This window comes from Mixophyes fleayi, chromosome 7 (assembly GCF_038048845.1).
Source record: "Mixophyes fleayi isolate aMixFle1 chromosome 7, aMixFle1.hap1, whole genome shotgun sequence".
Taxonomy (NCBI): Eukaryota; Metazoa; Chordata; class Amphibia; order Anura; family Limnodynastidae; genus Mixophyes; species Mixophyes fleayi.
Window position 1 is genome coordinate 87,932,178 of NC_134408.1, and position 144,179 is coordinate 88,076,356.

Here is a 144,179-nt window from a genome sequence, read left to right on the forward strand (position 1 = left end):
GGGGCAGGGGGGTATATGCCCCCCGGGCCGGACAGAATCAAGCCTCTATTGCTTGGTGACTCGTCCCTCCTCCGGGATCAGCCACCTACTATCATTGTCCGTGGATCTTCCGATCTGTCCCCCTCCCTCCCCTCTCACTCCCTCCCCTCTCTCTCTCTGAGCCCCGGTGTCACATGGGACACGCACCATGTTACAGGTGCCGTCCCATGTGTGAGGAGCAGCGCATGGATGGGATGAATAAGGTAAGTGATGGGCTGCATGTGAGTAAAATGTGTGTGTGTGTGTGATGGGCAGCATGTGAGTAAAATGTGTGTGTGTGTGTGTGTGATGGGCAACATGTCAGTAAAATGTGGGTGTGTGATGGGCAGCATGTCAGTAAAATGTGTGTGTGAGATGGGGAGCATGTCAGTAAAATTTGTGTATGTGATGGTCAGCATGTCAGTAAAATGTGTCTGTGATGGGCAGCATGTCAGTAAAATGTGTGTGTGTGATGGGCTGCATGTCAGTAAAGTGTGTGTGTGATGGGCAGCATGTCAGTAAAATGTGTGTGTGTGATGGGCTGCATGTCAGTAAAGTGTGTGTGTGATGGGCAGCATGTCAGTAAATTGTGTGTGATGGTCAGCATGTCAGTAAAGTGTGTATTATGGGCAGCATGTTAGTATAATGTGTGTGTGAGATGTCAGTATACTGTGTGTGAGATGTCAGTATAGTTTGCGTGTGTGGAGCATGTCAATATAATGTGTGAGGGAAGGGGGGTCTTAATTTAGTGTGGGAGGTAGGCTATTTAATGGTGGAGTGCAGGGCTAGTTATTTAATGGGTGCTATTTTGTTTTTGGGGTGGTGGGCAATTTAATATATTGTGGCTGTTTTAACGGAGGGAAATAGGTTTATATATTAAATGTGTTTGCTATCTAATGTGAGGGTTGGAGGGAAATAGATCTATTTAGCAAATGTGAATATTATTATTTTAATGTTGGGGCTGGAGGGAGGCCTAATTATAAAATGTGGGTGCTATTGATTTAACACTGAGTTTTCTAAATTTTATGTACCCATTTTTTTTCCAAATAGGGCCTGCAATATTCCAGGATCCAGACAATCAGCAAATGAGCTAAAGTAACCAGCAGCCACAAGTGGTGACAGTGACAAGAACAGGTAGGAGAGAGCAGGACAGTCTGCCAACTGTCCTGAATCTGGAGGGACAGTCCCGAATTTCGGTGACTGTTTCACTTAGTGTAATTGGGAGGTATGTCCCGCTTCACTGTGTGCTGCTTGTGAATGCAGAACTGTGTGCACCTAACAGTAGTACACACAGTATTGCCTTTGTATTTGTCTAAAATGATAACCATGCTACAGCATAGGGGTTACCCTGTCTAAAGTGCCCAGGCCCCCCAGAGCCTTAATGCAGCTCTGGGCCAGGGCATAAAAATATATATATGGATCAAGCAATGCTAAAATAGCTTCTTTTATATAGATATATTGTACAAAAATCTACCCTTAAAGGATGGGCCGATTTTCACGGAACCAGCACTAGGCAAACCAGCCAGGGTTGGTGGCACTATAGCAGGGGGACATGCGGCAGGGGTCCCCCTGCCATAATGACAAACCAACCCCAGGCTGTTCAGTGCTGGGCTAGAATCCCTAGGGAGTGGGGTCCGCCGAAAAAAAATGAGCGGGTCTCCCTTCTACGGACACCCAGCTGAAAGCACTAGGGTTCTTCTTACACCCCTGGGCGGTGGGTGTAGGGTAATAAACGGCGATTATAGTGTAAAAAAATAAACTGACGCCATTTTTCCTTGTAGAACAACAAGTCCCACCCAGCCAGAGTGCCATAAATAGTGTGGGCATGCTGCTACTTGTATAACTACAAGCACCAGCATACCCATGGTAGCCAGGGCATGTTGGCACTTGGAAAACCACAAGTACCAACATGCCCTGACACCCACGGCTGTCTGGGACCTGTAGTCCCACAAAAGAAAATGTTAAATAAACCAGAACACCCTTGTTAAAGCCATATACATTTAATAAAAATAATAAACCCACAATAAAAACAATAAACACCCTCATTTATACCATATATTTTTATTAAAAATAATAAATACCCTATACTTACCACAGATGTTTTCATCTGTCGTCAGCAGCTTTTAATCCAAAAACGGCTGTAAACCAAGTCCCCAATAATTTTGTATCCAAAGTCCGGCTTGCAAAGTCCAAAAAGAATTTGTAGATCTAAAATACTTGCTTGTAATGTCCCAAAAGTATCTGTATCCAAAAGTTCCTGCTTGTAATGTCTTCTTTTCTTCCTGGGCAAAAAGCAGTCTTCTGATCTCCTAGGCCAGGCCCCCCCCCCCCCCCCCCCCCCTTGTTGCTTGAAGTCTTCTTGTCATCAGCCAGGAGGGCCCCAGATTTGTAACATCCACGATTCTTCATTCTTGATTGCAGAAAAAAAAAAAGGAACAGGACCGTCGCAAACAGCTTCTACACAGTAAAAGCTCCGATACGTACAAGCGTAGGAAAATCGCCTAATACTCTAAATAGACCTACCGCGATTAACTATATTCATTGCGTATCGAAGCTTCTACTGTGTAGAAGCTGTTTGCGACGGTCCTGTTTTTTTTTGTTTTTTTTCTTCAATCAAGAATGAAAAACCGTGTTAGAGAAATGTGTTAACCACATGCATAGAATTATTATCTAGGATCTGGTCGTTTTGAGGCCACAGATGCTGTAATGTGAGATCCAACTGTCCTCTATCACTGCCCATGTTGCGGTGTGTCTAACCATTTTAAGCCATATGGCTGCAGGTTACATGTCTTAAGAAATTTAATTTGTTATAGGAATTATGTGCTTGCAATTACATACAATACCTTAGCCACAAAGAAAAGGGGAAGTTGCTTTGTGCTTTGTAGTTGCTACAGCCACAAATGCCATTATCCACCACTGACATACAAGTCAGCCTACATTTGCTTATGAGCCTCTAATTTGTATGCTGTAGCCATAGGCATGACTGACAAAGAAATGCATTACGGCCATGCTTTAGCCAAACCACAATGATTCTATTTTATAGCTGAACTGATAATTTGTTAATACAAATTATTTATTTCTACAGAATACCACAATGCAGGCCCGGCGCTCCCATTAGGCAAGGTTAGGCAGCTGCCTAGGGCGCCGGGCTCTGGAGGGCGCCTCTGAAATCGTGCACATCTATAAAGCTGTCCGGCAGCCATGGAAGTTAAACTCACCGGCCGCCGCACAGCTTTATAGATGTGCATGATTCGATCCATTGCGGGGGTGGGGTGATCGATTACCCCCCCCTCCCCTAATGCTGGGACACGCTATCGCCTCTTCCCTCAGTGACTGTCGGGAGTGACGTCATCATCACGCTCCGACAGTCACTGAGGCGCCCGCCAGAGAGGAACAGAGCATGGAGAAAACTCCATGGTAAGTAGAGACAGAGAGAGAGAGAGAAGAGAGAGAAGAGAGAGATGGATGTGTTGCGCTGCAGGGGGGGGCATGTTCAAGCAGGGGGAGGGGGCAGAGGACATGGTGATGCAGGGGGGAGAGAACAGAGGACATAGTGCTGTAGGGGGTGGTGGGACAGAGGACATGGTGCTGCAGGGGGGGGGGGCAGAGGACATGGTGCTGCAGGGGGGGGAGAGGACAGAGGACATGGTGCTGCAGGGGGGGACAGAGGGCATGGTGCTGCAGGGGGGTCAGAGGACATGGTCAAGCAGCGGGGGGGCAGTATGCTGCAGGGGGGGACATGGTCAAGCAGTGGGGGGGGCAGTATGCTGAAGGGGGAGCAGTGTGATGGGTCATTCTCACAAGTTTTGTTCCCATATCTAATACTTGGATACTTCCCCTCTAGAAATCCTGTGATTGCCCCTGGACAGCAGTTGAGTCTGGACAACGTTCTCTATGAAACATCATGGCAGCCAGACCGCTGTAGGAGGTAAGGCTTATCTTTTTTTTTTTTTAACCAAAAGTGAAGTGTGTGAGGGTCTGGGAAGTGGGTATTTGGCGTGTCTTGTGGTGGGGGGGGGGGGCGGTATTTTGAAATTTTGCCTAGGGCGCTGAGAACCCTAGCACCGGCCCTGCCACAATGGCATCTAGCAAGCTTGGACTGCGTTTAGTGAGCTGCCTATTAAATGTTTCAGAGGCCAGGAATAAAGAAGTTGTCGAGAATTGCAAATGCTGCTTTATTTGCCAATCATGGTAAGCATCTTTCATGGCAGGGTTTCATGGTTACCACCTGCAGCCCTATCTATTTCAAGTCTTTTTGCAGGAAGTTATAGATGGTAATCATCAATTTTGTGCTTCCTGTTTGTCTTGATGGAGAATTATTCAAATCTCCCCTTGACCAGAACTGGACAATTCCAGTAAAAACACATTTGTACTAATTGGAAAACTATTTGTGAAAGCAAAAAAAATATATAGATGTGTTAGTCTTTAAAATACATGTGCAGCCATACACAACTGGTCTGTGTGGCTGCAGTTATAGAAATTATAGAAATTGATCATTCCTTTATTTCAGTGAATGCCGATCAGCAATATATATGACAACAATTTCTAGGATCTTTTCACACTCAGTGATGCCTGGAGATCAGTAGCGTTGTAATCTGATTCCTCTACTTCCCTTCTGCACAGAGCACATGTATTCAAAATCTAGGCAACTTTTTGGATGAAAGCGTCTTTGGAGAAATGTGTATTATATGACCAAGAATGATAATATAGTGTGGAAACAATGTGCCTGCCAATCACCAGGCAGTGGCCAGGTCTCTTTTGCTAGTATTTTATTAATAGAAGGATACATGTATTTCTGTGAGTATTGCAAAAAAATAGATCATATTTTACATATGGTTTGTTTAAACATTATGCTCTGTTACATTTTGCTTAAAGGTTACAATAGACTTTGCCACACTTCACTCACACCTACTTACATTCCTGATTGAAAAATTACGACAATTTAGGCCACACACTGGTCTGCCCAAGACACACCTATTTTGGAAAGGGTCACACCCAACAACACCAGCAAGATATGGCACTAGGTATATGGCCAATAGGATGTAGTACCAGAAATATAGCTAGCTTGGTACAGCACCAGGTGTATGGCCAGCAGGATACAACACCAGGAATAAAGCCAGCAGGACACAGCACCAGATGTATATGTATGTAAGTAAATAACTTTAGGGGGTAAATTTATCAAGCTGTGGGTTTGAAAAAGTGGAAATGTTGCCTATAGTAACCAATTAGATTCTAGTTATCATTTATTTAGTACATTCTACAAAATGACAGCTAGAATCTGATTGGTTGCTATAGGCAACATCTTCACTTTTTCAAACATGCAACTTGAAACATTTACCCCAAGGAGTAACAATGGAACCAGGCTTTCTATAGGTACAAAGATAAATGCTCTAGTATTCTAGCGATGCACAGATTGAGTTAAAATAAGGAACTAATAGGGAGGGGGGGGATTGGGGTGGTGCACCTGTCCACATGACCAAGTCACTAAATGAAATGTGTTTATGTATGCCCAGGCTTGCACGTGTGCGATGGGGAACTGGGACCACCGAAAATGAATAGTTCGCCAGACTCATATGAGTCAGGCGCTGTAGCGGACTTACCTGATCCCCACCGCTCCGTCCAGAAGCCGCACTTCCGCATCCAGGACCACGTGACCGCACCCGGAGGCGGTCACATGACCGCAACCCAGAGGCGGGGATTTTGAACCCCCTTCAGCATAAAAACCTCACTCTGACACTCGCTGAGTGTCAGAGCAACACTTACCTGTTCCTGGCTCCTGTTCTTCGTGGATTGCAGTGTCTTCCAGTTTCCAGTGTCTTCCTGTGTGCTGATCTCTGCCTGTTTGACTTCCCTGGCTCTCCTATCCCTGTGTACCGACCCGGCTTGCTGACCATTCTCCTATTCTTGTGACCCGTGTACCGAACCTGGCTTGTTGACTCCGAGTTGCCTTCTGATTCTGCCTGACTCCATTCCTGTGTACCGAACTGGCTTGCTTGACTCCGCTACCTCCGCTTCACTCCGCTGTACTACATCTTGGGGCGAACCTGGGGACCGCGACCTGCGACTCCTGGCAGCAAAGCCCACCCCGCCTTGCGGCAGTTCTTGGTGAACGGGGAGATCATTAGACTCCGCACCTCAGGTAAGCCAGCGCTAATCAAGATTAGTAATAGAAGTATCCAGAATCTGTTACAGGCGCGTGACAATGGGTATTAGAATCCATTATGAGAAAAGGATTAGTGATTATGTGTTTAATTAAATGTCTGTTTATCTGTTTGTTTACAAAAACAATTAATGAGCCACATTTGTCTAAATAATGAATACAGGTTATAATGTATTGAGTATTGTTAGGGTGCTTTTTTTTGCTTTTGCTACTACCAAGCTTAGTGCAAAAATACATAAACATCCTTGTATATATTTGTATGGTTCACACATAAAAATGTACAGAACCGCAGTTTGAGATGAATTTCTTGCTATATTGCCAGTATATATTATGTAAAATGCGTGCAGAGATATTTACTTGTCATTTCCATGTTTTATTGTGAGTAAACAAGTCCGGATTGTAAGGTGACAAACTGGTTGTATCAGATTTACGCTTTGCATTTATTACTTTTAATCCCTTACTGTAATTACCTTGGTTTCCAATAACCACAACTGCATGCAGTTCTCTTTGAGGAGAGGACACACTTTCCCGCTGTAAATTTGTGTTTACATCATCTCCTATCAAGTTTTTCTCATAAAAAAACTTTGTGACCCTTTGCAAATACAGGGGCAGTGCCCATTTGCTTCATTTGCTTATTTAAATTTCAGGAACGCACAACCAAAATTTTTTGTCCTTTTTCTGCTATGACAGATGCCCCTCTCTTACCCAGTGATCATGCAGCTTTGTCACCTGCATCTCCCCAATTGTTGCAATCTTCATCGGCTAATGAATGCCTCTAGATATAAATGGAAAGTATGTGCATAATGGCATAAACTAATAGATTTTTGACCTTTGTGCTGCACTTTCTGTTAAAGTAAAAACTGTTTTTATTATCATTTTAATATTTTCACAAACAATGCATCAGTCCATTGACAAGTATTTTCTAAAAACATATTATATATTTCCCCTCCAAACTAAAATGGGAATAATGACTTGCTTCCTCACAAAGCAGTTTCTCAAAGCTATTGTGTTGAACTTTTGTATTGCCCATAAGTTTTTATGGAAGCCAGATTGACAGAATCATTGTCTCATCACTCACAAATTAGATCCTCTAATTTAGAACATAAAGAAACATCATAAAGAATATTTGCTGCAAAATGCCTCAGGCTCTTAATTTTTAGATTTTACCAATTTTTTTTAATGGTGCAAATTCCTAGTCACTAGGAACAGACTGCTTATTTGCTGAGCTGAGGACTACAAACAACCCTAGATGTTAATATAGGTTGAGTGTCATTTGGGTGTTTAAAAAACACTGTCTGCTAATCAATATTTTGTCAAATTCCTCCTGAAATAGAGTGTGTCTTACAGAAGATTTACTCATAGTTTAAAATCTATATATGTATCAATTGTAACACAAGCTTCAGAAATGTGTTTTTTAAATTCTTCATTCAAATCATGCGGTTTTCTCATTATTGACAACACTTGAGTTTAAGGACTAATAAACTGCAAAATGAAGTTGCTTGATTTGAAAACGATGCTAATAATATCATGCATATATATGCAAAAAGTACAGGGACTTATCCATACTTGCCTATTTTTGGACCTCACCTCCGGGGAGATTTACACACATTTTAGGTTGCCCTTAAGCTAGATACACACTACGAAAATTTCTCCCGATTTGATAACGATTTACCAATGATTGAAAGTCACTTACACAATTTACCTGCAGATCTGTGCTTTTCATCTGTCATAACCATCTGCTGAAAAGATCATTCCATCATTTATAGAAATGTTTAATCCGGTTATAAAATGAAATGAAATGTGCTTTGGTACGAGAAAACATGATCATAGGAGAGTACACACCAATGCAATATGGGAACTAACAGTCGTTTATCGTGTGATTATCATGATAATTGGGTGAAAAACCTGTAGTATGGGAGAACAGAATTTAGGGAGTACTTGGTAAACAGTTACTAAGAGTTGACATGCCAAAAAAGACTTTGAGAAATCCTATCCTGTCCTAATCCACTCCCAGTATAGCCTTTCTTTTGCAGCTGGGTCATATGAGTTGGTGTAATCCTAACTTCCCTGTTCTCCTAATATTCCATTGCGCCAAACATCTCCCCACATTCTAAACCTAATACATTCTCCAACATTCTAAAGCTAACAGTAATCATATACATAATTTTCACACCACAGTGACAGTTGCTAAAGTAAAGTACCCCATACTGTCCTCGGGGTAAATGTATCGCGCCCCGGTTTTGTCAACTCCCGCGAGTTCGGCGATTTGACAGCTTAAATTTAAATCGCCGCTGCCTTGTAAAGGGAAACTTCCCTTTACAAGGCAGCGCCGCTTTAAATTTAAGCTGTCAACGCGCGGGAGTTGACAAAACCGGGGTATGATACATTTACCCCCTCTTGTTTAGTAGTAAATTAGTTTAGATTATTGTGTATAATGTAGGTGCTGGTAATGGATTGTATGTGCACTTTTTTTTTTTTTTCTTTAAAAATCAAATTGTTTAAGCACATAGTTGCCTACTCTTCTGGAATTTCATTAGTAAAGAAGGGGGGGGGGGCTTAGTGGCACAATTTTCGTGTCGTCATGGCCCCGCCCCCTGTTGCAATTGGCCAAAATGGTGACATTTTAGGGGCGGAGTCAAAATGCTGTGATTCACGGAGGCCCGTCCTCACATGCCCACCTCCCCCGGGATCTTCCAGAGGCCAGCAAGCAAAAGTTGGCAAGTATGTTTAAGCATACAAACAATTAAACCTTTACTGGCACATTTACATGTTTCATAATACTTTCTACGTATAAAAACAATTACGGCAGGCACGCTTAAAATAAATTATTTAGTTACTATATGAATTTCTCCCTTTCAGTTCAATAGCCATATACTTTAAACCCCCTTGAAATGAATGTGTTACGGAAATAATTGGTCAACGCTTCGACACATGAATCTGAACACATTGGCAAATGTGTCCAGTATGTATCAACTGTAGGTATAACGCTTGTGAACTGTACATCAAACGCATGTGTTAATGCATAGTGTTTATATGCATTTTCACATGCAGTTATACTTGCATTGTTTTACGTAAATACAACAGTAACCGACCTTATTCACCACTTGGGGTTCAGACATCCACTGTACTGAAACCATCATTATATTGTGGTACTAACCCTGAGATGTTCCCTTAAAATGGGACCTTTCTTATTTTTAATTGACATTTATTTAACCAGTACCTACATGCTGTAACAGATACTGGATTCTACTGCTACTAATCTTGATTAGCGCTGGCTTACCTGAGGCGCGGATAAACTTGGGAGCAAATTTCTTACTGGGAACCTTTAAACGAATGTTTTGAGTGGATAGCCACACCCTGTCACCGATAGAAAAGCTTGGCCTTACTCTCCTCCTCTTATCGTAAGATCTCTTGGAACAAATGGTTGCGCTCTTTAAATTCCTCTTGGTTTGTTCCCAAATAAAAGAGAAGTTATGAAACATAGAGTCCACCGCCGGAACTTCAGAAGGTGTGATTCGTGAGAAACTGGGTAGTCTAGGATGGCAGCCATAAAGTACAAAAAAGGGAGAGTTAGAGATGGCCTAATGAAAATGATTGTTATGGGCGAACTCGACCCACGGGAGAAGATCCACCCAGTTATCTTGATTACTTAAGATAAAAATTCTTACATTTTTTTCTAATTCTTGGTTGGTTCTCTCCATAGACCCATTGGACTGGGGATGATATGCGGAGGAAAAGTCAAGCTTAATTCCGGATTTATTGCAAAAGGACCTCCAAAATTTTTATATGAATTGTGATCCACGATCGGAAACAATATGTTGAGGACAGCCATGGAGGTGAAATATTTCTTTAATAAAAATATCGGCTAAGGAGGAAGAAGATGGAAGGCCTTTAGGAGCAATAAAGTGGGCTGTTTTAGAGAAGCAATTCGTGACCACTAGCACCACAGTACAGGATTTGGAAGGTGGAAGGTCTGTGATAAAGTCCATTGAAATTTGTGACCACGGGTATTCAGGAATGGGTAAAGGGAGCAAACATCCATAAGGTCTTTTCCTAGAGGTCTTGTGTTAAGCACATTTGGAACAAGCAGAAACAAATTTCTTCACATCCTCCCGTAAAGAAGGCCACCAGTAACTTCGGGACAACAAGTCCCAGGTGTCACTTACCGGAGTGTGAGTGCCTCCACTCTGGTACGTGGTTCTTCATCTTTCCCGCTCACACCTGTGTGGAACCGCAGCCGTCCGCCATCCTGTTGCACTGGGCATGCGCAGGTCCCTTTAACAACTACACCTGACCACTAATGTGATTGATGGATCAATCACCCCTCCCTACTTAAGGCACCTGCAGCCTTAGGTAGTTGCCTGATCTTGAAGTCTCACTCCCAGTGAACTTCTATAGGTGTGTGCAGTTTCCAAACTGCTTCCAGCTCTACTCCTGTGTGCAGTTTCCAAACTGCTTCCAGCTCTACTCCTGTGTGCAGTTTCCAAACTGCTTCCAGCACTACTCCTGTGTGCAGTTTCCAAACTGCTTCCAGCTCTACTCGTGTGTACAGTTTCCAAACTGCTTGCAGCTCTACTCGTGCTTCAGCTTCCACGCTGCTCCCTGCTCAACTCAGTGGCGGTTCCCATACCGCTACAACGCTTCACTTCTCAGCTGATTCCGGATCTACACAACTGGGTATGCTCTACTGACTATTGACTATTGCCTATTGCTCGCATACCAGTTGTATCCATTGTTGTTTGCTGCACAGGGTACAAGTACCCATATAGACTGTGTTACTGCATTGCTTCATTTAGGACAAGCTTTCACTCAAGCTACGATATCTCCTCACGCTACTACTTAGCGTTATTGTGCATATCTGCTGTGACCAGCTTCTCCTCCCTGCAAGGCATCTACTCCATACAGACTATTCATTGTGCCTTCCATCTCTGCCTCACAAGACATTGCTCTACTCGCGCTGTTTCCATACAGCCACAGTTTGCCTTTCAACTTCACTCTCCTGCACCTGGACAAGTCCTCATTCCTTCTCACAGCAGTGATACAACTTGCTGCACGCAGACCACTGACTTCCCTGCTACCTACCCGCACCTGGACAAGTCCTCCTATCACAGCGGTGGTACAACTTGCTATACGCAGACCACTGACTCTCCTATTACCTACCTACACCTGGACCAGACTCCTCACCATAGCGGTGGTACAACTTGCTGAACGCAGACCACCGACTACCCTGCTACCTACCTGCACCAGTACTATTCTTCCCATCACTACAGTGGTACAACTTGCTGTACGCAGACCACTGACTCCTCCTCTACCTACCATCACCTATCCACGTCCACTCCTCGTGTCTACATTATCTTCAGCCTCCAGTTTACTGCTCCAAGTCGCTGACTTTCCTCTAACCATAGCTGCAAGTCGCTGACTTCCTCAGACTATCTCTACTCTCCTGCTGTTGTGTCGCTCCAATCATTCACCTGCCTGCTTTGAGGTGCGTGCCATAACCCCGCCTCTCTAGCAGAGTTCCATCTGATGAAACTCGGGTAAGCAACTCCTAGTGCCCGTGACACCAGGTCTTGCGGATGCCGGCATGCCCAGAGAAGAGAGAGTGATGAGCCCAGCTAAGGAGTTGAGTGCGCAGACGTGGCAGGATGAATGTTTTGCCCGGAGGGCAACCCTTGTTCAGGCGTGTAGTTGCCAATACTCGACAGGGGTCTACAATGAATTTATTGTCCTCCAAAGGTTCCATATCAGCTGGTTTAAAAGAGCGAGATAAGGCGTCTGCCTTCGTATTTTTGGATCCAGAGTGAAAGGTGATGTTGAAATCAAAGCGTGAGAAGAATAAGGACCATCTTGCTTGCCGAGGGTTTAGACATCGGGCAGTACGTAAGTAAAGCAAATTCTTGTGATCGGTATATATGGTGATTGGAAATTGTGCCCCTTCTACTAGATGTCTCCATTCAGAGAGAGCCAACTTGATGGCCAGGAGCTCTTTGTCGCCAATCTCATAATTCCTCTCAGCAGGTAACAAGCGACGGGAAAAGAATCCGCAAGGATGAAGTTTGCCAGAAGGGCTCCGTTGTGACAGTACGGCTCCAGTACCAATGGAAGACGCATCTACCTCCAGGATAAAAGGACGTGAACAATCAGGCTGTTGAAGAATGGGTGCAGACGAGAAGAGAGACTTTAATGATATAAAGGCTTGGATAACCTCAGTGAACCATATGCTAGCATCAGCAGATTTACGGGTCAATGCAGTGATGGGAGCCACAAGAGAAGAATAACCTTTGATGAATTGACGATAGCAATTGGAAAATCCTAGGAAGCGTTGGGTAGCCTTAAGACCAGAAGGTTGAGGCCAGTCAAGTATGGCTTTCAATTTGGTGGGGTCCATCTGCAGACCGCTGCCAGAAATAATATATCCCAGGAAAGGAATTTGTTTCTGCTCGAAGGTGCATTTTTCTAATTTGCAAAACAGATGATTTCTCCGGATACGAGAGAGGACCTCCAGTCTGCGATGAGATACTAGATCTTGAGAAAAGATGAGGATGTCGTCCAAGTAGATGACTACGGATTGATACAAGAGATCTTGAAAGAGCTCATTCATAAAGCCCTGAAAGATAGCCGGGGCATTGCATAACCCGAAGGGCATGACCAGGTACTCAAAGTTGCCGTCACGGGTGTTGAACGCAGTTTTCCATTCATCCCCCTCCTTAATGCGTATGAGGTTATACGCTCCTCTGAGATCAAGTTTAGAGAAGATGGTGGCACCCTTAATACGGTCAAACAATTCGGAAATCAGTGGCAGAGGATACCGATTTTTAATGGTAATAGCATTCAGACCTCTGTAATCTATGCAAGGGCGGAGACCCCCATCTTTCTTCTTTACGAAGAAGAAGCCAGCCCCAGCTGGGGAGGCAGACTTGCGGATGAAGCCCCTCTTTAGATTTCTTGGACGTACTCCTCCATAGCCCTAGACTCCGGAAGGCAAAGGGGGTAAACACGGCCCCTAGGAATAGGTTTACCAGGTATAAGGTCAATGCCACAATCCCAGATTCTGTGAGGAGGAAGCCTAATGGCCTCTTGTTGACAAAAAACATCAGAGAAGACTTTGTATGGTTCAGGCAAAAGAGTCACAGGAAATTTTTGGAAACGTCTGGGAATATCTGGAGGGACCACTTTCTGAAGGCAGTGAGAGAAGCAGGACTGTCACCAGGACAATATGTGACCTGATTTCCAGTCTAAGGTTGGAGAATGGAGACGAAGCCATGGAAGTCCTAGGATGACTGGGTTGGTAGGTTTCGGAATTACTAGAAAAGAGATATTTTCCCGATGAAGTGCTCCGATCTGGAGAGAGAGGGGAATAGTGCGTACCAGAATGGACCCCTCAGGAATTCTTCCCCCGTCAATGGCCAGCAATGAGATGGGTTGTTCCAAGGCTTGTGTGGGAATAGCGAATTGTTTAACTACTGCGGCAGAGATGAAATTTCCTGCGGCTCCGGAGTCAAGAAGTGCAGACTGTGGGAAAGTCTTCTGTCCTAACTGAAGGGAAATGGGGATAGACAGGCAATCACTAGTACAAGGAACTGACTGACACTGAGAGAAGAGGCCCAACGATACAGCTCCCGAACTCGTTAGGCCCTGTCGTTTCCCGGGCGTTTAGGACAAGAACTCAGAAGATGGCCACCCTCTCCACAATATAGACACAACAGGCGGGTCCTCCCCAGTTGCATAGGCTCTTCAGGAGGAAGAACAGGGGTTTGGAAGTTGGGAGCCAAGCGAATCATACTGCGCCGAGATTATTCCTTCTCGGAACTAAGCTCCTTAAAACGCAAATCAACCTTGACACAGAGGGAGATGATATCATGCAGAGACGTAGGGAGTTCCCGAGATACCAGCTCGTCTTTGATCCGGTCTGAAAGGCCCTGCCAGAACGTAGTTACTAGAGCCTCGTCATTCCAGCGAAGTTCAGAGGCCATTGTTCTGAAGTGGACCGCATACTGTCCCACAGACTGGTTTCCCTGGCGAAGACTTAATAAGCCGGTAGCGGCATTAGATACCCTTTCTGGCTCATCGAATATCTTCTTGAAAGTGGACAAAAAGGTGTTGAAGTTATATAGAATGGGATCATCCCTCTCCCATAAAGGGGAAGCCCATGCTAAGGCTTGACCGGACAAAAGAGAAATCACATAGGCCACTTTTGCTTTTTCGGAAGGGAAGTTCCCGGGTAATAGCTCGATTTGTATGGAGCATTGATTTAAAAATCCTCTGCAATATTTGGGGTCCCCATCGAACTTAGGTGGGTTAGGTATCCGTAACTGCGAGGAAGAAGCTGCCGCTACGGGCTGGGGTTCTGGGGCAGCCACTGCCGGCGCAGGTGGTCCACTAGCCACTAGGGTGTTCTGGACAACATCCAACCGGGTGGATAAACTATTGAGGAATTTTAAAAGTTGCTCTTGGTTAGCCTCTTGCTTATCCATCCTTCCCACTAAATGCTCCAACAGATCTTTTGCTGCGGAGTCCATGGTCAGAGCAAACTGTAACAGATACTGGATTCTACTACTACTAATCTTGATTAGCGCTGGCTTAACTGAGGCGCGGAGTATAACGATCTCCCCGGTGTTCACCAAGAACCGCCGCAAGGCGGGGTGGGCTTCGCTGCCAGGAGTCGCAGGTCGCGGTCCTCAGGTTTGCCCCAAGATGTAGTGCAGCGGAGTGTAGCGGAAGATGCGCAGTCAGACAAGCCGTTTCAGTACACAGGAATGGAGTCAGGCAGAATCAGGAGGCAACTCGGAGTCAAACAAGCCGGGGTCGGTACACGGGTCACAAGAACAGAGGGATGGTCAGCAAGCCGGGTCGGTACACAGGGGTTGGAGAGCCAGGATAGTCTAACAGGCAGAGATCAGCACACAGGAAGACACAGCAATCCACGAAGCACAGAAGCCAGGAACAGGTAAGTGTTGCTCTGACACATAGCGCGTGTCAGAGTGAGCTTTTTATGCTGACAGGGATTCAAAATCCCCGCCTCTAGGTTGCGGTCATGTGACCGCCAAACCCGGAAGTGCGGCATCCGGACAGAGCGGCGGGGAGCAGGTAGGTTCGTGACACATGCATTAGCCAATCTGATCATTAGGCCTGTACTTGTATACTGTAATTACTTCTCATACCTGGGAATATTATTGTGGTCTGTTTATTAGAGTTTAAATTGACCTCTTACAGTAATAACTGTCTGTTTTTTTGCACTTGTCAAGTTTGATATTAATGGCCAGTCTCCTCTCCTGTTTTCATATTTCTACTGGTTGTTTTATGATGTATACAGTAACAGTTCATTTAGGATATGATTATGTGTAGCAGTGAGCCTCCAGTCCATGTATTTTTTTTCTTGTGTATTTATATTTCTTCTTTGGATTTCAATATATGTGGGTATGTTCAGTTTGGACTACCCAGGCAGCTCTGCAGCAGTCTTTCCAAGGAATTCAACAACTATCCACTTGTAGAGTATGTCTGGTTGGCAGCAGAAATGATCTCTGGTACTCAACAACACACCATAGTATTCATTACCCATTCCAGTTTACTAAACACCTCAATGCCTAGCAAATCGGTGGAGGCCAACGCTGTATTTCCTTGTTTAAGTGATTGCACCCAGCAGTCTGTCAGCCGTGTGCTGGTGGGATACCCTGGGCCTCAGATGAATGCTTATCAGTCTTATTAGTGGCCTCTGTTCAAGTGAAATTACAGCTATTATACTCCATTACTCGGATAAAACAATTTACTTCTGCACAGGCTCATGCTGATAGCAAGTCCTGCCTACACTTATTCTGTTCAATCTTTTTCTTTTTTTCTGGGTAAGCCTTAAGAAAATGTCAGAAAATGTGTTTTTTTTCTCTTTCGATTGCTTTGAGCACATCATGCACTGTAGTCTTGCAACATTTAGTTATTAATTTATATCCTCATTGTTCCAAAGAAATAAGTGACCAAAATTGTAAGTAAAAAATATCTAACAAGAGATTTTATAAGTTGGACTGTATTGTCAAAGTGGGCAAAATTATTCATGGAATTGATGGAACTAGCAATAAAAGAATTAGAGAGTAATTGAGTGAGTTAGGGTTTAAGAGTTATTCATTATTGCTTTTCTTGATCTCTCAAGTGGATCACAGGCATGGGATCAAGATTAATCAAAATGTGTCCATACGCACACAGATCGGATCCCCTAACTTGAGCTGCCATATTTATATCTTGTTTGTGGGGCACAAGTGCTGCAGGTGGATAATGACCACACACACTATGATATAATGGTCATTAACCAACTGCATTTTCTATCCGCTCCAATAAATATCTGCATTATCCTTTAAGGTATGTGAACATGGTTAGTCTTTATCTACCTATGTTGAATCATGTTTTTCTTCTGTTAGACAAGAGAGAGACTCTGCCACACTATGGATCAATGGAAAAAATAAGCTATTCATATAAACTTCTTCACATAGCGCAGGATGGACATGGAAGTGAAAGAAAAGGCATTGTCCTTTCATTCATGTTTACGTTAGGCCTGCGTTATGTGAAGAAACCTATGTGCATGGTGGTGTTTTTTTTGCCATCAGGAGCACTGAAATCTCCCTCCTGTCTCTCTTTAGTTTAATAAATTATATTGAAGTACAAGACAAATGGATTAAAGCCACCCATGTGCACTAACCTTCAAATTAAGGTTATCAGAATTTTAGTTGTGATGCTATTATACATTTAACTGTGGAACACTTTCAAGCACAATACAGTCATGCTGCAAGTAGTAATGGTCTCTTTAATACATATGGACCGACAGATGGATCATGAGAATAGAATATATGTTTTTGCCTTAAAATAACCCAAACAAAGCACAAGCCTCCATACTAAGGAAGCATTCCTCCCAAATAGGAAAGGAAGTCTCTCTAATGGGTCAAAATCAAATTAAAGAAATCATTGTGTTGCTCTTTCCTTCCATATTGTTTCTATTTTGGGTTTGGTGCCTAGCTCGGTATATTCTGAGCTATTCATTTTGTATATCACTATGTGTCGTATACTTTGTAACAAGATAGAGAGTGAGAGAGAACTGGTACAAGAGTAGCCAATTTCCAGGGCCAGCAGAATCGCTTTCCAATGAGACGTAAATGAATAGTTTGGACAGTACTATAGGGTACATCATAATTTCTTAGAACTATTTTCTAATATCGCCTAGATTCGTATTAGTATAACTTTGTGGGAATAACAAATGAACATAAAGAATAAACGGTTTATGGATTAGGATTGGCATGTTAATCTGATGCCATTGTAATAATAATTACTATTATTACTTCATTTATCTATTGCCTGAAATGTTTAGTTCTCAAGGGTGCTTTTCCCACTCTCATTCTCTTCTTAACTGCCACTTACTCCTACCTTTTATAGACCATATTAAACCATTTTTGTGCGTGCATTTGTGGCATCAGGTCTCTAGGTATGGTTTAGGTGTCATTTCTTCACATCTGTCAGGCCCTGACTTCCAGTTGCCGATGCTCTGGAAATATGCTCTCCAGATTTGAATACTGTAATTTACTAGCTAATGATCGCACACAAGATTAAGTGTCATTATTTGAAATCTGAAACAGGAGGAAAGTAATTTATTTTCCTATGACAGGTAAAAAACATCCAGATACATCTGTGCTGAACATGTTTTCCAATTATGACTACCACAGGTCAGTTATCACAGTTGTCTCTACAGTTGAGCAAATAGGTAAGTGTGAAATATATGTTTTGTTCATGATTAAAATGCTATGTCATACATATATAATGTGTTTGATTTCACAGCTACTTTTTATAGCACTGAAGTGTTTTTTTGTTTTTTTTTAATGTGAACAACAAAAATTACTGTGTTCAAATGTAAACCTCTTAAAAAAAATACTAAACAGTGTATTGCAAATTTTTAAACTTTAAGGCCAATTTGAAAACCATTGTGAAACAAATTTGGGCACCTGTGTGCTATGGAACTCTCTTGGCTTGACTGGTAGTGTATAGATGCAGGACTTGAGAGCAAGACACTTTGTTATCTCCAATTGATCACATTCATGAAATCAAAAGTAATTCAATGAGGTCCATACACGTGGAGATCCAGCAACTTGAGCAGCTAGATATACTGTTTAGTTACTCGGTGGACTCAGCTAGTGCAGTCAGGCGGTGATCCCATCATCATCATCATCATCATTAACATTTATTTTTATAACAACAGCAGATTCCGTAATTCTGTACAATTGGGAACAATACTGGGTAATACATACATACAGAGAGGTAAGAGGGCCATGCTCGCAAGTTTATAATCTGTTAGGCAAGGAGAAGATAGAGGTCATCGACCAACTGTGTATTCCACCAGTCTTAGTATCTGAATGATCCAGATCAGATGTAAACCAGGATCACAATTTGTATCCACACTATCTGCAATTTGTGGCCAATAAGGTCTAGTCCTCATAAAAATTGCAGTGTGTGATTCTGAGGTTGTTCTGAAATGTGACTATCCCAGGAGGCCCAGATTTGTGCTTCCCTGGTTGTAAAGTGCATTTGTTGCCACAATGTGGATTTTATTTTTTATAATATGCTATGGGCTTAAAGAAATTACAGAACTATTCTGTAAAAATGAAAACCTACCTGCCCCTGCATGTTACCCAGAAGAGGTTTAGCATTGTAGCCCACCAATTAAGCTTCATGGGACAGCTGTCTCTCCAGCACCCCATCTATATGTCAGTTTTCTGGACCAGTCAGGAGCACCGGTAGTGCTGGCACTGGAGAGATATAGCTTCCCAAATTAACTGTTTACTGTACTGGGTGCACTAAAATGCAGGCTCTTTCCTTAGTGAATGGGAAAAAATATATGATAAACAAATAAGTAAAAATGTCAGTATGGTGACAGATCAACTTCAATTTTGTGGATGCTTGTCTCCCAATATGACACACCTTGCATTGTCTTGCTTTCACTTAATTGCCATATATACTAAGGATGGGGACACACTACAGTGTTTTCAGACGATTATCTGGCCAATCAGATGATAAACGAGCAGCTGGCCTGATATGACAATAGTGTGTACCTTCCAAAGCCCATTATATTGTTGAACAATGTTTTTAAACAGAACTAAAAATTTTGTTCAACAATGGAACGATGCTGTTCCAATTCTGCAGTGTGTAGTCCCACCAAGGGTGTCTCTCCGATCATTTTATGTCACTGACCTTTTTCTTGCTTAAATTGTTCATGTGGCAGTATAGAATACTGTCTTGAGCTCATTCGTGTCTATGACCCTGCCTAATCAGTGTTAGAATCCTTATTTCACAAAAAGTTCATCACAATAAACATATCCTCTACTTGTCTCTGATATCAACAGTAAATTACATTAATGAATGTATATAAGCAATGATCCAGGCTGCACATTGGAAGCAGAGCAGCTGAGGACCTTGCACCCTCCAAGCAGCCAGAGGACCTGAGATTGAGTCATCACGGCAGGGATGGGATGTGTCCCTGCCTGGACCAGCAGCAGCAGTACCAGGGACACATGGGGAGCAGCCGGGGTAGGGGAGGGGAGAGGAGAGAGGGGTGTCGGTGCTCATCCTCTGCACAATGACTGACAGGAGAACTCTTTGATCATCAATCCACGAGTGGGAGTTCTTGACAGGAGGTAAGAGGAAAATTGATGGGGGGGGGATACATGTACTAAGCAATGTGAGGGTCCCACCTGTGCCTTTTTTGTGTATAGCATTTACACATGAATCAGCATGCTGAAGGGGACTTTTTTCCACCACCTGTCGTGGTAAAATCGCTAAAATTATCGTATCGTTAGAATTTTTCCTGTAGGGTGTGCCAGCCTAAATTGGTCTGAATTAAGTAATCAACATCATAATCAACTGTTTTTGTTTGTTTTCTATATCAGTCATTCTGCCAAGATAATTGAAATACAAAGTAAGTTGGTAAATCGGGAGAGCATTATGTTCTTGGTAAAATGTTATTGAGAGTTATGTAGATTGTTATGTAGATTAATACCTCCCAATATTTGGAATCACGAAATTGGGACAAAATAAGAAACACCCCTGTTCCGCCCAAACAAATGTACACATTGGATAAAACCCCACCCTCTTATGGTTAGGCCCCGCCCCCTTTGCAGCCCACTAATTGGGATGTCCTACCAAAAATCGGGACAGTTAGGAGCTGTAGATAATGTTTTATTTCTGCTTTTTTTGTTAGTATAATGATGTCAGAATTGTTTAGATATTTATAATAATAGAAATGACTACAGGAGGTGAGTAGACCATTCACTACATGCCCTATAAATCCTATAGCCCTCCTTTACAGTTGGACATATGTCAGATTTTTTTGACATAAATATACCTGATTACGTTCTGTGCATGTGTACCAAAATGCTCCCATAGCTAGATTTGTGCACATATCATATTAGAAATATGACTCTTTACTCCTGTAATGGGGGTGGGCCAGCATTAGTTGAGTCCAGTAAGAGCATGTACATACATATAAGTGTAGCATGGTCCCTGGAGATGCACCCTAATGAGACTTGGATCCATCCCTCTTTTTGGGAGGCATATCTTTTTCAGATAGTGGATGTCTGGTTTGAATGATGACGATGACGCCAGAAGCACTCTTTAGCAGCTTCTGATTGGCTGCTTGCGTATGGAACCCTCCAACTTATTTGTCATTTGATTCGGAAAGATCATTGCCATTGGATTTATAAAGCTGTAAACGATGGATGTGGGTGCTTATTTATTTCACCACATTTCTGAATGGAAAATACCTGTCTGCCATTTATTAATAACACCATCAAGACCCTCTTCTCTCATGTTTGATTCCCGACTATGGCCTTATCTGTGTGGCATTTGTATGTTCTCCCCGTGTTTGCGTGGGTTCCCTTCCACACTCCAAAAACATACTAGTAAGTTAATTGGCTGCTATGAAATTGTCCTGTGTGTGTGTGTGTGTGTGTGCTAGAGAAATTAGACTAAGCTCCAATGGGGCAGGGACTGATGTGAGTGAGTTCTCTGTACAGCTCTGCGGAATTACTGGCACTATATAAATAGTTGATGATAATGTATATAGCAGTTCATCACATTATTGTATGCATTTGTATGCCGATGCATGAAATACTGCTGCTTTTGATTTGGATGTTTCTAGAAATATGTGCAACTCAACAGACACATGTTGTAAAATGGAACGTATTCACTATAAGTGCTCCACAACTACAGGCAGCCAGATATCTTTCAGGTTAGTGTACACACACTAATAATATGAATAAAAAATAGAAGTAAGAACTCCAGCGCCATCAGGTGAACTTGCTGATGTTTTTGAAGAGATGAAGAAGCAATCCCTGGATTCTTTCTACTGTCAATCCTATCAAAAGGATTGATAGTACAAAGAATCCAGGGATTGCTTCTTCATCTGTTCATTAACATCAAGATGTTCATCTGATTGGCATAAAACTATCACGATTCTTGGGACGTGAATTTCATCTATATGCCTATTAGATATTACTTCCAGAACCTCACTAAAAGAGGACACTGGTGTGACCATACGGTGCAGGTCTGCATGTTAAGAGGCTCTCGCAATAAGAGAAAGTTATAAAGCACTTTTGAAAGACACCGTTTTTGTCTCCTATAAAGAATTTTTTGGTACAGACACATCCAAAGGCCTACCATTAGTGGAAGCACAGACTTAATAATCTATAGGGTGTTTGATACAACCCTCAACCAGATTACACTATGTATGTTTTATATCCTTTGTTACATGTATTATAATGGACTAATACCGGATAATGAAGAAGTTTGGGATTTGATTTAATCTATCTGAAGTCAACGAGAATAATATAAGTATTTTGCATTATATATACATTTATATAATTGGTTTCTAGAGATACTATTGGATTACACTATAGCGCTGGATTTCTTTCAATTTTTTATACACATGTTGTGCTTTTTAAAAAAAAAAAAAAAAAAAAAAGATTATGCATATTGGGCCTGATACATCAAGGAAAGTAAGGCAAAAAAAGGAGTAAATGACTCAAGCCCATTGTGTCTCTGCTCACTGTCAAGGGGAGGAACTGATGTAACAGTTTCTATTCAAGTGTGATTAACCTGATAACTGGCATAACTCACACATCCTGGTCACAAACTATTAATTAATATTGATTAATAATTTAATTTAAGAGCTGTATGAGCTGTTGTGTTTCAATTAATTCACAGCAGGGTATACACAGATAAATCCTACTGAAAAATAATAGCTAGCCAAAAACTGTAAATTATATTATTTCAGACAATCCTTATTTATTTCTTCAAATATTTATATAGGAAAATGAGCAGTATCACATATGACACAATGGCAAGTGATATTTGGAGAATAAGAGTCCTAGTTAACTGAGCAACACTGAACATAAAGTCACAGGTTATAATGAGTAGCCCATAAAGTGTCTTATGACATCCCATGATTTAATAAATACACTCGCTGTTGCTTTAAGATCTTGGAACATCATTTGTGAACATTATTTTTGCTGAGCAAGCGAAAGACACATCCAAAGGGAATTAAAAAAAAGCCGTTAATTAAATTACTTCATTTGCTGGGGAAATGAGAAGCCTATAAAATGTTTAACGCTTTACTTGGACAAATTAATTTACATATTTTTTTTCCATTTACATTAGCATTTTTATTTAACCCCTATATTGGCAGGGACTAGGGTTATTTTCTCATAAAAAAACTACATACTCAGTAGTGTTTTTTTCAGTCTTAAATGCCTTAATATACATTTTTTTAAATATGTAGGCAAATACTGTATACCCATTTATAGTTGCAAGTATGTAGTGCAAATATAGTTTCCAAATATATTCAGCTGTTGGGGAAACACATTCAATCTAAAAAATTGGATGAAGGCAAGTGGATCTTTCTATGTTGACGCATGTAGCTTAATGTGCGACCACTTGCAGGATTGCAGACCAATATTCAAATGATTGTAGTGGAAAATTCAAAAACGACACTTCAAATTCCTGCTTACTATCCCCTTAGGACCACTTTCTTAAACTGCATTACCACCCACCACCTAGATTTTACTTACCTGCTGATTCCCATAGCAGGAGCTCCAGGGGTTGCTCCATACTGCCGCTGTTTTCCGGGGCACCTCTGATTTTGTAATACATAATAGGCAAATTTAGTTTGCCATGTTAAAATGGTGGTGGAAGGAGGGTGTGAGCAAGAGCATCTTGTTTCTTCAAAAGTCTCCCCACTGAAGTATAAGCTGACACCCAATTTTGATGGTAAGGGGGAGGCAGAGGATGCTTATTTACAGTTGCCTGGGCTCATCAAAATGCAACATATGTATATATTTGTTGCATGTTCAGGTTTCTCTAGTACAAAAGGTGTTAGTCCTATATACATTCTGCATATAAAATTACAGGTATTTTACAGTATTTTATTGCTTCTCAGTCTTTTGGCTAAGGTCAAGCATAATATCTGCCTAGTAGTAGGGAGACACTACTCTCTGATGGGGCAGGCTGCCTTAGTCTAATGCTAGAAGGCTGGTGGTATTTGTAGCACGAGGTGCCTGTGCCCCTGGGGTGACATGAAAATGCATGGGTGGTGGAACAGGTATACTCACCTGGTACAGAGTAAGGCACTAGCAAGTCATTCCTACCTGCATCTCTTTTGAAGAAACGTTTTTAACCCTAACAGTCATTGGGCCATGCACATTTCTTATTCATTTACATGAGCACTTAGAACATTTGCACTTTATACACGTTTTTTGGGTGAGACTTTTAAGGCCAATCCTCTCCCCAAGTTATAGGAGGCTCCCTCCTTCTGGGAGGAGCTGAAGAACCAGCTCCCCGGGGGAAGCTTCGATCCTACCTCAGGGAGAAAGGGGATCACCCGAACTTTGTGGCAGAGGTGGTCCTGAAGAACTTTGCTCTCTAGTGGCATTGTGCCTCCAGGGTTGGAGATGTCAAGGAGCCCCCATAGCTTTGGCAATGGTGGGTATGAAGACCCTTGTGCCCCTAAAGGGCCTTATGGCTCCCTCTGGAGGATGGGAAGGCATAGGCTCTTTTCTTTTAGGAAAGGCCCAAGCACAAGCTTCAATAAAAGCTGCCCCTCAAGCTTCAATAAAAAAAACAGGTATTTTACAAGTATTTACAGTACAGGAAGAATATTGCTGTGTAGTAGAGATAAGCAAAAATCTGAAAACTATTCCACAAAATATTAAAAATTCTGTATTTGGTCACAAAAAAAAGGAATTAATTGGTGTGAATATGATGTAAATATTGACATTGTTGTAAATTGTAAATTCTCACCAAAACACATTGTCAGCTGTGGTAAACATGGGCCACATTTATGGCACTTCTATATTTGTTATTAGTTAAAAAAATGAGTCTTGTAAAAAAAAGTCATTTGGGCTTTAATTGTTGTACTGGCATTATGTAGATAAGTCTGTTGTGTCTGCATGTGTGGAAGGCTTTGCGGGTATTGGCCTATCTCTAAATGACGGCATACACCCCTGTCTTGGTGCTGTCGACCTCATACCCATCTATCCCTTATCAAGCTTAACATTGGAGCAGTGTGGTCAAATTGCCAGAGGTATGTTATAATTAACAATGTAAACACAATATTTTGGTATGTGTATTTATTGTTATGGTTAGTAAATAGTGATTTAAGGCTGCATTCAGTCCTTTACTCTTTCTGGGTGGCTTTTATTGTATTGAAGTAGGAAATTTGAAGTTACTTTCCATTAACTATGTGAAACATGGGAAAGCAGTCTGTTACTTCCATTTTTAAAGATTGTATGCACTAAAACTTTTATTACCATTTTTGGGATTATCCCTCATTGATAATCATTGGATAAAATAAACAGGTTACCGTTCCAGTGGTGCCATTCAGAAGTGAAAGTGCTCAGTAAAATACAATAGAATTCTATGTGAACAGTCACTTAAGTACTATGCTGCTGGAAAGCTTTGAGACGCTCTTAATGCTCTGTTAGGCACCTACAAGACTTTTTCTATGTTTTAACAAGTATTGGTTTTAACTGTTGTCTCTATAAAAAATAGTGCATACATGCCAAACAATTAACATTGACAGTATTTTTTTGTTAGTATTCCATCATTAGTGTGAAAAGATTTATGGAACAGTATTACAAATGCGATGTAATCTACACTATAAAGTAAAATATCCATACATAATAGCTTTCTGTCCTTATTAAAGTTCTTGGTTATCCTGCTTCCTGTGTGGTTTCTCACACTTTACACAAGCTACTAGAGAATTGTACATAACCTTATTCTGTCTAAAGTCTGTGGGTCATATATTACTTGTGTTAATCAACATTTTAGAGCACATTTGATAATTGTAAAACACCAACATACATAACTGCTCTCTTTATAATTTGTAAGCTCAAATAAAATACAAATCTCATAAGCAATAAATAAAATGTAAAATTATGGTCCAATAAACTTAATTTAAAAATTATTTTATTTTACAGATCAATAAAATACCCAATAAGCAATATCAACTATCATATTATATTGCATCAGTTACCTATAATATGGCTATTTATTTGTTTAAAACTTTAATGTTTGTTTCTGTGAAATATCAATGTAAATAATTATGCAGCATGAAACCACTAGATGTCACTGTTGTATCTCTGCAAGTAGCTGCTTGGCGTGCATGTGCTCTTGAAAGTGTTTCCTAGCAGCAATTTCATAGAGAATTATCTCAGACATAACACAAGATTATGTATATTAATCAGCTCTAGTAGTACCTGCTAGCTCTAAAGGACTAGTTAAAATTTGTGGAGTAAAGCCAGAGCTGGTCAGACAATCATTGGCTTCTTTAGAAATTGTGATGTATTCCCAAACAGCATTAATTTAATTACTGAAGTTGTAAGAAAAATATTATAAACTTAAATATTACAATTTTACTATACTATACTCATCTATATACTATACTCATTGTTGTGTTATTAGGAAAATATTATATTGGGATATTATAAATAAACGGCAATATTAATAGAAAAATGCTGAGGGTGGTAGGTAAGGATAAAAATATTATTTGTAGAGAAAAGAAGAAGACCGCACCAGGTAGTCCACCACTCTTCCCCAGAGTATATATATTAATTTAGCTCAAATGGCATAAAGCATACAGTCTGAGGGAAGGTGCACCCGATCATTGAGTTTAATATACAACGTTATTATATATAAAGTTATTCTAAGCAGTATTTAAATATAATATAAATATATATGTCCATAGTGAGTGCCCCAGATGATCATTTCTTTTTCTTTCTCTCTTTATTTAAGGATAAAAATATAGCTTGGTAAATGCCATATACAGACAGCCAATGTACATGAGGTCCTCACAGCTGACTATATTACAATATATGTATGTATAACTTGTCCTTAAATATAAACCTCATGACTGTGATCTAGCCGTTGCATCCAAATATTTGAATTGGCCAACACAGTTCCAAATCATTTAGTGTTCTGTTTCTCTAAGAAACACGTACTATTAATCATTGTTAGCCAGGGCAAACAGTTTAATTATGGTGTGTTTCTACCATTGATCTCAGGAATGCTAAGGCACATTGTGCGCCCCCCCCCCCCCCATAGGATACCGCACATTTCCAAATATCTGTAGTATTATTTTATATTAGTGTATATATGCTTATAGATATTATAAACTAATTTAATGTGGACTAAAATGAATTGTGAATTAGCTAGCCTGTTACAGTCTCGACTTTGTTTTTGGGTATTGCTGAGGAGCTGGTCACACATGTCCCAGGATGCAATGTGTTTATTTTCGGTTACGCAGACAACCCAGAGAGGAAGAGTTTGGCTGACAAAATGAGATCTCTGGGATGGTTTAGGAAAAACTCAGGAATCCGTGTGGATACATTAAAAGCTGATTGTGAAGATATATGGTTCCCAAATCACCCGGACACGGTATTAGGGGAAAAAAATAGAAGGATGATTTATTCTGCAGAACAGGATTAAATACAGCACAGCTGTACAATACACTGCTGTTACAATAGCAGGTCCAAAAAATGAGGAAATCCGTTCAAATAAAAACAGTGAGATATGTTCCAAAGTGCATCTCTGGCAGAGCATCACCTCTTGGCCAAAAGTTAGTCACACATGTCCAGCTCCCAGGGTAGCCTCTTTTATCACCTCCTAATCCCACCTTGGGATCTGCCTGTCCAGGGGAGTTGCAAAAGGTCTGGATTGGTGGGCTGATTACACTATCCAGCCCCTTCCCCTATCTCCCCAGGTGTCTTCCCTCAGGTGACCCCTGCTGGATCAGGCTCCTGGCTGGCTGTAGAGCTCACTAGTGGGCAATAGGGAGCAAACAGAAATAACAATGATAACTAAATTCACTTTTCAGGGGTCCCTGTGGAGGTGGAATTTAACCCCTGAAGTATTTTTCCAAGGAGATGCTATAGTTACATAGCTGATACTTCCTGTAACAACATGGCTAAAAAGTGCAGTTCAGGCATGGATTATATTAAGGGGTTGTAACACCATACACCATGCCCGTTGCTTTACATTCCTCCCCCCACTTTTTAGTCCATGTATCCCGTGGTGAGAGAGACTTGCTGGACAGTTTCAGAGGCGTGTTGAGGCTTGGAGTCTGGTTCCTGCTGACAAGACAGGCCATCCACGTTTCCGTGATCTTTACCCTTTTTGTGAGAGATGGAAAAGTTATACAATTGTAAGGCCAAACTCCATCTCAGCAACCGTCCATTGTCCCATGCGGTGCATTGTAGCCAACTAAGGGGATTATGATCTGTGACCACCGAAAACTTGCGCCCATATAAGTACAGCTGCAACTTTTTGAGAGCCCAAACTATGGCCGGGAGTAGTGGCATATGCCATCTCGTGATCAACAAGTTTCCGGGAGAGATAGGCCACTGGGTGTTCACAACCGTCCTCCCCTACTTGACTCTTGACAGCTCCTATTCCACAGCCCGAGGCATCTGTTTGCACAATGAACCGCCATCGGATGTCGGGCTGCTAATACTGGGGACTGAAACAAGGAACATGATATCCTTAAGCTGGGAAAAGGCCTGCTCACAATCAGGGGCCCAGTCAATTTGTGGGGATGGTATAATAAACCCCTGTGCCAGCATTTCAATGAACTTTTTTTTGATCATGTCAAGCACCTCGGGACTCACTCAATACGTGGGTTGCCGAATAGGCCGAGCCTCCCCGATGTTGGCATGATGGGCCACTACATGTGTGCGCCCAGGCCTGCTGGTGAACTGAGGCCGCTCTACCTCGAATACTCCCTTTATCTGTTGAGTCTGAGCTCCTGTTAACCGCCTCCACCCTTAGGTCCTTTTTGGTTGCTGCGAGAATGTTGGGTATGGGGTCAGTCTCAGGGTCATCCATAGGTGGGCAGCAGATTACCATGGCCCCTATTTCCCTGGTGACGTACTCTTTAAACCTATTAATGTGATAGGTACCCACCCGCTTCCCGGTTTGATCTAGTGCAATAGCGTAATTTACCCGACCCTGTCTGTCCACTACGGTATAGAGCTCTATCCCTCATTTGTACCACATATTGCAAGACTGGAACCTCAGGTTCCTGGAAGACTTCCCAGCTTTCCCGGACTAGGTCGAGAGGTCCCCGTACCCTTCGAGCATATAATAACTGAAAAGGAGAGAACCCGGTAGAATCCTGCGGCACGTCGACGTATGCAAATAATAGCTGCTGCAATGACTTTTCCCAGTCTCCCCCCTCCGACTCAGCATATGCCCACAGCAACTGCTTAAGGGTCCCATTAAATCTCTCGCAAAGATGGTAGGGGGTTGTGCGTAAGGGATGGATTTATCCCATACTGTCGGCAGCAAGTCCCCTTGAAATTGCGTCCCCTGGTCGGTGACTGCTTCTTAAAGGGGATCCTACATGGCTAAAGATATCTATGAGAGCCTGGGCAATAAGTTCAGCATCTATGGATGCTAGTGCCACTGCCACGGGGTATCTTGTCATGAAGTCTACTACAGTGAGGATGTACTTCTTCCCTGCTCGGCTAGGATTCTTAAAAGGTTCCACAATGTCCATGGATACCCTCCTAAATGGCTCACCTATGACAGGCATGGACTGTAGGGGGACCCGACATGGGGGTTCCCCGAGGCATTGGCATATATCGCATGAGAACCTATAGTGTTTGACCTCCTGGTTAACTCCAGGCCAGAAGAAATGTCGTAGCAACCGGGCATGGGTTTTACAAACCCCTACGTCGCCAGCTACAGGGATGTCATAGGCTAGTGCTGGTAACCGGTGATGGTACTGCTGGGGAACAATCAGATGTTTCCTAGCCACTCCTGGCTTTAGAGGGTCAGCCTTGGCGGGCACCCGGTACAACTTCCCTTCTTTCCACATGATCCTATCCTCCTGAGGTCCCCAATCTGTCATTTCTGCCGCACTGCGGAGACCATCTAAGGATGGGTCAGTCTGTTGGGCTTCCCTAAATGCAGTCCTATCTACCACCCCTAGATTCATGTCAATGTCCGGTAAGTCTGGTACAACGTTACCGACAGCGGTTCAGGTGGTGTGGCAGCTGATCCAGCAGGGACTTCTGATGGTGGTATGGGTGGGTCCTCTAGAGCTGTCTCCAAAGCCCGTAATGGACTCCGTGTGATACCTCCTACAAAGTAACTGGCCAATCCACCACACAGATCATTCCCCAGAATAATGTGGGTAGGTAAGCCATCCAAAAGTCCCACATTCACCTCCCCCAATCCCTGGCCCCAATCCAAATGAACCCTGGCCATAGCGATAACTGTAATCTGGCCTCCCACCATTGAAATTTTGATTTTCTGGTTTAGCCATTGATCAGGTGGGACTAAACTGGACCGTATCAGAGTAATAGCAGCCCCGGAGTCCCTGCAGTTCCTGGCCATTCCCTTTTACAGACTGCAGGTGTCCCTTCATATTTGCAGGGGTAGTCTTCCTGAATGCCGCTACCACCTCCACCTGATAGACTACTTCCTCCGCCTCTGGCACATCAGGATTGTAGTACCCCTCCAAACCCTCATTTGATGTTCATTGGCACACTGACACACGGGGCACAGCTGGTCTCAATCCAGAGAACGGTCTTCTTCCCCGTGGGCAATTTCTTTGTATCTGTCCCAATTGGTGGCAAGTGTAGCACCTCCTAGGGTCGGATACTGCTGGACTACAATGTCTGGGCACACTAAAGTGCACAGCTGGGGTACGTGGTGGCATGGGGCGTTATGTAGCCGGTGGTGTATCTCGATCAGGTGGGGTCCTTCGAATAGTTACCCATTCACCTCCGCTAGGTCCCCTCCATTGGGGACGGTTTGCCAGGAATTCATCGGCAAATGCTGCTGATTTCTCTAGGTTAGTGGGATTTCTGTCTACCACCCACTCTCTAATTTCTGGAGCCATTTTATTCAGTAGCTGCTCCAATATAAAGATGTTTTTAATGATACGGTTGTGCCTTGCTTCCCTTCTAGCCACCAATTACAGTTTCTTTCTTCCCTTCTAGCCACCAATTACAGTTTCTTTGCAATAAACTGCTAAATTCCGTATAAGAAGAGTCACTGTTTCTGCAGAACAGGATTAAATACGGCACGGCCCCGTAAGGATAGCAGGTCCAACAAATGAGGAAATCAGTTCAAATAAATCCAGTGAGATATGTTCCAGAGCGCATCTCTGGCAGAGCATCACCTTTCCAAGGAGATGTTATAGTTACGTCACCGATACTTCCTGATAACAACATGGCTAAAAAGTGCAGTTCAGGTATGGATTAGATTAAGGGGTTGTAACACCATACACCATGCCCCTTGCTTTACACTGATATTAGAACAAAACCATCTAGAAGATGTTGAATAACAGGTTAGCATGCAGTGTATTTTATTGAGGCTCAATCAAACCTGGATAAGTGATATATCTAGATAGACGTTTAAACAGATGTGTCAGGGAACTTCTGATCCGAAGGAGGAATTCTCCCCTCACCCCGTTTTATGTGTAGTTTAAATCCCTCCTTTAATTGAGAAAACATGTAAAGAATATGCCCTATATGGGCAGAATAAATTATGTGGTATGTTGTAAAAAAAGCATCCTGTATAGTAAAGCTGACCACAGACTGCAGTATGAGCTCCACTATCAAGTAACTTGCTTGTGTGAGGACCCAAAATGAAATTAGCGCCGAATAATAATCCTTTCAAAGCAAAACTGCTCATTATTGAGCATGACTGCTATTGGCCAGTGTGTGGGATCATCATCCTGTTTAGTTGGCCCAAGTGCGGAATGGTAGGTTTTGAACAGTTTGGCCTATGTATAAGCACTTGACACAAAGGGCTGGATTGGCCTGTGGGGATGCCTTTAAAGGGTGTCGCTGTCGCCCTAAAATATTTACATAAGGACGATATACATTGTTTCTATGGTTTTTCTATTAGCAATACTACATCACTGTTCACAAACATTATTATTTTTTATTTTTTTCTATAACTGACAACCAGCTAGAAAATTGAAATGAGTTATTAGTCTATAACTTGAAAAGTAAAAGAGTTAGGTGGGTGGTTCTATTAGAAATATATGTTGATGAGGTTGTGGCAACACTATGTGTAAGTGGAGTAAACCTTTACGTTATTCTAATCAACTTTTTGGGGCATATTCAAATGTTTGTTTTCCGCCTTGCGGAAAAACTATTACCGTTAATACAGTAATAGTTAGCTGGATTTCAGCTCGCGGCTCAGGGAGCTGTAAGCTGAAATCCAGCGGGAAAATTACCGTATTACCGTTTTTTCCACACACGATTACCGTAATAACAGTAATCGTGCGCGGACCGCGAGATTCTCTGCGTTTCCGCCGAGAATTGAAAATGCCCCTAAGTGTAGCTTTTAGAACTACTTATACCATAGTAACATTGGCATGATATATTCCCTTTTTTCTTTATGTGAGGAGTAAATTATAGCCACTAACAAAGTGTGTATCTTCCTTCCAGTTTAGATCCTAAAATAAATGTTAAGTTAGCAAATTACAGAAACGTTGAGTTTGTTAATAAACATGCTGCCTTTGTGACACTATTTTTGGAAGCCATGATGAGTGCCATTCTATGCTATATGGATGTGGAATACTTTTTGAAGCACTGCAAACATGACACCATTTCCGTCATTGGAGTATTTGAGATCTCTCCCTCTCTTTCCCTCTCTCGTATAATATGACAGAAATAAGGTAGACACAAATTAATATGAAATGCATAATTGTGTAAGAAATGTAGAGCTAAATAAATAGAGGCATAATGGTAAATTCAAAGTAAAAATAATATATACAAGATAAAAAATAAACAATGCAAAATAAAGTATAAAACAAAATAAAAAATAAAGATAAAAATAGCAAAGCATTAAAAAACAGAAAAAATATTAAAGAAAAATAAAATAAATGATTATAACATTTGGAAAATAAATGGTCATGATATATATAAGATCAATTAATTATTTATATCAATAATATAAATAAGAAGTCACAATGAGTCAAGAGTAGTCCATTAGGTGTGTAGATTGTACCAAACACGTTTTTGCCACTCGTTTGTGGCTTCCGCAGTGGGTGCTTTTGCAAGTAAAGATGTTCATTTACCAAGGTTGGAGTAAGCTATACACATGATCAACTATGAAAAACCTAACCAGTTTAAACAGCAATTTTAAAGGATCTGGTCTATGAAAAAAACAGACTGGGTAGATAATTTCTGGTATTCCCCTATTGAAACTCAAGGTAAAAATATGTTTATTTTTAGCTATCCAAAAGCAAATAAACATGGTGATGTGTATATTCTACAAGTGTTGTAATTATCAAAGACAATTCACACTAATAGTATTTTATAGCAGTTTCTCTTTATAATACCATCATTTTTGTTATTGATTGTTATCTTGTGGGGAAAAAGCTTAGCGAAAAATGTGGGACTTTTCGGGAAGTACTAATGCTAAAAATATATGGTACTGCTTATATTAATGCATATTATAATATTAGAAATCTGCTTCATAACCTGTACTGTGTCTGAGCCTATGTTGGAAAAGTCTGTCATTATTTATATATACTGCAGCAGGTGTTATTTCAAGTTATAGGAGAGTTATATGACCTATCTCAGTGTTTAGAATACCTGGATGGATAATGATGCAGCAAATTCATATAATATTTTTTTTCTGCTAGATCTCATAACATAGATCTTCTATCATCATTTATTTGTGTAACACTGTCCATGAGCATCAGACCAGAGGTTGTAAGTTTAAGTACAGTAGGCCATGCTTCTGTCAGGAGGGAAACCAGCAATATTGAGGGCCTCCACAAGTCTCCTCACTCTGGCTGATAGAACACTAGAGAACAGCGCTGGTAGCAAAATTGCCTGTGTATGAAAAGGGTGTGAGTTCATGAATATTTTATATCAGTATTTGTCTAAAACATACCAAAAGACACAATACAACAAATCTTTTGCCACATAAGGATAAGGGGCCTGATTCATTAAGGATCTTAACTTAAGAAACGTATTTAAGTCTCCTGGACAAAACTATGTTACAATGCAAGGGGTGTAAATTATTATTCTGTTTTGCATATAAGTTAAATACTGACTGTTTTTTCATGTAGCATACAAATATCAACTTTAAATTTCAGTGTACAAATAAGCTATCAAGTATTTGTGTGCTACATGAAAAAACAGTCAGTATATAACTAATGTGCAAAACAGAATACTAATTTGTATCCCTTGCATTGTAACATGGTTTTGTCCAAGAGATGTAAATAAGAAGTTTCTTAAGTTAAGATGCTTAATGAATCAGGCCCAAGCCTATCTCCTAGCTGATATCACCAAGTACCTCAAATGTGCATGAATACATATAGCATACATAGAAGTCGAAAATGCTCTAAAATTCCGAGTACAGATTCATTTCTCAAATATATCCACAATTCAATCAATAAATGTCAATGAAAAACATATATCATCTGGAATCAATAAGTATTGAAGATAGAATATGCCCAACATAAATGTCCCAATTTGAATGAAATCCGACAGCACCCATACTCAGCACTTGCTGTTGAAAAAGGGACAGTATGTTATATGAAGGGATTCCCTTTGAGTATGTTCCTTAGCCACTGGCATATGTCAGATTACAGCTTCTGCGAGTGTGTGTATCGCTTCTCAGGTGGCCCAGTTTGAGTAAGATATAAATAGTTTGAGTTCGGTGCATACACTGATGTATGCTGCAGTGTTGCCCTTGATGTGCAACATATTATTGGAAAGCAGAGGCACCTGTTAAAATAAGGCATTTGAGTATGCCAGAGTTCTAAATAGTCTTTGCCAACCCAATGTGCTGTGAGGAGAGGAGTGCTATTGAATGATAGTGAATGTCTTGGTCATGTCTTTTAAGGTGTGGTGGATTACTAGGACTATTGCCAACTTCAATGCTTTCCTAACACAACCTTTTGAATCCTCTTCAATCAGGCTTTAATTCTCAAGACTCGACAGAAGTGTTGACTAAGGTTGTCAATGATTTGAGCAATGCTAAATCTAAAATGTATTACTCACTTTTCTCCTGGATCTCTCTGCTGAATTTGACACTGTTGACCACTCATTTCTCATACAAATGCTCTAATCACTTGATCTTCCAGACACTGTCCTTTCTTTGTTCTCATCCTTCCTATCTAATTGCTCTTTCAGTGTTTGTTTCTCTGGATTCACCTCCTTTCTGCTTCCTTTATCATTTGGAGTACCACAAGGCTCAATACTAGGTCCTGAGCTCTTCTCTATTTATATCACTTCTGTTAGACAACAAATAAGCTTCTTTGGATTTCACTATAATCTCTATGTGGATGATACCCAAATGTATCTGTCCTCTCCTGATCTCTCACCATCTGTGTTAGCCCGCGTTACTGTCTGTCTTTCTGTTATTTCATCTTTGATATTTTCTAGAAAACTCAAACTCAATATTTAAAAAATAAAGCTAATAATATTCCCACCAGCCAATAGAAGATTCCTATCTGACATTTCTATTTCTGTTAACAAAATAATAATCAATTCTACCCCTCAAGCTCGCTGTCAAACTATCCTTTTATTCACACATGCAATCTATATCTAAATTATGTTACATACATCTAAAAACCATTTCCAGAACACACACACATCTCATTTAAGGCACTGCAAAAACTTTAATTCATGTATTCATCAACGCCTGCTTTGACTAATACAATACCATCCGGTCTTCCCTGAATCAGGCTCTCACCCCTACAATCTATGTTGCATGCAGCAGCTAGATTGATTTTCCTTCCAAATTGTTCTTCCTCTGCTGAGCCAATCTGTCAATCTATACATTGGTTCCCTGGTTCCCTGCTTTTCACCGAATCCAAATACAAGGCCATCATAAAAATTGTGCCAATGTACATCTCACTTATCTCAAAATATCTCCCAATTCAACACCTCAGTTATGCACATCCTCATTCATCACATCCTCCCATTCCCGATTACAGAATTGTTTTGGCTACACCCACTTTGTGGAATTCCCACCCTTGTACCATAAGACTTTCTTCTAGACTTCAACCCTTCAAGTGTTCTCTGAAAACCCACCTCTTCAGACAAGCTTATAATATTCCTCACCCACCCTCTTAACATTCCTAGGTTACCTTATTACCACCCTTTACCCAGTTCACACAACACCCTTTGACCAACATTGATGTATTATTGGATCATATAGCCCACTTCCCTTTGCAATCTGGCTGGACCAATATGCAATGCATTTAACCTCATGTATTAAATTCCCATTGTCCCATAGATTGTCAGCTTGCGAGCAGGGCCTTCTAATGTCTGTGTCTGTCTTTATTGCCCAGTATTGTTTTATTACTGTGTTTGTTCCCAATTGTAAAGCCCTACGGAATTTGCTGGCGCTATATAAATAAATGATAATAGTTATGATGATGATCAGTCACCTCTCTTGTGAGAGAGAATAATGTCCCAGCCTCCTGCCAGTGTCAAGGATGTTTATAGTTTACAGTGATCAAGGATGAAAGTGTCTTAGCACCAGTTCATGGTTGGATGCCATGTATTGCCGACACTCCAATTCTTTGTCGCATGGTTTCAGTGGTGTAGCTTTCTCAACTCTGCTATAAACTCAGTAAAATCTCCTTAAACCTTTAAACCTGTATGTTTGCACATAGCATTATATTCTACAACACATTGCACAGCAGCAAATGGTATAGTATCTGAGAGAGTGGTTGAGATTTGATTATTACCAAACAGACAGCATATAATTTAGTCTCTATAGTGCATATAAGCTTTAGCAATCGTATCCCCTGGTCCTATTGAAAGCTACACAATTATACTTGGTATTTACACAACAGGTTTCTGCAAGCAGAGCAATAAAACAATAAATGCCCCACAGCAATGGCATGGCATGCCCCTCCAGTATATTTCAGTAACATGCATAGCTCAAACATCTGTTTATCCCAGCAATAGTTAGGCTTATCCTTAAGCATATATTGTCACACATCTCACAAGGGGAGATATAACCATATCTCAGCAGTAAATATATATTTCCTTAATTGACAAACCGTTGCAGAAGATCTATCCTAATGAGAGGGTCACTGTATCTCTCAGACACATCACAGAAATAGGTATATTTTGGGAATAAATATCCAAACAGTTTTTCTCAGCAGTTTGCATATACTATATAGTATTACTCAGTATGTGTAGATCAGAAATAGGAAATGTAAGCAATTTATATTATCTAGGTAATGCCATATTGTGTACATTAACCAAATACATTTCCGTAGGTAGGTGGTACTTACCAGCAGTGGGTGCATCTCAGCAAAAGTGACTCATTAAAAAAATGTATATCTTATACGTATTTTTCCATTGTATTTCAAATATTTCAACAAGATGAATGTCTAGAGTCTTTCTTTTAATGCCACATAGAATATATATTTTCTATTTTCTTAAAATAGCAAGTTAAGTACCTGTTAAGCAAGCATCTGAATTTTCATTTTTATCCTCCTACAAATCTTTATATCTCCTACACAGACACAGGCTCTCTACATCTCATGTGATGGCAGAGGGGATAATAGGAGGTTGTCACAGTTCAGACAGAAGTCAGAGGGGCGTTCCGAAGCCTCTCTGTTCTCTACATCATTTGCCATGTGACTGGTAGTCCAGAACCATAAAACATTAATAGCAACAGGAAGAAAAAAGGGAAATGGTCTCACCTCATTGTCTGTATTACCCAGTATTGTTTATTACTGTGTTTGTCCCCAGTTGTAAAGCGCTACGGAATTTGCTGGTGCTAAATAAATAAATGTTGATGATGGTATATACAAACTTTCTTCTTATAGCATATGGTTGTTGCTTTAAGTCCTCAGGAAAGTTCCTAGCATTGTTCCAATATGGTTCTGCTTAAAGGCATTTTTATCATCTTATTCCTTCGGGATCCCCACAGAGTTTCTTTGAGAATCACTAGTAAGTACAATATATTTGTCATTTATATACATATGATGAACAGTTCTTCACAAATTTAAACTGTGTGTGTGTATATGTGTATATATATATATATATATATATATATATATATATATATATATATATATATTTCTATATGTATATAGATATATATGTGTTTAGATAGATATATATGTGTATATATTAATACTGATGAAGAGCAATAGTCAGCTTGGAACCTACCTAAGCCAATAACCCTTTAATACGAATGGTTCTTCATGTGTCTTAATCATCATTCCTAGTCAAAAATAACTCACCCCCCTCCCAACTGTAAATAAACTCATATCCTTCCTGTGTGGTGGTACAGAAAATGAACATACATGTGGAGCTAATTTCATCATCTTTCATGAATAAAAAGTTGCTTATTCTTTTAATTATTTACCCCTGATGTACAATTGATTTTGATAGTGGGAGATTATGTTATGAAGGGACAATAAAAACAGCTTATTTGTATGTCTCCAGGCCCCCTCCCTTCCTTCTGTTTCTGGTTGTGTTCTTCATTTTTGTTTTGTCTTCCTCTGATTCTGTGTATATGACTCCAATAATAATCTGTACCTCAAACATCCTCAACATAGACGCTAATAGCATAACGAACCATACTGGGCTTGTTTTGGTATAAACAAAAATACTTAAAACATTCAGAGCTAATCATTATTTGTCTAAGTGCTTAACCCCTACCATGCCAGGTGGACACTTCCATATCCCTCATCACAATAAGCACTAAACTGTTCTGGAAACTTTTTAGACTTTGTTAGAACGAAAATCAGAAATAAGTTTAATAGTCAGAAATAAGTGTAATATATTTTCTACAGTGATACTGCAATGATTTTCTGTAGTGTGGATGGATCATGCTGAGGGTCATTAACAGAGCAGGAAGTAGGTGTGCATCTTGACATTCCCTAGGCAGACACATAGGTGGAAAAAAACGAAGAAGAGGAAGCATTGCACGCCAGTATTTAAAAGATCTCCTACATATGTGGGTTTGCGGATACTCCAGAAAATGCTTATGGTGGAACAAAGTCCAACCTACTTCCATTTGAGAACTCCCCCGTCCTCCCCTTTTTTTCTAATAAAATATTAACTAATTTAGCCTCATTTATGTCTTCAAGGAATTGAGCGAAGGGACTTTGAAGCTCTTTATTATAGGTGTTTGAATGTTTATTTCATTGGTCAAGTACGGCCAGAAATGGTCTTTCCCACAAAAGTGCAACTGGAAGGTGCAAAATACTTCTCTTATTAAAAGTGTAGGATGAGGTTGGGTTACTGTTCAGCAGAAGAATTTAAGTTCTTATGTGGGGAGGCTGTGTACTCCTCCATAAAATGCTGAATGCTTGCTTAAACTATTTTTTTTTAGTTTAAAATTGATCCACACAAAACAAAGAACGGCCCCAATAACTTTCTCCTTATGGAAGTGCATGTTATTAGACTAGTGGTAAAAGTAGAAATTTAGAAGTTGTGGTATGAACAATACAATGGAATGTGTAAGTGAGTAGAATTTGATAGTTTTACAATAAAGGTAGTAGGAGAAGTGGTGGTACGGTGTGCAGACACATAGTGTGTTAGCTTCTGAACCAAGTGATCTCTGGGATAGTTCCCAGGGAACAATGCCGGATCCTGGGGAGGAGGTGGATGAGATGCCTCAGGCTCCTAGGCCTAGCTAAGGCCTAAAATCCAGTGAAGAAATCCTGGTGGAAGAGTTGGAGGAGAGTCCCCAGGCTCCAGTGCCTAGCTCTGGCCCTGTTCTGAATCCTGCAAAGGAAGATCATGCAGCGATTTTAACTAAGAAGTAGCAAGATAGCAGAGAAATCCAGTCTGCAGTGAAAGAAAATATATCCTGCAAGAAGTTGCATAAGTTTAAAACTAGGGATGTGCACCGGCGACTTTTGAGGTCTCGTGTTTTGTGTTTTGGATCCGGATTTTCGTTATTTTTGAGGTTCGGATTTGTCTCGCAAAACACTTGACGAAAGGTCTCGGTTCGGATTTAAGGTATTGGATTCGGATTTTTTTTGAAAAAAACATAAAAAGTTTAAAAATCAAGTTTTTGGGCTTATTTTCACTCCTAGGCTATTATTAACCTCAATAACATTCAATAACAAGCATTTCCACTAATTTACAGTGTATTCTGAACACCTCACAATATAGTTATTAGTCCAAAACGTTGCAACAAGGTATCTTTCTGGACTGCGTAGAGGAGTGGGTCACCACAATATATATTAAAAACCCTGAACTTTTATGATTCGCACCAATAATTGTACCTGGACTGCGTAGAGGAGTGGGTCACCACAATATATTAAAAACCCTGAACTTTTATGAATCGCACCAATAAATGTACCTGGACTGCGTAGAGGAGTGGGTCACCACAATATCTTAAAAACCCTGAACTTTTATGAATCGCACCAATAAATGTACCTGGACTGCGTAGAGGAGTGGGTCACCACAATATATTAAAAACCCTGAACTTTTATGAATCGCACCAATAAATGTACCTGGACTGCGTAGAGGAGTGGGTCACCACAATATCTTAAAAACCCTGAACTTTTATGAATCGCACCAATAAATGTACCTGGACTGCGTAGAGGAGTGGGTCACCACAATATATTAAAAACCCTGAACTTTTATGAATCGCACCAATAAATGTACCTGGACTGCGTAGAGGAGTGGGTCACCACAATATCTTAAAAACCCTGAACTTTTATGAATCGCACCAATAAATGTACCTGGACTGCGTAGAGGAGTGGGTCACCACAATATATATAATAAGAAAACCATCAACTTGTTTGATTCGCACCAATAAATGTACCTGGACTGCGTAGAGGAGTGGGTCACCACAATATATTAAAAACCCTGAACTTTTATGAATCGCACCAATAAATGTACCTGGACTGCGTAGAGGAGTGGGCACTGGGCACCACAATAAAATATATAAAAAACCTTCAACAGGTCTGCATTACACTACACATACGGCTGCTCCTCCATCCTCTCCATCATATACATGTTGGAGTTTTAGCGTGTGACAACCTCTTGTTTTTGATAATGTCAGTGCATTTTGAATATTTTTCAATTTGCCCCACACCACTGAATGTACTTTATCTATGATACGCATCTATCTATCTTGACTGCGTAGTGTGGTGGCCCCGGTACACAATTTGGTACCGGGGCCACAATAAAATAAATACACCCTCCACGTGTCAGAATTCCACCAAACAAGTATCTGGACTGCGTAGTGGGGTGGCCCCGGTACCCAACTTGATACCGGGGCCACAATAAAATAAATACACCCTCCACGTGTCAGAATTCCACCAAACAAGTATCTGGACTGCGTAGTGGGGTGGCCCCGGTACCCAACTTGATACCGGGGCCACAATAAAATAAATACACCCTCCACGTGTCAGAATTCCACCAAACAAGTATCTGGACTGCGTAGTGGGGTGGCCCCGGTACCCAACTTGATACCGGGGCCACAATAAAATAAATACACCCTCCACGTGTCAGAATTCCACCAAACAAGTATCTGGACTGCGTAGTGGGGTGGCCCCGGTACCCAACTTGATACCGGGGCCACAATAAAATAAATACACCCTCCACGTGTCAGAATTCCACCAAACAAGTATCTGGACTGCGTAGTGGGGTGGCCCCGGTACCCAACTTGATACCGGGGCCACAATACCTCCTCCAAACATGCTACAGACAATTCGTCATTGAGATCCCATTAAGTATGTTAAAGACAGACAGGGTCCAAGTGTTATTAGTTGACTTTGTAAAGAAAAAAACTGTCCCTGTTGCACATAGTCGTGCAATGAAGACTTACTTTTTCATTTAAAGGCACGATCTTTCAAGTGTAGTGTTTGTAAGTCTAAGTCATATTATACTTTTGGTAAAATTGGTTTTTTTTGTTCCTCTTTATGTTAATTAATTAGTAATAGAATTAAAGTAGGAAATAGAATTAAATAGAATTAAAGTAGGAAATAGAGTGGTATAGAGTTGTAGTGTGGTATAGATAGAGTGGTCCACACAATATAATAATAAAACCCTCAACTGGTCTGAATTCCACCAAACAAGTATCTTGACTGCGTAGTGTGGTGGCCCCGGTACACAATTTGGTACCGAGGCCACAATATAATTTAAAAACCCTCCACGTGTCGGAATTCCACCAAACAAGTATCTGGACTGCATAGTGGGGTGGCCCCGGTACCCAATTTGATACCGGGGCCACAATACCTCCTCAAAACATGCTCCAGACAATTCGTCATTGACAGACCCCAGACAGACAGGGTCGTAGTGTTATTGTTTGACTTTGTAAACCCAAAAAAATGTCCCTGTTGCACTTGCACATAGTCGTGCAATGAAGACTGACTTTTTCATTTAAAGGCACGATCTTTCAAGTGTAGTGTTTGTAAGTCTAAGTCATATTATACTTTTGGTAAAATTGGTTTTTTTTGTTCCTCTTTATGGTAATTAATTAGTAATAGAATTAAAGTAGGAAATAGAATTAAATAGAATTAAAGTAGGAAATAGAGTGGTATAGAGTTGTAGTGTGGTATAGATAGAGTGGTCCACACAATATAATAATAAAACCCTCAACTGGTCTGAATTCCACCAAACAAGTATCTTGACTGCGTAGTGTGGTGGCCCCGGTACACAATTTGGTACCGAGGCCACAATATAATTTAAAAACCCTCCACGTGTCGGAATTCCACCAAACAAGTATCTGGACTGCATAGTGGGGTGGCCCCGGTACCCAATTTGATACCGGGGCCACATTACCTCCTCCAATTTCCAAGTGTAGTGTTTATAACATCTTAACACTACACTAATTCTAGCACGTCAAAACCTCTTGTTTTAAATAATGACAGGGCATTTAACTTTTGATTTAATTTATTGAATTTGTTGGCATTTTCTTTTACTTTTTGAACATGGCAAACGACTGTTGAATGGTCACATAATGCCAAAAAAAAAGGTGCAAGATGGAATTGTCCTTGGGCCCTCCCACCCACCCTTATGTTGTTGAAATAGGACATGCACACTTTAACAAACCAATCATTTCAGCGACAGGGCCTACCAAACAACTGTGGCTGAAATGATTGGTTTGTTTGGGCCCCCACACCAATAAAACAATTCATCTCTCCCTGTACAAACTAAACAGGCTCTACTGAGGAAAGATGTCGTCCTTATCCTCAACCTCTGATTCCTCTCCCCCTACAGTGTGTACTTCCTCCTCCTCACACATTATCAATTCGTCCCCGCTGGACTCCACAACCACAGTCCCTCTGTACTGTCTGGAGGGCAGTGCTGTACTTCATTGAGGAATTGATTATTCATTTTTATAAACATCATTTTTTCAACGTTGTGAGGAAGCAACCTCCTTCGCCGCTCACTGACCAGGTTCCCCGCTGCACTAAAAACTCTTTCCGAGTACACACTGGAGGGGGGACAACTCAGTTAAAAAATAGAGCCAGTTTGTACAGGGGCTTCCAAACTGCCTTTTGGAGTTCTACCACGTCACTACCTCTAGTTAATTTAGATTGCAAGCCTTGTAAATATAAATACTTTGAAGATAAAAAAAAGCAGGCTGCACAGACTGTGGAGCTAGAAAGTGAAATTAAATGGACCACGTTACTTTGGTGGCTATCTATGCCCCCCCCCCCGCCCTACACTTGTAGTTGAATATAAATAAAGCAGCCTGCATAGACTGTAGAACTAGCAATTCAAATATACAAAGAAATGGACAAAGGCAGTTTGGTATCTGTCTGCATCAGATCCCCTCTCCACTAGGAGTAAAACAGAAAACTTTTCAGCCGTTATATAATCTAGAATATAAATAGAAATTGAGAAATGCAATTTGGTATCTGTCTGCATCATAATCATCAACATCCTCCTCAGCGCCAGCTACATCAATATCCTCCTCCCAGTGCACAACATTCACACCTTCATTAGCCAAATCTGTAACTGGACTGTGGGTGATCCTTCCAGCATATGCAGAGGGCGTGCTGCAAATGCTGGATGGAGTCACCTCTTCCCGTACAGTGATGGGAAGGTCAGGGTTCACAACCAACAACACCCTTGGACTCGCCTTGGGGATTTGTGATGTCATCTGTTTAGAAGGCAGAGTTCTTTGCTGTTTTGTTGTTGTTGCTGACAGCATAACTCTCTTAAATTTTTTGTAGGGGGGGGGAGGAGGGCTTTGATCCTTGGGTGAAGTTGGACCACTAGTCATGAACACGGGACAGGGCCTAAGCCGTTCCTTGCCACTACTTGTCGTAATTGGCATATTGCCAACTTTACGTTTCTCCTCAGATGATTTTAAGTTTCTTTTTTTGCTGTTTTTTGAGAACTTGGGCTTTTTGGATTTTACATGCCCTGTACTAGGAGATTGGGCATCGTGCTTGCCAGACGACGTTGATGGCATTTCATCGTCTATGTCATGACTAGTGGCAGCAGCTTCAGCATTAGGAGGAAGTGGGTCTTGATCTTTCCCTACTTTATCCTCCAAATTTTTGCTCTCCATTATATGTAGCACAAGATACTGCAGAATGTGTGAACTTGGTAATATTGCAGTACCAATGGACTTATAATGCTGGATTGGTTTTGCAAATTTGGTTATAATTATTATATATTTTTTTTTTTTTTTAATTTTTTATTTTTTTTTCAATTTTTTTTATTTTTTACAAACTTGGGAATAATGGGGAAATAACTATGCCCTTAGAAGCACAGAGCACAGGACACAGCACCACTGGACTGAACAGGACACGGCACAGGACCCAGCAGCACTACGGAACTCAGCAGGACAGAGCACAGGACACAGCACCACTGGACTGATACTGCAGAATGTGTAAACTTTGTAATATTGCAGTACCACTGGACTTTTACTGCTGAATGTGTGAACTTGGTAATATTGCAGTACCAATGGACTTATAATGCTGGATTGGTTTTGCAAATTTGGTTATAATTATTATAATTTTTTTTTTTTTTTTAATTTTTTATTTTTTTTTACTTTTTTTTTATTTTTTACAAACTTGGGAATAATGGGGAAATAACTATGCCCTTAGAAGCACAGAGCACAGGACACAGCACCACTGGACTGAACAGGACACGGCACAGGACCCAGCAGCACTACGGAACTCAGCAGGACAGAGCACAGGACACAGCACCACTGGACTGATACTGCAGAATGTGTAAACTTTGTAATATTGCAGTACCACTGGACTTTTACTGCTGAATGTGTGAACTTGGTAATATTGCAGTACCAATGGACTTATAATGCTGGATTGGTTTTGCAAATTTGGTTATAATTATTATAATTTTTTTTTTTTTTAATTTTTTATTTTTTTTTACTTTTTTTTTATTTTTTACAAACTTGGGAATAATGGGGAAATAACTATGCCCTTAGAAGCACAGAGCACAGGACACAGCACCACTGGACTGAACAGGACACGGCACAGGACCCAGCAGCACTACGGAACTCAGCAGGACAGAGCACAGGACACAGCACCACTGGACTGATACTGCAGAATGTGTAAACTTTGTAATATTGCAGTACCACTGGACTTTTACTGCTGAATGTGTGAACTTGGTAATATTGCAGTACCAATGGACTTATAATGCTGGATTGGTTTTGCAAATTTGGTTATAATTATTATATATTTTTTTTTTTTTTTAATTTTTAATTTTTTTTTACTTTTTTTTTATTTTTTACAAACTTGGGAATAATGGGGAAATAACTATGCCCTTAGAAGCACAGAGCACAGGACACAGCACCACTGGACTGAACAGGACACGGCACAGGACCCAGCAGCACTACGGAACTCAGCAGGACAGAGCACAGGACACAGCACCACTGGACTGATACTGCAGAATGTGTAAACTTTGTAATATTGCAGTACCACTGGACTTTTACTGCTGAATGTGTGAACTTGGTAATATTGCAGTACCAATGGGCTTATACTGCAGGATTGGTTGTGAAAATTTTGTGGTAATTAAAAAATATTAAAGTAGTTTTTGGTATTTTATAAAAAAAAAATTTTTTTATTTTTTTAAACACAGGGGAATATTGGGGAAATAACTATGCCCTTAGAAGCACAGAGCACAGGACACAGCACCACTGGACTGAACAGGACACAGCACAGGACCCAGCAGCACCACTGACCTCAGAAGGACAGAGCACAGCACACAGCACCACTGGACTGATACTGCAGAACACAGCACAGCACAGCACAGCACAGCACAGCACAGCACTAAACAGCACAGAACTAAACAGCACAGAACTAAACAGCACAGAGGACCACCTAACACACCCTCCCTCTACCCTGATCAATGCCCGAGTGAAGATGGCGGCGACTAGCGGGGAATTTATAGGATCCGAGTATCGCGAGATCCGACAACGGGATTATGAGTCAGAGCCTCAGTTTCACTTTTGAATTTGGCGCCAATACCCGGATCTGTCTCGGATCCGACTCGGATCCGCAACGTTCGGGTGGGCTCGGATTTCAGAAATCCGAGCGCGCTCATCCCTATTTAAAACTGGACATTTCTTACAGATAAAACTCCCCAAGTTTTAGGGCCGGATCCAGGCCCAATTTCTGAGAAGCAAGAACAAGAGGAGATTGTGGATATGAATAAGCAAGAAAGCAGTGGTGTTTTACCTGTAAGGAGTGTTGATTTATCAGGCACTAGTCTGACTATCACCAAGCTGGCTGATCAACCTTCAGTCAATATACAAATAAAGACTCCTGAGATTTCAGCGCCTGGATATGAAGAAACAAAGATATCCGTGGTAGCCCCGAAGGTAATGGCTGAGGATACAACAAAATCAGATGCTGCAGCCACTTACCAGGAGTCGGTTGTGGAAGAAGTAAAACCATCTGACCCAGTGAGAAGTGCGGCAGAGACCAAATCCGTCGGTTGGAAGCTGAAATGTTTATGCTGCGCCATCAGATAGGCCTAAAAAAGAAAAAGCAAATGTGTGCCTACAGTGTGGATCGGGTGATATTTAATAAAGAAATTGCGACATTGGAATCAGCGCTAGCAGAGAAAATCCGTCAGATGGACTCCCTAGAGGAAAGTCTGCAGGCTCAGGAAATTCCATCGGACATTAACCCCAAAATGTCCATGCTGCTGCCTGTGAATATGCCTGTTCCTACTGCCATTGAAATGGTGTCCAACCCGCTGTATGGTACAAAAAGGGGTATGGAAGGAGAATCGCTGATGATGGGATCACCAGCGGCCGATAGAGGGGCGGGGAGTCATGGGTTTGGCGGCACTATGTGCGGCTGGATCGGTGTACTCTTTCCCAGCTCCATCTGCTGCTCAGTTTGGTAGTAATGGCCAGATGGCGGTTGTGAAGGCGGTAGCGGAAGTAGTGATTCCGGCACAGTCAGATGTTGTGAGCGGTGACGTGGAGCAGACACACACTCCAGTGTTGTCAGTGAATCAGGTGATCCCGCAGTAAGCAGGACTTCAGACTTGATAGCTGTTAAAGCTACCCCATCTTTGATGTGTGCCATACAAGTTCCTGATCCCACGGCATGTGTAAAAACTGTTTGAGGCAATGACTCTGGTTTAGATAAAAGTATTCTGCCTCCATTACAGACTACGATTATTGATTCTAGTTTTTGATCCGTTGTAAGTGGCTGAAAGAACAAGGGCTGCATTGTGTGCTATAGAATTTGCAGTGGTAAAAATGCCTAATATGTTTGCGTTGCCTAGCAATGCTGGTAGCTCAGGTATCATGCTAGGTGATGTTCAGTGTAAAGGGAAATCAGTACCTTTAAATGCGAATGTAGTCCTAGCAGCATCCTCAATGACAGAGGGTAATACAGTAAATGTGGTTCCAGTACAAAACAGTATGTCCCATGCCAGTGCTGTACTTGGAAATTCTAGGAGTAGAGCTAATGTTCCTAAATTTCAGTTTTTGTCTGCTGGACAACCAGCCAAATGTATAAATGTTGTTCAATTAAAGTGTATTGGGACAGAACCCCCCTAAATAGGTCAGAATTTGTGGATTTGATTTTCTCTCAGTTTGGTTTTAGAGCAACTGATCTTTACGCTTGTATACATCCAGTAAATTCCCCAGAATTTGATACTAGCTTTATGTTATATCAAGGCTTGCAGAGTTTTTGGTTGAGTTGGGCTAAACTTAAGGACACAGCCCCTTGGATAAATTATAGAGCTGTATTGGTTTGTAATGAATCAGTAGCAGATCTGGACTACTGGGTAGGACGCTATGTATAACAATACCTCTGGAGAAAGTCCTAGTCTCCAGCAAACATGTCTGGAGTGGCAATTGGTCAGTCGTGGTCAAACTGCGATGCATGGAGGCTGGAGTAGGGCACATCCCATCGGCGGCTTTCATAGGCAGAAACCGTATACAGTGCTTTTAACCTGGCCAGCCGAGGATGTGCCATCACTGCGGTGACTCCCGCCACCTAAGCATGAGGTGCCTGACTACCAAGTGCAGGCATTGTGGGGGTCTGGGACACAAGGCAAAATCATAACAAACAGGTGGATTGGTTAACTGCGCTCCCTGTGATGAAAAAGCTGCCAGAGAGGTTGACCCTATTCCTATACAAATACGGACAAAAGAAACTTGGTAACTCTGCGCTAAACTTGTATCTAATAATATAAGTGTAAATGTAATTAATTGGCTGGTAGTGTAAACAAAAATTGCTTTATTAGTGGATACAGACAGAGTGACAACTGTTCTGGCCAGAATAATACCACATAAACAAATTCAATTGCAACAAACAGCCTAGATTGGCAAACGAAACACATGGATCCTCAGTAAATGAAAGGTCCAATAAGAAAGAGTCAATAGGGCACACTAAATCCTGTGCCCCGGATCTGTTATAACTTAGGAGCTCTAAACCACGCTCACTAGTACAGAAATTGTAGAAAGTCAAACTAGTAAAGAAATGGACAAGGTTTCTACTTGATTATTCATAATGTCAGTTTAAAACCAAATATGTGATGTAAATGTCCATTAGAGAAAGAGATGGACTTACTTGTTCAATACCCAGACTTTGGAAGCTTGAATGTCTTTAACATCTTTACCTCCCCTGGTTCACGGGTGGCAGTGTTTCTTCTGAGCTTTGGAGGATGTGGACGCAGTGTATCCAGTAGTGCCGCATGCGCATAAGGTGAACTTTGTAGTCACAGCTGTTTATGCTGACTTAGCAGGTTTTAAGTCTGGTGAGTGTGGGATAGCCATGTGAAATCTTCTTTTCGCTCAGCCAAAGCCCTCCATTGCACTGGTATTTGGTAGAAGTAAAATCAGTGTGATATAAGAGTAGTTTTCCAACGCATTTCCCCCATACCAAGCGGGCTTCATCAGGGATGAGAGATGAATGGAACAGATGTTCCTTCTCTTTAAGCTTTCTCCAGATGGGAGGTTTAGAATGTGGCCAATCATAGAGAGAGGTGTGGTTAGGCAAAACAGTCAGGTGTATAGACATGGTAAGTGCCGTTCATAAAGACAATGCTATTAATGAAAATAATATCCACATAGAGGATATTTAAACAGTTGTGCTGGTACAAATGTAAGGATGTTTGCAATATCACTGCAATCCTATATAATGAGATTGATGCACATAGTAAAACTTGTGGTAGAGCTTGTGTTAATACTGAGACTGTGTTTAGGGGTATAACTTCATCCCTATTAATGCAGATCAAGCTTGCAATAGGGGGAGACATGGATACTAAGGATTATACACAATTAGTGGTGTGAAGGAAAGTTTTTTCCCCTAATGTCATAGCGGGTTGTGTGAGTCCCTTACAAATAACTGTAGGTGGCAAATTGAACAGATGGTGAGACAGAAAATTGGTTACTCATTTTCAAGGAAAGTCCCTAGATAAAAATCTAGGTTGAGGCCTTTAGGATGGAGAGCGTGGAGATCATGAATTCAACTTGCCTCTTCCCTAGATATGGTTTTGATAAAGTCTCCACCCCTCCAGTTTTTTGGAACCTTTTTAATTCTCATAAACTTACGGGTTGTGGGATCATGGTTGTGATGGATGGAGTAATGTTCCGAAACACTGTGTGTTTCCAGTTGCTTTTTGATGTTTCTAATGTGCTATGAAACCCTAGTTTTTAGGCTTCATATGGTTCTGCCCACATATTGGAGTCCACAAGGGCACTCCAGCAAATAAATAACTCCTACTGTGTTGCATGTTATTTTGTCTTTGATGGTATACTTATGTCAAGGGCACTAGGAGTCTTTACCCAGGGATCACCAGATGGTAGGCTTACCAGAGCAATGTAGATGGTAATCGAGTACTCTGGTAGCTAGGTGATCACGGAACATGAAATGATGGCCGATGAGATGCTCAGGAAAGTCTATGACTAGCAACACTGGTAATAATGAGGTAATAATACACAAGGAACTGTATGGACCAGGACACGTGAAGATAGTCGGTGGTCTGCGATAGCAAGTTGTACCACTGCTATAGAGAGGAGGAATGTCCAACAGAAACAAGGAGGTGATGAGAGTCAGCGGTCTGCGGGTAGCAAGTTGTACCGCTGTCTGAGTGAAGGAATGGAATCCAAGTGGAGGTATCCGGGTAGTCAGTGGTCTGCGGCAGCAAGTTGTACCACTGCTATGTGAGAGGATGATGGAACAGGTGATACCGGAAACAGGGATCAGTGGTCTGACATCAGCAAGTTGTACCACTGAATATATATGTGAGGAGGTGCACAGGGGAAGACTGCAACACAGGATATACACAGGCACCTTATACACGATCCACAGTAATATGCACAATATAGATATATATATGGATATAAATGACTGAGCAGGTCTGCAATCTAGAAAGTCTCTTGAAGTAGTCCAGCACAATTATAACACAGTCAATGATGGCAATAGACTCAGCGGATAGCAGACTCCAGAGAGAACCAAACACAGTCCAGCAAGATATGCAATACACAGCACAGTCAATGAGAAGTATGCATACCGTGGTTCAGCAGTAGCAGTCAGATGGGATTGCAGCGGTACCTGAGCGGCGGGAGGCCGCCTGGATAGGAAGTCCCTGGATAGGTGAGGCAGCGGTCTAGCAGGTGCAGCGCACAGGTGAGTAGACCAACAGGGACACGAATTCACAGGAGTCAGCAACACGTGGAACTGGACTCATAGGAGACCCAGGAGAATGGAGATGATCCAGCAGAGGGTAGTAGATGAGATACAAATCCAATGCTGACAGGAGGGTAGAGACCAGTGGAACACGTGAAGGCGTGGAGAGTGGATCAGCAGGAGATGGACGATAGCGCTGACCACAGCAGCAGGACTCAGCGGCACACGGAGGTAACCAGTAGCAACCACAGGAACCAACAGCGATGGGAAACAGGAGTGCAGCGCAGGGCAGGAGCTGTTGATCACGAAGTGTAGCAGATGGTAATGAAAGCGGCAGGCTCGAGGAAGTCACAGCAAAGATGAGATGAGACTGTAGTGCACGGAGGCAGCGGATAGTAATCAGCTGGCAGTCACGATGTTGAACACAGGCGAGTTGCAAGCAGGAGACTGTAGTGCACGGAGGCAGCGGATAGTAATCAGCTGGCAGTCACGATGATGAACACAGGCGAGTTGCAAGCAGGAGACTGTAGTGCACGGAGGCAGCGGATAGTAATCAGCTGGCAGTCACGATGTTGAACACAGGCGAGTTGCCAGCAGGAGACTGTAGTGCACGGAGGCAGCGGATAGGAATCAGCAAACAGACTTGATGAGAAGCAGGTGAGTGAAGTAAAAGCTGGAGTGCACGGAGGCAGCGGATAGCAATGAGCAAACAGTCACATTGATGTAAAATAACGTAGAAGTGGTTTAGAAGACTGTAGTGCACGGAGGCAGCGGATAGGAATCAGCAAACAGTCATGATGATACAGTTGATGGTAGAAGTGGTATGGAACCACAGTAGTAGAAGTGGTTTGGAAACCACAGGAATCAGCAGCGCTGAATACACGAGTAATACAGGAACACCTTCAGAGACTCATGAGGAATGAGACTCCAAGATCAGGCAACGTGGTGTTGACCACAGGTGCTTAATATAGGGAGTGTTGCCTGATCTGCCAATTGAGTTAAAGGGGTATACACTGAAGTATAGAAAAGGGCTGTGCATGCGCAGACCCTCAGGATGGTGGACGGCCACGGCTCCTAAATGTCCGGGAAGAGGCACTCACGGTCCGGTGAGTGACAGTACCCCCCCTTTTAAAGGTGGGCACAGAACGCCTGGAACCGGGCTTGTCCGGATTTTTGGAGTAAAACTTCTTCAAAAGGGCAGGAGCATTAAGATCTTCAGCTTTGATCCAAGAGCGCTCCTCAGGACCAAAGCCCTTCCAATGAACGAGGAAGTGGAGGACTCCTCGCGAAATTTTTGCATCTAGTACCTCGGTAATCTCAAAATCCTCCTCCTGATGAACTTGAACTGGCTGCGGAGCTGAGGGAGGAGTTGAGAAACGGTTGATAATAAGAGGTTTGAGCAAGGATACATGGAAGGCATTAGAAATCCGAAGACTCTTAGGAAGAAGGAGTTTCACACATACTGGATTGATAACTTGAATGATCCTATATGGACCAATAAAACGAGGGGCGAATTTCATGGATGGAACCTTCAAACGAATATTTTTTGTGGATAACCAGACACGATCTCCAATTTTTAGTGGTGGAATAGCCCGCCTCTTCTTATCAGCGAAAGATTTATATTTGACAGATGTCTTCTTTAAACAGGTTCTGACCTGAGACCAGATATTTTTAAAGGTCTGACAAACAGTTTCCACCGCAGGAACTTGGGTGGGCGGGAGGGCAGGAAATTCCGGAAAAGACGGATGGTGACCGTAGACCACAAAAAATGGAGTTTTGGATGATGACTCATGGTACATGTTGTTATGGGCGAACTCAGCCCAAGGGAGTAACTCTACCCAGTTGTCTTGATTGGCTGATGAAAATATCCTTATAAAAGTCTCAAGATCTTGATTGACACGTTCGGTTTGTCCATTGGATTGCGGATGGTAAGAAGATGAGAGTGCTAATCGTATGCCCAAGGTTTTACAAAGGGCTCGCCAGAATCTGGACACGAATTGTACTCCTCTATCAGACACAATCTCAGATGGACATCCATGGATACGGAAGATCTCTTTAATGAAATGTTCAGCCAGGATAGACGAGGAAGGCAAACCAGACAGAGGGATGAAATGAGCCATCTTCGAAAATCTGTCCACTACCACCCAAATAGTGTTATGGTTCTTACTAGGTGGTAAGTCAGTAACGAAATCCATACTAATATGGGTCCATGGTTTGGACGGAATGGGTAGTGGTCGCAGCAACCCTGCTGGGGTTCTGCGAGAGGATTTGAATTGCGAACATAATTCACAGGAAGCAATGAACTCTTTGACGTCTCTCCTCATTGAAGGCCACCAGTAACTTCGAGAGAGGATCTCAAAAGTCTTGTGTTCACCGGCGTGTCCAGAAAAACGAGAGGCATGGAACCACGAAAGGATTTTCCTCCTTAGTATAGGAGGCACAAGGGTCTTCCCAAATGGTAGCGTTCTGGTGGATGAAGCAGCCAATGAGATACATTTGGGGTCTAGAATGGTATGGTTGGAAACCTCTTCTATATCAGAGGACGTAACAAAGGCTCTAGATAAGGCATCAGCTTTTTTGTTCTTGGCAGCTGGTTTGAAGGTAATTATTAATTCAAAACGGGAAAAGAAAAGAGACCATCTTGCTTGACGAGGGTTCAAGCATTGGGCAGACTGGAGATATGACAAGTTCTTATGATCCGTGAAGATCGTCACCGGATGGCGAGCTCCCTCCAACAAGTATCTCCATTCCTCTAGTGCGGCTTTGATAGCCAGTAATTCCTTGTCCCCGATGGTATAATTCTTCTCTGCGGGTAGGAGACCCCGAGAATAGAAGGCACAAGGGTGGAATTTTTGCTGTTCCGAGCGTTGGGAGAGAATAGCTCCTAAGCCCACATTAGAGGCATCTACTTCTAGGAAGAAGGGGAGTGTCACATCAGGCTGTCGAAGGATTGGAGCCGAAGAGAAGGACTCTTTTAATGTTTGAAAGGCTTGAATAGCCTCAGTTGACCATTGCTTAGGATTAGCCCCTTTTCGAGTCAGGGCCACAATAGGAGATGCAATGGAAGAAAAGTCTTGAATGAAGCGTCTATAGTAATTGGCAAAACCTAAAAAACGCTGGATCGCACGAAGAGTAGTTGGCTGGGGCCAATGTAGTACAGCATTTACTTTGTCAGGATCCATCTTCAGGCCAACTCCGGAAACTATATACCCCAAGAATGGAATCTGGGGTAATTCGAATGAACATTTTTCTAATTTACAGAACAATGAATTTTTCCGTAGCCTGGAGAGAACTTCTGCCACATGTTGGTGGTGAGAGGGCAGGTCCTGTGAAAAAATCAATATGTCGTCCAGGTAGACGACGACACATACATATAATAAGTCCCGAAAAATCTCATTGATGAAGCCCTGAAAAACAGCGGGGGCATTACATAGCCCGAAAGGCATTACCAGATATTCGTAATGCCCGTCTCTGGTGTTAAACGCTGTCTTCCATTCGTCACCGGAATGAATTCTGATTAAATTGTAGGCACCACGAAGATCCAACTTAGTAAAAATACGGGCTCCCTTGATGCGGTCAAATAGCTCAGTGATCAACGGAATGGGATACCGATTCTTGATAGTAATGGCATTGAGTCCACGAAAATCTATACAAGGGCGTAATGATCCATCCTTCTTTTTGACAAAGAAGAACCCAGCTCCAGCGGGCGAGGTGGAAGGTCGAATGAACCCACGCTGGAGGTTCTCCCGTATATATTCAGATGTAGCTTGAGTTTCAGGTAACGAGAGTGGATAGACCCGGCCCCTGGGAGGAGTCTTGCCAGGAAGAAGGTCAATCGGACAATCCCAAGAACGATGAGGAGGAAGACGTTCAGACTGAGCTTTATCAAAAACATCGGTAAATGAAGCATATTGGGGAGGGAGTCCCGGTGAAATAGCTGAGATGGAAGCTTGCTGTACCTTGAGAGGAATGACTTGGGAAAGGCAATGATGGTGACATTCAGACCCCCAAGACGTGACTTGAGGGGTGCGCCAGTCAATCTGGGGAGAGTGACACTGAAGCCATGGAAGGCCTAGGACAATCGGACTTGTCGTAACAGGAAGAATTAAAAACGATATCTCTTCATGATGCAGAGCACCAATCTGAAGGGTTACTGGAGACGTACTCTGGGTGATGAGACCGTTGATGAGACGTGATCCATCGATAGCCGTCACAGTAATGGGAGTTTTTAAGGTAATCACTGGTAGAGACCATTGATTTACTAACGATTTGGAAATAAAATTTCCTGCTGCTCCGGAATCAATCAATGCCTGTGACTCAAAGGTTTTGGTAGTAAAGGAAATAGTCACATCAAAAGCGCAGACTTTAGATTTCATAGACGATGGAGAGGACTCCAGGGACCCTAACTTCACCTCTCCAGAACTAGTTAGGGCCTGGCATTTCCCGATCTCTTAGGGCAGGAGCTGAGGACATGAGTGGAATCAGCACAATAGATACAGAGTCTATTCTTGACTCTTCGTTTCCTCTCCTCAGAAGATAACTTGGAACGTCCTATCTCCATGGGAATCACAGCGGGTGACACTGGACGAAATTGAGGGTTAGAGCGAAGAGGTGCTTTAGCAGAAGTCGTTTTCTCAGCCTCTCTTTCACGAAATCTCATATCAACACGATGGCATAGAGAGATCAAATCTTCAAGTGACGAAGGAAGCTCTTGGGTAGTCAGTGCATCTTTAATTTTATCGGAAAGCCCCTGCCAGAAGGCGGCAACTAGGGCTTCAGTGTTCCACTGAAGTTCAGAGGCTAAGATCCTAAATTGAATGACGTACTGGCCTACAGTATGAGATCCTTGTCGCAGACGGAGGATGCTGGAAGCAGCGGAGGTCACACGACCTGGTTCATCGAACACACTTCGGAATGTAGAAATGAATTTGGCACTATCTTGTAATATTGGATCGTTCCTCTCCCACAGAGGGGAGGCCCAAGCCAGGGCTTGTCCTGAAAACAAAGAGATAAGATAGGCCACTCTGGAACGATGGGTAGAAAAATTTTGAGGTTGGAGCTCAAAATGGACTGAACATTGGTTAAGGAAACCCCTACAAGTTTTGGGGTCTCCATCGTACTTTGACGGAGTAGGCAGGTGAAGCGTGGAAGCTGTAGACACCTGGGATGGCAATGGGGAAACGGAGGAAAGCACAGGAGCTTCAGTAGTAGCTGTCACAGTCTGTCCAGATGTTCCTTGGAAGGTTAATGACTGATAACACTGAAGTAACAGCTGTTGGCGGGCATCCTGTTGCTCCACACGGCTAACCAGATGTTGCAGCATCTCTTTGGCGGTAGGTTCCACATCTGGGTCTGTCATGGCCTGATCTTACTGTCAAGGGCACTAGGAGTCTTTACCCAGGGATCACCAGATGGTAGGCTTACCAGAGCAATGTAGATGGTAATCGAGTACTCTGGTAGCTAGGTGATCACGGAACATGAAATGATGGCCGATGAGATGCTCAGGAAAGTCTATGACTAGCAACACTGGTAATAATGAGGTAATAATACACAAGGAACTGTATGGACCAGGACACGTGAAGATAGTCGGTGGTCTGCGATAGCAAGTTGTACCACTGCTATAGAGAGGAGGAATGTCCAACAGAAACAAGGAGGTGATGAGAGTCAGCGGTCTGCGGGTAGCAAGTTGTACCGCTGTCTGAGTGAAGGAATGGAATCCAAGTGGAGGTATCCGGGTAGTCAGTGGTCTGCGGCAGCAAGTTGTACCACTGCTATGTGAGAGGATGATGGAACAGGTGATACCGGAAACAGGGATCAGTGGTCTGACATCAGCAAGTTGTACCACTGAATATATATGTGAGGAGGTGCACAGGGGAAGACTGCAACACAGGATATACACAGGCACCTTATACACGATCCACAGTAATATGCACAATATAGATATATATATGGATATAAATGACTGAGCAGGTCTGCAATCTAGAAAGTCTCTTGAAGTAGTCCAGCACAATTATAACACAGTCAATGATGGCAATAGACTCAGCGGATAGCAGACTCCAGAGAGAACCAAACACAGTCCAGCAAGATATGCAATACACAGCACAGTCAATGAGAAGTATGCATACCGTGGTTCAGCAGTAGCAGTCAGATGGGATTGCAGCGGTACCTGAGCGGCGGGAGGCCGCCTGGATAGGAAGTCCCTGGATAGGTGAGGCAGCGGTCTAGCAGGTGCAGCGCACAGGTGAGTAGACCAACAGGGACACGAATTCACAGGAGTCAGCAACACGTGGAACTGGACTCATAGGAGACCCAGGAGAATGGAGATGATCCAGCAGAGGGTAGTAGATGAGATACAAATCCAATGCTGACAGGAGGGTAGAGACCAGTGGAACACGTGAAGGCGTGGAGAGTGGATCAGCAGGAGATGGACGATAGCGCTGACCACAGCAGCAGGACTCAGCGGCACACGGAGGTAACCAGTAGCAACCACAGGAACCAACAGCGATGGGAAACAGGAGTGCAGCGCAGGGCAGGAGCTGTTGATCACGAAGTGTAGCAGATGGTAATGAAAGCGGCAGGCTCGAGGAAGTCACAGCAAAGATGAGATGAGACTGTAGTGCACGGAGGCAGCGGATAGTAATCAGCTGGCAGTCACGATGTTGAACACAGGCGAGTTGCAAGCAGGAGACTGTAGTGCACGGAGGCAGCGGATAGTAATCAGCTGGCAGTCACGATGATGAACACAGGCGAGTTGCAAGCAGGAGACTGTAGTGCACGGAGGCAGCGGATAGTAATCAGCTGGCAGTCACGATGTTGAACACAGGCGAGTTGCCAGCAGGAGACTGTAGTGCACGGAGGCAGCGGATAGGAATCAGCAAACAGACTTGATGAGAAGCAGGTGAGTGAAGTAAAAGCTGGAGTGCACGGAGGCAGCGGATAGCAATGAGCAAACAGTCACATTGATGTAAAATAACGTAGAAGTGGTTTAGAAGACTGTAGTGCACGGAGGCAGCGGATAGGAATCAGCAAACAGTCATGATGATACAGTTGATGGTAGAAGTGGTATGGAACCACAGTAGTAGAAGTGGTTTGGAAACCACAGGAATCAGCAGCGCTGAATACACGAGTAATACAGGAACACCTTCAGAGACTCATGAGGAATGAGACTCCAAGATCAGGCAACGTGGTGTTGACCACAGGTGCTTAATATAGGGAGTGTTGCCTGATCTGCCAATTGAGTTAAAGGGGTATACACTGAAGTATAGAAAAGGGCTGCGCATGCGCAGACCCTCAGGATGGTGGACGGCCACGGCTCCTAAATGTCCGGGAAGAGGCACTCACGGTCCGGTGAGTGACAACTTATTTTTAGTGATGGAGGATTGAAAGGTTTTGGCTGGCTTAGTTGATTCGCAGTTTGTGGTTCTGCAGGCCAAGCAGTGATTGCAGTAAAAAAATCCCCTTGATTTTTCCTTAAGCCATGTCTCTGTAGGTGGGTTCCTTTCTTGTGAAATGTAGCTTGATACTAATAGTTTTTCAGATTGGGTGCTTTTTTGTATATGAAAAATGGTTTTTCGGGTAGTATTTTTGAAAGTTTCTCACCTTTTAACAGGATAGGCCTGTATTTTTGGATGATGATTTCAAGCTGTTTATGATTGCTGGTCTATTGGGTAATAAGTGGAGATCATGTTGTGTTCTTTTGACCTTACTCTAGGTTGGATTAGAGAGTCCCTGTCCATGTCTGTAGTGTCAAGGAAGGCTGTGTTAACAGTGTTGGGATCATATAGCCTATATTTAAGTTCTATGGCTTGTTCTTTGAATACATTAAGGTCTAAGCAGTTCCTTCTTAGGCGTATGAATTGGGCTTTGGGAATGTTCTTAAGCCAGGTTTGGTGGTGTCCAATGGATGCAGGAATAAACGTATTTCAGTCTACTTGCTTGATGAAGGTCTTAGTTTTCAAATAACCTCTTTCTGCATATATTTCTAAATCTAAGAATTCCACCCTAGATTTGCTTTTATTGGCCGTAAAATGTGGGTGAAGGTCATTTTGGTTGAGATATGTAATGAAGGCTTCTAGATGTTCATCAGACCCCTTCCAGATACATAGAATGTCATCTATGTATCTACGCCAAAGACACATGTCTTCAGAGTAAGGGGTGTTGTTCCAAATTGAGGTTATCCTCCCAATGGGCCATAAAGAGATTCGCCTAACTTGGTGCAAATTTACAGCCAATTGCAGTGCCCCTCATTTGTTGGTAGTATTGCCCATCAAACCAAAAGTAATTATGGTTAAGGACAAATTTTATTTTGTTTACACTACCAGCCAATCCATTACATTTAAACTTATATTGCGAGATACAAGTTTAACGCCGAATTAACAAGGCCAAATCATGTTCGATAATAAGGTGTAATTTCTGTGGCACACTGGGCCATCCGTTCAGTTGCTGTCCTAGAGCCGATCATAATAGCCATGATTTTCCGGATAATGAGTTGGCTCAGATGGCTGAGCAGATGGAGATGGTGGATAGTACCCCCCAACCTTTAGCCCATCTCACAAATCCTGTCTCTCTAGTGGTTCAGTCTGGCCCAGTGGTGGTGGAAGTAGATCCTTCAAAATCTGTTGAGGAAGAGCAAGAGCTGCTTTTGGTTAGTTAATAATTTTCTTGCTTTTCCAGTGATAAAGAAGTAGAGGATGACATAGTTAAAACCGATGATGGCAGCTTGGTCATCCGACCTAAAGTGGCTAAACAGAAAAAAAAATCGATGGTTCCTGTCCTTTATGAACCAAAAATAGTTTATAAAAAACCCAAGGATAAAGAGAAAAATAGGGAGTTGTCCTCAGATTTTCAGGTTAATAATCCTTCACCCTCCTCATCCCTTTCTCTTCTCTCCTCTCCCCCACCCCCTGCTGCCCATGCAAACCACCTGGTTGTCCCTGTTCCTACTCCCTTGATCCCGCCCGCTCCAGATCCCTTGTTCCTCCCTTCTGACTCTCCATCCCACCACATTCCTTTGGTTGTTGAAACAGTTGCCCCTCAGGTACTAAGGTTAACCTACCCTCTGCTGAACATGCTGTGTCGGTGGAGGTTAATTATGATGATAAAGAGGTTAGTGTAAAAAGGTAAGGGTCTTCGGACCAAGACTCCTCCAAACAAGTAAAGAAGAAATAGTTTGGGTCCTACTTTTATAACTCTGAAGGATGGCTTTTCAACCTATAAGGTTTGTTTACATTCAGTTTGAACAAGCTCGTTACATGGCCTTTAAGTTTTTCGGCATTGTTGAGGCTGAATTTTTATTTTTGCAGGAGACCAGATTGAGGAGGCTGGCTGACCTTCACAAGGCAAAGAGGGAGTGGAGATGGGGCCCCTCCTTCTGGTCTCATGTGGCTGAGCTGTACATTTGGCTGGCAGTCCTTTTTACTGGCATAATTGTCCAGCGAGTTACAGAGTTACAAGTAGATAGATGTATGATTTTGGATATCAATCTGAGAGGACATGACCTGAGACTAATTAATATCTACAGTCCACAATCAAAATGGGAAAGGAAATGTCTTTTCAGTGAGATAAAGTCATATCTTTATTCAGCCTGGCAGTAGTCTACTCCTTAAGATCGCTCCTTGTTCGGTAGGTGGCTTCAGGACATAGGTGGATCCCTTCCTTAATGACTGGATAGAAGGAGGCAGGGTAAAGAGCTTTCAGGTGGGTATCTCCTGGCCTATGTCTCTCTGGGATTGAAGGTGACAAAGCATTGGGGCATGGAGGTGGAGTCAGCATCTCTTCTAGAAGGGAGTTGGAGAGAAGAATCCTGCACTCTCACTTCTGGGTTCAGTTGTCGCTAAGAGACTGCCCCTGGCAATGTTTGTTCAGCAGGCCTGGCCATAGTTAATTCAGGCAGTGTTCCTCAGAAGTTTTGGGACATTGCCTGGCTCTCGTTTCATGGGAGACTTTAAGTATAGAAATGCCGATGATCGTAGCTATCCACTGGAGGAGTATCTGGGGAGGAGGAGACCATGAACCATTTTTTGCTTAAGTGCCCATTCAAAGTGGAGGTTTACAAGAGGGTTTCTGGTGCCTTGGGTATTCTGTGCCGTTCGGAGCTTAGTTACCCTGAATGGGTTTATGGAGCATTCAAGGGTAGGTTTCGGGACTTTGAGTTAAGCACTCTTTTCTTAGTGTAGTAACTAGATATTTCACTTGAAACGCGAGGTGTCAGGTTATTATCAGACAAAAGGTCCTCCCTTGTGAAATAGTGGTGGGTGATATTCTGCACGAGGTATGGAACATTAGGGATATAGAAAGGCGCCGGATGGTCAATGCGAGCTGGGTCAGGCTCTGGAGGGCTCTGAGGCCTCCGTAAGAGGGCCAAAGTCCGGTATACTTCTCTATCTTAGGCTTTTCTTCACTCCCAATAGATTTTCTATGATATTAGTCATTTTAATATTTTTTCAAATATGGTTTTGCATAGGTCTGCAAGCTTTGATTACTTTTTCTTTGTTTGGGTTGTGATGTTGAATACTTTTGTGTCAAAAAAGACAAAAGTATTATAGGAGTGATACCTTTATTGGCTAACCAAACTAAATTTTTATATTTGCTAGCTTTCAGAGCACAGAGGCCCCTTCATCAGGCAAGTTTACATTTGTAGCCAATAAAGGTATCACTGCTATAATACTTTTTGTTGACACGAAAGTATTAAACATCACATAGATTTTTCTGGCTGACACGGTATTGCAATCAAAAAAATTTTTTTTGATACTCATTTTGTTTGGGTTGTGATATGGTTTGATATGTTTTGTAATTTGTTTATTTGGTGTAGGCACCCTTATTTGATTTTATGTTATGCTTTTATCACATTTATTAAGGATTTATGCTGGTCTTTTAGGGGGCATTTACCCCTGGTATATATGTTTTTTGAAGTTCTTCTATGTTTGGGTGCTACACTTTGTTTAGTTTGTTTGTATTAGGTTGCAAGCTTAAATAAAATAACATGAGGAGAAGTGGCGGTATGGAATGCCACTGTATACACCCCCACTTCCAGCACTGTATTGACTAATCATCAGAGCTCATTGAAAGAATCACCCAGGGCAATAAAATGTCTAGTTATGTACTGCTAGTAGTGACTGCTACAACGGCTCCCAGGTCTTGGTGGTAAACAACAACCACTACAGATTAGCAATGTGGTGGTATCATTGTGCCCTTTTCATTAGGAATGGTGAAGTATCACAAAAGTGGTCCAGCATTCCCCTCTACCCCTCATTGGAAATACACCACACAATTGTCACAATTATCTATTACTGTGTAAAATTTGAGCCCTCATACAATTCCCCTTTTTCTCTCCTTTTACAATTGGGCACTCCTCACTTCTTTGTGATGAGCAGGTCTGTACTTGTTATAGAGAAGGTGACAAGTAAACCAAACTCTCCACTATTCAGCGCTTTCTATTACTGAGAATGATCGCTCCTCCACCCATGCAAATGGCTTGAGTAGCTTTTCAGTGTCTTCAGATTTGACTACAAACAGTGATACTTTACCTATCTGGGTCGTGTAGTAATGAGTTGATTGCTTCATGTTCAGCCAATGGTGTGCTTATGTGTAAAAACAAAATTTCCCCCACAGCCTCTGCAAAACAGATCAACATTCCAGTCTAAAATAGTGCACAAAAAAAACAAAGCCATAACGTTGTAATCTCTCCTCTTCTAAAGATTAATTCCACAACTATCCAGTATTTCAGGCGGTACTACTGCCCATGGCAAAACATCTTTACAGCCTTTACTGAAAAAAAAACACAAGAAAAAACGACAGCTTTTTTTGTGATTTGGGTGGAATCTTGAATTTTAAATAATATGGCTCATGAAAAAGGTCTTTCCAAGAATTCCTTAGATTAATCCTTAAGTTTGACATCCTGAACATGGTCTATTCATTAACCCATTGTCTTTTATGATTGATTACTGTCTTAAAGTATTATTATTTGACATTAGTATATATGAAGTTGTGTATATACATGACATTATTGAAGGGTTTATACTTAATCTAATCTATTTTAAATATCTCCTGCATGCTGTTTCACATATCTTCAACAGGGTAGCCATATTAGAGGGGAGATGTTTCTCTAACATGACAGACAAAGAGAGACTGGCATCTTTGTAAACTTGTTCTGCAAAAAGAAACTTTGTAGATTATTTGATTCATATACAGGGGCAGGACTAGTGATATCACAATAGTTTAAATGATTGCAGCTGAAGGGGCATGTCAGGTTTACACAGAGCAAAGTATTTTGTATTATTGGATGTTATCTGAATTGTTAATTTTGGGGTTTAGTGGTGCTTTACATGATATTAGAGAATTTATCCTGCATGCTTACCAACAACTACAGTTGTGTCTCTGAAAAGCAAATGTTTTCTAAGACATATCCTTATTGTTGTAGGTGGTGGCGCCAGCCGTTATGTGTTGAACTGCAACATCACTCTTGACACACAGGACACGGTCTCAGGAAAAGCAAGAGCAACTGCCATCTGTGATCTAACAGGAGGGCTAAAAGGAGTGCAAGCAATGGTTTTCCCAAACAATGGCCATGTAGAAATAGCTTGTAACATTGTTTCAGAGACATTCAAAAGGCCATCTCCATATCCAAAGCAAATAAATATGTGTCATATCATATTGGAGGAGAGAAGTTTTTTTACACACCCCCTCTGCATATAGAAGCTCAAATTCAAGAGTTTGCAGTACATCAAGGCATTAAAACAACAGGGACTGCCCTCGTTGGATTTACTCCACAAGAGTGCAAAGCCACAGCAGAGTATGCAATATCACATGAAATAGGCAAATTCTGGAAATGTAGAAGAGAGATTTTTATGTGCAGACAATAAATAGGATTTAAAAAATATATTGCATAAATTTGCAGCTTCAAACTGTCTTTTCTCAGCAGAAATCTGCTGAACGTTTTTATATAATCAATAGGTACGCAGAACAGCAACATTAAAATATGTATGCATATACTATTGGATATACAGCAAATGTGTACTGTTTATTGCATTTTATTAAATGAACCTCCTTAATGTATTTTTACTGTATAACTCTGTTCTATTGAAAAATAGGTTTTGTCATGGGTGGATGATTGCCAAATAATAGGTACTTTTTTTTAATAAACTAACTTTTTAAACTGACTTCTTCTAAAATCCTCTTCATACATACCTGTTTCATAGAAACATGTCTTTGACACTGGATCTTCCAACATGTCCTGTCACTTAAGTCTTGCTACATGAACCAGCAAGGTTCTTCAATGTTGGCCAACACTTGGACAGTCAAAGCCTAAGTTCTCGTTGGCTGCAAAGCCTTAAATTCTCCTCTCCCACTTTGACCAGTATAATAAACATTCATTGATACTTCATATCCACTGCCAGGAACCCTTCAAGCCAGTCAAGCCTTTAAAGCATTGCTTTACTGACAGACGGACAAAAGGAATGACACTTGCATCAAATGTAGGAACACGCGGTTTCCATGTCAGTAAGTAACTTGCTTATGTACAATGGCCTGTTTTGGCATGTCTCCTCACCACATCACACACTGTCCGTAGTGATAGCAGCCAATGTGGAATAATGTAACTCAGCCACACTGTTTTTATTGTAATAATTTAGGTCACTACCTCTGGCATGTCTTTCTTTCTGTTTATCTTTACATTGAATTCTCAGCCGTCTTTGACACCAATTTATCAACTATTCAGGCCTCACAGATTTTCAGTGGGGCATTTAATGTTATCATATAAAAACCATTGCCTATTTTACCATTGGTGTGGTGTGTGAGTACATGCAAGAATATATATCATTGTTGCCTGAGGCTCGGCAGTCATGTGTGTAATTGCATTATTTCTAGATCAGACGTTCTCGCAGCTTCTAAAAGTAAAATAAACGTGTTGAACTCAGCACAGGAATTTTGTCCCCACTGCCATATTAAAAAGGCAGATGTTTCAAGCATATTTTTCATTAGCTTTGTAGCTCATTGTCTATTTTGCTATCATTGTTTATGCATTTTTAAATTCCATCGAGTTTGAAGTTGGACATGTAAGTGAAGAGTCAAGTCTTTGTCGAGAGAATAAACCTACAGTAGATCTGTGTGTCATGTAGCACTGGCTAAACATAAGTTATTATATTGTTATACTTTACTGTGTTAAAATGTGTATCACCAAAATAGAAGCTGATATTGAGTAAATGATAGAGTAATATAAGTAATGGTAGTTTTGTCTCTGGTATTCCAGCTTTTGTGGAACTAAATACGGTAGCAAAGCTGACAGGGCATGCTGGGAAATGTAGTTCTACAACAACTGACAGATCCTCCACATCTAAAGAAACACATATTGGGTCCGTGTCATTAAGGAGAGCAAAGCAAAAAAAAAGGAGTAACTTTGCACCTGGGCAAAAACATTTTGCAGTGGAGGGGGAGGTAAATATAAAATGTGAGGACAGCTTTATAGTTGGAATAGGGCGTTTCCTAGATCAACTTTAAATTTCAGTCTAAAAATAAAGCTATCAAGTATTTGGGTGCTACATGAAAAAGCAGCCAGTATTTAACGTATGTGCAAAACATTAAAATAATTTGCACCCATTACATTGTAACATGGTTTGTCCATGAGCAAATTTACTCCTTTTTTTTGCCTTGCTCTCCTTAATGACTCAGGCCCGTTGTCTTCCTCTGCACTACACCATAAAAATACATGTTTAATACGTAAAATAGAAATGGGAAAAAACTTTTTATTTTGAAGAAACAGTAATGTAACAAGAAGTTGATGAAGTTTGTTTAATTTAGTTATTGATTACACATATCAGTGCCTTATTTAGTAGGTAGTACAAATGAACATGTGGCATTAATATTTATAACCAGAAAAATATATTTGTAACCAGAAAAATGTACATGATGTACCCAGTACATGCTTGAAAAGGTGAAGGAAGTGTCAATTTGTTTCTTCCTGGCAAACAATAAATAAAATGAATAATAAAGTAAAAATAAACAACATGTTACTATTAGTGCAGCTGGCCTGAATAACAAGATTGCTCTAAGCCGATTTAGTTCTCCACGTAAGTAGCACTTTATTTAAGCGTGGAGAAAGCATTTAAAGCTAAAAAAGACAAAATACACCATAAAATGTGCTAAAACATGAACAGTACAAAAGGTTGCACAGCCAGAATAATTGGTTACTAAATGGTTTTTTTTGGAAATCTTAATAAATGGGAAAAAACAGGGAGAAATAGTGAGGCTAGAAACTGAAGGGGGAGGATATGGTGATGAAGACAGAAACATTGCCCATTGCCTAAATAACTATTTTTTTCTGTATTTACTGTTAAAAAAATCTAAAAACCTACTCCATTCGAGGGGAAATTATATCCTACGGTATTTTAGACAAAATTTATTAACATACCTAAGAATAGTGCTTGAAGCAACATTAACCAAACTCTTTAACCAATCAATGATGACAGGTATAATTCCAGGTGATTGGAGAATGGCAGATGTAGTTCCAGTACACAAAAAGGCAGTAGGGAAGAATATACTAACTGTAGACCACTCACATCAATAGTAGGAAAATTAATGGAATCACTTGTATAAAAAGAATTGACTATGAAGACAAAGAACTTACAAGATCCTGGGAGATAATGTCAAACAGATCTAGTAGATTTTTTAACTCTGTAACTAGAATGATAGATCAGGGTATATCAGTGGTAATAGATTATTTTTATTTTAGCAAGGCATAAATTGATTTAGAAACTGAAAGTCCTTGGATTGGACTCAAAGATCAAATTGCAAAATTAAAAGTTCAATATAATGTATGTCAGACGCATAAATCCAAGGAAAATATAGAATGAATGAAAGGCACCTTGTAGTAATAGTTTTAGATAATGTGAGGCTAAGCAAGTAGAATATTTGTTTGTATAGGAAGATGTAGTCGTAGCAAGAAAAGAAAGGCTCTTTTACCACTGTATAGGTTACTGGTAATGCCTTACCTCTAGTACTGTTTGCAGTTCTGGAGCCACCACAAAATTCAAGGAAGGGCTAATGCTAATGGTGCATGTCCTGCATAACAAAAGTTAGAGAGACTTCAAGATCTGAACATATACAGCTGAGAAGAGAGAAGTGACATATGTGATATCATAAACACATTCAATTATTAATAGTATTCAGGAAGCCAGTATTCTTAAATAAGGTGGTTTTATATGGAAATGGTGACATACTTTGGAATTGAATGGAGGAAGACTGATAGGGGACATAATGATTTTTTTTTGAAGAAAGTGATAGATCTATGTAATAGTTTCCCTGCAATTGTTGGGTAAAAAAACAGTAGAAGGATTCAAGAATGCATGGAACAGATATATAGACCTGGACAAATATATTAAGAAAAAGCACACACGTAAGGGCAGACTAGAGGGACTTATCGGTACTTTTCTGACATCAGATTCTTGTTTCTATGGTCTTGGCAGCTTAGAGCTGGTTGCTTTCAGTGAAGTGGGCCAAAAGTAAACAATAAAAACAGTAAACAATAAAAACAGGGTAGTCACAGGGGCTCTTCCTAGTCATCCTGGTAGAGATGGTGGCTATGGGAGCTATTGGAACCACAAAAGTGGCAACTCTTTATGACAGTTACACAACTGCACTAAATGAAATAGAAAACATTTGCCTCCTTTAATACAAGAAAGTCTTTAGTAAACAAGTCACTTCACAATATTTCTTTAAAACCCCTCATGTACCTGGTGCTTGCATCATCAAGATGGTAGCGCACTCCGAACCATCCACCGTTTTTTCAAATACTTTGATTGCACTTATAAGTATGAGGCATTACAAAATAGAGCTGACAGGTCTTCTTTAAGCATGTGTTATATGAGACTTTATGACCTTTTCCAATCAGGTACCAAACCTGCCAATTACAAATGTTATATCCTCTGTTTGATCCTGTGATCAAATTAGCACAAAGCTCACTGCTGCAAGAAAGAGTTATTTATATATTTAGGGCCTGAGTCATTAGGGAAAGTAAGAGGAAAAAGGAGTAAATGTTCTCCGGGACAAACCATGTTACAATGCAAGAGATGCAAATTAGTTAATTAATTTGCACATAAATTAAATACTGGCTGCTTTTTCATGTAGCACACAAATACTTCATAGCTTTATTTTTACATTGAAATTTAAAGTTGATCTAGGACATGCCCTGCCCCAACTATAAATCTGTCCCCACATTTTACATTTACCTCTCCCTCCAATGGAACATGGTTTTGCCCAGGTGCAAAGTTACTCCATTTTTATGCTTTTCTCTTGTAACGCCTGCAGGGAACAGGACAGACGCACACAGAAGAACTTACTTTGTAAACGATGGTCACCTCCTGTCCGCTTCCGATGCCCCAGCCGCTGTCCGATCCCAGGCAGACCAGCAACCGCAACCCTTGTCACCTCCAACCACGTCCCTCTAAGAAAGAGACAGAGATTACGGGAGTGCCTACCAGGAAAGGGCTGTCCGAGATCACGGCAATGAGCACAGACACTCTTCGTCAAGCTCACTTGCCACCTTCTCGCGTTGCTCTTGCCAAAGCGCGGACTACAGGCACTTGAAACCAGGAACAGTCCCGCCTCAAGTACCTCGCACACCTCACGGTGAAGGCCTAACCGGAAGGGGGAATTGAGCGTGATACTCACCGGGACACTCTCGCTTCTGGTCCTGCTCTCCTGCACCTCTCCGACACCTGCGGACAGGGCCGTCTCTTCCATTGGGCACGATGGGCAGGTGCCCGGGGGCCCTGTAGGCAAGGGGGGCCCGTCCGAATCCATGGTCCCCTCTTCCGTGCTGTGCTCGCAGTGAATGCTGGGCATGATGTCACGCCCAGCATTTACTGCAACCACAGCACGGAAGACGGCAGAAGAGACTCAGCGGTGCGGAAAAAAGAAGAGGATCGGACTTAAGGTAAGTTAAGGGGGCCCCTATATATATATATATATATATATATATATATATATATATATGTAAAAAAAAGTGATTATATATATAATCACGTTTTTTTTTACATACACACACACTATTTATATATATATGGATGACAAGGAACACACAGGCTCCCTATGTGCTATCGGTGAGACTATGGTGTGCACCCACCAAACTAAACTTACTACAACAGCGACCCGACCCTAACGCAACTGGGTTAAACAACTAAACACTAACTCGGTGTGGTGCACTAACGGGAACTACTCACTAACCACTACGGGGAACACCAGCCGGTGTTCACGGACTACTCCGGAGGGCGGTTCCTAACCCCCTCACCCAGGCCGTACCAAGGAGACTGTCTCCTTACTATGGGGTCACCCACGGACGCTAAGGACCGGCTGCACAAGGCCCGGCTGAGGCTCATTGGAACAGCACACTAACCAGGGAGCCGACTGCCGCACGGAACAGCCGATCGAAACTGAACCGCCCGACTGCCTTCACCCGGATATCGAACACGTGTCCTTGCACCCGGAACCGCCAGAGAACCCTCATGGAACTCGGGCTCGGGGACCCTCAACCAGAACCACGGGCCGTCCCTTTAACTGAATCAAGCTGTGCTGCACTGCCACTGACTCACTCAGTTACCCCCTCTGGAAACCAGTGTGACCCCAGGGACCTAAGGGACGGGAAGACTATGTGTGCTCTCCCCTAGCTATGTGTACAAGCTAGTAACTACACTTATCCCCACAGTGCAGGTTAGTACAGGACAACACAGGAAACAAGAGCCTATCTTTAATGGGGGCCTGACGTCTTGCACCTGGAACAAAAGGATAGCACACCAAAAATACAATACTAAAGCAATACTCGCCGCACAGACAGAATAAATACAGTAATACAGTACTTTACACGCTACTCACCAAAGCATACAGCTGCTAGCCAACCAGCCGGTTGCTACAGCACCAACAGGAGCCTCTGCTCTACTGTACCTAACTTTAGTGTGCTCACCTCACACAGGACAGCGCCTACACTCACAAGGCTCTCACACCTGTGACACACCAGGGCCTTCTGCCCTACACACCATGGGCCTCTCTGCCCAGCTGCCTACAGAGCCTTGCGCTCTGGCTTTGGGCCTTAGTCCCCTCTCTAACTCAGGGCTGTGAGCCCACTACCTAGGGCCTTGTGCCCTGCTACCTAGGGGCACTAGCCCCTGCCTAAGTAGGCCTTGTGGCCTTCCTACCTCTGGGCACTCACCCATTGCCTAGCTACTAGGGCCTTGTGCCCTACACAGACTATGGGCTTATAGCCCCCTGACTAGGCCCTACGGCCTCTCCTATGGCCTCTAGGCCACTAACTAACTAAGGGCCTTGTGCCCTTATACACCTTGGGCTCATAGCCCCTAACTAGCTAACTAAGGGCCTTGTGCCCTATAAACACCTTGTGGCCTAGTGGCCCACTACCTGTCATTTAGGGCCTATTGCCCTGTTCCCTGGACCTTGCGCCCCTAACTTATTGCCCACGGGCCTTGTGCCCGACCATGGCCACGGGCCTAGTGCCCGACCTAACATTGAGGGTACTTACCTGCTCTGCTCTGCGCAGGATACTCAACTTGCCACGCCATCTTCTGCCTTCTTTTCCGGGTCTTCCAGACCGGACAGCCGGCGGCGCCTTTTCTCCTGTTCTGCGCGGACTCTGCTGCTGCTCCAAGGGCGGGGGCGCTCTTAGCCCTAACAAGGGCTCCCCGCCGACGTCTGTGGTGGTGATTATAAGTGGCAGGGTCGCTCTTTGCCCTGACAAGGGCACCCTGCCACTCCCGGCGTCTTCTGGTCTTGATCCGCCGCTCCGGACGTCCCACGACGTCCTCTCTCTTTTCCGCCGACTAACTACTGAGCAAGATGGCACCGGCCGGCGGCTTATATACTCGCCGGCGCAGCGTCATCACTAGGCGCCACCGCGAGCACCGATTGGCTCGCCGCTGCGCCAATCTTTCAAACGGCCGGGCGCGAGCCGCGATTGGCTCGCGTATCCGGCTTCTGATTGGCCAGCGTAGAAAGGCAATTGGCTCATCCTTCCTCTGCTGCCCAAACCTGCAGGAAAGAAGCTATACTCACCAGCGCTGGATCGTCGGACTGGTAAGTAACCTTCCTCTTCTTTCTTCACCCTCTTGCTGGGCACCGCCGTCAGGAGACTCTTCAGCCCCTCTAGGGGCACAGCCATTACGGGGATCTTCCCCCTCTTCACGGGCACCGGCTCCAGGGCTCCCGGGGACATCTCCACACTCTCCTTAATGCTCTTAGTGTATGCAACAGCATGTGCAGTATGGGAGGCCAGGAAATACTGTGAACATCAGCTCCAAAGCCCAATACCCACCGCAAACAGTTTGAATATCTTTATAGAGTGCCACATGAGGTCCGTAGCGCCGTGGAGAGGATGACCTTTCTATGACCTGTTTATACAGACACATGACTAGCATAACAGCCCCATGCCAATGATATATAACACCATCATGCCAAGACAATAAATACCACCCAGACTGATCCATGGTATTGCTGTTGCTGATTGGCTGGAATCCACAACAGAAAGTGCAGCATTTGGTTTTAAAGGAACGTTTGTTTTCTATTTTTTGCATATATACAATATTAAAAAAAAATGCTGAACCAACTTGACACACACACACACACACACACACACACACACACACACACACACACACACACACACACACACACACAGCAGATCAAAATGATGTATTACAAGTTTCACTACCATACTGGTAATACATTTCTTATCTGATTTATGCATCTGGCACTGGAGCGCTAATTCAGGACAACCCAATCTGCCCAAATTTGTCTGGACTGCTCCAACTCGTATACGTCAACATAGACAGAAGTAACACAGGATGACTTAACTTTTTATCCATTTATTGGAGAGACAGTTCACTTCCAATTACAAGTTATTAGTTTTTAAACATAAAATAACACTAGCAGCACCGTAAAATATAATAGCACAAAGATTGCTTCCTGTAGCAGATTGCATGCCATATTATTAATGAAATACAGAGTTCCCTTTTTAATACTGTCAGCATGGAATATGGTACAAAACTGACATTATTAAAAAAGGGGCGTTAGAAAGAGGATGCCATGGAATTATGCTGCTCTTAAAGCACATTGCCTAAGTATGTATTTAAGTGACTGTGGTGTTATAAGGAGGGAACGCTGTGGCAAGTTTCCACTGTAGCATCATGTTCTAACTGTGCGAGTGCTACAATTTACATACCTTTCCTCTGCATACAGATCTTGTAAAACTGGCTAAGGCATACCAGGCACTGCCGGTATATTATTTATATAACTATTTATATTGATATTGACAAGAGAGATAACACATAATGATACATTATTCTGTGCTATGTGTGTGCTAATAATGTTGTGGTAATGCTTTCAGTATTAGTTGCAAAACCACTGGCTGAAACACCCCCATTATCTTATGAATAATGCCCCAAGGGTATGCATTAAGTTATAGCCAGGCTTCTGTAAGTGCTTCCATCTTGAACACATCAGAGTACAAACAATAGTCTACAGCTCTCTATAACCACATGCTACTAAACCAGAAAGAAATTGGACAGCTCACTTTGTTAGACATGGTAATGAATCCCATATCTTAAGTAAAGAAGATCTGAACAATGTAGGAGACATGAAGAAATAATCTAAATGATCTTTATACACTAGGAGCGTATCCACAGCTTATTTTTTTTATTGCTGATTATTTTTTTTTACATATAATTTAGATTTCACATTAAAGATTTCATTCAACAAACACACATATCCACAAATAAATCCTAGTTAAAGACCCAAGCAAACATGATATCATTTATGACCCTCTGATTGTGTGGTGGTGTGATATCCACTAAACTACTTCTGCAGCGCCCTTGTGTGGACCCCCTGATTCAAGCTTAGTCTCGCTCACCTCAGGCTTGTGTGGGTGAGCAGCAAGTAGGTGTCCCTGCAGATGCAGGTTTAACAGCAGCAATGTTTGTAAAGTATAGATAAATCAGGTGAACAGGTGTAGCAGTATACAGTTACCAGTGTTGACATGAATGGGCTCCAGGCCATCTCTTTTGATGAAAATAAATTAGGTAGCTCTTTATTTACATGTTCCAACTTTACTCTCCAGCATAATTAACTTAGTTACATCACCAGTACTGTCACTTGGCATAAGGGCTGACACTCTTGTATTGTGGGATTTTCACTGTTACCTCCTTCACCTCATTGTCTTACACCAGTGTACTGACACACCTCTGGTTACCAAATTTATCTCACTCTGTTCTTGAGCTAAACATAGGGCTTTAACGTGTGTAGTTTCAAACCTTCCAACGGCCTCTCATAGCTCACAATCCTCAATGCTCATGCAGGGCAAGTTAACAGCACCATGTCCTGACTCTGGTGTTGATCTCAACATTACTGCCTTTCCATGGCATCTCCGTCCTCTCTCTCTGATTGACTTCTCTCAGAACAGAGACATACTTGTCTATCCAGGGCATGTGCAGACCTGATCCTTATATCTCCTCCTTTCCCAATTCATTGGCTACCCTCTCATTATCTGGAGGATATTTAAGGCACCTGGGTTCTTTGTCTCAGCTTCTATTGTGTTTCTAACACGCAAAGTGATTTATTTTAGCAGATGTAAAGTTTAACAGTTCAATACATGATTGTAATATAATACAGTACAGTTCAGCCAATACCAAAAGATAAATACATACCGCTGCTATCGCTGCGCTACCACGGGCCCCAGTGAACAGTATATCTGTTTAGAATACTGTGGTCAGAGTAGACTGAGACTAGTGGGGGTGCAGCTATGATTATATATACAGTCAGTGTTACAGAGTGAACAATAGAGATGACGTGGCTTGCTTCTATAGGTCCAGACTTCAGATGGGTACAGGGTAAACAGGTCATAGGCTGGTTCAATCTAAGGAATCCAAAGGTGGAGGTCATCTCTCCAGGGGATGAGCTCTGTTCTTCACGCCTGAATCTCCAGTTACAATTAGTCTATTAGCATTTTATGGTCAGTATCATATTAAAGGTTTATTCCCTAACATCAATAACTAGAGTATGCAATGTGCGATCTCTTCGCCGAATGCATCGGACAGCTGCTGATGTAAAGGGGATTAATATGATATCAGACATGACACATTTCCTTTAACCTGAACCTTAAATAACACTGAAGTGTACATTTAATCATATTATATAAACTAATAATAAACTAAATACTATCTGCTCATAAATTACATTGTAACGGAACCAATATGAATATGAATTATATAAATAACTAAATGATGTAATGCGAGTGTGTACGTGCGTATTTTACCTTGCGATCGCCGTATGCCACGTGAGTGCAATCGACCAATAAAACAATATTAACCAATATACTTTCGTTCATCCAATTATACGACTTCGACAACAGTGGTAACAACCTGTCCGCAGATCATCTGAGCTCTGTATCCTGCTCCACTGTCCACAGTGGTAACAACCTATCCACAGATTATCTCAGCTCTGTATCCTGCTGCACTGTCCGCAGTGGGAATATATCTGCCCACAGACTATCTCATCATAGTTTCCAGCTCCACAGTGGTAACAGCCTGCCCCGCAAATAATTCAAGATTTGGCCCTGACAACATTAAAAAGAGATGTGACTTGGGGTGTGTGGCTTGGCAGCCATTGTGGTAGGACACTGAATTTTACCACTCTGATAAAATTGTGTTCTTTTTTCCCTATCTATCAGGGTCAATCTACTCACTGACCACGGCACCCACTTCCATTGAGTATCCTGTGGATGGTCTACAGCTAATCGAATCGTGGCCTCTGTGCTAGTCAGCAACCTAGTAGACAAGGGCCTTCCGAGACCTTGTGGCACATTGCTTCCTCTCTACGTACTGCAGACGGATGCAGACTCGCACACCTTTACCACTGTCTTAAGAAACCTATACAATCTGGGCTGTGTGACCACCAACACACCTATATCCCTCTGCAAATTTACAGATGAAGCTGTTCCGGTGAATGGGAACCCGTATTCCCTGCTCCAAGGGCTGCCGGACAGTTATTGGGTCATTTGGGGACCTGCAGACACGTCTCCTGTGGGTGAGAGTCTTACCTGAGCCTCCCCTGAGCTCTGCATCTGATAAGCCGGCTCCTGTTTCTTCCTGCTGCTTGGGCCGACACTCCATTCTGGCTTGCTGCAGGTGAAGTGCAGCAGCCATACTTGCAGGGGGACAGCATGCTTCACTTCAGTGTGTGAACACAGCTGAACCTATTACTTTGCCCTGCTAACATCTTGCAATAATGCCTAAAAATAAGAAATCTAGCTCACAGGCACTTGTCAAATATCTTACCTCAGGTCAGTCAACTTGTTTAAATGGGCACCTTCATCTTCTCCACCAGGGAGCGATTCTGAGATGGAATCCTAGACGGACGACCTTTCTGCCCCTTCTACCAAAGCAGATATTGCTATCCTCCTCTCTGAAATGAAAGTTAAATAAATAATCAAGGATGTTGTTACCAAAGCAATGTACAATCTCAATTTAGAAGTTACTGATATAAAAAACTGCGTGGATGCACTTGAAACGAAAGCATGAGGAGATCACCCAGTTCCAACAATCTTCAGAACAGGAGATTGTTCACATGCGGAAAAGCCTTCTGACACTGGCTAACAAGCTGTTACGAGCGATCAGTGGCTTGCTTCCTCGGTCTGCGTTCCGGCTGTCATGACAACAGCCTGGATGTCAGTTCCTCCTGCTCCAATCTCAGCTGTCACCATGGCAACGGCTAGGCCACTTTCCTAATCAGCACTGTGTTCCGGCATATGTGGCAGCTGGGCGTGTGCGCATTAGTTGTAAATTAATTAATCACCTCCTGGGGCTAATTACTATTCACTGGAGCAATGGTTTCTGATTGGTCAGTATTACTATTTAAGGCAGAGAGGGCTTAGCCTCCCTGACGGTAATAGCATCTGTGTCCATCACAATTGCTGACCAGCTCTGTCCTATTCACTCCTGTGGATACTCTGCATTTGACCTGATTCCTGTTGTGACCTTTGACTTTGACTTTAACCCTGCTTGAATGCTGATTGCCCCTGACCTCTGCCTGTTTACTGGATTACCCCTGTTTGCTACCTGCGCTGACCTCTGCTCTGTTTCCTGGTTATCCTACTCGCTACTGAGCCACGACCACAAAACTGTCTCTGGTACCTGACTTCTGTATTTCAATTATCCTCTATCCTGTTCTATGGTTATTCTGATAAGCTTTTACTACCCTAGAGTTAAGTCCTGGTGGCATCCAAGCCCCTCCGAACAAGTTCAGTTCTACGGGAAAGGCGGCTGCTATAGGTGAAGACCTCTATTAGCCTGGCTTCAATGGAGGTGACTAAAGTGCTTATCTTTCAAGACCTTGTCCCATTGACTTTACTCGGAGAGAGATGAAAGATGTGACACAAGCCTTGCGAGATAAAATAAAATACTGGTGGGGCTCTCTTTTCTCCTTCCAAGTTCAAATGCATGGTAGAGTGTTAACAGCTAGAACCCTCGATGAGGCTCGACTAATGCTCTGGAGACTAAATCTCAAGACCACTGAATCATTATCTTGTGATCATTCACCTGAATGTAGTGTCACCCCATCGCCTCCGAGTGCTCCAAAGAAGATGTGGCTTCCAGCCGCTTCCAAGTCAAAACCTGCTCCGATCACATGAGATGTCCCTGGTTGACCTATGTTCCTTTTGACCTATTTGTTCCCCTAGTAGACTCTTGTTGATTGATCCTTGAATATTCACCGATTTCAGTTATTTTTTTTCCCGTTCTAAAGGCGAATTTCTAGACTGTACATGTTTCATCTTTCATTCGGATTCCCTAGAACATTTTGGTGTTTCCTTTTCAGAGAACTACATTGTTTGCTGTTAGATGCTATTAGTTTCTAATAATGCATGGCTGATTTCTAGTCAGCAATGTTTCTGTTTTGTGTATGTTCTTTTTGTTTCCCTGCAGGTTTCTCAGATCTCACAAACTACTGCCTCCTGATTCTGTACAAGGCGTGTGACATGTGCCTCTGTTCATGTAACTTGCTTCTCGAGGCTTATTTCTCCTGCTGATCGACTGTTATCGACTGTGGATAAGTCATGTTATTCTTGTTCGTTACACAAATTGGTATTGTTCTTTATGTTGTTATTTCTACTTGAAATGTTCTATTTCACACATATATGTCTATACATAGTGATGGTCCTACCAGGCACGCTGGATCCATAAATTTCACACCTACCTCCCAAATGCCAGCACCACTATACTTTCCTCAGGTCATTAAGACCAACCTCAGACACCATGGGTGTTTTAGTGGTCTCCCCACCTGGGTTTGACTCCTGGGGCTATTCATGCTGTTAAACCTAGCCCTTGTCTTCCCATTCCATCCATAGCCTCCTCCATATCACTGAGGCTCTCTGGGCCCCCAGCGGTGTGGACTCCTTCTGTCTATACCATTTTTTCAAAGTTATTTAAACTCACTTCAACAGCTATTAAATTCATAACTCTCAATGTGAAAGGTCTGAATTGTCCCAAAAAGCGATCCAATTTGTTTCACTTCTCCTGTTCCTGACAACCAGAACTCAAATTCAAACATTTTACATGTTCTTCCCATGCTTGCGATTCCATACGCAAAATAAAAGGAGTTGCCATTTAGTTGCTTAACACCACACATTTACAGTCTCCGAGATCGTCAGGAATCCAGAGGGACGTTATATAATTTTGTCTGGTGACCTTAATAATATCCCATTCAATTTTATTAATGTTTATGCTCCCAACTCGAACCAAGCTCAGTTCTTCCATGTTCTGAGAAATCTCTTTTGGCAAGTGTCAGGATTAGAGCATAAATCTGATATGATAAAATAGAATATTGCATGTCAGGGCCCAAATAAAACATTGCATTGATACATTGGAGTGGGTGGTAGGGACCCTTTTGGGAGGGCTTACCTGGGACGTCTGCGCTTTGTTTAGTTTTTGTGAGGGTTGGTGCTGCCTTGACGGATGTTCCGGATGTTCCAGTTCCGGTTTTTGTTGGTTGCTTCTCTGTTTTTTCCGTGGCGCGACCTGTGGGGAGATAAGATGGGGATAGGGAGGGAGAGAGGGGGGGGGGAAAGGGAGAGGCGAGACAGTATACACGATATCGGCCGTTTGGTGGCTCTTTTAGAGTGGGAGATGTTTATAGCTCCTTTTGCAGTTTTGTTTATAGCTCTTTTGTCGTGTATACTGGGGCGACTATATGGGTATGCAGAGTAGTAGACTCTTGGGGGGGTCGGCCGGGCAGTGGGATTACGGTGCCCGGTTTAAGCCTCTAGGGTGAGAGCTTTGCAGTTAATCTGCTAATTATTAGCTTGCTTTTCTGGAATAGTATATTGTGTTACTGGAGGGTGAGGGGGTAGTGCAAGCTTTATTTTACAGAAATTTGGATGTATTCCCTTTTTTAAAAGGGAGATAGGTTTTTGTGTTCTATGTATAAATATGGAGGTGGATGAGGGGAGGATATGTGGGGAGTTAAAGCTAACAATACAGAGTTATGTGGTGGTTGCTAGAATGTGTATATGTGACAGTTAGCGTTTTTGCTGAAATGCTCTAAAAAGAGCAGTTATGTGTACAGGGTACCTGGGGTGGGCGGGTTGACTCCTGCTCCAGAATCAGGATCTTAGCGCTCGTGGTGGCTGCGGCCCAGCGGCTTTCTCCCCGTGCTCTTGGAACGCAGGAGCGCTCCAGACGCCTCACTTCCTGTTTTCTTCTGGAACGCACAGGCGCCTGTGTGTTCCACTGCAGGGATCAGTTCTCCGCTCGTGACTCTCCTTCTTGCGGTATGGAGTTACTTTCTCCTGGGGTCTTGATGCTTGGAGGATCTTCGACGTGAGGCAGGTACTTCTGTGTGGGTGAGTGTTTTCAGGGTAGTTGAGTCCTACGCGTTTCGTCCGGGCGGACTTCGTCAGGGATATGCCTTGTCTTTGTCAGTGGGTCTTCTTATATGTGTCCTTCAGTGTTTCAGCCAATGGGATTTGTGATGGGAGTCGGGGGGAGGGATTGTGGAGTTGGATAATGAATTCTCAGTTGTTGTGTATTTTGTATAATATGTTTATGGAGGTGTTTATTTTAATGGTATATACTAATGTGTTGCTCTTTATTTTTAGTTTTGATGTACACTTGGGTAGCGGGTGGGGCACGGGGACGGGGGTTATGTGTTTTGCGGGGCGAGACTGGGGTGGGTCTGATTTCACAATGTGAGGATGGAGGAATTCCCTCTAGTGGCAAAGGCAAAAAGCAATTGATTGAAGCTCTCGTGCAGAGAGATCAGCACCAAATGTCCCAGGAAGGGCACAGCCAGGATTTATTAGCGAATCTGACTGTGGATATTGCTCAAAACAGTGGACTTTTAATTTTGGATGATTCTAATAGTTCATGTGTGGACACTGCTGTGGACGTTTATTTGCAAACTGCCCTAAAACATTTGGGCCCAGCGGATATTAGAACCAAAATGCAACTTATACAGCAGTTCCAGGAGAAGGAAGCTACAGAACACCAGCGCCAGTCTGCAGAGAGGCTTTCTGCTATGGAGGCAGCAGAGAGGCTCGCTGCTATGGAGGCAGCAGAGAGGCGTGCTGCTCTGGAGGCAGCGGAGCACCAGGCAGAAAGAGAAGCTGCCGAGCGAGAGGCAGAGAGGAGATACCAGCTGGAGTTTGCCAAGCTCCAACGCCAGCCAGGCGCCAGAGAGGCTGTAATAGCAGACCCCATCCAGAGAATTTCCCTGTATTGGAAAAAGATGGGGATTTGTATGCTTTTTTGCGAGGATTTGAAAAGACATGCCGACAGTATGGACTGCACAAAGATCAGTGGGTGCAGTATGTACCCTCTGGTTTGCCAGAGAAAGCATTAAAGGCTTTTGCAGATCTTCCACCTGAGATCGACGGAGATTATGAGGCAATCAAAAGTGCCCTGTTGCAGCATTTTAATATCACGCCGGAGGCGCACAGACAGAAATTCTGAGATTTAAAATGCAGTGCTTCTGACACTTAATCAGGATTTGTGGCCCAACTGTCTGCTTCTTTCAAACAGTGGATTTATGGGTTAAAGATCACCACCTTCCATGCTCTGAAAGATTTAATGATCCAGGAGCAGTTTTTCACTCTGTGCCCAGCTGATGTGAAGGAATGGCTAGTGAATCGGGACCCTTAATCATCTGCGGAAGCAGATAGACTGGCTGACAAGTATACAGTCACCCGGACACCTGCAGCTAAAAGAGGGACTTTTGTGCCAGAGCAGTCTGCCTGGAAAGGGGGACGGCTAGGAGGATCAACACCACCCTCCTCAACACCATCACTCACTGTTTCTTCATCTTTTGGGAGGGTTGGGGCAAAGCTTGTTTTGGGAGACACCCAGCGATGGTTTGTGTGCAACCAGGTGGGGCAAATCAATACCGCCTGTCCAGAAAAGAAGAACACTTCACCCTCCTCTGGGGGGAATATTCCCTGCTCCAGCTGTCCTGTGTGTTGCTGGTCCACAAGGGGGCCAGAAGGACAACCAGCAAACAGTCACTGTGGGGTTAAAAGACACTGGTGTGGATGTTACGCTAGTGCGTTCAGAACTGGTAGGGTTAGAGGACTTCCAGGAAAGTGTATTTCGGTGCCAGGGGTGGGTGGAATTCACCTTACTGTGCCTGTGGCCGAGGTTTACCTTGATTGGAGTGCTGGAAGAGGTCTAAGAGATGTAGGGGTATCAGATAATATGCCTGCAAATGTGTTACGGAGAACAGATTTAGGAAGGAAGCTGTCTCAGTATGTCTCTAATGAAGATGTTAATGCGTGTTACTGTGTCAGAATCGGACGAGAGTAACTGCTTTTTTTCCCATGTACCAGAATGTGGCAGGAAAAGGGAATGTCGTATTGTATCTGATGTGTGTAATGATGCTAATGCCACACCGGTCACTGTGTTAGAATCGACTGAAAGTAACCAAGTTTTTCCCCAGGTGGGCACTGACCTGTCAGTCAATCCCATGCCATCTCATAATTGGGGGGAGGTGTCAGGATGAGAGCATAAATCTGATATGATAAAATAGAATATTGAATGTCAGGGTCCAAATAAAACATTGCATTGATACGTAATTGAACCTGATTTTCAACTCAGATAAATGTTTGACCAAATGTTTTTAAAAAGGAAACAATTAGCCCAGTAGGAGGTAATTAGGTTGAGCAAACCCTTTTGCTAGTCTGTGAGCAGCTAAAAGCCTTGGGTGCCAGTGTGGGACAGTAACTTGGGGTCCTATTGCCCATATTCAATAGGTTGTGGCAAACCTAAAGTGTGTGAGGTGTGAGCGCTGTTTGGGGCGATTCAATAGGTGTATAACCTGTGTTATAGGTAGAGAGAGACTGCGGGCTGGAATCGTGTGTGATCTCATACAGCAAACACCCCAAAGTCAGGGGAGCTGGGAGCTTGTTTGTGACAGCAACATTGAAAGGGGTAGCGTGATCTTGTCAGGAGATTTTAATACCACTTTTGATAACCACCTGGACAGATCCAAATTCCCCCCTAAATCCACCTTTCAGATCATCACTAACAACTCTAAGGCCTTGAGATCTCTGGAAATTGCAACCACTGTTAGTAACTATGGGGAATATTTACTAAACTACGGGGCTTGAAATAGTGGAGATGTTGCCAATAGCAACCAATCAGATTATAGCTTTCATTTATTTAGTGTATTGTGCAAAATGACAGCTAGAATCTGATTGGTTGCTGTAGGCAACATCTTTTTTTCAAACCCACAGTTTAGTAAATATACCCCTATACCTTTTACACTCCTGTCCATGTTGTACACACACATTTTGACATGGTCTTCCTAAGTGTTGATGTGACACAACATATCCTTAGTGCTAATGTTTTCCCCAACAAATGGTTAGACCGTGTCCTGGCAATGGTGGATATTGTGGGCCTCCAGACTGTACTGCAGATCTTTACTTTGCGCCTAAATGTGAGAACTCTACTTAATCCCCCCTTGAAATTACAAATTGATACTGAACTCTATTATCATTTTGCAACACATGCTGACCCATCAATTTCACCTATGCTCCTCTGGGATGCCCATAAGACTATGTGGGATTCCAGGTATTTGGCTACGTACAGTAAAAGAATGAGGACTCAGAAATTATTTGATGCCTCTAATCTGGTCGCCAGGCTAGATGAGATCCAGAAATCTACGGGTCACCAGAGGACTATAATAAACTTTTGGCAGCAAAAGGGGAACAAAACTCCTGCTTTCCACTAAAGCAGGGAACTCCCTTAAACGGTTAAACTAAACTTTCTATGAAAAGGGAGAAAAGGCGGACAGGATGCTAGCTTCCAGGCTGAGGTCAAAACTATCCCTAATCAATGTCCTTTGGATTAAATCACCTTGAAATAAATTTATACATGATGCTAATCAGATTACAGAGCATTTCACATGAGTTTACAGTAGACTCTCTCTCCTCTGGTGCACTCGAGGTGCTTGGTGCGGACTTCACCACCCAAGAAATCTCAGATGCCATTATAAAATTTAATAAAGTATCACATCCTGATGGCTTCATGGCTACATTCTATAAAATGTTATCTTGCTGACATGTTCAACAGTGTGAGGATAGGTGGATACTTCTCAAGCTCGAACTATTGTTATCCCGAAAAGGGGAAAAGACCTCTCCGACTGCACCCACAGACCTTTCTCTCTCTTGAACTCAAAAATTTAGATCTATGTGAACGTCCGTCCCGAATGTCTTAATCCTGTATTGCCCCGGTTGATTCACAACAACCAGGTAGGCATTATATTGGTTAGACAGGCTCATGATAACACCAGGCAAGTTATTATCCTTATTCATTGTATTGACTCTAGAAGCACCACAGACCTGGTGCTTTCTCTGGTTGCAGAGAAAGCATTTGATCGAATTAGCTGGCCGTTCATGCTAGAAACCCTCAAGAAATGTGGCTCTTGTGGAAACTTTCTTCAGGGGATTCAGGCCTTATATTCATGTCCGTTGGCCAGTGTCTCTGTAAATGTTGTACTTTCTACCCCTCTCCCAAATACTAACTGTACAAGCCATACGTGTCCCTTGTCACTCCTAATATTTGCTGTAGTGTTTGAGCCCTTGGTGGTGAGAATTTGCCATTCCTTAGAACATCAAAGGTGTTATGCTTGGGACTGAAGAATATAAGTTGAGTTTATTTGTGATCGGTATATTCTTCGCATTGACTTCCCATACTTCCCTCCCAAACCTGTTTTGTATCCTCTCCATTTATGGAACTTGCTTGGGCTATAAAGTCAACATCTCTAAGACAGAATCCCTTGCTCTTCATTTACCTTCTCATGCCCTGGAACCCCTCAACTGTAATTTTAATTTCTCCCCGCAGCATTCCCAAAATCAAATATCTGGGGATTCATTTCACCTCGAAATATGAATCTCTCTACGCAGGAAACTTTACCTATGTTATCAAAATAATCAAGTTGGATCTGCTAACTTTAATTATCTCTTGGTTGAGTAGGATTGTCGCACTCAAGATGAATGTCCTACCTCATCTGCTCTACCTCTTCCAGACCCTCCTAGTTATGGTACTTAGGTCTACACTAACATAACTTCAATACTGGTTTTCCAAATTTGTACTGAAAAATAAGCCTCCACGCACCGGTTTTTCTACCTTGCAAAGGACCACCTCTAATGGGGGTATGGGCATTTTGGATATCCGTCTCTACTGTCTAGCAACTCACCTGAGCCAAGCAGTAGCTTGGTTTGCAGGCAGAAATGGTCCGATATGGGTAGACCTGGGGGTAAATGTATCAAAGTGCGAGTTTGCCAGCGTGTTTAAATCGCAGCAAATCGCGGGTGTTTACCCGCGATTTTTTTTTAAAAAAATGGAAATGTATCAAGCTGCGATTTTGACACTCATGTTCAAAATCGCTGGTCATCTCTGGCGATTTTGAGCGATGTAAACACTCCCGAGTTAAGCTAACTCTCCTGTGTTTGGCAAACTCTCCTGTGTTGTAACAGTGAGATGTAAACACATCACTGTTACACTAACCTGTCATACAGCTGCCAGAGCTGTATTTACTGTATTACAGCTTACGCAAGTAGCGTAGCGCATGCGCAATGCGCTACGTTAATTGCGTAAGCGCTAGATACAGTATTATGTGATTTCCCCACTAGCGTGGGAAAATACCATAATACAGTAGTTAGCTCTTACGCAAACAGCGTAAGAGCATTGCGAAACGGACCTCCTACTAGGTAGGAGGTGTTTGCGGCGGCTCCTGTTTTTTTTTATTTTTTATCTTTAAGCAACACTAAAGAGTCGGGATGTACAAATATGTGCCCCTTCTGGGCGAAGAGTTCCTGATGGCAAAGATTCCCTTATGGAGGTATCAATGGCTGGGACTGGCGCAAGCCGGCAAGATGGATTTACAAATAATAAGGGACATTGGAGCAAGAAAGAAGGCATCATCGGTAAGTATTTGGGTTTTATTATTTTAATAAATACTTGTGGTTTAAAAGAGGGTGGTTAGTGTCTTTATTGTGGGTTTTATTATTTTTAATAAATGTATGTGGTTTATAAGAGGGTGTTGTGGCTTTGTAAACTTTTTTCTTTGTGGAACTACAGGGCCCAGCAAGCCAGGGATGTCAGGGCATGTTGGCACTTGTGGTTCTCCAAGTGCCAACATGCCCTGGCTGCCGTGGGTATGCTGGTGCTTGTAGTTATACAAGCACCAGCATGGCCACACTGTTTTTGGCAACCTGGCTGGCTGGGACTTGTAGTTCCACAAACAAAATTGGTATCAGTTTGTTTTTTTAACTACTTTACGCCGTATTACCCTACTACCCACAGCCCAGGGGTGGTAGGAAGAGCCCTAGTGCTATCAGCACTGGGCTGGTTCTTTCTAGGGGGGGGGCCCGCTGTTTTTTTTCAGCGGACCCCACTCCCTAGGGAATCCAGCCCAGCGCTGAACAGCCTAGGGTTGGTTAGTCATTATGGCAGGGGGACCCCTGCCGCGCGTCTCCCTGCTATAGTGCCGCCAACCCTGGCTGGTTTGCCTAGTGTTGGTAAAGTGTTAATCGGGGGAACCCCACGCAAAATTTTTCCCCGATTTTCACGGGACCAGCACTAGTCAGGCAGCACTAGGGTTAAGCATTAATAGTGGGGGGACCTCACGCTTTTTTTTTTTTCAACTTTTATCTGTTCTTCAACATTTTAACACTGCCAGGGCAGTGTAACAGTGATGTGTTTGTACAACACGCTGCTATCAAGCAGCGTGTTGTATCTGGCGTGTTTTGAAGCAAACTCTCCTGAGTTTGCTAACTCGCAGCTTCATACATTTGAGAGCTGTATAGCTGCAGTGGCAAACATTCAGGAGTTTGATCACTGGCGATTTTGCAAACAGCGATTTTGACAGAAGCACAACTCGGGCGATTTTGCATGAAATCTCAGCTTCATACATCGGCTAGTTTCAACTCTCCTGAGAAAATCGCTGGAGTTGCAAACTCGCAGCTTGATACATTTACCCCCTGGTATCCTCCTACTGTAAATTGCACTCTTTGGCACCAGCATTAGGTACTCCAGCTGTTGGTAGGCCTTCTCTGGTGAAGTCACATTCAGTCACCACTTTTATCTGTCAAATCTAGCACCATTGTAAGTTTAATCTATATACAACTTCATTCCCCTCCCCATCACACCCCTCATTACCAAGCTTCCGATCTCTAAGTGTCCATGGTGTTTCCACCTTGGATCCCCGCTGGATTGGCTAGACAAATATTCTGGCAAACTCTCAGTGCAAATTCTCAATGCAGCCAGATGCGTGGTTGATCAACAATGGAAATGTCCAGATCCACCCTCCAGGCAACAACTTTTCAATAAAGTATGGTATTTGACGTTCATGGAAAGAATTCTGCATCAAGTCCCAAATTTGTTGTGACTGGTTTTTCTATAATTGCTCCTCTATCCTCAGTGATCTTTCTCAAGACATCTTATCCATTCATTTGGTTTGATTGTTACATTGAACCAATCTAATTCTTCCAGAGTAGCCCTGTGGCCAAGGGGGGGGCTGCCATTGGTCTCAGCTATTTCTTCCCCCACCTGTTGTGGCTGGCAGAAATTACCATAAACTTGTAGAACAGGCAGGAGAGGTCTTCGCCTATAGCAGCCGCCTTTCCCGTAGAGCTGAATGCGCTCACAGGTACTCAGATGCCCCCACATCTTAAACTCAGAGAAGTACAAGTTTATAGTATTACCGCAGCGCAAGCGAGGGCCTGATGGTAGCAGGTAATGGAGTCCAGAAACAGGCAGAGGTCAGAGGGGCTATAGCAGGCAGCACAGTGAAGTCCAGGCAAGGATCAGGGCCGGCAGAAAGCAATGAATCCAGGAAAGTGGCAGAGGTCAGGGTCACAGACAATCCAACGAAGTTCAGTAAGCAAGCAAAGGGTCATACACAGGGAATCAATCAAACAACAAAGCAGGAGGAAGGAGCAGGTCAGCAACAGGAACTGGAGCTATAACCGGCAGTGAGGCTCAGTCCTCACTACCTTAAATGGAGATGAGGACCAATCACAGCAGAGTGCCCAGCTGAGCTCATACTCCTATCAGCCAAAGAGGCTGCACTCATACACCCCTGTGCGCACTCGCCCGGCTGTTACACAGCTGGCTGGGCGCTGCGACAGGGGGAACTAAGCGTCCCAGATGTTGCCTAGGCGACCGGGACGAGGAGGGATGAAGTGATGTCCCGGTCATCATGGTGACAGCCGGGACGCCAGAGGCACCAGGAAGCGAGCCACGGCGGTCGGCAGTGGAGCAGCGGCTCGTGACACCACCTCCTTGTGTTTCTCTTTTTGAATTGTCTTATCATCACCAAGTAATGAGCTAGAATTACCTTTTCTTTTACCTAGCCCTTTATAAGCACAAGGAAGGAAGAGCAGCAGCAGGCAAGCGTCCCGGAGCAGACACGGGACTGCACCTGACAGTACCCCGCCCTCTTACTCCCGGCACAATGAGCATTCAGATGGCATCTAAGGAAATCTTGTAATAAACAAGGAGCATGAAGGCCTCTTTGTTTTACCCATGACCTCTCTTCAGGGCCAAAACCCATCCAGTAGACCAGAAACTGAGGTTGACCATGGGACAGACGACAGTCCAAAATACGGCTGACCTTCGCCCGTAGTAATTGGAATGGGGGAAGGTAGGGAGGGCTCTTTAAAGTATTTATTGAGTACCAGAGACTTCAAGAGTGAAATGTGAAAAGAGTTATGGACCTTTAGGGAGGGAGGAAGACGCAGCTTGTAAGTAACTAGATTGATGACTTGTAAAACGGAGAATGGTCCGATAAAACTAGGTACACATTTTTTGTGGTGGACCTTAAGTCTCAAATTGCGTGTGGAAAGCTAAACTTTATCTCCCACATGGAGAGCAGGGAACATCTTTTGACGATGATTGGCTGCCACCTAGATGTAGACAAAATCTTGCACAAAGGTATCTGCAGCAGGAGCCGTAGAGATGGTTTTAGGAATAAACATAGACAGTAACGAATTTTGTCCAAAAACAATAAAAAACGGAGAGGACTCGGAGGACTCATGAATATGGTTATTGTGGGAGAAATCAGCCCACGGCAACAGAACACTCCAATTTGATTGGTCATTCGAGGAGAAACAACGCAGAAACAGCTCCAAATATTGTTCAGTCTGTCCATTTATCTGTGGGTTGTACCCAGAAGAAAATTTTAACCTGATTCCCAAGCGTTTGCAAAAAGATCTTCAGAAGGCTGATACAAACTGAACCCATCGGTCTGAGATCATCTCTTGCGGACAACCATGAAGGCAGAAGATCTCTTTAATAATAGTGGCTAGCTCGGAGGCAGCAGGAAGACCTTTAAGTGGAATGAAGTGTGACATCTTGGAGAACCGATCCACCCCTACCCAGATAGTGTTAAAGCCCTGGCTCATAGGAAGATCGGTAATGAAAGTCATAGATATGCTAGTCCAAGGATTTTAGAGGTAGAGGATGGAGAAGTCCCAAAGGTGGATGTCGTGGAGTCTTGAGCTTGGCAAAGGTGTCAACAAAGTCATGGATATTCTGCCGGAGAGTAGGCCACCAGTAGTGTCGACCCAGAAGGGCTAAGGTTTTATTAACCCCGGGAGAAATTGGCATTGTGTGCCCGTCTTAGGGCTTTGACACAAAGGTGCGGCTCCAAGAAGGAACAGCAAAAGGGAGAAATCTTAGTACGGGTAAGAGCCACAATGTAAGTGGGGTTGATAATAGGACAGAACTCTATATCGGCAGGGAGATTAGTCTTATCAAAGGAGCGAGACTGAGCAATGGCCCAAGAATTCTTGGAATCGGTAATGGGTGCAATGAGACTGGAAAAATCGTTGATAATAATTTGCGAATCCGATGAATCGCTGCACTGCATTAATGCCTAGCAGAAGAGGCCAATTTAAGATAGCTAAGACGGTATTGGGGTCCATCGCCATGGCCCAATCTGGAGACTAAGAAACCCAAAAAGGATTCTTTAGAGACATGGAATACACATTTCTTCAGCTTGCAATACAAATGATTTTGTTGTAGGCGAGAAAGGACCTCTTTAACATGGGAGTAATGAGACAATTAGTAATCTCATTCACAAACACCTGAAACACTGCCAAGGCATTGCATATCCCGAAGGGCATTTCCAAGTATTCATAGTGCTGATGTTGAAGGCAGTCTTCCATTCATCCCCTTTGCGTATGCAAATCAGATTATACGCTCCTCGGAGATCCAGCTTGGTGAATATTTTGGTGCCACTAATGCAATCAAATAATTTGGTAATAAGGGGCAATGGGTAACGTTTTTTTAACGGTGATAGCGTTGAGGTGATGATAGTCAATACAAGGGCGTAGTGACTTGTCTATTTTCTTTACATAAAAGTAACCTGCCCCTGCAAGAGAGGAGAATCTGATAATGAAGCCACGCTCCAAGTTTTCGGAGATTTAATGGGACATTGCCTGGGACTCAGACAGAGAAACAGGATAGATGCTACACTTGGTAATTGGTTTCCCTGGTATCAAATCGATAGGGCAGTCCCATGGTTGGTGAGGGAGTAATCTGTCAGCGGCAGCTTTACTAAATACATCACGGAAAGAATCATACATAATGGGAAGGGGAGACTCAGGAGATAGTACATGGCAGGCAGTGGACACTAGATTGGGTTCGACAGAGGCTAAACATTGAGAGTGACACGAGGGTCCCCAGGAAGTCACTTGAGCATGCGTCCAATCAAATTGAGGAGAGTGGGTCCGAAGCCAAGGCAAACCCAGAATAACAGGGTTTATGGACTGTGGTAACACCTGGAAACTAATGAAATCAGAATGAAAGACTCCTACCGGCAGCCGAATAGGCAGGGCAACGCTGGTAATGGAGCCATTAGAGACTCGGTTCCGATCCACTGCGGTGAAGGATAACGGCTTCTGTAAAGGCTGACATGACAGTTGGAGCTTAGAAACCAGAGCAGAACAGATAAAGTTCCCGGCTGAGCTGGAGTCCATAAATGCTGGTATGGATATGGACCCACTAGGAGTGGCCAAGAAGACAGACAAAACAAAGTCTGGTCTGGTAGAGGTATAGGGAGAAGGGCTCCACACTTCTAGTACAGCCTCCCTTTTACCGGCTAGGAGGAAGCATTTCCAGGCCTCTTCAGGCAGGCAGAAAGAAGGTGTCCTGGATCCCTGGAGTAAATGCAGAGTTTGTTCTTAAATCGCCTCTCTCTTTCCTCAGGCTTGAGGTGGGAGCGACCAATCTGCATTGGCTCTTCCGGAAGGAGAAACGGGTTCTGAAACTGGGGTGCCAGATGCGAAGGAGGGCATCGAGAACGTTCCATTTCCTGGGTTCGATCCCTAAAGCGATGATCCACCTGTATATACAGGGAGATAAGAAATTCCAGATACGATGGGAGCTCCGTAGAAGCCAGCTCATCCTTATTTTGATCAGTGAGACCTTGCCAAATAGTAGCGACCAGGGCTTCATTGTTCTATTTCAACTCAGATGACTGGGTGTGAAACTGGACTGCATATTGCCCCACAGGAAGAGAGCCCTGGCGAAGGTTCAGCAGACTAGTAGCAGCGGAGGAGAAGCGTCCAGGCTCGTCAAAGACTTTACAGAAGGTTGCGATGAACCTGGTGGAACTTTGTAGAATTGGATCATCGTGCTCACAAAGGGGTGAGGCCCAGGCCAATGCCTGACTGGACAGTAGAGAAATAATAAAGACTACTTTGGCCCTTTCAGAGGAAAAGCTTTCTGAGTTCAATTCAAACTGAATAGCACACTGATTGAGGAAATCTCTACATTTCTTAGGATCCGTCATATTTCTCAGGAGGAGGTATCCGAATAGTCTTTGAGGCACCAGTGGTTGGTGCTGCGGATGGAGCAGTCGCAGCGGATGGTGGTGCAGAAGGCTGTGTGGTAGTAGCCAAAGAGTTCTGTAGCGTGTCCAAGTAGGAGACTACTGTAATAGTTGGGCTTGGTCTGTATCATACTGCTCAACTCGACAGGCCAAATTGAGGAGCATATCCCAAGTGAGGGTTTGCCTGTACCTTCTGGCACGTGGCCAGAGTATAATGTAACATTAGGGTATGATAATACCTGCTGGTATTTGCACTGCTGAAACTGGAGGCGGGAGTCTAACGCGCCCGTGGTCTTCACCAGGGACCCCTGCAAGGAGGTTTGGATGTGGTTGGTTGCAGCGGGATGTGCAGGTTGCGGTTCTCCAGTACAGCTGCCAGCGAGGCAGAAGCAGAATGGTCAGGCAATCCGGGTCAATACCAGGCAGACAGAAACGGCACCAATATGTGATCCAAAGGAGAGTCAGGAAACAAGCCAAAGTCAGAATCCAGAAAGAAAGGGCAGGCAGGGATCAATCAAAGAGGAATCGAGCCGAAGTTAAATACCAAGGAGTAAATGTATCATTCTCCGATTTCTGCAAATTCCCGGAAATTGGCGACTTTGCAGTGAAAATTTAAAGCAGCGATGATTTGTAAAGGCACGTTTGCCTTTACCAGGAGTCAATGAGATACACAGGGAACGCTGAAGTAGAGGTGGGACCTGATACTCTCGCACCCCAAGGGTGTCTGAGGCTTGCTTAAATAGAGTTTGTCCTGGCCCTAATTATCGGCAGAGGTGATGTCACCAGTCGACGCTGGATCTGAGGTCGTGTCCCGTTGCCTAACAATGGGGCGCGCATTCGCTGTTTTGCCGGCCAGGTGGCCGGAAGCATGGTTTTTGGTTGCATAGCAACCAGACTCAGGAAGAGCAGCGGCAGGCGGGCGTCCCAGAGCAGATACGGAGGGACGGTGCTTAACGCTATTCTTGTTTAATAAAGAGGCTTCCTTCCACTAATAAATATAACACCGTCTTTTGAATATATTACTGATTTATTATCCCCTTCCCCTTATTCTCCCTTTTCCCTCCAGACCTCGTCCCCCAGCTCTCTCCAGACTTCTCCCACCTGTTCTCTCCAGCTACCTCAACCCTCTGTTATCTCCAACCTCCTCTCCACCCCTTTTCTCTCCTGCTCCCTCTCTACACCTGTTCTCTCCTGCTCCCTCTCCACCCCTGTTCTCTCCAGTCACTTCTCCCCTATGTTCTCTCCAACTCCCTCTCCACCCCTGTTCTCTCCAGCTCCCTCTCAACCCCTGTTCTCTCCAGCCACTTCTTCCCTCTGTTCTCTCCAGCTCCCTCTCCACCCATCTTCTCTTCAACCACTTTTCTCCTCTGTTCTCTCAAGCTCTCTCTCTCCACCCCTGTTCTCTCCAGCCCCCCTGAGCATATAAAGGGGAGGCTGTTGCGCCATCTCCTCTGCATTATTCCCTGGATTACAACACTTTCCGCACTACCCTTTTTGTGGACCTTCTCTTTCTCCTTGTCCAGTTCTGATCAAACTGTTATAGTTTCATCCATTTTACAATGATTAAGACCTGTTTGCCTCATGAGAGACTTTCTGGATACCAAGGCTGGTCAAACTAACTTCACCAGTTCCCCTTTAACCCCCCATTTTCCTATAAGTTTAAATATGAATGTCTAACAGAGATGAGGTTTTACTTTTTTTTTTTTTTCTTAAATACTCTGTACGAGACTTGACATAATGACTAGTTATTTTTTTAGTGTGAGTGTCTTATCTCTGAATATAATTCAGGAGTAAACAACAGAAAAACGATACACTCACGAATGATCAGATATCTGCCTGCTGGGAGAGCATGAATTAGTTGGAACATTTCTCAATTCTAAACTAAATTGCAAAGGTGGAAACGTGTATGGAGTCTGATGTGTTTTTCCTACACTAAGTGGATTTTCTCACAAAGTGTTAGGAAATGCACAGTTAAACTTTTAGGAACCCCTCCAGCCGGCACAACATAACCCGGAATCTACTCTGCCAATCAGGTGTTCACTGGAGCCCCTGATGGTGGGGACAGACTGGGCCGCAGACTGACAGAGGGTCGTGAAGTGTGTACCGGCTGGGGAGAACCCAGGCAAGCGAAGTGAGGTCTATGCAGAGGTCAAGGGCCGGCAGCAGGCAACAGTACCAGTAAACAAGCCGAGGTCAGGGGTCACAGGCGGATAGCAGAAACTGTAAACAGGCCAGGGATCAGGGTCACAGGAAACACAGGCGAAGTCCAATTCAAAGCCAAGGGTCATACACGGGAAATCAGTAGAGGTTCAGAAGACAGGAACAGGAACAAGCAGGTCAGCAGACTGGAGTGCAGAAGCTATAACCGGCAATGAGGCAGCAGACCTCATTGCCCTAAATACTGAAGCAGACCAATGAGAGCCCAGCTCTCTAATACATCCAGCTGTTCAAATTAGCCTGCAGGCTTGCCCCGCTGTTGCGCACGCGCCCGGCTGCCCTGCAATGCCGAGACGCGGCGCTGAAGAGAGGAGCGTCCATCCGTTGCCATGGCAACGGCAGGCAAGCCCCCGGAAGTGACGTCCCGGTCACCATAGCGACGTCCGGGACGGAGGTAGGAGAGTCGCGGCGGCTGGGTACCGCCGCGGCTCGTAACAAAACAACACAGCTGCTAACCATCTTTCTTCTATTTCTTCTCCATGTATGTACTGCTGCATCTCTCATCCTCTCCTAATCTGAACTCATTGTAACTTGTACTTCTGTGCAGCTGTGTTTTTTTAAATAGTATGTACATCAACTGCTGCAACTCTCATCCTCACCTTATCTGAACCTCATATCATTACTTTATACTTCTCATTTGTGCAACTGTGTTTTTAAAAAGTATGGAATTAGTTATCTATTGCTATACTAGAGCTTGGAACTCAAGTAGCCTGAATTAGACCAATAGTGTTTTTTTCTCCCTCTGATGATTACTTCTCTGTACCCTCTGGCACATTCTCTTTATTTGATCCCACAATGGACACTTACCACAGCTTGCCACTTCATGGGTGGAACAGGGAGGGAAATGAGCTTATGCACATGGTCAATGTACAGTAAGGTCGTGCCAGTCTTCAGTGCAGGCCGCAGCGCCCGAAGCTTTGAGCATCTCAAAGGTACATGTTTTTCTGTTGAATTACTTGCACCGGCTACAAGGCAGGTGTAAGTGGCGATTGATAGTGATGACGGAGGCGTATGCATGCTAGAACATGTGTTTCCAATTAGGAGCAACTGTAAAAATGCATTTTAAGTACCGTAGACATTAATAACATCATGATACATGTATTTCATGGGCGGGGGAGAGGGGTGGAATAAAAAAAGACTTTTCTTTAAGTTTTTTTCATTAATGACTATATTATTAACAGGTGACATTTTATTGTTTTTCTGTGAGTTCTGCTAGGACTTTATGTTCCACATATGTATTAGACCCGTATTCAATATCACACATTTCTTTAGACTTGCAGTTGAATATGGATGTATGTATGCAGATTTATGTGCATTTTATAAAAAAACACGCAATTAAGTTTTGCGTGCCTTAATGAATCAGGCCCAAACTATCTGCTCGCTTCTTATCTTCCTACTCCACTACCTGTCATCTTGATCCTATACCCTCACAAGTCAGTCAATCCATGTATTCTGTGCTCATGCCAACCTTAACTAAAATATGTTATCTCTCTCTCTCTACTTGTATCTTTACATCATTATTCAAGAATGCAGTGAACTCTCCTATTAAGAAAAAAAAAAAAATGTGGACTCAAACTCTCTCATAAATTACCGTGCTATCTCTCAGTTCCCATGCCCCACCAAGCTTCAATGTCTACACTTGCCTCACATGCTTTCTTTCCTCACACACCTAATGGACCCTCTTCAGTCAGACTTTTGTTCCCAACACCCCACAGAGACTGTGCTGACTAAACAATGATTTGATCACTGCTAAATCTAAAGGCCATTACTTGATTCTAATTCTCCTGGATCTCTCTGCTGCATTCAACACTGTTGACCACTCTATAAGTTAAATACTGCCTGTTTTTTCATGTAGCACACAAATATCAACTTTAAATTTCAGTGTACAAATAAGCTATCAAGTATTTGTGTGCTACATGAAAAAACTGTCAGTATTTAACTTACCCTATTTGCTGGCGTATAAGACTACTTTTTTGCCCTGAAAAACATGCCTCCAAGTGGGGGGGTCGTCTTATACACCGGGTCCAGTATCGCGCGGTATCCAGTGCGGCCGCGGCGGGTCATCAGCGTGGCTGCGGCGAGCATCAGCAGCGATACAGGGGTGCCAGCCTTTTCGGCGTGACCGGCCCGTTCTGCTGACAGGGAGGGCAGACAGGGAGCAGGGACCAATCCAATCAGGCTTTGTATACAGCCAACAGCCAACCACAGTACTGCACCATTGTACAGTACAATACAGCATAGAAAATGTCCAGCAGTCAAACCCCTATCAACCCTATCATGGCACCAGCAAAAAGAAAGAAATATAATGCAAGTTTTAAACTTAAAGTTGTAAACTTTGCCATGGAACATAATAATTGTGCTGCTGCAAGACAATATGGAGTAACAGAAAAGATGGTTCGGGACTGGAAATCAAATGAAAAAGCATTAAAGATTATGCCAAGGGGTAAGTGTGCACTTGCTCTCTCCCTCTATTTGTTATCTTCCTTCTATCATTGACTAGTGAATTACGTTTAATAAACTTGCACTGTTTTATGTTTACTGTACATGTTTGATAACATACAGCCTTGTGACAGTTTACCTGCATGTCATAGGCATTCGAATATAAATTAACATGTTGAAATCAAATCTGATGTTCTTTTACATTTTATTTGGTGGGGTAGTCTTATATGGCGAGTATATAACAAACTCTATATTTTGAGTGGAATTGTTGGGGGTCGTCTTATACGCCCAGTCGTCTTATACTCCGGCAAATACGGTATGTGCAAAACAGAAAACTAGTTTGCACCCCTTGCATTGTAACATGGTTTTGTCCAGGAGACTTAAATAAGATACCTCTTCATTTAATATCCTTAATGAATCAGGCCTCTGGTTCTCATCATGCCTATCTAATTGCTCTTTCAATGTTTGTTTCTCTGTATTCAACTCCTCACTGCTTTCTTTATCATTTGGAGTAGCACTAGACTCAGCCCTAGGCCCTCTGCTGTTCTCTATCTATTTCACTTCTCTTGGAAAATAAATAAGCTCTTTTGGATTTCAGTATCATCTCTAAGTGGATGATACCCAAATGTATCTATCCTCTCTGGATCTCTCACCATCTATGTAGGCCTGCGTTACTGTCTTGCTGCCATTTCATCTTGGATGTCCTCTCGCAAATTCAAACGTAATCTTTCAAAAGCAGAGCTTATATTATTCCCAAGAGCCAACCGAAGTTACCTACTGTTACGAGCCGCGGCGGCCGCGGGCACCGCCATGACTCACTCCCTTCTGTTCCTGGTGTCCTGGCCATCCCTATGGCAACTGGAAGATCACTTCCGCTGCACGGCCCGACCATTGCTAGGACAACGGAGGTACACTGAGCTGTCAGTTCTTCGCGCCCCGGTGAACACAGGGCAGCCGGACATGTGCGCCACTAAGCCAGCGTGCTGATAACGTTAATTACATTTATTAGGCCACACCTGGGGGGCTCATTATACCATTTCCTTGCCTGTCCCTTATTGGCTGTCTTGACTATTTAAGGCAGGGAGGGCTTAGTCTCCCTGCCGGTTATATCGTGGATTCTGTCTGTTGCTGACCTGCTCCTGTCCTGTTCCTGTCTTGCCCCAGTGTTCCTGTGGACACTCTGCCCGTTTACTATTGGACCTCCTGTTGTGACCCTATTGCTCTGTTTCTGGATTCTGCTCTCGTGCTGGTGACCCTGACCCTTTGGCGTGTTATTTGACTACTCTGCTTGCTTCTGACCCCTGACCTCGCCTTATGTCTGACCATCCGTTACCATCTATACAGACTCCTCCGGCCCCGCCGCTGCGGTGTTGTTAATAAACTTACATTACATTAAGAGTAAAGTCCTGGGGGCATCCAAGTACCTGTGAGCACATAAAGCTCTACGGGATAGGCGGCTGCTATAGGCGAAGACCTCTTCCATTAGTTCTGTAAGTTTATTATCAGACCGGCAGCCTAACACCTACCTAACATTTCTGTTTCTGTTGATAACATGATAATAAAACCTACCCTCAAGCTTGAGGTGTGATGTTTGACTCAAAACTATCCTTTGTTTCACACATGGAATCTATATCTAAATCCTGTTACATACATCTAAAAAACATTTCCAGAGCATGCACATGTCTCCCTCAAGAAAAATTTCATCCATGCTCTTATCATTGACAATTGCAATACCATACTTACTTGTCTTCCCTGAATTAGACTAACACCCCTACAATCTATATTGCATGCAGCTACTTGACCAGTGCTGATCCACTCTATCAGTTGCTACATTGGTTACCTGTTTGTTTGTTTTTTAAATCCAATATAAAATACTTCTACTAACATACAAGGCCATCAACAAAACTGCACCAACTTTAATCTCTTCACTTGTCTCAAAATAGACACCTCCATTCTTCAAAAGATCTGAATCTCTCATCCACACTTATTAACTGCTCCCATTCCCGGGTACAGGATTTTTTGGGCTGCACCCAAGTTGTGGAATTCCCTCCCTCACACAGCAAGACTTTCTTGAAACCTTCAAGCGTTCTCTGAAAACCCTATTACCACCCTCTACACAGTTAACATAAAACTTGCATGTGTCCTTTCTATCCTCAGTGACCAACTGACACATTTCTCTGTTACTAAATCAAATAGCCCACTAAGCATTTTCTACCTTTGCAATGTAGCTGACCAATATGCAGCATGTAGCACTTAACCTCATGTATCAATCCCCTATCGTCCTATAGATTGTAAGCTCACAAGCAGGACCCTCTTGCCTCTCTGTCTGTAACACCCAGTCTAGTTTCATTACTGTGTTGTTGCCAATTGTAAAGCACTATGGAATATGCTGGCGCTATAGAAAGAAGTGGTAATAATAATAATTAAATTGCAAAAGGACACATTATTAGTGGTGGTGACTTTGCTACCATTTTTGGAACCCAATGTAGACAGTTCAGTACCCTCCAAACCCTTGGTTTGACTGCAGGGAATCAGGTAAGTTGGTAAACCTCTTAAATTATATAATTAATATAACTCCTAGAGAGTTCTTTATTCTTCGAGACATGCCTACTCTTATATTTTGGATGGAAACCTTTTGCCTTAATAGGTTCGATTCAAAAAGCCTTATATTGACTTTTCATAGCTTATTATTGTAACATAATCAACCTTTGAAGGACCCAAATTAACTCAAGTGGGAGGAGGACATTGGGAAGATCTTGAACTTGAGGAATGGCTTTGATCAGAAAGAATGCAGTTATTATTGTCAATTTTAAGGAGAACACATACAAATAGTTTTTTAGATGGTACATGCTACCTTCTCATCTGTGTGGTATTTTTACAACATCATTAGACCTCTCCTGGGGGAACTGCATATTTCCATATATGGTGGTCTTGCTCAAAAAATGAATGGTTACTAGAATGAAGTATGCAACTTAATCTACTCTGTAATGGTCCACTGCTACCTTTCTTGCTTGTCTAATACTCGCCATCAAAATGCCCTCCCTGTTTGCCCAAACATATATAAAGTTTGGTTTATCATATGTTGAATGCAGCTGATTGTATTGTCTCCCCATGTTTTGGGCATAATAATAAATAAACAAATAAATAAATAAATAAATAAATAACAGATAGTAAATAAATAAGGAACATACTTCATCAGTGTCCCAATAAGTTCTGTAACATCTGTTCGCCTTGGACTGAATATTATGAGCCCCTCTGACAGAATTACATTACATTTGATAGTAATTGAGTCTATGACAAACACCCCTTGCTCTATGTTCTTTTTTCCCCCTCCCTCTGCCACATTCATTTGCTAACAACTATATTCTATCCCCTATCATCCTTTCTTCCTGTAATATAGTTTTTTCCCCCCATACATTCTGCCTCCAATTTCTCAAAACCATAAGCTGCCTAACATCTGAAACTCTGGCTATCCAGCATTCCTTGTTTGGTTTATTATGATACTCATTAACTTAGTTAATAAATAATGATTGAATTGTTCTAGTAATGTTTTGATTCTCAATCTCAATGTACCCGATCACTTCCCTCTCTATTTTATTTTTCTGTACCCCAAACCTGCTTTATTTGAAAAAAACTTTTATTTGTAATACCCTGCAAATAACAAGTATATTACTCTATGCACTCATTTAGAAAACTATAGTTCCTTAGAGTTCTTCTGGGAAGTTAAATGCAAATTGTGTCAGCCATTTTTGGATGGACAGACTGCCAACTACGGCCCAGGCTGCTTTCTAGAGCCCAAAATGTACTAGAAGGCTTCAGGAGAATCTTGGGGGAATAGGGGATGAGCCAAAAATGGTTAGTGAGAAGTAATGTGTGTGACTGCTGGCTGAGCTAATGTAGGATTTTCCTACAAAGTGCCACTGAATGTTATGGCTGAATTGTTGTCCTGAGGGATGTTTGCAGCCAGCCCAGAAAGAAGCACCTTTGCAGTAAAGGAAAAGACCTAACTTACCACTACCCATGAGATGTCAGTAGGACTCACATAAAGACAGATAAGTTTCTTTTGCTTTTTCTATGTTCAAGTTATTTAAATGAGACATCAAACTGTGTTACTAAAACCTCTGACCGGGACTGTAATATTGCTATTGAGAGGTGTTATAGCACTTGCTAAAGGAAGAGTTTGTTGCAGCCAAATCTGCTGTATTTAATGTTATCTGCAAGCTGACTTAAACTGTTTAAAATGGATGCTGATGAGAGAATTGCAAATTGTTTAACCCTACAGTTGCTGGGAGAGAGTTGCTTAGTCCATTAGGGTTGCTAAGTGGACACTGTCCTTTACATTGGAAATGTCACAAATACCCTACAAGTTGAGTTATCAGAACCTGTTGTTGATGAGACCTTCACCTATAGGAACCCCTTTTCCCATAGAACCAGATATGTTCACCGGTACTCGGTTGTTCACAGGACTTATTCTCAAACGATGATAACTCAGCTCAGGTAGGTTGGCACCACAGAGGACTTGACAGTGGAATGCTGAGCAGAGATCTGGTACCTATGGTAACTAGGATGCAGGATACCGCTGGACCAGATTAGGCAGGAACACAGAGTAACAACAGGATGCAATACCAGCCTCCACCAGTACAAAAGATTGGCAGTGTGGAGTAGAGGATGGTGTTGTACCAGCTGTGGCCTGTGTGAGATGGAGCTAGAGAGCAGCACAGTTTCAGGGAAAATGCCGGAGCAAGATAGAGCAGTAAATCTGTACTGTGAAACACTGCTGACACAGGTGAGTCTGATGGAGCAAATAGCTGGCACCACAATCCTGTGGTTGGGAGGTGATCTCTCATCATCATCATCATCATTTATTTATATAGCGCCACTAATTCTGCAGCGCTGTACAGAGAACTCATTCACATCAGTCCCTGCCCCATTGAAGCTTACAGTCTAAATTCTCTAATATAGACACACACTCACACATAGACACACAAACACAGACAGACAGAGAGGGAGACAGACAGAGAGGGAGAGACTAGGGTCAATTTTGATAGCAGCCAATTAACCTACCAGTATGTTTTTTGGAGTGTGGGAGGAAACCGGAGCACCCGGAGGAAACCCACGCAAACACAGGGAGAACATACAAACTCCACACAGATAAGGGCGTGGTCGGGAATCGAGCTCATGAGCCTAGTGCTGTGAGGCAGAAGTGCTAACCACTAGGCCACTGTGCTGCCCAGAAGAAAAGGCAGAATCTGAATCCAGGCAGAGGTCAGGGCCATGAGCAAACAAGCAAAGTCAGAATTCAGGCAGAAGTCAGGGTCACGAGTAAACAAGCAAGGCAGGCATCCAGGCAGAGGTCACAACGAGTTACAATCAAGAAATCAGGCAGACTATTCACAGACACAGGAGCACAGAGAAGCAAGTGTGTGAAAGCTATAACCAGCAAAGGCAGAGTGAAGCTGACAGGTATTTAAACCAAGTAGTAGCCAATCAGGGCAGATGTCAGATTGAGCTGCAGGATAGAGGAGTTCAGGTGATCACACCCAAGCTGAGAACAACACTGCAGCAACCGAAAAGAAAACATTAGTTATCTGCAGTTCCTAACCCCTGTCTTAAGTCCCACGGACCCCCAAAGCCTTAATCCAGCTCTCAGATTTGTTTTAGGCTAACCCTAAAACAAATAATAACCCTATTATGTATATAGCAAAAACAAGCCCTTTTGCTGGCAAAAACATCACATTTTTAAAGCAAACAGGCTTTTTGCATTTTGATCAATTCCATTATAATCAGCCTCCAAACACTAAAATAGTCTCTTTTTATATTGATGAATATATATTGTACCGAAAACCACCCTGGCCGCTACTTATGGGCCAGTGCTAAGTATTTGCACCCCGGGCTAAAGTCTGCCAGCCAGCCCCTGGATGTAAAACACCAATTTTTAGATATCTGACATCATTTTCTTATGACCGTTAAGCACAAATTGTTTTAAATCCAGATGGGGTTAATATGTGCTGCTTTAGAAACTACTTATTTTGCCTGAATAAACTTAATTCATCTTATAACATTCCCTCACTGAAAGCATAGAGGTATTATGCATATATCTCATTGTTTACTCATATAATTAAGACCCCGTGGTATTTAAACAAATCCATTTACTCTGTTCATTCACCGGCAGAAATGTTCTTGTTTGGTACTCAAGATTTTACTCCAGAAAAAAGCTAATAAAACTGTGTTAAAAATGTAATTGTTTTTATGGACGCATGGGGCACTTAATTAGAAATGACCTGCTGCACTTCATAAGCAAGAAAACTCGTTTTTGTTAATGCTGTTTTGTTGTAGCGGCTGTTGTGATGCTTAATTATTCATGATATTAGCATGTTTCTTTCTTTTATTTTTAACATTTAGTTCACCCTAGAGCCAATTCTGAGACTTAATGGGATTACATTAGGAATTGCAGACCTGTCATTCTACTATGTCGCACGAGATACAGTATATGCCTTATTATTTTCCACTTCAAGAAGTCAGATATGGTCCACTAGCTCCGTTAACCCACAATGATTTCATTATTGTCATAGCTAATTTCAGAGGCATCACTAAACAGTCTCAATGACATTATTGTACAATTCCCAAAAATGTCATTAAAGTGTAGAAAGTATATCTCTAAAATATTAGTAGAGATGTGTAAAATATTTTGGGAAATTTAAGTTACTACATTTATCAGTATGTTGGAATTAAAATCAATATTGGGAGATATTTATATATTTGCTATAGTGGAGTAAATGCCTTTCATATTAATGTGTGGTATAAAGACATTGCGCCTGATTTATGAAAATTTATGTAACCTTTTTCTAACAATTCTGACTTTTAACAAGTGACCTGATTAGTGATGTGAAAAGTAGGTGTGGTTTGTTTTCTGACAAACTTACATACATTTATAGACAAAGATGAAATGAAATATGAAAAATAAAGACATACATTAGTTGCAAACGCTTATCGAAACAGCTGCTAGTTTTTGCTAACACCCTTTTTGTCAGATCTCTTCTGCTCTTGAGAGGCGTGATCATTAATGTTTGGCAAAGGACCTGGCTATATGTAGTACCAAAATACTGGTTGTCAAAAGAAACATTGGGGGCCCCATGGGATGGACCTCACCAAAATAATGGGCAAAATATGGGATTAAAAAAATATATATAAGGTGGAAAAACACTTTAAAATTAAAAGCATCTTGTAGGAATAGAGCAGGATGTTTACAAATAGTTGTGTTTAATGTTCAATGGTAAAAGCTGTTATGCACAACTGAAAGGTAATGATGATAGACAGACTGTCACAAGCCAGTCTCCCGCGGCCACCACTCAGGGACTAGCGCCTACCTGCCTCCTGATCCCCCGTTCCCCACTCTCTCACGCTGGTGACAGTCCTGCGCCTGCGCAGACCGTTTCACCTTTTCTACCTGTCCGGTGCTTCCATTGGCTGCCCTCCTCTGGCGCTCCTTTATAAGGCTCCTCCCCTCATTTCTCATTGCTGGTTCTTCGCATCAGTCTCCTGGCCTGGAAGCAGCTCCCTTCTCCTCGATGTGTTCGCTCTCTACCTCATTGTGTACAGCCGCTGATCTCCGCTTACTTGCTCCACTCACTAGTAGTAACTGCCGTGGATCATCGCTCTCTGGAAGCAGCTCCCTTCTCCTCGATGTGTTCACTCTCTACCTCACTGTGTACAGCCGCTGATCTCCGCTTACTTGCTCCACTCACTAGTAGTAACTGCCGTGGATCATCGCTCTCTAGAAGCAGCTCCCTTCTCCTCGATGTGTTCGCTCTCTACCTCACTGTGTACAGCCGCTGATCTCCGCTTACTTGCTCCACTCACTAGTAGTAACTGCCGTGGATCATCGCTCTCTGGAAGCAGCTCCCTTCTCCTCGATGTGTTCACTCTCTACCTCACTGTGTACAGCCGCTGATCTCCGCTTACTTGCTCCACTCACTAGTAGTAACTGCCGTGGATCATCGCTCTCTAGAAGCAGCTCCCTTCTCCTCGATGTGTTCGCTCTCTACCTCACTGTGTACAGCCGCTGATCTCCGCTTACTTGCTCCACTCACTAGTAGTAACTGCCGTGGATCATCGCTCTCTACCTCTCTGTGTATCACCGCAGATTATCGCTTAGCTGATCCGCTTAGTAGTGGTAACTGCCGCAGACCATCGCTCTTCTTATCACCAAGTGTGCTGCCGCAGGTCATCTCTTACCTGCTCCACTAAGTAGCGGTAACTGCCTAAGTCCATTGTTCTCCATGTCTCCAAGTGTGTGGTCGTAGATCACCTTTACCTACTCCATCGGTTGATGCTAACTGATGTAGTCCTCCACGTTTTATCTATCCTTGTGTACTGCCTCTACATTTATCATCATTCACTCCTTAGTGGTTACCTGGGGCTACCCTCATCTCTTGTGTCGGTTCTCTATCACTTCACACTGGGAACTTCCCTGGAGGGCCGCGACCTGCAGGGTGGAAGCTGCAAAACCCAAATTCCCTTGCGGGATTCCCTCCGCAACTCTGGGAGGAGTGCTGTCAATCCCAGTCAAAACCAACAGGATCCCACTCATCCTAGCGGATTCCTGACACAGACACACTTCTACATGTGGCTTTGCTGCCCTTTTTATACAGTTTAATAATTTTCTTACACATGAATCAGAATGGTACTGACTTACACATTTAACATTACACTCAATGGCACGAGTATGTCTTTCCCCCCCAGTCCATGCACTGTCAGGATGCTCAGCCCCTCTCCATCCTAGTACAACTAAATATGGGCTGTGAGATTTAATATTTAAAACTACTTCCAGGACTTAGATCCCCAAAGTATGCTGCCCCCCAAATCAAATATGCTACAATAACATGGGACAAAGACCTTGAAGTAGAGGTCTTACTGCTGTTGAGGCCAGAGTTTTTAGAGCCTGGCTATGCTGCTTTGCTCTCTGGAGCATCGAACGTAAAAGGTCTAATTAAAATCCTACCACTCCTACAGAAAAGGTGTCCAGTGCTGCTGCTCTCTGCTGGATTCAAAATACAACTAGTCTCCTCACACTCCCCCGTGCAGAAGGTTTAAATGAATCATGCATAGAGCTACTGTGAGGCTCCCATTACTACCTACGCTGCTCCTAGCACTTTTGAGTAGGAATGGCAGCCCAATTAATTTGGAGACCATTCAGATTCACACTGATCCACCAGGGATGACCCTCCAGCACCAAAGCACTTGGTCACTGTATGCCCACTGGACCACCAAGGTGAGTGTTTTAATATATTTTCCACTTTTCAGATATGTTTTAAAAATAGCTACTGCTGCTAAACATTAAACTTTACTCATAGCATGTGTGGGTGAATGGGAATGGGCTATATTTAAAAACACTCGGTACATCTGCAAGGACCGTGGGCAGCACGGTGGCTAAGTGGTTAGCACTTCTGTCTCACAGCGCTAGGGTCATGAGTTCAATTCCCAACCATGGCCTTATCTGTGTGGAGTTTGTATGTTCTCCCTGTGTTTGCGTGGGTTTCCACCGGGTGCTCCGGTTTCCTCCCACACTCCAAAAACATACTAGTAAGTTATTTGGCTGCTATCAATATTGATCCTAGTCTCTCTCTCGGTCTGTGTGTGCATGTGTTAGGGAATTTAGACTGTAAGCTCCAATGGGGCAGGGACTGATGTGAATGAGTTCTCTGTACAGCGCTGCGGAATCAGTGGCGCTATATAAATAAATGGTGATGATGATGATGATTGCCAACTTCAGCAAGTAGGCTGCATCCAATTTGCTTTAGTGTGTGTGACAGTTTGATGAGGTGGCTGTGTAAGGATCCTTTTGGTCTGAGCCCATGGCTTTCTTGTCTTCTTCCTTTCCTTTTACCTGGGAGCCGAGAATGGAGTGGAGGCTGGGGAAGAAGCAGCTAAAGTCATCATTATTGGTGTCTTCCTGTCTCTGGAAGAAAGTTTTATGCTTGTGGAGGTGCAGAACTTTTTCCCATTGGGTGGACTTATGCAGATTTTTTTTTCTCCTCAGCTTGCTGGAACGTTTCCTCAGCGATGGCTGGCTTGCAAAGAAGAAGCCTGCTGTTACTATGCACAGTACCAACCCCTGTATGTCAGCAGTACATAGTGTATTGACCCCTCATGTCTCAAAATGATGATGACATTAAATAGAAAAACTGCACATTAGATATATGTCTGAACTAACGCTCTTGCCTTAACAGATGTTTACATTTACTGCGTTTTACAGCTGTATAGATTATTCTATATATAAATATTCACCTTTTGCATGTTAACATTATTCAGCCATCTTTTGCTCATCTATGACTCTTCATGAATATTACTAAGATCTTGATCAGCCTGTGTATTGCAGGTACATGCTCAATGCACTACTGAGAAACATCATGTGGCATCATCAAGCTGCCTTCTTCCAGTACAGGCTCGAAATGGTCACATAAGATCAGTGGCACAAGAAATTTTGCCACACCAATAGCTAATTTAAATAATGCCTAAGTAATTTATTATGACTGCTCCAGGTTTATAAGGACAGTCCCTTTTTTGGACCCAAAATATTTAAGTCACAATACCTATTTTCGTTATTTAAACTTCTGATGACGCAATATTAACAGAACTGATGGGAACTGGTTTCTTATTTTGAGCCTAAAAATAAAAATGAGTGTCCCAGTTTTTCATTCAAATGTATTGGAGACCTATTTTTGACACAGAGAGGGTAGAGCACAATTTTATACTGTGCATTGAATTAGGGCTTCACTCGGGCTGTACTATTAGGGGCAGATTACATTAAGAACGAGGAATTTTATGTGCTGTACTACCATTTTTGGTACAGAAATCTTCAGTTATTTTTGCTCGCACGCCTGTGAATGAAGATTTTAACCAGGAACATCCCGCTGAAGGAATCTCGCATTAGGTCCCTAAAGGACTTTGCTCTTAATGGACTCTACCCCTTAACGTAAAATTTTTAAATAATTCATGACAGATACACCTCAAGGAAAAAGTATGCTATTGGGTAATGTAATAATGCGCCAGTAATAAATTTTGGTTGTCTGTAAATTGCTGCAAAAATGTTTGGAAAATTACGATAATTGAAGGGCTGCGTAGTGAGCAAAAAGGAGAAAGTGCAAATTATTCCCAAAACATTAGCTGACTACAAACAGCATATTTTAGCGCTTTATACATTTCACTGTGCTGATTTTATTTTGTTGGTGAGTTTCCTTCTTAAGTGAGTTACTAAATGCTGGCACTAGCAATAATCTAGTTCAATTAAAACTCAATATGAAATAGCAAGAGTGTTTAAATAATACAGATTTGTATATCCTTGCATATTACAGTTTAAAAGGAAAGACTGTCACTAGCAGTGAGCAATTTGTGGCTGTGGTTTTTGGGATGTAGGACTTGAAATAGAAATAGACAGAACTCAGACCCTAGATGCTATTGGTGACAGAGAGCTGATACCAGCTGGCTTCTATTAGGACGTTTTGTGTGGTCTGTAATTTAGTGCATGTGGAAAGGTCTGGTTTATACAGAAGTGCTGTCCCTTCACCATTTAACCCTTCTCCTTATGAGTATATATATGGCCTGTGCATAATATGGCTGTCTCCCCTAATTCTCTAAAGCTCAGTTGAGAAATTTAGGGATTCACATATAAAGGTGCATCTGAAGTTATTAATAAATATAGGTAGCGGGTCTATCAACAGGAACTGTAATATTGATTTTTTTGGGACGTTTTTGGACCAATTACCCAAATGTTCTTTGGACATAATGGGCCTCATTAAGAGTTAAGAGCAAATCAAAAAAGGGGCAGAGTTGCATCTGGACAAACCAAATTGCAATACAAGGGGTGCAAATGCATGTATTTTTTGCATGCAGGGGAAATACTGGCCTGTTTTTGCATGTAGCACAGAAATACTGGGCAGCCTTATATTTACACTGCAATTTAGAGTTGAGCTAAGGCATGCCCTCTTCCAACTCTGTCCATACCTTTTACATTTTCCCACCTGCAGTCCAACATGGTTTTGATTGGGTGCAAATTTGCTCCATTTTTGCTTTGCTAGTGAGACCAAAGTAATTCAATTTGGTTCTACTCTGTTGTTTATGATTTTCTAATGTCATTTTCTAAGGTTTGTCGATAAACCTAATAACAATGTATAAAAATATCTTAAAATTCATTTGAAACTTAAATGTGTTATAAATATATGTAACATAGAAATGTAATTACACACATCATCAGTACATCACTGTATTATAAAAGTATTGTAAAGTAAAAAAAAAAAATATGTAAGAAATATATACAAAAGCGCAAAATCGGTTTCATAACTAAGGTATATTAAGCCTTAAATCCCAAACAACTAATCTATTTTGAGGTGTTTGCAAGACTGTGCAGTAATGTAAGTAAAGTTTTACGAAATGTTTGTTGCCAGTAGAGGGAGGTGTTAATCTACAAATCACATAAAAATCTAAATTCACTGAAACTTAGTAAGTTAGAAGACTCTTAGTTATGTGGCACAGACATTAATCACAGTTTAATGGGAGCATGGTGTGTGTCACGAAATATTGCTGGATATTTCAGAAGACATTTAACATGCCCAGTTAGGAGGAAATAAGTGGGCGGGGACATAAACATTTATATACATTATGATTAAGGAATTCAGAATGTACTGTAGTTATGTATATTTAAAGTCAAAAGTGCTAGATTAACAGGTCTTGCTCTGAAATTAGAGTATGAATATCATGGGAACAGAGCCCTATGATGAAGAAAGAGTCTGAACAAATGAGCGTTAGATATAGTGCATGCTGGAATAAGAACATTGCTTGTTCTACTACTGTATTCTATTCTTGTCCTTTGAGACATGTCTTCTAATGTTTGTGTGTTAGGACTTTTAAAATGTGGAGCAACGATTGCTATTTCCAGCTCTGTTTGTGCTCTGTTCACCATGGGATGAAAAATGTTAAAATAAACTATAAAATGTTGCCTGTTCAAGCTTACATGTCTACATTTTATAGTGTTTTTAACAGTTTTTTAATTCGAACAGTGAATATTACTGTATTTGAGGCTCGATATTGGAAGTTCAAAGTCTGACGTTTGCAAGGAAAACTGTTATCAATACTATACAATGTAGTAGTTATTAAATTTAAACATAATCAAACTGGTTTGGACATGTTTGTACTAGCTTAACCATATTCAAACTGGCTCTAACATGGTGTTTGCTTTTAGTCTATTTAAAGTTCATGAATTTTCCATGTATTTTTTAGCTTTAGTTCCGATTTGATGAACCAGTTTGAGAACCACATTCAAACAAGTTTGAGCATATCTAATTACACTGCCAGATGTTTGGACATCAGATAGCATCAGGCATGGAAATCATTGATGCCGATTCCTACAGCAATTTCAGAGTGGTGTTCCCAAGTTGCATTCTATATGGAATATGGCACGAGAAAATTCTTCTATTGTGAACTTGCACTAGAGATGCTTTTACATGCTCCCCATTTAACAATCGACTAGACTGTTTTAGACCTAATTGGCTTCAAGACAACTTGATGAAATTAGCAATCCCAATCAACATCTGATTGCAAGTTCAGGTGCTGTATGGGACTGGCGGAAAATGCAGTTGAATGATAACTGCACTGGTTGACTCTCATGTGTGGGGCCATATTGGATGTAGATCCAGCTTGGTGCTCTGTATAAAGTGTACTTTCCCACTTATTTTACACTATAATTTACCTGTGCTAAATACCAGTTACCATTATAGTAGATTAGAAAGGCTGGTAACCAGCATGGATGTCATGATTTACAGACCTGTCAAATTCATTACTGCTCTGGATTTTTGAATGTGTAAATGTAAATAATAAAAAAAGTACAGGGAAAAAACCTGGAGAACACTTGAAATTACCCAGTTTGGGAATTCATCTTTTGTTGTATTATAAGAAGATTAAAATAAATTATGATAATCTCTTCTGTCATTGTCATTGTCACATTCAGTCTTATTTTTGAATAACACTGTACACTCAGTGATCACTTTATTAGGTACACCTTTCTTGTACTCGGTAGCAGGGCTGCCATCATAAACTATGGGGTCTAGTACTAATTAATCTGGCAGGTTTCCCCCCTGCCTCCCTCTTCACTGTACATGCCCCACTCCCTCTTCGCCTTACATGCCTCTCCTCCCTCTTCGCCGTACATGCCTTCCCTCCCTCTTCGCCGTACATGCCTTCCCTCCCTCTTTGTCATACACGCATCCCCTCCCTCTTTGTCGTACATGCCTCCCCTCCCTCTTTGCCATACAAGCTCTGCTCCCTCACAGTACATGCTCCACTCCCCCCTCCCCTCCGTACATCACAGTACATGCTCTGCTCCCCCATCCCCTCATCACAGTACATGTCTCCCTCCCTCATCCCAGTACACGCCCTCCTCCCTCATCACAGTACATGTCCCTTTCCCTCATCGCACTACATGTCCCCCTCCCTCATCGCACTACATGTCCCCCTTTTATCTTAGCCGTACATGCCCCCCTCCCACTTTGACCGTACTAGCCCCCCTCCCTCTTTGCCATACTTGCCCTGTCCCTCATCGCATTCATGCCCCCTTCCCCTCATCACAGTATATGTTCCGCTCCTCCCCTATTACAGTACATGCCCCCTTCCCCCTCCTTTATCAGAGTACATGCTCCTCCCCCTCATTACAGTACATGCACCCCTCATCACAGTATATGCCTTCCCCTCCCTTATCAGAGTCCATGACCCCCCCCTCATAGCAGTACATGTCTACCCTCCTCCCTCAAAACAGTACTTGCTCTGACATAGGCCGGGCGCTCCCTTCCCCATATAATTGCTATAGGCAACTTACATTACCTCCGCAATGTGGCAGCTCCCAAACACTGGTAGAATGGGAGCGGACTGGTAAACTGGGAGCAGGCTGCGCAGTGATGACATCACCGTGCCATGCACTCCCAGTCTGGGAGCTGCCCTTCAATACCACACATTCGACAGGCAGCCGGGATAGGGGACCCGGTTGGACCAGGGGGCCTTGACAAATGGAGGGTTCTGTCTGGGCCTCATAGTTTGTCCAGGCCCCTCACAGCTGTACCGGTTGTACCCCCCTGATGGCGGTCCTGCTCGGTAGGACCCTCCTTTGTCTGCAGAACAGCCTGAATTATTTGTGGTATGGATTCAACAAGGTGCTGGAAACATTCCTTAGAGATTCTGGTCCATGTTGACATGATAGCATCACACAATTGCTGCATATTTATCGGCTGCATATTCATGCTGTGAATCTTTGGTTCCACTACATCCAAAAAGGGTTTCTATTGGATTGAGATCTGATGACTGTGGAGGCCATTGGAGTACACTAAACTCCTTGTCGTGTTCATGGAACCAGCTTGAGAAGACATGTGATTTGTAACATGACTTTTTATCCTGCTGGAAGTAACCAATAGAAGATGGTTAGACTGTGGCTAAAACCTGATGCATATTGCCAGCAACCATACTCAGGTAGCCTGTGGCATTTAAAAAATGCTCAATGGGTATTAAGGGACCTAATGTGTGCCAAGAAAACATTCCTCACACCATTACACCACCACCACCAGCCTGTACAGCTAAAACAAGGTGGGATGGATCCATGGATTCATGTTGGTTGTGCCAAATTCTGACCCTGCAAACTGCGTTTCTCCGGAGAAATCGAGATTCACCAAACCAGGCGATGTCTTAACAATCTTTAACTGTCCATTGTTAGCTGACAGTAGTTGAACCCAGTGTGGTCTTCTGCTGCTATAGCCCATCCACTTCATGCATTGACTTGTGCATTTAGAGATGCTCTTCTGCATATTACTGATGCAACATATAGTTATTTGAGATACTGTTGCCTTCCTGTCAGCTCAACCAATCTGGCCAATCTCCTATTAACTTTCTCATTAACAAGATATTCTTGCCCAAAGAACTGCAGCTCACTGGATGTTTTTTGCACACCATTCTCTTTAAACGCTAGACTGTTGTTTGTGGATAACCTAGAAGATCAGCAGTTTCTGAGATACACAAACCATCCTGTGTGCCACCAGCAATCATTCCACCATCAATGTCACTTAGATAACATTTCCTCCCCAATCTGGTTATTGATCTGAACAATAATTGAACCACTTGACCATGTCTGCATGCTCTTATGCATTGTGCTGCTGCCACATAATTGGCTGATTACATATTTGCATTAATCAACAGGTGTACTTAGCCTCTCAGTGTAGAAGTATGGAATTCATTATCCAGGAAGTCGTTATTCATAAGGGGCCTGATTCATTAAGGATCTTATCTTGAGAAACTTCTTATTTCAGTCTACTGGACAAAACCATGTTACAATGCAAGGGGTGCAAATTAGTATTCTGTTTTGCACATAAGTTAAATACTGACTGTTTTTTCATGTAGCACACAAATACTTGATAGCTTATTTGTACACTGAAATTTAAAGTTGATATTTGTATGCTACATGAAAAAACAGTCAGTATTTAACTTATGTGCAAAACAGAATACTAATTTGCACCCCTTGCATTGTAACATGGTTTTGTCCAGGAGACTGAAATAAGAGGTTTCTCAAGTTAAGATTCTTAATGAATCGGGCCCTAGGATTTGAAAACCAGAAAGGAGAAAAATGAATTCATTACTGGTGCTCAGTGACTTTATAATACATGCAGACAGGATCAGCAACTGTTTCCACCTATAGTTACTATGAGGAACACTGCTATACAATGCAATGAAGGGAGATACAGGGGACAAAGTGAGGAAAGACAAGTGTTATTTTTAAATGTTTCATACTGAAATCTAAATTATGAAAAAGACCTTATCCGGAAAACCCCAAGTCCCGAGCATTCCATATGATGTATAGGAACTAATTTAATACAACCTTATTATCATGTGTTTGAAGGTTTAGTAAAGGTTTTATTGCAGTCTACTGATTATTATCAATTTCTTTATTTCATGCTAACAATCATTAATCATTTTCATTCAGATCTAAACAACCTGACTTGTCATCAAATTTAAAAACCTGCTTTTGGAACGTAATTGATTAATAATTGACTGGCTTTATTGAATTAATGACGTCTCCTCGCCTTGATACATAGCAGATTTTTGGTACAAAGCACGCAATTCCTAAGCGGGAACTCAGCCTTTCAGTATGTCACATTCAGAATAAATGTTAAAATATAAACTTCAAAACCCGGCCAAGCCAGCATCTAGAATTACAGGGGCAGCGCTGTGTCATGTAATGTTACCCTTCATATGAATGATGTTTTAATAAGCCAGGCTGCTTTTCATTGCTTTGGTTAACACTTAAGAGTCCAGAAGTTTGAACTAGTTGCAAAGTTTGCTTAAAGAAAAGGAATACAATTCACATTTTCTGTTGTGTCATGGAATAGCTAGCAGTATTTAAAATAATGTATATCTAGATGAATTTGAGACAATTTAGCAAGTTACTGGGAGGGCTATGCTGTGCAGATGGGGCTGCATCTTGCTAAATAGTCTCAGTTTGGACAGTATAAAGGTCACAATGATTGTCTATTCCATAAGTTCATCTATCAACAATAGAAGAAAGTATTTTATTCCAGGCTTAAAGGGACATTGCACTTAAACTCCTGGACATACCTGGAGGCCTGTACCACAATGTCATGATTATTTTAGTCTAGAAGGTTAGATGAATGGATGATCAATGGAATTGTGGATGCCTTCCAATAGGTCCTTCGATAAAGGTCTGTTAGCGGTCACAGGGGCAGAAGCAATTACAAGCAACCTTGCGCTCATTTTGGCTATGAGGTGTGAGCAAAAATTAGTGAAGATTTTAACCCTGACCATATTGTGTCGGAACCTTGTGCAAGGTTCATATAGGACATCACTTGTAATAGTAACAGTAATAATGTGCAGCCATTACATTAGTAATGAAAATTAATGCGCGGGCCACGTTGTTCTAAAGAACAACGCGGCTAATTGATTTGACCTCATTATATATTTTTAACGAAGCAGATAAAAGCCAGCATTGACCATACAACTGATAATAAACCCCTTTGATGTTAAATATTTCTAATCATGCTGCAATTATTATGCATCAACAATTTATGCTGCTTTGTAATATTGAAGTAAGACGCTATGTACAATTACAAAACAAAGGTATGCATAGTCCTGCCCATGACAACTTTCAATGTAACAGATATATCTGAATATGGATTGGGTAATATTTTACGATGCTGGATATCCCGACACTACTTACCCCGGAAGGATTACAGCGAAGACCACATCGCCAACTCACTGGAAACAGGCAGCTTGAATTGCAGACTTCACTAAATCGCGGCAGCTGAAGAGGCCGGCAGCGTCTTATGACATCAGAATGAAAAGACACACGGTCATCTGAGCTCTTAAGCTACAAATTTAAGGAGGCGCTGCCTGTACAAGGTTCTTTACTAAGCCATGTACATTGTACATTCGGCACCTCCTTAGATTAGTACCTTAAGAACTCGGATGACAGTGTGTCTCTTCAATGTGACATCATCGGACGCTGCCGGGCTCTTCAGCTGCTGCAATTTATTGAAGTCTGCCTTTCAAGCTGTCTGTGTTTCCAGTGAGTCGGCGATGCGGTCTTCGCAGTAAAACTGCAGTGGTAAATAGTGTCAGGATATCCAGCATCGTAAAAGTGAGTACCACCTCTGAATATAGAGTTCATATTGCTTTTGGCATCTAGAAAATGTATGGCAATGGCCAATAGCTAAATGGAGGTGTGGTAGATAGATTGGGGCGTGGTCTATTCTTGTTCCAATTTTTTTTGGGGGAATGTCGATGATATGGTACAATTCATATTACTATGTATGTTGGATGCAAATCTTGCTATCAGTTTTTCTCTTGACTTTTTAACTACCTATTTTTAAAGAAGCATGAAATAGTTATAAAATACAAAAAACAATATACTCAGCAAGCATTTCAGGATAGGGTTTGTTAGGCACCAAGGTCCACCAAGACAATAGCACAATGCCTGGATTGTTTAGATGCACCTATTCAGCAGTACAGTGTCCCTGTGAATTATATTGGGTAAAATGATTTTCGTAGCTATTCATGCTTTGCTATGCTTAACAGGTGTATCATGATATAATAAAAATGCAAAACTAACAAAGAGAAACAGAAACGTATCTTTTTCAGAGCTAGACGAGTCATTGGTAGTCAGCATTTCTTCCCTGAAAAGATTCCTCTTTCCCCTGCTAAGAGAATCTTTAATATCTCAGTGACTGATTTGCATTTTAAAATGAGTTGTTTGACCTTGGATCCACCATCTGTATGTGCAACACCCCCCTCCCCAACTTTACCATAAACGCTGTATGTATAAATGTTTAATGAATGAGGCCCTAAAGGTTTGTGAAGAATCCAGATTTATATTCCATTAAACCTGATCCTCACAGCCTAATTAGCTGGTAATTTTACCCTTGCTTGTACTATAAACCATTTTATGTTCAATAATAATAAAATCTCTGTAAACCTTGTCCCTTTATTAATAAACATTATGTGCTTCTGGCTTTTAAGAAAAAAATGTAATGAATTGCTTGGCTTGTTATTTCAGCCTATCAAATCTCTGTTTCATCCTGCATGGAAAATAAATAAACAATTGATTGAAAATTTTGAGTGAAATCTGAAATACAATACAAATTTTAAGTGAAAATAACAAGATTGTTATTATTTATTTTTTCTAATTTTTATAAGAGTCTACAGATCTGGAATTCAACAAAGTCAGCAGTCTGAAAGCTTAACCTTCTTTCCTTTTAAACTAAGCATGCTGTGATCTTTGTCATTTTTACTCTATGATTTTGGCATTTAGAGATGATGGAAATTAGGAATACGGTAGCTAAAAAGTGTGTGGCATATATATTAAGTACATTAAAAACATTTTTATTTACCTCTACTTTTCATGTTAAGTCCTTAGAAGCACAGATCTAAATGGCTAATACCAGCTACTTTACCACCTAGTTTGCCTATTTTTCTATTTTCAAAGAAACCTGTGAAACTGGTTTCTTTGGACCGGATCAGCTGCAATTTAAAAAAAAAAAAAAGGAAATACAATAATATTATTTCCTTTAAAAGCATCTTACTTAAAAAATACATATACCGCATTGCCCAAAAACAAGTACTCTCTAATATAATTTTTTTCTAAAAACCTTTTAAACATGCCTATTCCCCAACTGATAATGACATATTTTTCTAACCACTACTATTGTTTATTTTCGCCTACAGTTGACATACAAATTGTTACTCTTTTACTGCCAATAACGTAGAATTTACATTGGCACTGTCCCATCCATATAGATTATATGCAGAGTGCTTATCTTGTAGTAAACTTTGTGTGCAGCAGTTTTATGCATACCATACTGCTTTAGAGGAACATATGACAACACAATATTCATAATCCCTATTTATAAATTACTGTTATTTAAATGATGAGCATATCTACATGTTCATTATCACACTACCTGTGGGTAGTTACCTTCAATAAAGCCACACCTAATACTTTGTATAGCCATATACACTAATTTTCTGTGATATACAGGCGTCTCATAGTCTGCTTATCTTTATTACTGGTATGGTAAGTTAAACTGGCACTTTTAGGTTAAACTTGGCTGTATTTTATAATGAATGAGTCATGGGGTAGAGAATGCCTGACTAGAATATTATTGAATTCACTTGATACAGTTGTATTCTCAGACAGGCAAGCAGATGTGTTCTGAACAGATCTTGTAAGTGTCTTATTTCCAACAGTAGGCAGCATTAAAAATATAAAAAAAAAAAAAATAATTATTTACAAATCACCTTATTATCCGAGATATGATTGAAAGGCAAAATGAATGAGAAACTGATGCATTTTCTATACATTTCTCCATACATATTTCATGTAAAATCACATCATCTATATTATCAGTTAATTGTGAGCTCATAATACTGTCAATATGAAAGAATCTACAAAATTTTCCATACTCAGCGCCTCCTGTAGAATTGGACGCATCTCCATTTGCGTAGTGTTATATACAAGTTTCACTACTGAGCCTGACTGTCCACAAAATGTTCTTATGCTCGAGTCTGTATGTATAGTCAGTCACATCTTGTGTTCAGTCGCATCGTGTGTTTAAGACTCCTTACACTTACAGTTGCGGATCGAGGGAGGCAAGAGGTATGCAAGCATAGGCACAATATGGGCGTGGTCAAGTAAATGCGACTGATGTAGGTTTGGACGCAGATGAAGATATGCCTGTCAGGAAACTTATCTGTTGTGGATGCTCTTTCCAGGGGCGGATTGGGAACATAAAGTGGCCCTGGAAAAAAATCTGGAAATGGCCTCATGTGGGCGGGACCAAGTCAAGTGTAGGCAGGGCAAACACAAAAAGAGGCGGGGTTTATACAAAGTTGATTATGCCATCAGAGGGCTGAATATTGCTCATACCACTGTTGTCCCAACATTCCCACTCATGGGACAGAGCCCTAAATCAGGACTGTCCCGCTGAAACATATTCATGTTTATTTAATAACATGTTGCGAGGAACTGCCAATATAGAAAAATACAGTTGGCAGACTGTCCTACCTGTTCTTGATGCTTTCCCTACCTGTGGTTGCTGGTGTCTCTTGATCAGTTGCTGCTTGTCTGGATCCTGGAATGCTGGGGGCCCTATTTGGAAAAAAAATAGTACATAAAATTTAGAAAACTCCAACCAGCTCTGGTTTAAATCAAAAGCACCCACATTTAATAAATAGGCTTCCCTCCAGCCCCAACATTAAAATGCTAGAATTCACATTTAATCAATAAACATATTTCCCTCCCTCCAAACAGCCCCAGCAATAAATCAACAGCATTTACATTTAATAAATATAACCATTTCCCACGACCATGCTGGCATTAAATAATTCATATTTAATAAATAGCCCTCTTCCCAAACTCACCCCCACATTAAATAGCCCCCAAACCATCCCATCTTAAATTGCCCCACCATCAATCCACAAACCAAATAGCACCCATTAATTAACCACCACCAACCTCACACCTATATTACATTGCCACAAGCTCCCTTTGCCAACACACACCATTTCCACAAGCCCCCTTTGCCAACACACACCATTGCCACAAGCTCCCTTTGCCAACACACACAATTGCCACAAGCCCTCTTTGCCATCACACACACATTGCCATCAGCCCCCCCTGCTGCCTTCACATACACATTGCCATCATCCCCTCCCCTGCTGCCTTCACACACACATTGCTATCAAACCCCCCCCTGCTGCCTTCACACACACATTGCCATCAACCCCCCCTGCTGCTGCCTTCACACACATTGCCATCAACCCCCCACCCCCTGCTGCTGCCTTCACACACATTGCCATCACCCACCCCCCCTGCTGCCTTCACATACACATTGCCATCATCCCCTCCGCTGCTGCCTTCACAAACACATTGCTATCAAACCCCCCCTGCTGCTGCCTTCACACACACACATTGCCATCATCCCCCCTCCCCTGCTGCCTTCACACACACATTGCCATCAACCCCCCCCCCGCTTCTGCCTTCACACACACATTGCCATCAGCCCCCCCCTGCTGCTGCCTTCACACACATTGCCATCAACCCCCCCCTGCTGCTGCCTTCACACACATTGCCATCAACCCCCCCCCCTGCTGCTGCCTTCACACACACATTGCAATCAGCCCCACCTCCACTCACATACACACACTGGTATCAGCCCCCCTTCCTCTCATACATACATTAGAATCAGCCCCCCGCCGCTGCGCACACATAGACTAGAATCAGTCACCCCCTCCGCTCACACACAAGCACTGGAATCAGTCCCCCCGCCGCTCTCACACACACACACACACACACACAGGAATCAGGCCCCCTGCCGCTGCGCGCACACACTAAAATCAGCCTCCTCTCACACACACTAGAATCGGCCTCCGTTCACACACGCCAGAATCAGCCTCCGCTCACACACGCCAGAATCAGCCTCCGCTCACACACGCTAGAATCAGCCTCCGCTCACACATGCTAGAATCAGCCTCCGCTCACACACGCACACACACACACACAGGAATCAGGCCCCCCGCCGCTGCGCACACATAGACTAGAATCAGTCACCCCCTCCGCTCACACACAAACACTGGAATCAGTCCCCCCGCCGCTCTCTCTCACACACACACACAGGAATCAGGCCCCCTGCCGCTGCGCGCACACACTAAAATCAGCCTCCGCTCACACACACTAGAATCAGCCTCCGCTCACACACGCTAGAATCAGCCTCCGCTCACACACGCACACTGGAGTCAGCCCCCTCCACACAAGCACACAGACCCTGCCATAAGCCCGCTGCTGCCGCGCTCACTTACCTGTCAGCTGCTTCCAGCTGCGCTACTCTGCTCACATGGGACGGCACCTGTCACATGGTGCGCGTCCCATGTGATTGTGGAATAGGCCACTCACAGGGGGAGATCCGTGGCACTTGTTTAAAAAAACAAAAAAAACCCCAGACAGGCGGCCTCATTAGGTCATCGGCCTAACAGTAAAGTTCCCGGTAAGGTCTATGACCAATCCGCCCCTGGCTCTATCCCTAGTGTAAGTTAGCAACTGACACTCAGCATCCTCTGTAGAATATGTCTTTTGTTAGGACGCAATTTCCACCCATGTTCTGAACTTGAGGCACTCGATGTGCAGATAAGGCATCTGCACCAGAAATCCTGCGCACTGAGGAAAACAAAAGCATATGTTTGCAGTTGGTTGCACAAGTGAGAAGAGATCCATTGACTTTGATTTGTCTTTAATTTTCTTTGTAATTAATTTGCAAACAGCATGAAGTCCTGATGACACATATAAATATATAAAATCCATTTAGAAGTGCTCCTGTCAAAATTAAAATGAGTTTGGCACTTTTTGTTAGAAGATAATTCAAGACTTCTGAATAACACAATAAATAAGAGTTATTTACATTCTTTTCATCATTTCTTCTCTTCACCTGTACCTCCCACCACCCCTGGTTTGGAGGGGAAGAAGGTGAACAGGGGATTTGTCACATTTATATAAATATGCAGTGTTAGTTTTGGCAGATATGCTCTACCATCCTCCTCGGTATGAAAAACAGAGGTATACACCCACCCCATTAAAACAAATGGTTCAGACAATTAAAGGTGATACTAGTCCACTAATCAGGGCCGTCTTTCCCATAGGGCACAATGGGCAGGTGCCCGGGGGCCCTGCAGCCCAGGGGGGCCCGTTGGAGGAAGCCAAAAAAAAAAAAAAACCTGGAAAAAGAAAAGAAGAAAATACTTACCGTGCTGTCAGCTGGCGATCCAGCTCCCTCCCTGGTCTCCTCAATCCGTCATCACGCCCACCCGACATCCATTGCAGAGCGCGACGGAGGAGGAGACCATGGAGGGAGCCGGATCGCCAGCTGACAGCACGGTAAGTATTTTCCTCTTTTCTTTTTCCAGGTTTTGTTTTTTTTGGCTTCCTACGATGGGCCCCCCCTCGGCTGCAGGGCCCATATATATAATCATATTTTATTTTTTTTGTATATATAGGGTCCCCGGTGCACTGCTGTGGCCGGGGGCCCAAGATGTCCTTAAGAGGACCCCGTCACTAATTGATTATAAATATAGTCAAAACAAGCATAGATTTCTTCTAAACAGAGAAGATACTGCCCTTACATAATGGGGCTTATTATGGAAACACAGTCCAATTTATACATGATTTGTCCCACATCCTCTGTAGCATTTCAGAGACCACACTATGAATGAGATTATTGTAGTAGTACCATCATGGCCACTAAAATATATTTTAGGTCCTGGTACAACAACTTCTTGGGACCTCTGCCACGGCCACAGTAATGGACGTGGTCACACCTGGTTGGTGGCTCCTCCCACTGCATAGGCAGGCCTGGGCCCCCAGTACTTTGTACCTGCTCCCCCTACCCCTCTTGATGTCACTGAGTACCATGGCTATGGTTGGAAACCATGATGGATTCAGCATTGTGTCAAAACATTTTATAGGGTATTCAAATAAAGACTACAACAGAAGTGACATAATGAAACGGCTCTTTAAGTTCCAAATATATATTTAAATTCAGAGATAATAATTACAGGGTTTATTTCAATAAGCCTCTTTTAGCATTAACAGTTACTTTCCCTATTTTCTTTAAAAAGTAATTTAAAAGAATTGCTTTCCACTTAAAGAGTAGGTAATTTCATATATTGACTTTTTTTAAATAACGGAAAATGGTAGCTATTTGACTAGAATATTCCTTGGAAAAATGGACATAGCAGAATAACACATTCTGCAATTATCTTGTTTGGTAATCTAAATAGAAATTTAAATTACGTTGTAAAAAATGAAAATTATTAGTATCATCACCACCACACAGAGATACCATATACACCTGGAGAGTTGTCATTTAATGTTATACAGCGTGTGTATGCATATGGGATGTGCAGCAATATTATGTATATGTACTACACTATAAGTGCAACAATGTGAGGACATTAAAGGTCAATTATGAATGTGGCAGACAAGCTACATAGGCCATTTGCACCTGTTTTGCACAAATCTGCCTATTTGTAACTAATACGCAGGGTTTAAATGTAACAATGACAATGTCTGGGGACTGTGTGCAATATTTCATTTCTAGAAACACTTCGACCATTGTAATAAAAACATAAAAATGAGAGATATAATAAAAGCTGGCGTCCCCCATGACTAATTTAAGACATAAGGCTAAACTGAGCAGTGTTTTAAGGGAAAAACTTAAACGTTAAAATAAATAAGGGTCTTAAAGTGCTGCTAATCTGGAACTTTTTATGTAACTGAAAAAGATATTAGAGCCTGCATGCTTGCAGTTCCGTGAATGACCTTTATAGCCACAATCAAAGCAGGTCTCTTTCCATCAAATATTCAGTCTTAATAACACTATGATGCATATAAATAAACTAAACTTGTTTGGCAACTTTATTAGAAAGTTCTTTAAATATACTATGCATCTAATAAGATACATTCTTAATAGATAAATGGGTCCTTTTAGGGTCTAGAGCCACTTCCAAAAACTCGTTACCTTGACCACCATGCAACCATACGCTTCTGCATAATTGTTTTCAAGGACAAGGTTTTTAGCATTAAGAGTTACTTTCCCTAACTATTTTCTTTAAAAAGTAATTTAAGAAAAAATCAACATGATATTTTTTGAAGGAAATTCAATACATAAGCATTTTCTACCTAAGGTGTTTCAGTCTGTGCAATTTTCTGGAAAGTGGAAAAAATAACACTCGCTCTTATTTAAAGTGGGTTAATCATTGCAACGTGTCGGTAATCCTCGTACATGTGTATAGGCCAGATCACTATGGTTATATGTAATTAAGTGTATTTAACTCCTCTACTGAAGAAAAAAAGAGTTGGCAAGTATGTTTTGCGTGGTTGGTTATTTTAGCATGAAATGGGTTAAAAATATTACATTTCATAAAATGACTTACTGCAAATGCACAGAGAATAAAGTTGCTCAGTTCTTGGAAGTTTGAGCTAGTTTTAATGATTAATTGTCTAAAAGTAAAATAAATATTTTAAACAGAAATTCATAAACACATACAAAAGCCATGATGTGAAATTTGGTAATGAAAAAAGTCTAAAGACAGTTAATAGTAAATGTAAAACTATAATAGATATATGTAAAATTTAAACAAATATAGGAAACATTAAGGGGAGATCTATCAAATGGCAATTGTGTTCATAAAATTAAATTGCCTACAATGTCGGAAATAAATTGATAATTCATTCCATAAGCTCTCCGATCTAGTACACATCAGTTTATTTTAAAATATGGTGATTTGTGGTTATTTTACTCTATTGAGCACAACTGCCATTTATTCCCATTCCTTTGAATAGGCAATGGGAGCAGAAAGCCCATCGAAAGGCATTGCCAATAGAAATTAATAGGTAAAGCTCAGGCAATCATAGACAAATGCTTACATTGTGGTCACTTGTGATTGGATGAGCGAGTACTGACTTTAGCGCAAATAAAAGCGGCTAACCAAAAATTATTGCTGTGGAACAATTCCAGTGTGACCTGAAAGACAAGGCATGATGGATCTTGTGGTTCCATAAGTCCCAGCATTTGCAACTCCACAATCAGCAGCATGTCCAAGCAGTCAATGGGTGCAAGTGCAAGCTGTGAATTGTAACTCCAAGATAGTATTTAAACTTTTGTTTTAACATTTAAAAAAATATATATATTTTTTATGTCACAGGCAGTTCCCCATTCATTTTAGTTGACTACATACTTTTGGTGCCAAATCGAAAGCATTGTCCATTAAAAGGAAAAGGAAATCTTACTCATATCACTGGCAATCACAACTGTCTGAAAACAGTAAAATTATTTTGGAGATTTCAGTGATTGAGAGATGTATGGAGATTTCTCTGTGGAGGTTTTAAAAAGTTAATAGTTACATTATGATTTGCCTTTAGTAGCTTAGGTATATTGCACATCACCATGTAAATCACTTACCACAAGAGAGAAAGGGCAACCCTGTTGGTTATTTGCATATGGCCCATCCATTTTTCTCAGGAATTGAGTTGTACTCTTTATAGGGCCCAGCTGGGCACTTATTCAATGACTGACACTGGAAGGAGAGTCATGTTGTACATCTTTGGTGCTAGTTCCCCTGTTTGAACAAGATTCAATAAAATGTTTAATAAACACATCAGTTACTAGCTAATTGATTTGTGTGTGTGTGTATGTTTACTGTTAATGTAGTGTGATTGCTTCTGGATTAGTTATTTGTGTGTATTTGTGTGTTGGTGCAGCATCCTGAGCTGTAACAAGAGCGGTGCGACTGCCCAGGGTGCAAGGCCTAGTGGTTGTGCTACACCCGCCCGCCCATTACATATCACATCCCTACCAATGAAGTAGCAATCTTGTCCTGTGGTGGCAGCACCGCAGGACCACTTTTCCCATTGAAAGACAGCTACTGGACAGTGCAAGGAGGTGGGTGCAGGCATCCTGCTCCTGCAGCGTCTTGACGTACAAATAACAGCACAGGAAAAAATAAAAGAAGAAGAGAATCTCAGGTAAGTAAAATACTGCAGGAGCTGGTGAGAGAAGGTGGCTGGAGAGAATGGGGTGAGAGGTCTGGAAAGGACAGGAGCGAGGGCTGAAGACGAAGGTGTCTTGAGTTAATGGGGATGGGTCTGGAGAGAAGGAGTGAGGGGTTTGGTGAGGATGGGTGAATGGAGGGGTTCTGGAGAAGAGGAGTGTGGGGTCTGGTGAAGATGGTGTTTGGAGTGAAGGAGTGAAGGGTCTGGTAAGGAGGGTGTGTGGAGTGAATGGGGGGGCCTGGAGAGTAGGAGTGAGGGGTCTGGTGAGGAGGGTGTGTGGAGTGAGTGGGGGGGGTCTGTAGAGGAGGCGTGAGGGGTCTGGTGAGGATGGAGTCCGGAGGTGAGGTGGTGAGGGGAGTCTGGAGAGAATAGAGGGAAAGCAGGCAGTTGGAGAGAAGTGGGGGTTCTTTGGAGTACATAAATATATGATGAATACTATGAAAATATAAGTAATGTAAAAAAATCTGTAAAATATTAATTACATTTTTAAGCCATAATTTGATTGTGTGGCTGGTGGGAGAAATAGGCATTTGTATTAAATGAAAATATTAACAATTTTATGTTGGGACTTTTGAGAATCTGTTTGTTAAATAAGGAGGCTTTTAATTTAAAGTTGGGTATGGTGAGGAATAATTTGGTTTATTAAATTGGGATGCTATTAATTTAATGGTGGGGACTGGTGAGGGGGGAAGTAGGTCTATTGATTAGATGGGAATGCAATTAATTTAATGTATGGGCTGATGCATGGGGTATGTCTGTTTATTAAATGGGAATGTTATTAATTTAATGTCAGAACTGGTTGGGGGAAGCTTATTTATTAAACGTGGGTGCTATGAATTTGATATCAGGGCTATATGGAGAGAAATAGACATTAACTGTAAATACTATTAATTAAATTCTGGAGCTGATTGGGTGAAAGGAGGCCTGTTTTTAAACAGAAAAAGCTACTGATTTAATGTTTATCTGGTTGTGGGGAGAGACAACTAGTTTCTTCACTCACTGCTCACTTTTCCAGGAGTTGAGTAATAACAATCTCTTTTCCAAACAGGACCCCAATATTGCAGCTTCCGTCAAAGCAGCAACCAGCAGGCAGAAGACACCAGAGATGCTTAACCGTTGAGAGGAAGCATCTGCTCCCATAAAGGTACATTGTGGGGAAGGGGCACCAGTGTTCTGTATCGCCCAGAACACTAAAATGTCTAGTTACAGCTCTGGCAGCATTTGTGTGATAGGGAATGTGTGTGTTGCAGGGAGGGACAGTAATAACTAGAGATGGGCGGGCTCGGTTTCCTTGAAATCATACCCACCCGAACTTTGGGGTTCCGAGTACTGAGCTGAGTCGGCTCGGTACTCTCGTGCCTATTCGGATTCCAAAACGAGGCAAAACGTCATTGTGACGCCGTGGGATATCAGATCTCACAAGTTTTGGAATCAATAAATACCCGCCTACCCGGCGATCTAGCGCCATTTGAGAGAGGGACAGAGAAGGGTTAAGTCACAGTAGAGCAGGCAAAGTGATAGAGTGGAAATAGGAGGGTGGGTATATTTCTTAATTTGCACTGCAAAGTGTTTGGGGTCTCATATACCCCCTTATAAAAAAGCTGTATTTTCTGCAAAGGATGGTGGAGGATTATTTTCAAGAGTTAATTGAAATCAAAATGTCAGACAGTCCCTTTCCATACTGGGAGGAAAAACAAGCCATTTGGAAACCCATGTACAAACTTGCTTTGCAATACCTAAGCTGCCCAGCCTCCAGTGTGTACTCAGAAAGAGTTTTCAGCACAGTCGGGAACCATGTCAGCGATCGACGTAGGAGGTTACTTCCTAAAAATGTGGAAAAGATAATGTTCATCAAAATAAACTACATCTTCCACGAGGAAGTCCTTTACCGGCAAATACATCCAAGTACTGACACTTCTCTAATGGCGGATTCCAGCGGAGATGAATTAATTGTCTGTGATGATGATGTACACACTAATGAGGGTGAGTATGATGCTGAAGATGATGACGACATCATCTTGACAGTGTAGAATTCATTTCACAGCACTGTTGGTCTAACATGCCTTTAGGCCATTGATAGCTGTTTTAGTGGGGGCCCAAACAAACCAAGCACTTCAGCCACAAATGTGGCAGCCCTTGTCGCTGAAGTGTTTGGTTTGTTAAAGTGTGCATGTCCTTTGTAAGATCCAACATTTGGGTGGGTGGGAGGTCCCAAAGACAATTCCATCTTGCACCATTAATCTTTCCTGGCACTTATGTGTGTTTCTGCCATTACTCTAACAAGCCCATTGTTAGCTTGTTTAGGGAGGGCCATGTTGGACCTGCACTTCAGCCACAAAAGTGCCACTTCTTGTCGATGAACTGCTTGGCTTGATGAATTGTACATGCTACCTCTCCTAATTGTGGGTGACATTGTTATCTTGTTTAGGGAGGGCCATGTTGGAGTTGCACTTCAGCCACAAAAGTGGCAATCCTTGTGGATGAACTGCTTGGCTTAATCAATTGTACATACTACCTCTCCTAAAATTGAATGGAAATCAATGGAAATTAGTGTTAGTGAGGTTAATAATAATTTAGGTACAAAATAATAACGAAATTATGTGATTTTACCCCAAAAAATACAATTTCATAAAAAATAGCTAAACAAAACCAAAACACGCAAGGGCGGTTTTGTCAAAACCAAAACCCGAAGCTAATCCAGATCCCAAGCCAAAACCAAAACCAAAACATGGGGGTCAGTGAGCATCTCTAGTAATAACCCAACATGAAGTTTCCCTTTGCAGAATAGATTATTAGGTTATAGGTCCCTCACCGGTTCAGTTTGGTGAAGACTATGGCCTGCTGGAGCCTCACAAAGAAGTCAGAGATCAGTTAGAGAAGGTAAAAATTTTGGATTGAGATTTCATTGAGCCCACGAGTCTATGTAGGGTCTTAGAAAACCGTCTTTCTTCGACACAACAAAGAACTCTGCACGGCTAGGGGCCTGGTCTCCGTGATGAAGCCTTGCTCCAAATTATCCTGCATTTAGGTAGTCATGGTCTTTGCTTCAGGCTCAGACACTGGGTATCTCCTGCCCCTTGTGGCGTGGTGCAGGTCACTTGAGCAGCCTCTGTGAAGCGGTCCTTTTTTGTCGAAAACCCTGCTGAAAGCTTGGTACTCCTAGGGCAGCCTTTCTATGTTTACAAAAAGAACACAATTGACGGCATATGCAAAGCTGCAAGATATGTACAGGTCTGCACCAGTAGTACATGTGCCCGGTTTATGCCAAGCATACAGCACATGCATGCAGGGCTGCCATCAGGGGGTTACAGGGAGTACTGTTGTTCCGGGCCCGGGCTCACCAGGTGGCCCCACGGCGGCACAGCACATACTTACCAGGGGGCCCGCTGTCTTCCAGTCTCCGTTGGTCTCCACTGCATCTCCGCTGGTCTGCGCTGCTGTCTGTTGCTGTCTTCAGCCTGGCTGTCAGCGTGACAATCATTATCGCAGGGGAATCATTGCTCCACCCCCTGCGATCATGTGATGTTCACTTTTCACTGATTGTGTGGTGTGACCTGACGTCACACCACTGTTCCTGCCGCCGCAGAAGAAGAGGGAGCAGCGAGCAGCAGCTGCAACATCTCAAACTGTAAGTATATTTTAAAGATTTTTTTTCAGGTTTTTCTGTTTGGGGGGGCACTCATCGGGGAGGGGGCGCTCATCGGGGGGCCCAGCCTGCGTCATTTGAACTGAGCCCCATGATATCTGATGGCGGCCCTGCATGCATGTATGCCCATGTTTCTAACTATTTGCTTTGTTTGCAAAATACATATTCACTATTAGAATAATACATTTGCACAGTACTGGGATCGAAAGTCACCTCTACTCCTACAAGTATGTAAATACCATGTGATATAAATAAAAAAACATAATTTATTGGTACAATCGTAAAACAATTACATACAATAAACAATTGCTGTTAGGTCAACCAAAAAGAGGATTAGAAGCAAGACACGCACAAAACTTAATCTCATACTAAACCAGTGTGAAAACAGCTGTAAATACTAAGATTCTGCAACATGCTGGCATGTATGAAAACACAACTCCTTGGCAGAGAATACAAACAATATCAGATGGATGTGAAGGAGAACTTTGTGTTCTTGATGTTTAACATTTAGGGCTAGATTTACTAAACTGCGGGTTTGGAAAAGAGGAGATGTTGCCTATACTAACCAATCAGATTCTAGCTTTCATTTTTTAAGTGCATTCTACAAAATGAAAGCTAGAATCTGATTGGTTGCTATAGGCAACATCTCCACTTTTTCAAGCCCGCAGTTTAGTAAATATACCCCTTAGTCTTAATAAGCAAAAGCCGCACTTACACTGGTAAGCAATAACTGCAATGGTGAGCGTTGATACTGTGCCGCATTAACTGATGGTAATGCGGCACAGTAATATGATACAATTCCTCTTCAGGTGGAATCAAAGGACACTAACATGCAACTGATAGCAAATGGATTCACATGTCCTAAATTGTTAAAGGACTGGAACCAAAAGGGGAAATCACTTAATGACAAATATCGCTCACCCAGGTTAGGGAAAAAAGTATATTTCCTGATGTGAGGGTGTTACATGAATCTTCATTGATGCATAAATAAAATGTCCTATTTAATAGTGACTTTTTTTTATTGGTTATGGTATATTTATTCACTATTAGGCAGAGAAACAATTATAAAAACCTCACTAATATAGAAGTCCCTGTCTCGTGTACATAAACAAAATTGCTTAAACATGCACAAATAAGCAAAATATATGTCCATGCAATGAAGAAAGCACACAGCCAATCACAAACGGTTTGCTATTGCTGGTTACCATCATCATCCGTGATTTGCACCTATCCTTGATCAGCTGCAAACAGTACAGCTCTGGAATTCAAGAATGCCTCAATGTTTACAGAGCAATCCCCACAGGAGATGGAGTGATGAATAGCTTAAAATGCAGAAAGTAATGCAGAGAAAGAATTCCCCCAAAGCTCATCAGACTTGCCTCCTGTTCCAGTTAGCAAAACCATTTCCAGGTGGATAAGATCTTTCTAATTCTGGGCCTTCGTTCTTCCAGTGGACTCAGCAGTCTCTTGTCCTCGGACAAAGAATACTTTCCTAGTTGCATAGGCACCTGAAAGAGCTCAGCTGGCACAGGTATGGAATATATTGGCTGGTGACTAAACAGGAAATGGTGAGTAACCATCTCTTTCTGCTGAAGCTTACACTCCAGAGTACGAGTGTCGAGGAGAATACAATATTGATCAGTCCCTTTAGGGAGGTGGTGTTAGGAACTCCCTCAGCCAGTACAGCAAAACCAGGAGTCTGCTCTGAAGTCTGGTTTTCACTGTTGCCCCTAATGGTGGGGACAGACTTGGCTGCAGACACACAGAGGGTCGAGAGATGTGTACCGACTAAGGAGAACCCAGGAATAGAGTGTTATCATAGACCGCAGCGTGGAGGCCAGGCCAGAAACGGTGCCGGCAGCAGACAATATAGTCGGAGGACAAACCAAGGTCAGGGGTCACAGGCACAGGTTCAAAATCCAGGGACAGGCGTAAGACCAGGGTCACTAGCAAAGGTTCAGAATCAGAGTTCAGGCAATAGATCAGGTTCAGAAGCACAGGTTCAGAGTCCAGGAACAGGCAAGGGTCATACAAAGGAAATCAATCACAGGTTAAACACCAAACACAGGAGCAAGGTAGCAGGCAGCAGTACTGAAACAGGACGCTATAACCGGCAGTGAGGCCCAGACTTCACTGCCTTAAATAGTACTAAAAGCCAATCAGGACAGAGGAGGAGAGGGCTGACAATCAGCCTCAGGAGGCAGCTAATTTATTACTAGCTACAACTAGCATAGGTAATAACATAAACCAGGAAGCATGTATAAACATATAAATGCACCAGTTGAAATCATATGAGAGCTCCCCCTGGTGTTGGAGGATGTCCCTACACCCTCCTACATCTATGCCAGAAGGATAATAACAGAGCATAGAAACTAAATCACGCGTCCGGCTGCTAGATCACTCCAGGATGCGGCGTACCGGCACGGCTCATGACAGGTGGTAAGACAAATGATCTTGTCTATAATGGAATACACCAATCTTCTATGTAAGGATGCGAGTAGGGACTCAACGCTCCAACCTGTCTTTGGTGCAACTGTCTGGAATTCAGGGGCATACTGGTTGACTGATCGACCATATTACTCAGTCTTGCAGAGGCATTTGCTGTGCAACCTAGAGAGTGAAGGATCATCTTCAATATGGCCAAAAGCATCTTAGTGGTGGTGTGGTCCAGGCCAAAGCCTAGCCAGTCCTTCTGTGGGGAAAGATGCTGCTTGTTATTACAAGCTACAAATGGACCTGGGTCAGGAATCCCATTCACTCTTCAGGGTTGCAATCAAAATTCAAGGGTACAGCAATTTTGAGCTTATTAACAAAACTGGACATTACCATTTGTTGCTCCTGGACAAAAATCTGGGATTCTGTCACAATAGATTTGGCTGCCCAACAACTGATAACAGACAGCTACAAGACCTGTTTGCTTTAGGATGCCAATCTCCACCTCATGCATTTTTGAGGGGTGTTTTAAAGCATCAAACTCCAGCTCTACCCCAGCATGGTCCATTTTGAGGCACAAGCAAAATGTCATGGTACTAGTTTCATCCAGGAGAGAAGCACTTGGCTGGAGTTGCTATCAGAGACATATCACAACCAGACAAATTGCTTAGTCCTGATAGGATGGGTTTTGAGGGGCAAAACTTGTTGATTGCTTGGAGAATGTAGTATCATGAGGGACAAAGCGAAAGACAATAAACAGGCAAATTAAACAGACTGAAAATGACTCTTGCAGCACCAGCAGAGAGACAAAATTCCAACTTTACTTGTGATTGGTAGGAATGAGTGCCTTGTAAATACTGCATACTGATGTAGTCTCTTAAATCTTGGTAACTTGACTTTTAGTAAAGTGCTGATTGCAGTAAGTTAAAAAGAATGTGTGTCAGGATTCCTAGTATGAACACCATAAAAAATAATGTGAAATGAAATGAAGTGGTTTATTTTCAACACAGATAATACAGGTTAGACAGAGTAAGCAGGTTACGCTGGGTTGCTGGAGCCTGTTATTCCAAGTTAAACTGTGGACAAGAGATACTGTCTGTCTGTTTTTCCAGATAAAGCAGAGAATCTGAAGACTTTGGTTTTCCCGGTTAAACAGTGGAATGCAGATATTGAATGTCTGGCTCGCCAGAAAAGCTGAGAAGCTGGAGACTCTGGTTTTCCAAGTAAAACAGTGGATTGCAAATATTACAGGTGAAGTGCAAGCACAAAGACACCTGGTTACCATGTAGTAGCGATAGTCTGTGTGACGAAACGAGTTTGATACCACTGTAACCATCCTGTTTCTCGTTTTTCACATAATGTGGATTATAGCAAGTACTTTTTATAGCCCTTGCTTTTGTTCCCCAGCTCAACAGACTACAACTGCAGTGTCTAATTACATGTGGATAAGGGGACATTGTAGTTCATTGTAAATATGTATATTGTGCAATATATTGATGATATTGCAGTGAGGTTATTATTCATTGTCCTTAAAGTGAAGCCAGGGAGGTTATGGGTAGGAACCATGTTGCAGGAAACAGGTGAGGGGGAAGGCCAATTAGTATCCATTGTTCTCAACATGACTAGTTCAAACATTTTGTCTAGAGCCCAGCAGGGGATCTTCTGTGGAAGTACAGCTCATCTCCACTCCCCCTCCAACCCCCTGATGCAGGGAAACATGATACATTCCAGGGCTCTGCAAAGCAGTTAGCACTAAAAAGCAATTACCATATTAGCCAGAACTGACTCCTTAAGGCTTTAAGGTAGAAAGTGTCACGAAAAAGCGTTGTGGGCTTTAGGCGAGGGAAGATGTCGCCTAAGTGCTGATTTGATAAGGGGTGACGCACCCAGCCAGTGGAGAGCAGAAGATGGAACCATGCCTCAAAGAGGGGAAGTCACAGTGAGGTGATCTCTGGAAGTAAAATGGGTGTGACCTCTGGGAGGAAGAGAGCAGACCACAGCCCAGTATTGAAAAAGTTCAACTGAAACAGTCCAGTGCAACCAAGAGAAAAGATTATCTGGGATGAAGGACTGTGGCAGTGTCTGCAGGATGGTGATATGGATGTCTTGCACCACCCCACCACAATGCAGCACATTTTGGATTATTGGGATGAGGAGTACCCAAAGATTATTATGTGGAAAGGAGCAGTCTACAGGAGAAATTGGAGAAGCTGTTGGATGTGTTGCTAATGTTGAAAGAGGAAGCAAGTGCTGGAATTTTCTGGATGAACCAGAATGGGATGATTTTACAAGTGAAGTTATTTGTACTATGCAGAATCTGGCCAAGGGAAAATCCAGTTACAACAGTAATCAGCAGTATAAACAAGTTGAAAATGGACTGTTGCAGCACAGGGACATGCCTGATGAATCCCCTGGAAATAATAGAATCTGTCCCATTAACAGATTCTACAGATCCACTAGAGACAATGAGTATGGAGAAGCTGATAATGGAATGCCAGATCCGGTTTGTACCGTACTTGTACAGCAAGCAAAGGGATATCCTCAAACGTCTTTTAAAAGATCAGGAGAGTCTCATAAATGTCTTTAGTGTCTATTGGAAATGGATGCTCACTTTAGGTCTCCACATACCTCTCTGGGAACAAATGCAATGTCTGCAACAGAGTTTTGAAGAAGCAAAGGACGAGATATAGCGACAAGGACTTACTGACACTGAAATGTGGCAGGATCAGTATTATTGAATGAATACTGAAAAATGTTAATTACAATATCATTTGTCACATTCTGAAAAGGGCTGCTCAGTCTGTTAATCAATGGGAGGTCCATCCCAGAGGATTATACACAGCTGCCCAAGCTACTATCTTGAAGCAGACTGGAGAATAATTGCTTGGTGATGATGTTATACCTTTGAAAGGATTAGGAAAAATCCTCCCATTTGGTGACTTGAATGTAAAAGTGCTACCATGTAAGTACCATGTAGTAGCATATTCTGATAATTTGCCAGTGTTATTGGCACCTGAGACTGTGTCTAAGTTAGAACAGAATTGCAGAAAAGGCCAGTTATCCACCCTTGTTGTGTCTGAAAATGTTTTATCTAATGAAGTAAAACAGGATACCGCATGTATGCTCTCTAATGCCAATGATGTACAGCTGTACCCAATTGTGACATGAACTTTCTCAATATATGATCTCAGCAGAAATCATGATTACAGACTGTATGACAGAACTAATGTGAGACAATAAAGGAATTGTCAATTCCCAGCACTCCAGCTCCAAATCTGGGGACCCAGGACCCCATATCAGAAGCTTCACTGGACCATCCACTCTTGTTTGCTGCAAGGAGGACAAGTCTGGGTCCAATGAGGATTTACACTACCCCGATGCGCCAGAAGCGAGGGAAGTAGTGCAACAGTTGGATGTGGTATCAGGGGAGGGGAGATGAACTCAAAAATACATACAGGGGCACTAATAAGTGTTTTTTTGAGGGGGACAGAGGATTCTCCAGCTGCAAAGAATTAATGGAGCTCCCACATTTGCCTTCCACTGGGCAGTTGTCCCTTGAGTGTTTGGGGGAGGGGGGATTGGGTCTTTGCCAGAAACAACAGGACAAGGAGCCCCAAAGTTTTCCGGCCCCTGGGCAGTTTTCACTCGAATATGTGGGGGAGGGGAGCATGGTCTCCAGAAACAGAGGACAGACCAAACTACTATTTACAGTTGGGCATTTCAAGGGTGGACAAGGCACCCAAGGGATGTTGGACTACAACACTTCTACCACAGATATGTGGCCCAGTTTTAATGTGTTCTCATCTTATGACACAGGGCAGCATAAAGCCCCACTCCAGCTTGGTGGGATGATATGCCCGCACCTATGGGACCCTGGTGGGAGATTGAGGAACTGTGTACTGTTGTCTACCTTACCATCAAACCCAGGTGAAACCACAGCAGGCCAGAGACTTTGGACTTGGGGGAGAAAGGTTTACTTGGGACAAGGAAGCCACTGGGGAACAATGGCTAAAAATGTGGGGGAGGTATATGTGACGAAACGAGTTTGATAACACTGTAACCATGCTCTACCTCGTTTCTCATATAATGTGGATTATAGCAAGTACTTTTTATAGCCTTTGCTTTTGTTCCCAAGCTCAACAGACTGCATGCAGTGTCTAATTACATGTGGCTAAGGGGACATTGTAGCTCATTGTAAATATGTATATTGTGTACTGTATTTTGATGATGTGGCAATGAGGTTGTTGTTCATTGTCCTTAAAGTGAAGCCAGGGGGCATATGGGTAGGGATGAATTTACAGGATATAGGTGAGGGGGAAGGCCACTTCCCCCTCAACATGACTAGTTCAGACATTTTGTCTAGAGCCCAGCAGGGGACCTTCTGTGGAAGTACAGCTCATCTCCACACCCCCATCCAACTCCCTGTTACAGCACCCACCAATGGTTAAAAAGGGTATACCCAGGCAAGGGAAAACACTGTGGAAATTAGACCTTAGATATAAGGAGCCACTCCAGGGGCGAGGAGATATTCATTCTGAAGATTGTTTTATGGAAGATGCAGTGTAGCTAGTTTTGAGTTTTCATTCTCTACCAATGGACTACAGCTGCAGCTAAGAGAATAACTGCATGGGTCTTTATGTCAGGACATCCAGGTGACTGTAACTCCTTAAGCTAGTGGGGTGAGGGGCAGATGATTTGGTAAACCTGCCTGGCATTTATTTACTGTGTGTATATAATAATCTAGTGTTTTTGTTATAATAAATGTATTGTTTTACTTTCTAACTGCATTTGCCTGTGTGATTGTGAACCCTAGAAAGTACTGGGTAGACTTCCCTGGCATAGTAAGGCACCAGTGGGTGGCCAGCCAGCATGAAGTGGGTAGCATTGGGCCAGATAAACTTGGTATCTTCACAGTCTGCATGTTTAGGTGGCACAGATGTCCAGGTATGATGGGAAGCTTGGAAGCTGGATATCAGGCAGTGGTGATAGTTTGCAGGCACAGGTAGCAGAGATGTCCAAGTTATCCAAGAGGTATGAAGCACTGGAGGATTCACAGGGAATCAGACAAAAGGAGGGCCAGACAAGCTAGAGGTATACAATGATACCAGGGAGAAAACAAGAGGGAAGTCAAAATAAAGCCAGGGTGTGGATCATAAGATGAGGTTCAAAACAGAGGGACAAGCAGGAGTCAGTAACAGGAAATCAGTCAAGATAAGAAAACAGGAGTTACACTGAGTAACCAGCAGCAGCAAAGACAATTGATGAACTGGCCCAGACTGCTGTGAGAGGCAGTCTTTTAAAGACCAGAGATAGGTGAGCAAGATCCAGATCCAACAATGACATCTTAAAACTTAGTAGGCAGGATCAGGGGAAGGCACAGCAGCATGTAGGGAGAAGATTCAGAACTGCGTGACAGTGTGCAGTTGCCAGTGTTTTTGGTGCACTGCCACCTGTCATCTGTAGCTTATTTTGAAGTGAAACCTCACATGTTGCTGTTGTCAGTAATGGCAATGCACTCTTGATTGCAAGGTAGAGAGAGTGATGACCCTATGATGTGTGAGCAAAATGACACATGGTGCCTGAGTCATTAAGGAGAGCAAAGCATAAAAAAGGAGTTACTTTGCACCTGGACAAAACCATTTTGCATTGGAGGGGGAGGTAAATTAAAAATGTGAGGACAGATTTATAGTTGGGATAGGGCATGTCTTAGATCAACTTTAAATTTCAAATTAAAAATAAAGGTATCAAATATTTGTGTGCTAGATGAAAAATCAGATAGTATTTAACTTACGTGCAAACTAATAAACTAATTTGACCCCCCCCCCTTACATTGTAACTGTCACAACTTAGGCGTTGAGTACCTGCTAACATTGGTGTAACTCGAGTAGAAGGTGCGGAATCTAACGTGTCCCTGGTTTTCACCAAGAATCACCGCACGGAGGTATGGGCACCGCTGCAGGAGACACGCAGGTCGCGGTCCTTCACTGAGTCATATAGCGAGGCACAGGATCAGAGTAGTCAAGTCAGCCAGTCTTGTAATGTGCTGGCAACGAGGTACAAGGGAGAATCAAGGAGAGGTCAAACAATTCCGGGTCGGTAACTATTGGGAGCAAACAATGCACAGGGGAAATCCAAAAGAGAAGTCAAACAATCCGGGTAGTAAGGACAAAACCCTTTCTAATGAACTAGGAACTGTTGCCGGTCATGCAACATACGAGAGTCCAAAAGCCGACTGTTTTCATATTCTACATCAGATGAAGACTGTACGGGTGTAGGTCAAGAAGGAGGCCGAAAGAACTCGTTAAGCACTAAGGGTTGTAGTAATGAAACATGAAAGGTGTTGTGGCATTTGAGAGAGAGAGGCGGCGGCGCTGTCATCGGCCGCCGCTGGAGGTTAGAATAGCGTCTCGTTGACTAGCAACGGGACACGCATGCGTGGATGAAATGGTGGTCCGGCCGGAAGTCTTGCCTTTGGTTGCCTGGCAACCAAGTGCGGTGAGAGCTGTGAGAGGCAGCCGTTCCGAGGAAGCAGCGAGGCGGCACCTGACGGTAACATGGTTTGTCCCAGAGAACATTTACAACTTTTTTTTGCCTTATTTTCCTTAATGACTCAGGCCCACAGAAAGCATGGCTGGAGTGGTAGGTGGGACCCAAGTGTTTAAAAAGTCTATTGGCCTAATCTTACCTTTGGAGAGTTAGAACTGAACATTTGAGGTGAGTGCCTGGTCAAGTCTGAATTACTATACCTCCAACTTCTGGGAGTTCTGAGAGGATAGCTCCAGAATACAGTGTGAGAGGAAAAGCTGCTGAGAGTTGGGAAGTGAGCTTGAGATACTTTTTTTGGCAGGATTGATCTGAGTTGTCAGGAAATCGAGCAGTGTGAGAGTAGGTATTCGTTCTAAGAGGCACAAGTGAGATTGGATATGCTTTTTGATTTGTGGCTAGATACAGAGAGGAGTGTATTAGTGCCCAGAGTGAGATGAAAAGCATTTTTGGCCACATCTATTTTAGAGGCAAAGGCAAGAAACAGGATGGCAGACCCATAATATCAGAATGCCAGCTCCTGTGGCCAGAGGTGCAATGTGATATATTATGTGGAGTAAGTAATAACTGTACTGCAGTGAATTGTTGATGATAAATAGGGGTGCATGGCTTGGAATAGCATGGAGTAGGATGCCTTGTTCCTACTCTCCTCCGCAATTCGAATTTCTATCCTGTTTATTGCTGGTTCCCGCTGCCCAGGCTCTCCCTGCTGATCGAGGAAGGCAGGTTGCACGCTGTGGACCACTTGCAGAGAAGTAATATCAAATAGAGGTAGCTGCTGTGTGGCCTCCCTGCCAGCCTGCTTATTGGGGCCTACACCAATCCATAAGCCGGGAGCTAAATTTGAACACTAACTTGGAAATAGAGGTCCGACAGCACAGTAGTCCTGGGGACATCCCCTCTAGTCGGAGAAAAGAACACCAGTAAGAGGAACAGCGCGAATATCCCATGATATCCAGCACCCTTCTCATATAAACACACATTGACTGGGCAGCGCAGACTCCATAAAAAAAGAGAAAATACCTAACTACCTACCTCCTCAGGCTGGTCCGGGTGGTGGCTGCATCCTGAAGGTTACGTGCTGACACTTCATTTCGCGAGCTCCGGTAATGGGACGACCGCCATTTTTTATTTTGTGTTTCCTGATATCACAAGCTGCGCTCGAGGTGAAGGGCTTATTTGAATTACTCTGAAGTTCTGAAAATACCCTTTGAGAAGCATCTGTTCTCCTGTGAGTTGGTGAACAGTGAGTAAAGGCACATTATCTGGAGTCCCTATCCCCTGATAAATGCTAGTTTGTAATTGCCTGTTAAGCTTAACATCACTGGCACATTCACGTGAACACAAGGCCAGGCAACAAAAGGTAGCTAAAATAAAGAATTAAGAATCTGTTTTGGCAATCTCAAGCTCAGTCAGTAGAGCAGCAGTCGACAGAGGCAGAAGCTCTGGGTTCGATTCCTGACAGTTATAGTGTTTAAAGGGATCGTTTAGGGATGAAGTATATCTTAGTTCATTTGTTGGGGTATACGGGGTGGGGTTGTTAGAAGGTGCACTGCTTTCTTATTCTAACCTCCTGTGTGGAGGAGTTTTGCACTTAGAAAATACTCAATTTGTATTATTGTTGTCTTTATTGTCTTCAGCACAATGCCTCTATATTTACTTATGACTCAGGTAATTGACCACTCTTCATTGTACAAAGAACAGGTCTCCAGACTCTTCTCTCTAGCAGTTTGCTCCTTCCTCCTAGCTTATATTCGATGCTCTCCAATGTTGTATGACTCTGCATGGCTGTAAGTTACCACCGTTCGGGGGGGCTTCGTCTGCTTGCATGGAATATAAGAGGGTTGAATGAAAAGATTAAACACTCCCTTGTGCTATCCCAGCTTCAAAAATATAATGTAGACATAGCCTGTTTGGTTGAGATGCATCTTCGGGTAGTAAAGTTATAGCTTTAAAGCGTCAGTGGGTGGGGTGGGCGTATCATTCTACGCATTCTGCTAATTCCAGAGGAGTTTCTATATTAGTCAGGAAATCTCTACCTTTTATGATAGAACATGTGGAGATTGATCCCTATGGGAGATACGTGTTTCTTAGGGCGGTCATTAACTTTTCTCCGCTTGTAATACTGGCAATTTATATTCCGCCCCCATATAATGGTGATATTTTGTGCAAAGCTTCCAATTTCATGGAACTCTCTCCGGCCACCCCAGTGGTGTGTCTGGGAGATTTTAACAATTTTCTCCACACAGGATTAGATAGATGGCGAGAGTCAAACACACCTCTCCCGGGCGATCCCACACCTTTTTCCCCCCTTGTTGATGAGATGGGTCTGGTTGATGTGTAGAGGTGTAGAAATCCTGGCCAACAACAATTCTCCTGCCACTCTATCAGTTACCACAGCATTTCGCAAATAGATTTGATTTTGACCTCACTATCTTTATCACCATGTGTTACTTCTATTGAATTCCTGTCCTGGGGCATTTCGGATCACTCCCCAGTCCTGATATGTATTGACCCGAGAAATGACAGAGAAGTGAGATATTGGAAGTTAAACCCACTCTGGTTGGATACAATGGGTACTGGGGTGAACCTTACGTCGTTGGGAAGGATACTTTACTGATAATAATATGTCATCAACCTCTGATGTCCTTTGGGATGCATTTAAGGCTTTTCTATGGGGGATCCTAATTAAAAATATTTCTGACAAAATTCAAATAGGAAAATAGAATCTGTGTTGGAACAGTGTTGTAGGGATTTGGAGTGTCTATATATTAGCTTACATACACCAGAGGATCATCTCCAATGGTTAAAGGCTCAGTTAGAATGGAGAGACTATCTCTTTGACAAGTCTAAGCGCCGCCTTCTATTCTCACAACCCCGACAATACTCAGAGGCTGATATGGGTGGAACCTACCTAGCATGCCTAGCAAAGGAGAAGCAATCTAGTAGAAGTATCCCAACAATTTACAATAATCAACATGTAAACATTTTTAAGGGAGGTGAAATTGTTATATTATAAAGGTGTTTATGCCTCTAAAGCTGGATACACACTACAGAAATTTTGACCAACATTTTATGCAGAGTGATTTTACATGCGATCGATGATCCGATCGCTCGGGCCATGGACTGCATACACACTAGCCTTGTTTAGGACGATAAAGGGAAGAGCGGATGTCCCTTTAGCGACTTTTTACAGCCATGTTGTCGTGAGCAATGACTGTAATTTCGTACTCACTGTTGTGGATTGGTCAGAAGTTTATACACACTACACAGCGGAAAGGAGATTGGACCGTAAATATTAAACGGTACGACCAACCAAATGAGGCGATAATCGTCCATTTGGGCACACTTTTCGACCACCTCCAGACTAAATTTGGTTATTTCTGAGATAGTTCAACCTGATTTATGCCTGGTAAATTCACCATCTCAAATTTAAGACGGCTTTATACTCACAGTCAGTTGCCCCACTCGGCTGAGGAGGGGGCAGTGGTGGTTTCTTTGGATGCTGTCAGGGCCTTCAAATCGGTTTAGTGGGAGTACTTATGGGTGGTGTTGCACAGATTTCGGCTGGGAATGGAGTTTATTAAGTGAATTAGGCTACTGTATTCATCACCGGCAGCAAGAGTTTCAGTAAATGACCACACATCCCCATCTTTTAAATTGGGACGAGGGACAAGGCAAGGCTGCCTCTTGTCTCCAGCACTATTTGTGCTGGTCATAGAACCATAGCCTGTTTAATTAGAGATCATCCACAAATTGTCGGGCTCCCAGAGGGGAAAACACAAGATACTATAGCTCTCTATGCTGACGACATTTTACTATTCCTTTCCGACTCTGATGCCTCCCTTAACAACCTCTTAGAGGTGGCTAATAATCTTTAATATTTTTCGTGTCTATAGATTTACTGGGACAAATCTTATATATTCCCACTTCATGGTGTAATCCCCCCTGATAGCAGAATAGACATTCCCTTAAATAGACCAAATGTTTTAAAAATCTCAGGATCTGGATATCCAAATTTTCGTGTGAGTTTTTGTCTCTCAACATTAACCCGGTTATCAAAAACTTTAAAACAAAATCTCATACATGGAAGAGACTTCCCCTCACAGTTATAGGCAGGATCGATTTATTTAGAATGGTTGTGCAGCCAAAATTTTCATACATTCCAGCACTCTCCAGTATACCGCCCAAGGGCGATATTCCATAAGATAGACAAGCTCATCTCTTCATTTGTAAGGGTGAGGGGATGGGGTCAGTATCCGATTGGCTACATTATTTAGTTCTAAGGCTGATGGAGGATTAGCCCTTCCAAACCTACGCCTATACTACTATGCAGCACAGCTTACACAAATTCCTATAGATCTGTTGGGTTTTCTGGGAGAGCAGGCAGAGTCATATGCTTCTGGAAATGTGCTCCTATTACCCATGGGGATATTGCTAATGGGGAAATGTCTGCTCCAGAGGGGGCGCTGCCCTTCCAGTCTGCTCCAGAGGGGGCGCTGCCCTTCCAGTCTGCTCCAGAGGGGGCGCTGCCCTTACCGTCTGCTCCAGAGGGGGCGCTGCCCTTACCGTCTGCTCCAGAGGGGGCGCTGCCCTTACCGTCTGCTCCAGAGGGGGCGCTGCCCTTCCAGTCTGTTCCAGAGGGGGCGCTGCCCTTCCAGTCTGCTCCAGAGGGGGCGCTGCCCTTCCAGTCTGCTCCAGGGGGGGCGCTGCCCTTCCAGTCTGCTCCAGAGGGGGCGCTGCCCTTCCAGTCTGCTCCAGAGGGGGCGCTGCCCTTCCAGACTGCTCCAGAGGGGGCGCTGCCCTTACCGTCTGCTCCAGAGGGGGCGCTGCCCTTACCGTCTGCTCCAGAGGGGGCGCTGCCCTTACCGTCTGCTCCAGAGGGGGCGCTGCCCTTACCGTCTGCTCCAGAGGGGGCGCTGCCCTTCCAGTCTGCTCCAGAGGGGGCGCTGCCCTTCCAGTCTGCTCCAGAGGGGGCGCTGCCCTTACCGTCTGCTCCAGAGGGGGCGCTGCCCTTACCGTCTGCTCCAGAGGGGGCGCTGCCCTTCCAGTCTGCTCCAGAGGGGGCGCTGCCCTTCCAGTCTGCTCCAGAGGGGGCGCTGCCCTTCCAGTCTGCTCCAGGGGGGGCGCTGCCCTTCCAGTCTGCTCCAGAGGGGGCGCTGCCCTTCCAGTCTGCTCCAGAGGGGGCGCTGCCCTTCCAGACTGCTCCAGAGGGGGCGCTGCCCTTACCGTCTGCTCCAGAGGGGGCGCTGCCCTTACCGTCTGCTCCAGAGGGGGCGCTGCCCTTACCATCTGCTCCAGAGGGGGCGCTGCCCTTACCGTCTGCTCCAGAGGGGGCGCTGCCCTTCCAGTCTGCTCCAGAGGGGGCGCTGCCCTTCCAGTCTGCTCCAGAGGGGGCGCTGCCCTTCCAGTCTGCTCCAGAGGGGGCGCTGCCCTTACCGTCTGCTCCAGAGGGGGCGCTGCCCTTACCGTCTGCTCCAGAGGGGGCGCTGCCCTTAAAGACTTCTCCAGAGGGGGTCCTGTCCCTCCAGTCTGCTCCAGAAGAGTTGCCAGTCCATGCGGTCCAGCCCGAGTTGCCAGTCCATGCGGTCCAGCCCGAGTTGCCAGTCCATGCGGTCCAGCCCGAGTTGCCAGTCCATGCGGTCCAGCCCGAGTTGCCAGTCCATGCGGTCCAGCCCGAGTTGCCAGTCCATGCGGACCAGCCCGAGTTGCCAGTCCATGCGGTCCAGCCCGAGTTGCCAGTCCATGTGGTTCAGCCCGAGTTACCACTTGGTGCTGAACCACATGGACTGCCTCCCAGTCCGGGCCAGCTCCCAAGCCTGCCGCCCAGTCCGGGCCAGCTCCCAAGCCTGCCGCCCAGTCCGGGCCAGCTCCCAAGCCTGCCGCCCAGTCCGGGCCAGCTCCCAAGCCTGCCGCCCAGTCCGGGCCAGCTCCCAAGCCTGCCGCCCAGTCCGGGCCAGCTCCCAAGCCTTCCGCCCAGTCCGGGCCAGCTGCCAAGCCTTCCGCCCAGTTCGGGCCAGCTGCCAAGCCTTCCGCCCAGTCCGGGCCAGCTGCCAAGCCTTCCGCCCAGTCCGGGCCAGCTGCCAAGCCTTCCGCCCAGTCCGGGCCAGCTGCCAAGCCTTCCGCCCAGTCCGGGCCAGCTGCCAAGCCTTCCGCCCAGTCCGGACCTGCTGCCAAGCCAGCCGTCCAGTCCGGGCCAGCTGTCAAGCCTGCTGCCAAGTCCGAACCATCCGTTGCCGAGGGTGCCAAGTCTGAGCTGCCACCTACCTTTGAGGGGCACCTTTCTCAATGTAGTGCTCTACTGAGGTTTTGTGCTTCTTATTTCCCCTCGGTACCTAGCCTTGTCAGTGACCCAAAGAGGCAAGTTTTGTTTTTGTTAACACATTTTAGAGGAGAGGCTATGGAATGGGCAAACCCTTTTGTTGAGTCTGATCACCCCATTCTTTCTGACTTATAACTATTTGTCGAGGCAGTGATCAACAAGTTTTCACCAACACCTCCTATGCCTTGTTACGGGGCCTCTGTATTGTCAGCAGGTCCACCCATCTCACCTGGCCTAGAGATTTCATTGTGCTCCACCCAATTGGTTCAAACTGCTGTTCCAGGGAATTCTCGCAAAAAGAAAAAGCGAAAGAAGAGAGCAAGGTCTACAGAGCTTGAACTGGCAGCTGGCATAGTCTCCTTTGCCCGTCCACCCATGGACGAGGACTTTTCTGCCGGGCCCCCAATTCTGGACTATGATTCCGATGAATTCAGACATTTTTGGTAATTGGGTGTCTGGAATCCGCCCTTAAGGGAGGGGGTACTGTCATGATCTGCCTACAGCGTGTGCATTACATGCTGCTTTGCATGGCAGCTCCTGCCTTTTTGTCATTCTATTATTTGTATTTCTATTTTGTGTTCCAGCAGTACCTCTTTTCACCAGAGGTGCTGCTATTGTGCATTATTCTTGTGCTTAAGGAGTTAACCTGTATGTTCACTAATTATCTCATGCACCTGGGTGTGTCTCATTCCCCTTATATATACCTGTTCCTCCCAGCAGTCATTGCTGGTTATTGTTGTCCCATCCTGTGTTGTCCTTTCCTGTTGTCCAATCCTGATGTAATTTCCTGTTGTCCTTACCTGATTGTTTCTGGACATTCATGCTACTTTCTGCATCAGCTGGAACCTGGTATTTATCACTGCTCCTTATTACCTGTTGTTAACACCTCTCTGCAAATAAACACAGAGTGTTTTCACCTATCCATGACTCCTAGCTGTACTTCTGTTTGAGATCCGTGACACACATAATATAATGACAGGTCAGAGTTTAGACCCTTCTACTCCTTTGTGGCATAATCCCTCCTTCCCTGAACTTAATGAGCTAAGAGAATACAACATCTGGCGGAAATATGGTATAGTGAATATTGGGCAGCTATATCAGTCGGGCTCCTTGAAAACCTTTCCGTAATTGTCGCAGGAAAAGGGAATACCTAACTCAGCTTTTTACTGCTACCTCCAACTAAGACACTCCCTTAACACGCAGTTTTCTGCATCCTCCCAACTAATTCAGGCATCTCCTCTCAAGACTCTTCTGCAAAGTGTGGGTACGAGGAACACTATATCCCAACTCTACTCAAACCTTAACTGTTCACTTGCCCCGAATGACCTAGACTCACTAAAAGCCAAATGGCAGGTGGATTTAGGACTCTTATTAGACGAAGAGTGATCTCATATGCTTATATATATCTCCGCAATGCCACATCCTGTCTTTGCTACCAACAAATACATTTATATGTTGCATAGAGTATAACTTACTCCAATGGGTTTGCATCGTATGGGCCAGAGAGCTGACTTGTCCTGTCAAAAATGTTGCTGACTGTCTGCTGATTTTTGGCATATGCTGTGGGAGTGTTCTGTTGTAAATACTTTTTGGTGAGAAGTTTGTGTTCTTAATACTGTTCCCCTTGCTTCTTCCTTGAATCCCTAATGCTGTTTATATGGTATTTCTTTTGAAGACTTAATGAATAAATATGCAGCTGCCTATATTTTCAATTTAATGACACTTGCCAAGCTGGTGATTTCTAGGGCATGGCTGGCACCTGACCCACCTGATTTTCACAAGTGGAGAGCACTGGTTAATGCCACTGTGCAACACGAAAGATATGTGTATACAAGTAGAAATGCTAAATAAAAATATCATAAAATATGGTCCAGGTGGTATTCGTCTAGATATCGAGCTTGTTCTGATGATTTGGTGTCCTCTGATTAATATATATTTTGGAGGTTGGGGAGAGTGGGTCAATGTGGAAGACTCGTTCCGTGTAAGGGTTTGGAATTCCGCTGCAATCTTCATTTTTTACTATTAAAACACTATCTGTCGTGAACCATATAATTTTACTCTTCCATAATGCTGTTACATTCCGTAAAAAAGACTTATTGGTTTTATTGTGAACATTGGTATATCAACAGATTTCCTGTGAACTTCCAAATGTAATTTTGGAAGCCTTACATTTCCAAGATGTCATGTTTGTGTATTTTTTTTGTTTGGTTTATTTTTGTTTTGTATGTGCTTAAAGAAACCAAATAAAAAGTTTTTGATTTAAAAAAAAAAAATGATGTAAATAAACGTATTTGTTTTAATTAAAAGACAGCCTGGTCA

General features: G+C 42.8%; 1 protein-coding gene across 1 annotated transcript; it reads left to right on the forward strand.

The window, feature by feature from the left end:
• Positions 1–4,096: 4,096 nt before the first annotated feature.
• FTCDNL1 (formiminotransferase cyclodeaminase N-terminal like) lies at positions 4,097–63,703 on the forward strand. Its single transcript, XM_075180073.1, is given in 8 exon segments — positions 4,097–4,176; positions 4,178–4,209; positions 17,820–17,915; positions 24,627–24,779; positions 26,919–27,108; positions 31,018–31,049; positions 63,163–63,330; positions 63,333–63,703. Coding segments are annotated over 8 exon segments (1,023 nt in total). The 3' UTR covers positions 63,605–63,703.
• Positions 63,704–144,179: the final 80,476 nt, after the last annotated feature.